Here is a 144,179-nt window from a genome sequence, read left to right on the forward strand (position 1 = left end):
CCATACCTCTAACATTGCAGGAAACAAATGTGATATCTGTCCCCCCAACAGAATTATATGCATCAACCATTGTCATTGAAACTGAATAACACTTGTAATGGATCAAAGGCAATACACACTGAAACACAAAGAGGCTGCGTTCCAAACCGCATACTCAATGAGTAGGTACTTAATTTCAATAAGTACTTACTTAATGAGCGCTAAAAGAGTAGGTACTTTATAGCCAGATCTCGTTGAGTATGAATGCGAACCGGACATCTGCCATGTTGACGTTATCATGTGACCTACGACGCGTTATCACACGCGCAACAACTTAAAAGATTCGAACGGACACGTTTAATTCATCTATCTGTAAATATCTTGATATTGATTAAACTTGCTCATTTTGTGGTCTTTTTGAAGAAACTGCTGCCCATTTATTTTGTGAATACATTTAGGGTTGATTTAAGTTCTTATATTTAACCCTACTAATGTGACCCAACGTTTTATCCTTAACGATGTTATTTATTTTTATTACGAAATCCCAAAATTGTCATCTCTTGAATATGTTGTTAATTATTTTATTTTTTATATCCAAACATTTTCATCCACAAGCAAAAGTGGCTAACTGCTTTATTTTTTCCTCTTTTTCTTGTTGAATTTCTCGTCGTTTCATCCCTCAGGCCTATAAATAACAAAAAATGCTTTTTTAAAATGTATTATAATGACTTATGTAAGAAAATATATATTAAGATATTCAACCTTGTAGGTTCTTTTTTCCTGTGTAAAAAATCTCATATTATGTATGCAAACCCATAATATATATATTATGGGTTTTCATACATAATGAGATTTTTTTACAGATCTCATAACATCAGTAACTCGACAGCCCTACCTAGAACGGGTTTCCTCAGCGTTTGTAATGTCTGCACAAAGGGCAGCTGTGCGAAGATTCGCCTTTGGAGGAAAACTGTTGATTTTATACTGGAAAAATTTAAGTATCATTAATATTAAAAATTAATGTTACCTCAGAATGAATTGCATTGCTATCCCACCCCAAAACATACAATAATAACGATAAATGCTGACCAATACTTAATTATATTACTTTTTACTGAAAATGATATAATTCAATAAAACAAACAAATTGTAATGTATGTCATATGACATAGCTATGCATGATTGAATACACTCTAGATGTGTATATAATTAACATATCTACATTTTCTTTCAAACAATTAAATAAAACATTAATTAAATAATTATATTTTATTTACTGACAACAATGAGAAATATTAATAAATTAGTAAAAGAATGAATGAAAGTCACCATCACACAATAAACAAATGCATAAGTCAACACATGAAACAAAGCTTTATTCAAACTACAATCATGTATGTAGGCTACAGGCGCTGAACCCCACATCCAGGGGCGGACTGGCCATCGGGAGCACCGGGACATTTCCCGGTGGCCTGACGGTCGTTCTGGCCTGCCGGCTGCCGCTGTGCAGACCATCAGCCTGGCATGTGATAGGCTGGTGTGCAACTACGAATGCAGACGCAGTGCAGTGCTTTAATGCCTTGTCGGTTAAACATTTAATTCGCGTGCTGATGCGCTGTTCTAACGTGTGCGTTTCTCAGCGCGTACATGTGAAGTTCACATGCACTAAAAGCCTGTCTACCAGCGCCTGGATACTGGACTAAGTTATCTTTTGAGTCTTATTGTGCTAATACTGTCAAATACACACAAGGTTTACATAAACAAAGTCGGTTATGTCTAAAGTGAACGCAAACTTGAGAAAATCTGCTTGTCAAATGCGTGTAAAATAGACGCGTCGTGCGCAACTCTTAAAGAGACAGTAGTAATAGTAGTAATAGTAAACACGCTGCCGCTTCTCCTTAAAGGGATAGTTCACCCCAAAATAAAAATTCTCTCATTATTTACGCACTCTAATGTTATTCCAAACCTGTATTAATTTCCTTTTAATATTTTCTAATATTTTTCTAATATTAATATTTTGAAGAATGTGGCTATCCAAACAGTAGCTGGTCCCCATTGACTTCCATAGGAGAAAAATATACTATGGAAGTCACTGGGGTACATCAACTGTTTGGTTACCCACATTCTTCCAAATAACTTTTATTTTCAACAGAAGAAAGAAACTTATTCGAGTTTAAAACAACTTGAGAGAGTAACTTATGACAAATAGCATTTTTAGGAGAACTATCCCTTTAATGTTAATAAAACAACAAAATGCAAAGAGAAAATCACTCACTGCTCCTGACTGATAACTTTTAATAGTAGTTTTAATAAGTATCAATGTATAATTTATACAGTAAAGTCTATGTTTTGTTTTATTTTCATATTTGTTATTTTTGTTATTTTAAGTACTTTCTTCAATGCTACTGTTAAATACACCTACTGCAGCTGAAAACATAAAGCACTGTTTATTTAATTTGTATATTAAGTTGTGTATGTGTAATGTGTATCTTTGATCTTAATATTTAATAACAAAGAAAATGACAAAAAAAAATATCTTCGCCCCTGTCTGCTATTCTTTTTTATTTTATATTTTGTTACCTAAGGCTTTGTTTTTAAAATATGGACATTAGTTTGGCTGTAATGCTCAGTCACAAAATAGTAAAACCAACATTAAAAAAAGAATCGTGATAAAATCGTGAATCGTGATATTATACTTTTGCCATATCGCCCACCCCTAGAGTTGAGCACTGAAAATACATAAAATGTAAATATTTCAACATGTGAATGTGTCTCTTATTATCTCTTTTAAAAAGCCAATTTTCTATTTGTCATTGGTTTGGTAGTATAAATGGTGTATTCCTAGTGATTTTTTAAGGGTTATTTTTTTATTCATTTATATTGCATCTGGTAGTCTACCTGGTACATTAATAGGGTTAGCCTACAAGTTTATCAGTCCAGTAGATTACATGAATAGGGTGGTGGTGACTGCAGCAGCAGAGGTGGCCTGGCAGTGGAGTCAAATTCCCGGCCTGAATTATTGTCCCAGTCCGCCACTGCCCACATCCTTCTGCCATCTCAACACAGTGGTTCCCATTCTGCGGATTTATTCTGATGACTCAGCTGACCGCCAGAGGTGAGCCGTTCCCTCGTGCCGGAGGTTGTTGCGTGATGTGTTGTGCTTCACAATCTGAGGCAATAAGAGCAGGTGGAGTGATGGAGGGTCTCATAAGGGCAGGTGGAGTGATGGAGGGTCTCATCCATGGCACCGTTTCCAGGATTCAGCTCTGGGATCCTCATCCTCAGTGCTCACACCAGCCTGCTGACATTTCAGATCCTACAAAATGCACAAACATAACACAAAAGCAGTAATTTTAACCGCACGTCATTTGATTTCAGTATTATTTAGAAGACAAAAACGCTTTTTTTCCACAAATGCCGCCATCATCTTTCCTTGCAGGTCCTGCTCCACCACAAAAGATCTGCAGCAAATGCACAAAAATCAAGAATCAGAAAGGTGCTGTAAGAGCTCTGTTTGAAATTACAATAATTAAAATAAACTACAACTTAAGATTTAAATAGTTGTTATTCATTTCTGTAGTATACTCACTCAAAGCCTTCATGAGCCACTCTCCACCAGATAAACACACATCTGTTCATCTGACCCTGTAACATCCAGACAAGATCCACGTTACCTCTGTGATTTATGAACTCAACACTACATTTACATGTTGAGGTTGTTTTAACTTTTTATCCAACATAAATGTTCCTCAATTTATCAACTACTAATGGACAAATAAAATAGATAACTTATGTTTAACGTTAGTTACTTTATAGATTTGTTCTACATAATAGCACACATTCATCACTCAGATGTCTATTTCATGTTGTGATATTTCAAGATTTTCCTGCCAGATGTAAATAGACATTTAAAATAAGCGTCTTTAAGATGTATATGGTTTATGTAAATCCACTTTAGAGACGTAACTTACGTGTCCTTACTGGAGCTCCCCTGTTAGCTAACGTTATACATAATAAAACGTGTTTTTACAGCAAAATCACAACTATACTATACTGTGTAACGTCTTTACACCTTCAACAATTCAACAGTTTACTCTACAGTAGTTCAACACATGCAATTTTAACAAAAGGAACTGTGTTTACTCACATTTGAAAGCACCCGCGTCGCCGATCTCTGCGATGTTTGATAATGACGTATCCTCTAGCGTGGCCTCCTGGGATAGAAGAGTATCCATCGGTTGAGCACTCGAAAATCTGGCCGGAAGCAGTAAGCCATCCGGGAACTTCTCGCCTACTCTTTTATGAATACTGATGTTTCGAACGTACTGCTTCCTTCACTTACTGTTTTCGCCTACTATATAGTAGGAAAGTAGGCATATTCGAACACACTTAAGTTCGAATCTCGCGATAATTAGTACGTCACCCAGGTAATTCTCGCCTACTCTTTTGGATTCGTACATACTTTTTCGCTCGCCTACTCTTTTTCCCATACTAAATAGTAGGGAAGTATGCGGTTTGGAAAGCAGCAACAGTCTGGCAAACCCCATCAAAACTTACCCCCCACCCATTATCGTTTCCCCAACTATCCCCAAGTATCTTAGCTGGAGCCCTTGCAGTCCGGCCTAATCAGACCAACGCAGCAGTCCAGATTCACTAAAGAAATAATTTGGAAGATAAAGAGTCCGCAAATTTTCGTGCTTTCTCTGGCGAGTCGAATATCGAGATTGAATCCTTGTGTTTAACTCACAATCTTGTGAGGATTAGGTCTTTGTCGCGGTCGTGATGTAGTTTCGCAATAATCGAATGCGGCCTCTCATCATCTGTAGGCTTCGGACACAGCAACCTGTGGGCCCAATCCACTTTGACAGGTTTAGGAAATTCGTCTTGGCTGAATAGCGTGGAGATCAGCTCAGTAACAAACGCAGTAGGATGACCCTGCTCCGCTCCTTTAATCCCCACAAATGACAGATTAAGCCTACGAGAACGGCCCTCGAGGTCATTCACCTTAGTGCGGAGAAATTTGTTGTCAGAACGTAATTCCTAACAGATTCTCTCCACTTCTTCCAAACGCGAATCACAGCCGGTCACGGCTAATTCCAACTCCTCAACCTTTTTCTTGACACCTGACTGTTCAGCCTGAACATTCGCCAGCACGGCATCCAACGCATCGAGGCGAGTGTTGTTGGATAACTTGGTGTCCTCAATTAGCCGCTTCAAATCGTTGCCTTGTGTCTCGATAGCATAGCACTGGCGGTAGCTGAGGGGAAGGAATCTCCCATTCCTTGACGTCACCATCTTTGCTCTGCTGCACAGCCTTCGAGTACTTCTTGGAAGTCATTATATTATATCATTCTTTAAATGTGTAAAAATGAGAGCTTTAATTAGGGTTAATTAGTTCAGTCATCCTCGTTTCTTACCTGTTTGCCTCCATAGCCACTGATTTGATTAGGTTTCTCAGTTCAGGTGTGACTTGTTAATAAGCTCCTTAGTTTGTGTATACTGTATAAGCCCTCAGTTTGAGTTAGTTCTTTGTAAGGTATTGTCTTTATGTAGTATAGTGTGTTCATGCTCATTTTGATTTTGATTCTCCTGTTATCTCCTGTGTTTTGATTAAATACTTTGTATCAGCACTTCCTTGTGTGACTAGAACACACAAGAATCCTGACAGAATACCAGACCCAACACCGTAAGTTGAATCCTGATGGACTCTGTGGGAGAGACTCTGTGTTCCATTTTTCAAAATGGCAGGGAAAATTGAAGCCTGCATGGAGGAATTCCTACAATATACTGATCTATCAACCTGGACTGATCACCAGCTAATGGACTTGTTTTGGAGAGGTTTGGATCCACACGTTGCCCCTTGGATACCAGTAGGTGATCTTAGTTATAATCTTGAACGCTAATAGTTAGTTTTAATCTTGAATCTTGTGGTGGTGCTTCAACGTTTGCCGTGACACTTTTGAAGTGTTTGGTTGTGATCTGAGTGCACGGTGGTGTGTTTGGAAGTGTGCTTTTGGATAACTATCTCTGGTGATCACTCCTGTGGGGAACCTCAGCCCTGTAGTTTGGTGTAGTTTGTTTTGATGTTTTTATTTTTGTCAGTGTGTGTGCATATTAGTCTCTATGTAAAGTGTATGTATTTGTTTCTTTATTATTTGATTATTTGAAATGGTTTCAGCCACGAACCTTTAACAGTGAGTGTATTTTGTTGATTTTCTGTCTTTGTTTCTGTGAACTGTACAGTTTAGTCTTTATGTTTCTGTGAACTGTACAGTTTAGTCTTTATGTAAAGTTATTTTTGTGTATTGCTTATTTCTTTTTGGTACTGTTGTTGGAGATAGTTGTGAGACTTTACAGTATCACTGAGGACACTTTAAAGTGATTTCTTCCTCCTTTTTAAATTAACTTTTGTACCATTAAAATCTTTGTATTTTTATACATTACCCACGTTTCCTGCCTACCATTCATAAAAGAGTTGAACCTGTGTAACCTATTAACACCTCTTTAGGTGTTATTAATATTTCCTTGGGTGAAATTCCCAAGGTGGAGTAGTCAAATTTTCTACAAGTAGAAGAACTTGGGCTTGTGTTTTAAACCTGTACTGCTGTCACATTCATAAGCCCTCAGTTTGAGTTAGTTCTTTGTCCTGTATTGTCTTTATGTGGTAGAGTGTGTTCATGCTCATTTTGATTCTCCTGTTATCTCTTGCATTTTGCTTCGTTTGTGTGTAGTGTGACTAGAATCATGACATACATGTTGCTCACATATTATTGTAATCCAGATTGTGCTCATTACAGTGTAATGAGACTTGAACCATTAATATGTTTTTAAGCAACTGAAAAATGCACAAATGTCAGGGCATGTCAAAACTTCTCCAGGGCCTCAAAACCCCCTCAGACAGGAGTTCTCAACTCTGTTACTCAAGGTCCACTTTCCTAGAAAGTTTAGCTCTTTAGCTCCACTAAATGGTTTAGCCCCCCAGTACTTGAGCGAGCTCTTAATGCATTATAGTCCTTCACGTCTACTGCGATCTCAAAATTCTGGCCAGTTGATAATACCTAGAATATCAAAATCGACTGCTGGTGGTAGATCCGTCTCCTATTTAGCACCTAAACTTTGGAACAGTCTTCCTAACATTGTCCGGGAAGTAGACACACTCTGTCAGTTTAAATCTAGACTAAAAACGCATCTCTTTTACCTGGCATTCATATAGAACATTACATTTCTATTATTCAAATCAGTTAATTGATTATTAGGCTGCATAGATTAGGTCAGCCGGAACCAGGGACACTTCCCATAACACCTGATGTACTTGTTACATCATAAGAAGAATGGCATCTACGCTAATGTTAGTCTTTCTGTTTATTCTACGATGCATCCCTGAAGTGCCAGCCTCATCAGCCCTGTGAAGGCCTCATCGACACGACAGCCATCTGCACTGATCCTCAACAAAGTCGTCTCCATACCGGCGTGATGACTCCGTCATCCAACCAGATGGAACTGGATAATATTCTGAATGTTCTGATCCAATCTGACTTCTGACCTGTAATGCTGCCTGAATCATAATCATACACTGTTCGCTCGTTGGCCAGAGGAGAACTGGCCCCTGACTGAGCATGGGTTCTCCCAAGGTTTTTTTTCTCCATTCTGTCACCTGATGGAGTTTTGGTTCCTTGCCACTGTTGCCTTGGTTTTTGGCTTGCTTAGTTGGGGACATTTAATATTCAACAATATTATTGATCTGCCTTACTTAAGGTGGACGATGACGCAATTTTCTTCTAGAAACAAACTTTGTTGTATTATTTTCATGTTATCCCTGTGAAGCTGTTTTGATACAATCTGTATTGTAAAAAGCGCTGACTTGACTTGAGGTTTCCTCAAGGGATTGCCATGACCTCCTTGCTGCCAGACATTGTGCTTTGGTCCACCCTTGCTATAAAACGGTCATCATGCAGGCTGTTTTTGAAAGAAAGAAAGAAAGAAAGAAAGAAAGAAAGAAAGAAAGTGTGACAGACAGACAGACAGACAGACACTGAGATATCATTGGTGTGTTCGCAAGAAGGGTGGAGGGCTTTCACCTATTCAGTGAAAGTCGATTGTAGAGGCTCACCTGTGCTTACAAATGACTAATCTCATATAGAATGAATTAGCTTGAGTTAATTAACCTGCTAGCAAAGTGCTTCAGTTTACCGTTGTTCATTCACTCTTAATCTTCAGCTCACACATCTCAAACGGCAATGCCCAACAATAATGACTATGAGAGAAGACATAAAATATGACTTCAGACTAACAAGGAAGTTTTGAGTTCTGAAACTTACAATATGTTTTTGAGTCGTGTTTGTTGTGTAAGAATGCTTATAGTGCAATTAACAAAGTTTTTTTTTTTTTTTTTTTTATGTGTCAATGATCATTTGTATATGAATAAGCTTCCATTAGTTCTATCAATTAAGCTTCTCTTTTTTTTTTTTTTTACTTTACACAGCACAGAATATCTGGTCTCAAATGACATCTTACTCATCATGACTGATACAGGGAAATCCATGGCTCTAGACCTTTTAGATTTAAGCACTGTGTTTGATTTGGTTGACCATGGCATACTCCTGTCCCGACTGGAGACTTGTGTGGGACTTCGTTGCACTGTATTACAGTGGTTTCGCTTTTATTTAGCAAATAGGTTGTTTACTTTTGGTCAGGGACATCACTCGTCTTCCAACATACCTTTTGGTTGTGGTATTCAACAGGGATCAATTCTTGGACCTGTGTTGTTTTCCCTGCATTGCTCCTCCTGGCCTCTATTTTTGATTAATATGGTATTTATATGCCGGCGACACCCACATCTATCTTCCCTTACAGCGTAACAATAAACACCTTACTCCAAAGAAAATGTGTCATGATCAGATCAAAAGACAAAATTATTTTTTTTCAATGCTTATGTAATATTCAAAGTCAAACAATATTGAATTATATATAATATTAGATCATATTTCCTGACATACAGGCTGATATTCAAATCCATATGAACTATTGAATTGTCATTTCTTGTTATTATCTTTGTTTTGTATGAATGGCAATGACATGTTACCATATTTTATTTATCATGTTGTCACGGTTTGGTTGAAACAGGATGAAAGTGCAATATTTAAACAGAATTCTTGTATTTACAAAATTAAAAACTTAAAAATACTCAGAATCTTAGGATCACAAAACAGCAAACAGAACAACCAAAGGATGAGAATGGACAAAGAACTGAACAAACAAAACACAGGGCTTAAATAACAGAATGAAATAATCAAAGAAACAAGACACAGCTGACATGACTAAAAAGAAAAAAAAGAAAACAGAAAACAGAGAAAAAAACAGTTCATAGTAAAAATCAAACACAGATATAAAATAACAGAACCCTGACACATGCATTGAATAATTTATTTTCCCTTTCTGTCAGTCACTTTCGACGTTTCGACACTAAGGGGTCGCACTTGGGAGCCCCAAACACTTCTGGTATGTCGAATGAGAATTGGAGAGTGGCATTTGCATCCACTAATTCAGATTTGTTCTGTGCTTCTCTCTCCACTCTCTCCATTCACCTCTGCCTAGAAGCTTCGTTGGATTTGTAATGATAATTTAATTGGCTCTATGCAATGGCCACTGGTTTTCCCTATCTCCTCACGTCTTCACGAAAGTCGCAGAGGCTGCCCATGTCTCTCTCAGGGAAGTGGGCATTCGCATACTCAACTACCTCGAAGACTGGCGAATTCTGGCTCACTCTCGAGAGTTGTTATGCGAACACAGGGATCTGGTCCTCAGAAACCTAGGCCAATTGGGACTTCGGGTCAACTGGGAGAAGAACAAGCTCTCTCCCGTGCTGAGCATCTCTTTTCTCTGTGTGAAGCTGGCTTCCACATGGCCATCACACTGATCTGTATTCACACTTTCAGCCTTCACTTTCACCGCACTTCCAATTTCTTGGTCAGACCTCGTGTTTCTATGGGCAGGTGTTCCCCTAGAACGAGTGTCCAGGCGTGTTGTTGTCACAACAGATGCCTCAAAGAATAACAAGTCCTAATGATCGTGCCCTACTGGCCCAACCAGACTTGGTTCTCAGAGTTCATCGGCCCCTTCCTGGCGAATCCCCCTGAGGAAGGAACCTCTTTAGAGCCTCTGGAAAGACCTCTGGAACCTCCATGTCTGGTCCCTGGATGGGATGAGGAGGAATTCAGAGGTCTATCACCAGCCGTGGTTGACACTATCACGCAGACTAGAGCCCCCTCTACAAGACGGCTATATGCCTTGAAGTGGCACCTTTTCGCGGTGTTCCTCTCAGGGTGAAAATCCATGAAGGTGCACAGTCAGGTCAGTGCTTTTCTTCATCCAAGAAGGCTTAGAGAAGCAGCTCTCTGCTTCTACTCTCAAGGTGTACATGACCTGATCGTCAGGTTCCTGAGAAGTGCGCGGAGGTTTAATCCTCCAAGACCATGCCTCTGCCTCTTGGGATCTCTCCTTGGTCATACAGGCCCTACAGAGAGTATTTGTATTTTCGTTATAGGAATACATTATACAGAAAGAGTCCCGTTTTGGGGCAGAATTGTGAGATAGCCCACTCAGTTGGATGAAAAGCAATCCCACACATGGATGGTCTCAGGATGCTTCACTGTTGACAGGACTTATGGTAGCGTTCACCTTTTCTTCTCCAGACAATCGATTTTCCAGATGTCCCAAAAAGTCAGAAGGGGGCTTCATCATGAAAATAACTCTTCAGCTGTCTAATCATTGTACTTCCTGCTGAATTTCAGTCTGTTCTTGATGTTTTTCTTGGAAAGAAGCTTTGCTGCCCTTCTTGTAGAGCTACACAATTAATCGTTAAAAGATTGCAATCTCGATTCAAACATCACTGCGATCTTATTCCTAAACAATTTGCCTTTGACAAAATCACAGCGGAACATTAAAATCTGTGTTGGTGCTGCCGCTGACCTAGAGAGAGCAGTTGTCACGCATATGAAACAGCTTCACAAACAGTCTTTTCAGCCTCACCTTATCATTATTTATCATTATCTGTGTTACAAATATTCAAATTATCAGAAGTACTGGGATAAAAGTTTATAGTTTGAATATAAACACTATTGTATACGGTAGTGATCAAAATAGAGCAAATCACCTTTTGAAATTAGCTTGAAGCTTCAAATAACAATTGCATTGATTAAAAGGGACTATTAAAAAATGCATTTGTCATCGAATTATTCATTCAAAAGATTTGTTCAAAACACGGATTCACCCAGTAATGAAACAAGTGAAGTATTGATGAGTGATTCACTGAATTAATCATTCAAACCTATTTAAAAAAAAAAATTTATTCAAATTAATTAAGCTTTTTTTTACAGATAACTAACATTTTGTCAGAACCTTACATGATATTTTATCATGTAAATGACATGATATTTTGTTTAGTTGTCTGTTCAGAACAGACCTCACTGCACTCACACCGACCTGCTGCCAGTATTAAGCAAGCTCTGCACAGGTGGTGACATGATTCTGTAACTAATTCCTCAGAAGGAGACAGTCCCGGTGCTTGTTGGACACTCTGGGACATCCTGCAATTTCCTTGCATATGAGGCCATTTTGATGCAAAGTGATGGCTGCATGTCTTTTTTTAGAGGTAACCATTGCTAACACAAGGACACAATGACCTTTTATAGCAATCGGTATGATAGAGTGATTTCACCTGACTAGTACTTTTTTACACTTCCCATGTGCTGATGATATGGTTAGTGAAATGATGTTAGAGCGGGTCATTTTGTGCCAGGGCCAAAAAAACAGTGGTGGCTGCTGGTCTTTCAAAGAGGGGAAGCTCATTTTCGGCCTACATCATAAAAATTGTCCATTTATTTATACGTAAATTCTGCCCTACGTTCCTTTTCAAGAAAATGCTCTGTGACCCTGTCGTACCAACTAGGCGTCTTTTCCAGTGACTTGACCAGTGTCCTCTCAATGGCCAGCAGAGTTAGGTATTTTTGGATAAATATAATAATATAATAACGGTATAAATAATAATATAATAAAGTATAATAATACTACTACTACTAATATATATATATTTTTTTTAATAATTATATTTTAATTATTACTACTAATAATATAAAAAATATAATAAGTAATAATATAATAAAGATATAAATGTATAATTGTGTGAAATGTATTATGAAAATTGGCAAGTAATTTCGACAAGCAAATAACAAGAAATAATTTTGCTGCAGATTGTCTTTCGACTACACTTGCAAAATCCACGATGGGACTGAGCTCGAATAGCTTCTGCATCAGCGACTTTTTATTGTATGAAATAGCTGTCAATCAAAAGGAGATGCAGCCTTTCAACAGACCCTCCAATCATCACGCAGAAGCCCGGAGTCCAGGCCAGCCCACTCCTCATTCACCCTCAGAGACGCTGAGCATCCGTGGGCGGGACATAATCGCAGCATTTATCCAATGACCATCTAGTTTCGTAGCACTGAAAAAAACTGTTCAAATAAGCCCCATTGAAGTCAATGGACGCTGGGCTTCAACAGGGAAATGCACTGTGACGCTACGGGAATGTATGAGAAGGAAATCGAGTCAGCCGACCCTATACTCGTCTTTGAGATGAACTTGTACACAATAGTACATATTTGACCATTAATTTGTTGACATTATAGGGGAAGCAGAGCTTCCCTTGCAGTCTTAAAGAAATCCCCACTGGATGACTAGTAATTTCCTACTACTAAATTCTGAAAAAACAGAGATTCTAATTCTTGGACAAAAAACTTCCTCACGTAATAACCTAGAATACTGTCAAACACTTGATGGCTGCTCTGTTAAGTCTTCAGTTAGGAACCTGGGTGTGGTCTTTGATACCAATCTTTCATTTGAAAGTCACGTTTCTAGTATCTGTAAAACCTAATTTTTCCATCTTAAAATATATATTAATTACGTCATATGCTCTCATTGACAAATGCGGAACAATTAGTTCATGCGTTCATGACATCAAGGCTAGATTATTGTAATGCTATTATGGGTAGTTGCCCTGCACGCTTAATAAACAAACTACAGCTGGTCCAAAACGCAGCAGCTCGAGTTCTTACCAGAACCAGGAAGTATGACCATATTAGCCCCGTTCTGTCAACACTGCATTGGCTCCCTATTAAACATCATATAAATGTTAAAATATTGCTGATTACTTACAAAGCACTAAATGGTTTAGCAACGCAGTACCTGAGCAATCTCTTAACGCATTATAGTCCTTCACGTCTACGGCGATCTCAAAATGCCGGCCAGTTGAAAATACCTAGAATATCAAAAAGGACTGCTGGCGGTAGATCCTTTTCCTATTTATCTTCATTTTTTTATATAGCGCTTTTAACAATGTAGATTTTTCCAAAGTGGCTTTAAATTGATAATCGGAACATTTAGCACCAAAACTTTGGAACAGTCTTCCTAACATTGTCCGGGAAGCAGACACACTCTGTCAGTTCAAAGCTAGACTAAAAACACATCTCTTTGACCTAGCATACACATAACACATTATAGACTTCTATAATTCAATGTTAGGCTGCATAGATTAGGTCAGCCGGAACCGGGAACACTTGCCATAAATCCTGATGTACTCATTCCATCATAAGAAGAATGGCGTCTCTGCTAATATTAGTCTCTCTGTTTATCCCAAGGTTTACCGCAGTCCGCCGGATCCAGGCCGTATCCAGATCTGATGAAGGACCTGCGCCTGGACACAACAACAACGCAGTACAAAGTGTCAACTAGTCTCTCCCCTGTGAAGGCCTCCTTCCCTTCCTTTAACCACTCTACAGATAAAGCGTTGTAGGGAAAATTCCGGTTCGCGTGGCTACGCGGAAACGGCGAAAATTCTGTTTTATAAATTTTAAGGCCAGACAAGTAGTTTGTTGAAGGTTGGTTTGTAGGGAAGGACTACACGCCTCCACACATATATTCAAACGCGCATACCTATAGACTGAACTCGTAATACGCATGTGCACGTCATCAGCGTTCTCACAGGTTCGCGTTTTTAAAGTTTGGGTAGAGAGAACTTAAGAGTTTTCTGTTAAAACGGTGTTGTGTTAGCGGCCCCTAAGTTAATAACTAATGATCGTTGCGACGGAAGTGAATCAATCAAAACTAACTTTAGCTGGACAATAACTTTATTTTAGAGCTGCTATAAAGCCAAAATCTCGGTTACTTTTAATTTCCTATTATCACTGTAAAGCTGCTTTGGAACAATCTACAGTGTTAAAAGCGTTATATAAATGAAGATGACTTGACTTGACTTGATCTGAGAGTGCCAGTCAGTTTTGATGACAGCATCACCTACAGGTCAAGAAATAAAATAAAAAATCTATTTTTGCTTATGTCTTGTGAAATATTTGTCATAATGTTTGTTCCTTTGGTCATGCTGAATCTGACAATAACAATTGTACCAGAATTGTACAAATCAGCCGTCTGCCTTTTTGAAATTTGTTGTAAATAAATTAAATAAAAGTTTTATTTTGCTTGCCCAACAATTTTTCAGTTTTTTTCCTGCTCCTACAAATCTTGTCCAATTTTGACAAAATCAAATAGCCATAGTTTTGTTCAGCACAAGTTCCTCTCATCAATATGAGAATCTCAATATGAGATTCATTAGATTAGATTGATTGATTTTCAGTTCAAAAATCAAAAATTGGATTTTTGGCTATAGATGTCAGGTTTGGCATAGACGAAGCAGACAGAATTGTAAGTTAAATGCTTTAATTTGCAGAATGGATCGGTACAGCGAAACAGGTGAGTAAACAGTAAGTTGAATGTCAGATGATAGCTTAACTGAAGTGTAACCAAGTCTCTCTCTCTCTTTCTCTTGCAGATGATGATGAAGGAGTTCCTTAGAAGACGGAATGGTGACTGGCTGAGAAGATCGGGATCGAAGGTAGGTATACAGGTAAGTATGGCAGAGAGTCTGTGTCATGTATAGACGAGATCAGACAATGACTGAATGTTTGTAGCAGGTATATATGGGTGAACTGATGATGAGGTCCAGGTGACGGTGATTAGTAATCAGGTGACAATGAGCGTGTGAATGACTGAGTGGGCGGAGTGAGGGAATGAGTGGAAGGAGATGGTGATGGAATCCTGACAGTATCCCCCCCCCCCCCCCGAGGCGGCTCTTGACGGCTGGGAAGAAGAGAGATGTTGCTGGCGGCGAGGTCGACCACGACCCCTGGGAGCTGGGTGGTCAGGATGGTCAGAATGGAACTGGGAGAGTAAGGCTGGATCTAGGATATCATCACGGAGCACCCAGGAACGCTCCTCTGGACCGTAGTCCTCCCAGTCCACCAGATACTCCAGACGGGGACCTCGCCGCCGGGAGTCCATGATGGATCGAACTCTGTAGATGGCCTCTTCTTCCACAGGAGGCACGTCATCCGAGGTGGAATCTGAGGGAACAGAAGAGACTGGGTCAGTGAAGGGTTTGAGGAGAGAGACATGGAAGGAAGGAGAGATCTTGTACTGAGGTTGAAGGTTGAGTCTGTGGGTTACTTCGTTCAACTGCCTCTGGATGGTGAAAGGTCCAATTAATCGAGGACTCAGCTTACGGCAAGGCAGGCGGAGGCGAATGTCCCTCGTCGATAACCACACCTTCTGACCAGGTTGGTATTGGGGTGTATCGGCTCGTAGACGATCCGCTTGATCCTTGTGCCTCCGCACTGCCTGTTGTAGATGCACATGAGCTGAGTCCCATACCCCCTCGCTCTGATGGAACCAAAAGTCGACAGCTGGAACCTCCGAGGGCTCACCCGACCAAGGGAAGAGAGGTGGCTGATATCCGAGGAAGCACTGAAAGGGGGTGAGCCCGGTGGTACGCTGAGTGAGGGAATTCTGAGCGTATTCCGCCCAGGGGAGGTATCGGTTCCAGCTGTCTTGGTACTGGTGGCAATAAGTTCGCAGATAACGTCCTATCTCCTGAATCTTCCACTCAGTCTGGCCGTTGGTCTGCGGATGATATCCTGAAGAGAGGCTGACAGTGACCCCGAGGAGCTTGAAGAAGGCATGCCACACCCGGGAGATGAATTGGGGTCCCCTGTCCGAAACGATGTCTTCTGGAATGCCGAAATTTCTGAATACATGATGAAACAATGCTTCAGCTGTTTCTAAAGCCGTGGGTAAACCAGGTAAAGGTATCAGCTTGCAGCCTTTGGAAAATCTATCCACAACGACGAGCACACAGGTAAATCCACCAAATCTAGGAAGGTCAGTCATGAAGTCCACTCCGATGTGTGACCAAGGGCGTCTGGGTATAGGTAGTGGCACAAGTTTACCCTCAGGTAGTTTCCTGGGAGTGTTGGTGATGGCGCAGACTGAGCAGCCACGGACGAACCTGGAGACATCTTCGGAGATGGACGGCCACCAGTACCGCTGACTGAGGAGCGAGAGGGTACGCTTGCTACCTGGATGTCCAGAGCCCGGAACTGTGTGAGCAGAGTCCAGAAGGGGAGTACGAAGATGTTGAGGTACGAAAGTACGCCCTTCTGGACCTCCCGGCGGAGCAGGATGGCGAGAATTTTCCTGAGAGATTTGCTGGTCGATGTCCCAGAGAATGGGACTGAGGATTAAGGCTGGAGGGAGGATGGTTTCAGTACTGAGGTCCTCTGAAGATGAATGATGGAGTCTGGAAAGAGCATCTGCCTTGCAATTCTTACTTCCTGGACGGTAAGTAACAACGAAGTTGAATCGAGTGAAGAAGAGTGCTCAGCGGGCTTGGCGAGGATTCAATCTTCTTGCCTCACGAAGATATTCCCAGTTGCGATGATCTGTAATTACTTCGAACTAGTGATTTGCTCCCTCCAGCCAATGTCTCCATTCTTCTAAAGCCAGTTTTATGGCTAGCAGTTCCCGGTTGCCGATGTCGTAGTTTTGCTCCGCCGGGGACAGCTTTTTGGAAAAGAAGGCACATGGATGGAGTCTGGGAGGCTCACCTTGCCGCTGTGATAGCACCGCTCCAACCCCAGTGGAAGATGCATCGACCTCAACGATGAAAGGAAGTTCTGGATTGGGATGGATGAGGATTGGTGCTGTCGTGAAGACTTCTTTGAGGCGATGGAAGGCTTGGATAGCTGTGGGATTCAAGGACAGAGACTTGGGTCGATTCTTTAATGAAGATGTGAGAGGAGCACTGATGAGACTGTCGTTCTTGATGAATCTTCTGTAGAAGTTTGCAAAACCGAGGAATCTTTGAAGTTCTTTGACAGATGTGGGTAATGGCCAGTCTTGGATTGTTTCCACCTTCCTCTGGTCTATCTGGATACCATGCTGATCTATGATGTAACCCAGGAACTGAACAGAGGTGATATGGAACTCACACTTCTCCAATTTCAGGTAAAGCTTGTGTTCTCTCAGTTTCTCTAGTACTTGAATGGCATGACGATGGTGTTCAGCAATTGAAGATGAATAGATGAGGATATCGTCAATGTAGACAATCACAAAGCGGTTGAGGTACTCACGGAACACTTCGTTCATGTACCCTTGGAAGACCGCAGGAGCGTTGGACAGCCCGAAGGGCATAACCTGATATTCATAATGGCCAGATGGGGTGACGAACGCTGTCTTCCACTCATCTCCATGCCGTATACGGATCAAGTTGTATGCACTCCGAAGGTCCAGTTTCGAAAATATGCGAGCCCCACGCACCTGCTCCAAGGCAGCTGGGACCAGAGGAAGGGGATAACTGTATTTGACGGTTTGAGAGTTGAGATGACGATAATCGATGCAGGGCTTCAAGCCTCCGTCCTGGACAAATGGCAGGACTCACCCCAACGTAATACTTCACCAGATTTCCAGTGGAGCGTCGGCTGATGTTGAACTAACCAGGGGCGTCCCAGGATGAGCTCAGCTGTGGACTCCTCCAGCACCATAAAATAAATCTCCTCTGAATGAAGACAACCAACACGCAGCGTCAGAGTAGGTGAACAGTGACGAATTTGACCTCGACCCAGCGGTTTTCCCTGGATGGTTTGTACATGGAGGTCTTGAGAATTGCGATGTTTGCGGATGTTCAATTTTTGGAGAAGCTGTGTGGAGATGAAATTCCTCGCCGAACCAATAAGTCAATAAGGGCTTGCGCTGAGACACAAATATGAGAAGTTAATACATGCACAGTGGTGCGATTTAAAGCTTCAATTTTAGGTGAGACTTGAATTGTGCTTACCACTGGGCATGGAGGTCGAACAGGGCAAGAGCTGAGAAGATGATTATCAGATGCACAATAGAGACAGAGTTTATGAAGAATTCGTTGTTGACGCTCTGAAGCTGGAAGATGGGCGGAGCCGAGATCCATAGGCTCTGGTGCTGGAGGAGTGACTGATGGATCCGTGGGCGGAGGACATACAGTGGGAGTCGGAGAATCACAGGCTGATAGTCTTTGCGAAACTCCAATGGATTTTTGAATTAATTTCTCAATTCCCAGACTGTCGTCGTAAACCACCATCAACTGACGAATGTTAGGGTTCAAACCATGACGAAAAGCTGTGATCAATGCTGCCTCATTCCAACCACTGGATGCCGCTAAAGTGCGGAATCGTAAAGAGAAAGTACTCACAGAAGATTGGCCTTGACGAAGATTGTAGAGTTGATCATGTACTGATAGATCGGCAGCTGTTTGACCGAAAACTTCTTTGAAGTGTTGTATGAAACCGGAGAGGGATTTGACGACTTCCGAATCCGAATTCCACAGAGACTGTGCCCACTGAAGTGCTTGCCCAGACAGAAGTGAAATGATGAAAGCAACACGAGCTGAATCGTTGATGAATTGATGTTCTTGCATGGAGAAATACAAAGATACCTGAAGTAGAAACCCACTGCAGTCCTCCGCCTCACCGGAGAATGTCGCTGGTCGGGCCATGGGACACGCTGAGGCAGTGAACGAAGCAACGGGCGCTTGAGGAAGTGAAGCTGAAGAGGTGTTGATGAATGGCGATCGGATTGACAGGTGAATTCGCTGTGGATTCCGAAGGATTCTGCATGGTGGTCTGATCTTCTGTCAGGTTTGGCATAGACGAAGCAGACAGAATGGTAAGTTAAATGCTTTAATTTGCAGAATGGATCGGTACAGCGAAACAGGTGAGTAAACAGTAAGTTGAATGTCAGATGATAGCTTAACTGAAGTGTAACCAAGTCTCTCTCTCTCTTTCTCTTGCAGATGATGATGAAGGAGTTCCTTAGAAGACGGAATGGTGACTGGCTGAGAAGATCGGGATCGAAGGTAGGTATACAGGTAAGTATGGCTGAGAGTCTGTGTCATGTGTAGACGAGATCAGACAATGACTGAATGTTTGTAGCAGGTATGGGTGAACTGATGATGAGGTCCAGGTGACGGTGATTAGTAATCAGGTGACAATGAGCGTGTGAATGACTGAGTGGGCGGAGTGAGGGAATGAGTGGAAGGAGATGGTGATGGAATCCTGACAATAGAGAGCAAAATTCGTGCTGAACTAAAAGTGTTTGATAGCTCCAGTGATTACAATGGGAGCATTCTTTGATTGCTTTCTGAACATAATAATAATAAGAGTTAATAATAAATAATAGTTATTTGTTTCAAGCTACTAAAAAAGACAATATGACTTTTCAGTCTGTCTTGATTTTGCGATGCTGTGTTTTGGCATTATGGTTTGCAGGCATCTATATCTATTTTTATTCAAATTGATCCTAATCTCTTCCTTCACCAACATGCACCAGAAACAGTTGGTGGATCAAAGGGATTGAGGCATTGATCTGGGTCTGTGCAGGCAATCTTGAACTGATGTACTTTATCTCTATTATGTAATAAAAACCCGGGGGTAGAACACAAGTCATTTTGACAGCTTGGTTTCAATAAAATATGACTTCAGACTAACAAGGAAGTTTTGAGTTCTGAAACTTACAATATGTTTTTGAGTTGTGGTTGTTGTGTAAGAATGCTTATAGTGCAATTAAAAAAGTTTAAAAAAAAATGTGTCAATGATCATTTGTAAATGAATAAGCTTCCATTAGTTCTATCAATGAAGCTTGATAGAATTTGATAGAAAAGCTTGATTTTTTTTTTTTTTTTTTTTTTTTTTTTTAGCTTTACACAGCACAGGATCTGGTCTTTTAAGAGTCTCAAATGACATCTTACTAATGACTGATACAGGGAAATCCATGGCTCTAGACCTTTTAGATCTAAGCACTGTGTTTGATTTGGTTGACTATGGCATACTCCTGTCCCGACTGGAGACTTGTGTGGGACTTCATTGCACTGTATTACAGTGGTTTCGATTTTATTTAGCAAATAGGTTGTTTACTTTTGGTCGGGGACATCACTCGTCTTCCAACATACCTTTTGGTTGTGGCATTCAACAGGGATCAATTCTTGGACCTGTGTTGTTTTCCCTGTATATGCTCCTCCTGGCCTCTATTTTTGATTAATATGGTATTTATATGCCGGCGACACCCACATCTATCTTCCCTTACAGCGTAACAATAAACACTCTCTTCACTTTTCTCCATTCTGTCACCTGATGGAGTTTGGGTTCCTTGCCAATGACACCTCTGGCTTACTTAGTTGGGGACACATAATTTTCAACAACATTATTGTTTTGACTGCAATAATGGATGAGAACTGAACTGAGCTGGATGACGACATCACTGTTTTCCTTCAGAACTGCTTTATAGATGAAATAAACTCATTTTAAAATTGATGATCTTTACAAAGGAACTGAATCACTGACTTCAGCTGATCAATGACACTATTTTCTATTAGAGCTGCTGTACAGCCGAAATGCTTTGCTTTACATGTCAGTCAGATGATTTGTTGAAATTCTCCAGAAATTCTCCAGTCTGCAGAGACCTGCAATACGTCAAAAGTCTGACTATATACAAGAATATTCCAAGACCAATAATGGATGTTAATTGAATGATACTTGAGTAAATCATATACATAATGAGAACTATGTACATTATGAACTATGTACTAAATCATGTACATAATGTGATCATTTTCCTCAAAGGTAGTAAAATATAGATCTTATATTTAGTGGTTGTAAGTGTATTAGCTTGAATGATCTGAGGGTCTCTCCACAAACCCTCTTAAGCCCTATTCGGACAGGATTAGTTTTACATTACATTAGAGGTGGGGTAAAGTAATTATTTATGTAAAAATTACATCAGGTAATACTAATCCTGTGCGAATAGACCTGTTGTAAATATGTATGTAAATATTCTGTCATTACCTGTTTAAAAGTTGTTTTCTGCAGTTTTGGGAGTATGGAGTATGGGGGCGCTTGAAAAAGCATTCAGGTGCAACAAGTCTGTCGCAAAACTCAAGTGTTTTCCACATACCATTAAGATAAAAAAGAAGGTCGAAAGCACTTGTCAGAGGCACAAAACTTCTTTTAGGTTTAAGTAAGTGCCTATTACCAATATAATCCAGTCAGAATGTAATTCATTTAATTAATAAATCAATCGACTGGACCTAACTGTTATAGGTGATATATATAGATTATAATGTGTTTGCACACGTGATATCAGGAAGCACTCCCACTCTGCTAGTTTTACTGAGATTTCTTATCCCATGCGAATTGGCCATTAATATTACAGATATCCTGTGGTAAAATTACATTACTCCATCTACCCTTGTAAAACTAATCCCGTCCGAATAGAGCTTTAGTTGCCTAGAAGCACTACCTGTGTAAACAATGTTAACTTGCAGTGCAAACTCTTCCATTTCTGTGGCTTCTTCACCTCATAGCCCTTGGTTTCACATCCAACCTCAGACAGAATGAAACATGTTTCAGCACAAAACCTCTATGGAATGGGCAGCTACACACTTCTGCTCAATGGGAGGCTAGTGAGAGGACTGCTGTGTACTTTTGTGCTGTTTTCACACAAGAGTTTAGACTGACAAATTACCTCACTTTCCCACCCTTCTTGACCACGTCAACCCTGTTGTGGGGCTTAGCAGACAAAATGGTGAGAACAGAGGAAACAGATTTCTTTTGTGTGTGTGTGTCTGCTTGGTATTTTTTACAGTCTTTGCTCTAGTTGCACCCACTTCCTCAATGGTAACAGCTGTCAAAACGTTGCAGGATTACAGTACACCGCACTGGCATTAGAGCCTGGCAGAGGACAGGAAGCTAGGAGGGGTGATGCATGCTAGGAATAAGGGCCATACGGTTCGTCAGAGTGAGGTGAGAGCAGCCCAAGGGAGGAAAAGCTAATGTAATGAGAGCAGCCATGCTAATGCTTGTAATTCTAAAACATATGTCAGATATATGACAGGGTTTCTACTGTGATGATCTAGCTACAAACGATTAACAATGTGGAAACTGAACATTCTCTGACATACAGTACACCGTTTAGATGTAAACCACCACAACAAGCTGTTATTGAAGGAATATAGTGAGGCTCAGTTTCTCTAATACTGCATCTGACAATAATATTCAGTCAGGACCACTTTTATCAAATAATAATGATACAGACTTCACTGACAATAGAAGAAAACTGTATGTGTTGGACTAAGCCCCGCAGTGGTAACAGAAAAGATCCAGCAGAATTACATTACTACATGGTGCAGACAGTTTCACTTGCATGTTACATTGAATGGACATGATATAACTTCAAAGTAATAAAGGTACAATAACACATCTAAGATAAATACACAACAGATTACTAACCTGAGATTCCTAACAGCTTAGATTAACAAGCCATATATAAAGAGTACTAGAGGCAACAGACTGTTACAGGACAGCTTGCATCCATGGAATTGAGAGACAGTCGAGAGAATAAGTGAATGGAGGAACTGCTCATGATCATCTGAATGTCAGCTGATTGCGAGCTTGATTAATATGATCAGCCTGAACTAACACTATGCATATTTCTGGATCGGGGTAAGGTATCCTGTAAGAACTTAAAGTGAAGTTCATAGTGAACATGCAGTCAAGCAAAGCCAAGGTCATAGGTTTCATGTTACTTCCGATCAATGAACCAATGGAATTCTGCATAATTAACATCAAACCATGATTGAGATTTGAGAGCTTTGGGATAGTGGATGATCAGTGAACAAAAGTGTCAATTTCAGTCTGTTCATCGCAAAGGTATCGAATGGCTTCAGAAGACTTGAAATATAGCACAGAAATTTCTATAACTTTTAAGGTGTTTATTATCTTTTCTGGAGCTTGACATTCAGTGGTCTATGCTTTCATTGTATGGAAAATAGCGTTTACATTTTGCTAAATACTTTTTTGTTTTGCAAAAAAAAAAAAAAGTTTTCCACTGAGTTCAGTATTCAGTAAAATTCAGTATGAGGGTGAGTAAATTATAGCAGAATGTTTCTTTATGGGTGAACTATTACTTTATAACTGAAGTAGATTTGTCAATACTAAATCACTTTTATGAGCAATTTTCTTATATTCTTAGCACATGAATATTGTTGGGAAAGTCAGAGCTCTCTCACTATAAGGCTTTACACAGCTGGTGAAGACATTGAGGCTGTTGACCGAACAAAAGATCCTCAGTGGGGAACTAGTATCATAATCTGGCAAAGTTGTTTCACTTCTGATTCAACATAATCAGAGGTTCTTAAATTATGTCAGCATGATGTTGAACAGGTTTGCAAAAACATGTCATCAGAGAGGTGCATATAAATGTTACTCTGTTGTTTATGTTTTACAAAACATTATAGGGTTTGGTACCAAGACGTCAAAATATGCTACAAAAGATGAAATTGTGTACTTTATTTTTTTCCCCTGTCCTGTCCATCTGCCCAGATGTGCATCGTCCTCTCAGCTCACCAATTCTCACTAATTACATCTCTGGTGGCAACAAATTCAATCCCATCCCCAATTAGAGCCGGACATTGGAAGATGCTATTCCAGAGAGAGTTTGAAATGGCTTCAACTGAACCAAGTTTGTGGACTTAAATATACAGATATGAAAGCCATCCAATATAAATTCCTTACAGAAATCTGTCATTGCAGAAAAGCACCTTGAGACAGCTGTTTCCTGTCTGTAATTAATCTCTGTGCTCCCAAAACAGGATAAAGGCAAGAACAGGAAACTGTGACACCATGTTGATCAGTTCAGTTCCTTGATGGCATGTCTTTGTTTGCACTTGATTGTATAGTGCATGAGTTGTGTTATATTAAATGTTAACCTGGCAGCATAGGTTGCTTTTTTCTAAATGAAAATAGAATTTAATTGAATGAAACCCAAAGATTTTTAACCCTTTAGACCACTTTTACAACTTTTAACAGTAGAGAGGATTACCTTTAGTAAAACTGGTCAAGTTGGATATGACGATATAAATTAAGATCTTTCTTTTTTCATTTTAGGGCCTGCACACCTATGATGCTTGGAACTGCTCCATTTATTAGGGTCCAAGCACTGAAATTGCACAGGGCCCTATTTTTTCCTACGGATTATTTATTTATTTAAATCGTTTGGATGTTTTTGAGGCCCTTAACATGCTCAAAAACTCTTTGTACACATGTCAGAATCGTCGGCCATTAGGGCACGGGCGTGGGGAGGGGGGTCTCTACAGTGCCCCCTTTGATCGACTCTTGCACATATATGTAAGCAACTTGGTATACATGTAGTTCTCATCGAACTGAACAACTTCTGCACTGCAAGACATGTGCTCCATTCAACAGGAAGTCAGCTACTTAGGGTTTTGTGAAAAACGCATACACTGAACTTTTTAATACTCCTCCTAGGGAATTCAAGTGATTTCCAAGACATGAAGACATTGAGGATGTTAAATTGCAAAGTTTTTTGATATCTCGAACGGTTTGGTCGTGACAAGGCTATAAATTAATGGCGAAAAAAGGGAAACAGAAAGTCTATGTTCATTGAAGGAGGCTGATGACATGGATGTGACTATTGTGAGTCCATGTCATAGCGCCACCAACTGGTAGCAGGAAGTGTGTCAATTTAAAAATGTTCTGTAGTGGCCCCTTTTTTTAAATCCTGGAGATTTAATCAGATCAACATCAGTTCTAGTCAGTCTAATCCAAAGACCTCTGCAATGCTAAATTGCGAAGCTTTTGAGTTTTTATTGAAATGAGTGTTTGTGGTGGCCTGACAAATTTTAATGTTTTGGTGTGAAACAGGAGATTTTTGTAACTCAAACAATGTCCACTCTGCCCCAAAATTCCAGTGTTTGTTCAGAGTTCTGGAACTGTAGACATCTACATGCCAATATTCAGTTATAATCATTGGCAACAGGAACTGACATGTTTTACACTGTGATACACTCCCCTAACATCAGAGGCGGACAGAGTACACAGCTACATTACTTGAGTAAAAGTACAGATACCCCTTGCTAAATTTTACTCAAGTACAAGTAAAAGTACTACAGTCAGATGTCTACTTAAGTAAAAGTACTAAAGTACTTGTTTTTAAAAGTACTTGAGTATCAAGAGTACAAGAGTACATTTTCTAAATATTGCATTACTACTGCCACAGTGCTTACATTGGTAAACACAGCAGACACTTGAAGCGAAAACTATCATTAACTTGTTCAGAAAATTGAAATAGTCTGGCGAGGTGGGGCCACGGGTTGGCACATTCCCGGGATGCGATATTTTTTTCCCCAGGATGGTAGGGGAAGACTCATGAATATTCATTAGGGAAGTCATCCCTGATTGGTCTGATGACCTACCCCTAACCCCACCCCTAAACCTCCCCGTCACTGGGGGTCTTATGACCTCCCTAAACCTACCCGTCACTGGGGTTAAGACCAATCAGGGATGACTTCCCTAATGAATATTCATGAGTCTTCCCCTACCATCCTGGGAAAAAAAATATTGCTCCCGGGATGGACCTGCTGCGTCTTCATCCATTGTTTCGTCCATGGTTTCGTCTCTTATCTAAATCTGACCATGGAGTTGACTTTGGCGGAAAGCTGAAGGTGATTGCTGATAGGCTGTCCCAATCGGTGGCGCTTGCACAATCCAATCACATTTGAGAGGGAAACAACAAATTGAGGGTGTCCGAGATGTTTCTTTTTTCCTTTTTTTTATTTTTTTTTTAGAAGAAGTAACGGGTACTCACAGTTATGGATAGAAATGTAGTGGAGTAAAGAGTACAATATTTGCCTCTCAGATGTACTTGAGTAAAGTCATGAGTACTCCCCAAAAATGATACTCGAGTAAAGTACAGATCCCTCAAAATTGTACTTAAGTACTGTACTCAAGTAAATGTACTCCGTTACTGTCCGGCTCTGCCTAACATGCACCAAGGTGTGATCAATGATGCGTGCAGCTTTAATTCTTTCTTTATTTTCTTTACATTTGGACTCATTTCTTTATTTTAAAGATGATTTCATTTTTCATTCATCAGATGAGCATTTCTGATCAACAATTTTCAGATAAATGAAATCCCCACATCTTAAGTCCTATAAAATCAGAAACACAGAATCTCAACATTCTTTAAAAAATCTTTTATTATTTTCAGATTTTCTTGCCTTTGTTATACAAAGATGTTAAATAACTTAAATACATTCTTACCAGTCATTCATGATCAGTTTATACCTACAAGCTATACACATGAGGTAGAGGAAAATAATTTAGAGGAAAATAGTTTCCCATAAGACAAGAAAAAGTGGACAAAGACAAACTACTGAAAAATCTCTGCCCTGAAAAGAAAAAGAATGCATTTTAACAGTTGCAGCATTGCACAAACCCTGACAAAAATCAGAATAGTGACCAGGCCATTAGAATTTAAGAGAGAGAAAAAAATAACATTGGTCAAATTCTAAGTGTCTGTGATCCACTTTTAATGAATGTAAGTCTAAACAGTGAACTCACTTGCTGGTTCTTAACGTTATGTTTATTTGATTCAATAATCAATATAGTACTATAAAATTGTTCAGTATTACCATTTTGCTACAAAGAAAGATTGCTACAGCTAACTGGGATATATGTATATATATATATATATATATATATATATATATATATATATATATATATATATATATATATATATATATATTATATTTATATTTATTCTTACTGTGGGTGTTGAAGTTTAGTATTGGTTACATGCTAATATTCTTACTCTTTGGTATGTATTCCTCATAATGAAATAAGGAAAAGTTGCATTTCAGACATAAGAGCAGAATTAAAATATAGAGTGTTGGCATTCTGTATCTTTGACCATCAGGAACAATTACACTGAGAGGGGAAAAAACATATACCTCAACCCCAAAAAGCAAATATCCAGTTATAGGCCAAATGCAAGAAAAAAATATATATAGAAAATCATCTTGAACTTTACAAAATGTACAAATAGCACATGCTCATAAAACATTTTAAAAATAAGTTATATATTGTCTCTGTGTCCTTTTCCCCCTACCAAATACATTTTATACAGGTTGTATTGGAAAGTAAGATTAAGGAACCAAGACAACAACAACAAAAACAGAAAGAAAATGAAAATCTAAAAAAAGCCTTCTGTCAATGAAAAAATATTACTGATTACTGAGAACATGCAGCATGCCAAAAATGCAACTATATATGATATCTACATTGTTTGTCAAAATACTTATTGAGCTGTGATGTGAACAGGCATCTGAGGAGAATTGCATCTCATATGTTTGTCATTGCTGTTTTCTGTTCACCTCTGCTGTGAGCAGACGCCATGACTGATGAAAGACTAGGTATAGCCAGTATGGTTGTAGTGTGCTAAGGTGTTTGTGTTTCCATACATAAAGGCTTTAAGCAAAGTGTTACCAAAAATGAATCCCTTCTCAGACAGAAATATTTCCTATGTACTCGTACACCCCTTGTTTTTCTATTTAAATTTTGCATCAAATTATTCTCTGAATTATTTTTATTACTTTATTACTATCAGTATATGGAATATCAGCATTTTTGGCAGGCATATATATACATTTTTTTACTTTAGATCGTATGCAAATTTGCACAAGTAAATGTATCTTGTTTAATGGATGTTTCGATATTTCTACTGGGATACAAGACAAAATAATAATACAACATTTTTTTTGTAGTGCTGTCATGTTTGACTTTTTCATATTTATGTGGATGTCATTTTTAGTTGAGCATTTGCTTATCTTTAATGTATCACCAAAACATTACTAGTTGAATCATCCACCATATGTTTTCGCAACATTTGTTCAAAAATTAACAAAAAGTATATTTGCTACTTTTAAAGATTTGACACAAATAAGATTTAAAATAAAATACAGTGCTTTCCAGATGACACATACTTTCACAGAGATCATAGCGACATAGGTGTGCTTTCTGAGGATAATTTCGTAACAGCATAACATTTATTTACAAAGCACTGAACTTGGCACTTCATACAAAGTTTTGGGGAAAAACAGTTTGAGTCTGAATTTAATTAAACTTAAAACATCAAGTTAGACGGATCTAAACATCAGTATTCTGGAAACTTTTGTCCAAATGCATGTAAGTGGTATGCATGTGCCTCACTTTTGTCTGTATGCCACAGGATCATAACCATAGTTATTTACAACTTTAAAAAAATAATAAATAAAAGATTTTCCAAGCTTCAGTGCGTGAATGGTGCCATTTTTTTTTTTTTTTTTTTTTTTTTTTTTTACTTTTTGTCAGTCTCTCACTCAGTAGTTCATTCACACTAAACTAAAAAAATAAAGAGCATATATAATTCATTTATATATTTTGTCATATCTTTGTTTCTATATAATTTATTTACACTAAGTGGATCTCAACAGAGTTTGGTGATCTGGATACAAAGTCATACATTGTCAAAATTCTGTGTTTTAAATTATTAAAAGTCTGATCAGAAACTTAGATCTTGTCATTTGGTCACACAGCGGTATTCTCCATGCCAGCTGTTATGTTAAATAATTTTCAAAAATATGAAATTTCAATGTTCTATTTTACAATATATGGACTTCTACATCCATATAAAAAAAATATAAAAAAATGTTGTGTTCAGCCTCTCAACAATTGTGAATAGATTCGATGAAACAGTAATTTTAGAAGGACCACTGATTGATTAACAAGCATGGGCATTTGAATCTAAAAACTGTCCACCATAATTTTCCAAAATCAATATCTGCTGGAAAATATATTAACTCTGAGGTTAATTATTTCCCCCTAGAAATACATTGCAGAAAAGGGGAAATTTCTTTCTTTCCAATGCAGATTAGTGGCCCATATTTGCTGTCATGTTTATTCTCAACTTTTATTTGCTCCCTCCAGTTGCCTGTGAAACTGACAGAGCATTAAGTGACCATGAACCATAGCATATTTCATATTTAACTAGCATTGTCCTGAAAAGCACTGCTGCAACGATTACAGCACTGAATCAGCAGCTTTAAATGAGGATGGACAGATCTGTCATCAAGCGGAAGCCTAAATCATGGAGACTAATGCTCATTGTGATGTCTCCAGGATTTCTTTACCATCGAATGGTGCATAGTGGTTTCACTTGTTCCCTGAACAGTCATTTGTAGAGTTCATTTAAGGCAGAGTTAAATCTTAAATAGACTGGCAAAGACTTCCACTGTCAAGCAAAAGAAAAGAAAAAGAAAAAAAAGTAAAAGCAAATCATTTTCATTCCTTGCAAGAACTATTCCTTGCGGTGTTCCACAAATTATATCCACAGAAAAACACAAATCAAAAGTATTGCTTTCCTAAGGGCCTTGTCAAAGAGAGAGATACAACACAAATGCAAGCACACAAACAATAAAACATTTGTGTGGTTAGTGGTTATTTAACATACTCAGATAAGTGGTGTATATAATAGAATTATAATGTAATTTTATCTATGTACATATGCATACACACTCTTGTGTGGGTGTAGAATACATGTGCATGTAGAATAAATCTGACACCATTTTGTCTCCAAATTAAATCATTTGGAATTAAGTCACATAGAAACACATACTCTTACACATACGGCTTGAGACATTTCAAGCTATTATTCAAATCATTGGATGAATAATTGTCTGTCCAAGACTGGACTTTACTGCTGATTGATATTTTGGCAGACAAATTACTCTGTGAAATGTTTAATATAGTTCCAAAGTGTCGCTTAAAACTGTAGACCATTCCCTTAGGCTTGGTATATTACACAGCTTTCACACTGCTCCACATGGAAAACAGAAAAAATATATAATAATAATAAAATAAAACGCCCTGCAAAACCTCTCAAAAAGTGCTTTCATCTTTTTTTAAACTAATTTGATGCCTTTGAGACCTTTCCCCAAACTAGGACAAGGGAATCCACCTAAACTTTTCACTTCTTCTTTCTTTTTGGCTTCCACTCATTCATTTCTCTCCACTGTTCCTAGACTGGTGAAAGATATTCTGCATGATTGTGATGGTTTTTACCCCTTACAGGTGTAAACCTCTTCTCTTTGTGTGCACTGTTTGCATTCAACATAGCAGCACCAGCGCACCTGGCACTGGCACGGTCTCGTCACCACTCGGCTCTGAGTGTTGTGCCCCCTGCCACAGCAGATGGCCTCGCAGTTCTTATCCTTGTAGCATTTGCGGGCCAAGGTGCCCGCTGAATATTTGCTAGGCCTGCAAAAATTCGGCGAGTCCTCAATGTGAAGAAGATCGGGGGTGCGGGGAATGAGGTCTGGTCGAGGGCCTGGAGGGGGCTGTTGCCCCTGGGTTCGGGTCTGGGAGATCTCCCCCTCCCCAGTTGCCTCATTGGTGGAGCTGGCCACTTTGACTGAAGTCTCGTAACGCTGTTTGAGCTGCTTACCAATTTCATGAAAGGGCGCCAGCTGCCTCCAGCATGTTTGCACGGTACACGAACCTGAAACTCCGTGACACTTACAGGTGGTCTCCACCCCAGCCTTGATGACCTGTGCGGGACAAATGTTAAAAGAAGTGAGACGACACACATCAAAGGAATTATAGTTTTACCAAACATCAACATTTATGTCTCCAGTTATCTCAGCAGACACAGCACAGAGCTCAGCTGCGATACATGAAAGACACAGTAAGTGCAGTGTTTACCAAACCCTTATGTTACCCCTTATATTGAAAAATCTTTAAAGGTCAGTTAAACTGATGGGCAATGTTATTTACAAAACAAGAATTTCAAAAACACATTGATGCAATAACTTTGATGTTCCCACATATAGTTTGATTGCTGTAACCCTTTCCAAGACTGAAAAACAATATAATACAGGGCACCGAGGAGTAGGTATTATCCTCATTCTTACTTAATTGCCATAATTATGGCTTTATCAAAAGCAGCATCAGCTGTCATGAAAAATCTGTGCTTTAAACAGTCAATTATACAAGGATACAATTTTTAAAAAGAAGTTTGACCAAATTAATTATTATTATGATAGCCGTGGACACTTTAAATTCAATCACAATATAATATGTGGAGTTTTTTTTTATATTTTTTTTTAAATGTTTTTAAGGAATTAAATCACCACTGACATGCAACAAAGTAGAGTTGTTGGGTTTTCATTAAGGAAATTCCATAGACATAATGATTTTTATAATGTATAAACTATATATTCTATCCCATAACACCATCACAGAAAGCTTTCTGCATTTTTAGATTTTCAAATAATAATCACTTAGTATGATTTATAAGCTGTTTTCCTCATGGGGAATAAAACATATCCCCACAAGGACAAGGATTTTGGATATTGCTAACATTTTGTGGGGATATTTTGTCCCCATAATGTAGGGTATACCTAAACCACCCCCACCACACACACACAAACTTGAAGAGTTGATTTAACCTAAAATCAAAATCAAGTCATTGTCTCACCATGGTGAGTAGCCACACAAGGAGAATAAAAAAAGCCCTGCTTGCAATCATCTATATAATAGCAGTGAATACCAACCAGCATCAAGGGGTCATTTGATGCTTTTTAATGTTTTCCTTTTCGTTTAGTGTGTAATGTATCTGTGTGTAAATATAAGATCTGCAAATTTACAAAGCTCATAGTCTCCCACAAAGAGATTTATGCTATCTAAAAGAGAACACTGCTCCAGACTGGCCCAAAACACCTTGATCAAAGTCTAGATAGTACTTCCGCAAATGTCTGTCACCATTATGTTTAGTTTAATTCAGTTCAAGGACTTTTAGTTTGTATTTCTTCAGTTCATACCTTCCTTTGTTTGATTTCCCGCCTCTCTTTAGTTACTATGGTCACGTCATTATTAGTTCCTTTGTTTCAGCTGTGTTCTAATTACCTTGTTTAGCTCGCTATATAGTTGTATCCCTATCTTCACTCGTTGTCTGGTCTTGGTCACATGTAGTCGTGTTTGCTAATGCCTGTTCGCCTGTTTTTGAGTACATAACTGAGAACTTTATTCATCTGTCTTCGTCTGTCTGTCTGTTTGCCTGCCTGCAAACACCTCGTGACAACGTCTATTTCACAATGTTAAATATTAGCATTATGCCCACCCAAAGGCATACGTAAAGAAAGAAGATGAGGCTTCAGTGAATTGTAGTGTTGCTACCATGTCGTGGAGACGTGTTTTGATGCAAAAGCTAACACCTTTGACTGGCCTTGCAAAAATGGATGGAACTTAAAAATCCATGGATTTGTTTAGGCTAGAACGCCTGTTCCTTGTGAAATGTTCTGCTCAAGTCATGCTTGCAAAGTTGGTTTTGATCAATCTGCTTCTATACTATTATTAACTGTGTTTACAGAGGCTTTAGAAGCCTTGGAAGCTGAAGTTCATGATTATGGTAAGGGGCGTTACATTTCCAACACACGCTTGAGGTTTTTAATCTTTAATCAGGATTTATTCAAACACGACATGAAATATAATCCATGTACTTTCTTCTCTTATGTGAATATATCTGTTCGCAATAAGAAGTTATCGTGTTCACATCTGTCAACTGTCATCTGACAACTAGAGTTCCACTCACGAGATGAACTTACAAAAAGAAGAAAGTACACAGATACTTTTTTAAATATTGATTTCTCACAACTTTTGTGCTTTTTCTGGGTGAATCGGAGTGAAATAGAATCTTGCGAACGAATTTCAGTTAGTTTTTTTACCAAACCCTGTCATATTCCCACAGAACACTTGTAATATCTGACTTGGTAGCAATTTATTCTGTGATACTTTTGCATTTAAAAAAAATATTTTGATGCTGATGAGCGCGAGCGGGACATTTCTTTTTTATTATTATTATTTCTCCCTTGGTGGTCCAAAAAAGAAAGAAAAGCATACTGCAGGGTGAGTAAATGAGGACCTATTTTTCATTTTAGAGTGAATTGTCCCTTAAATTTCATGTTTTGCAGAGAGCATTACCAACCACAATGTTTGATCCTTTCAACATTTCTGTAAGAAAGTGAACCTTATGATAAGCATAAAAAGGCGCTGTCTGGACAGTTTCTCTTGAACCAGTGGTAGACTTGTTCAACAAAAACTGCAAATCCACCACAAAGAAAGGAGAGGAAAATGTGTAACGTCAGCTTTAAAATGCAGGTGATGCCGAGGCTAGCACATTCCAAGTTTGTTCTCCATATGGGATTTGACCCCAAACCCCTTACACCTCCTTACATGTGCAGATGGACCAAAAATGCAGTGTTGTAAATCTCTTATCGCAGACAAAATGGCCCGAGGATGACTACTTCAGATGGACGAGCAAAGAGTCCTGAGCCTCTGCTGAGCGGTGCTGTAATTTATATTCATTCTAAAACTAAAACTAACAATATGAGACAATATGTTGGTGCCAGACCTGTAGTTTACTTTGGCTCTCTGTTATGGGTCTTTTTCTGTACCTTCTTTTTTTGTTTTTACTCTTACAATGTTACGTCGGCTCTTTCTCTTACCAAAAACAATGGAAGACTTGGACAGACTTAGTGCTCTTTAGACTGAAAGGGAAACCAAACCTTGATTAAAGGGCATTTATAATAAATTACTGAATTAAAAAGTCAATTTAAGTGATTTAAAATGGGTCTTTTACAGACTATTTAATTGACCTTAAAGAATGTGTGAAGCTTTTAATTTAACCACAACAAAGAAAGAACGCTAAGTGATACAATCAACTATTTTACAGTTTATTGTGTGCAGATAACTCCAAGTTTCTCATGCATGTTTCTTTCACACAACATTTCTCACATTATTTATGATTCCCATTTTAAAGACAGTTTTGCTTGTGACGTTCAGGATCAGTACACCTGATCCAAAAAAATAAAATAAAAAATCACCCCAATAAACATAAACATACAAACCAAATACGTTTTAATATCTTAGCAGCCTACCTTCATTCCTACATTGCTGTTGTGCATGTCTATCCGGGCGCGAAGGTCCTTGTTGGACCTCTTACCCAAGAAGTCTTTGACAAATTTGTTGCTGTACTTGAGGTTGTCTCCACAGCCACCCCACTGCCAAGCCTTGCGGTTCTCCAGGTCAGGAGCCTCATCACAGGTGCAGCGCTCCATGCGGCCAGCGCTGCAGGCTTTGGCCATGGCGTGGGTCAGGCCTGCTGAAGAGATGGCATAGAGGAATGCCGTCTCTTTGAAGCCTGTAAGGAACATGGGGATTATGAGGCAGCCAATAGTTCATTACTGACCTTCAAGCCTGTGATTTTTTTGTTCTGTGATTTTATGTTGAATTTCACCCACAGGGATGCTAGTAACAGCACCAACCTCACCTTGCTCTTACTTTTGTTCAGCAAGGATGCATTAAATTAATCTAAAATGACAGTAAAGGCAATTATGATGTTACAAATGATTTCTATTTCAAATAAATGTTTTTCTTTAAACTTTCTGTATTGTGGGTACCACACTTTTTGGTGTCTTGAGTACAGTGAATCAGCTTATTAGAACGATCTCTTAAGGATCGTGTAACACTGAAGTAATGGCTGCTGATGGAGCTTTGCCATCACAGTAAAACAAAAAAGGTAAATATATATTAAAATAACTGTACTGGGGGTGCCAAAATATATTTTGCTTCAGAAGGCCTTTATTAATGCCCCAGAGCCGTTTGGAGTTTGTTTATGTCGGATGGATGCACTATTTGAGATTCAATCTTTTGGTTGCAATCCACTGCCAATTCATCTCAGTAAAAATTCACAGTAAAAAATCTCAATATAAATTATATTGTTTCTTTTTTTGCATGGGCTTTTTTGAGTTTTAATCACTTGTCAAAAGTTGAGATAACTTTTTAAAATTTTGTCAATTTAAATACATTGGAAAAGTCAACTGGATAAACACAGTTAAATTAAAGTTTCCCATTATGTTTTTTTTGTGGATATTTCCTTTCATGTAAAAGATCTGCAAAGTTTCAAAGATCGAAATGCACAATAAATGGAGTTATTGTTTGTCAAAAGAAAGAACCGATTCTGAACTGCCCGAAACAAGTTGTCCGAAATTCCAGTTTTACTTCCTGCACAAACCTACGTAGGTTTGTAACAAATTGCATAATGCCAGCCTATGGTCTCCATTGGCTGCCCACAAACAGAATCTATTTTGACCCACTCTCAAACACTGCAGTTGTAGCTGAGGCCTGGAAGAGTTTGGTTTGTATTGTCGACATGAAGAGAAGATGATGTTTTCATGTGCTGCAAATGCAAATCCACTTTGCATGCATTTGTACTAAGGAAGCCTCCGGAGCTAAAATTCAGATATGGTTATGGATGTTTCATAGACCAATCACAACAGACTGGGCCATCAGAGCAGAGTAGGCTCTCGGAAAGGAGGGGTTTATTGAGCCCACCAAAAAAGTAATTGTTTAGATCGCATACTACTAACCTCTCTTTAAAATATGAGCCCTGTAACGGCCCTCCAAGGTGCAGTTCCATCTCTCAAAGCGGAACTGGTACTGGCACTCTAATGCACTCATGCTAATGGCCTCCATGAGAGTTTCAGCCACTCCAGGGTCCCGTCTGCACATTCTGCGCTGTTTTTTCTCCAGTTTGAGTCGATCACACAGCTTGTAGTGTGCCTTGCCCGCCCTTTCATCTGGCTGTGAGGTCAGTGGCAGAATGGACAGGGGTTCATTACCTGTCAGCCTATAAGAGAGATCAATGAGACAAATATCATCCATGTTACTGGGAATTGTTAAAAGGCAATAATTTGTTGGTATGATGACATATATATGAATGTCAGAAGGGATGTGTCAGCCAGTAGCATTTACCATTTAGAAAAGGTTGTGTCCCAAACAAAGACAAAGTTATTTAATATATAGACAGTTGTGAGATACAGTTTACAGTTACTGTGATATATGATACCGTTATTGTGATATAAATACACTCTACACATTGAGCCAAGCTGTTTGTCTGGCCAATGCAAGTTCAGATCTTATTCAGATTATTTCCTGATCCTATTCTGCTCTGTTTTATTAAATTTCCTTCTTTTTTTGTAATTTCTCTGAAATTACAGCTGTTCTTAGAGACCATATGTAGAATTCATGAACTATATTTATTAGCGACACCGGTGGCCGTTAAGTGAACTGCAGCCAGCAACTTATTGCTTGTGATCGCACTCATGCACACATTCCATAGTGATTCGAGCTAGCCTTGGATGACCAAATCAGTCACATAATGTACAAGACTGAATGTGATTCAAGGCCCCGATATACTCGCTGCTCAGTTCTTGTTCTTCGCTTAGAATTAAAAAGAAATTGGATATACCTTTGCAGCGATGTACTTTTAACGAACATCCTGACATCGTCTATGCTGCTGAGAGTGACGTTTAGATGAATACTGTATGTAAATATGTGCCACAAGCTTTCCTCACGGTAACAAATTAAAAGCAAAACAAAAATGACAGTGGTGAGAAAACAGCAGTTAAGAAAGCATATGATCATAGCGATTTACTTCCTGCACAAACCTACGTAGATCTGTAACAAATTTGCATAATGCCAGCCTATGGTCTACATTGGCTGCCAACAAACAGAATCTACTTTGACCCACTCTCAAACACTGTAGTTGTAGCTGAGGCCTGGAAGAGTTTGGTTTGTTGACATGACGAGAAGATTCTGTTTTCATGTGCTGCAAAAGCAAATCCATAGTGACTATATAAACAATATACATGCATATGTGTGTATTTATATATACAAAATAATTATACACAGTACACACACATATTGTCAGGTTTGGCATAGACGAAGCAGACAGAATGGTAAGTTAAATGCTTTAATTTGCAGAATGGATCGGTACAGCGAAACAGGTGAGTAAACAGTAAGTTGAATTTCAGATGATAGCTTAACTGAAGTGTAACCAAGTCTCTCTCTCTTTCTCTTGCAGATGATGATGAAGGAGTTCCTTAGAAGACGGAATGGTGACTGGCTGAGAAGATCGGGATCGAAGGTAGGTACACAGGTAAGTATGGCAGAGAGTCTGTGTCATGTGTAGACGAGATCAGACAATGACTGAATGTTTGTAGCAGGTATATATGGGTGAACTGATGATGACGTCCAGGTGACGGTGATTAGTGATTAGGTGACAAGGAGCGTGTGAATGACTGAGTGGGCGGAGTGAGGGAATGAGTGGAAGGAGATGGTGATGGAATCCTGACAGTACCCCCCCCTCCCGAGCGGCTCTTGACGGCTGGGAAGAAGAGAGATGTTGCCGGCGGCGAGGTCGACCACGACCCCTGGGAGCTGGGCGGTCAGGATGGTCAGAATGGAACTGGGAGAGTAAGGCTGGATCTAGGATATCATCACGGAGCACCCAGGAACGCTCCTCTGGACCGTAGTCCTCCCAGTCCACCAGATACTCCAGACGGGGACCTCGCCGCCGGGAGTCCATGATGGATCGAACTCTGTAGATGGCATCTTCTTCCACAGGAGGCACGTCATCCGAGGTGGAATCTGAGGGAACAGAAGAGACTGGGTCAGTGAAGGGTTTGAGGAGAGAGACATGGAAGGAAGGAGAGATCTTGTACTGAGGTGGAAGGTTGAGTCTGTAGGTTACTTCGTTCAACTGCCTCTGGATGGTGAAAGGTCCAATGAATCGAGGACTCAGCTTACGGCAAGGCAGGTGGAGGCGAATGTCCCTCGTCGATAACCACACCTTCTGACCAGGTTGGTATTGGGGTGTATCGGCTCGTAGACGATCCGCTTGATCCTTGTGCCTCCGCACTGCCTGTTGTAGATGCACATGAGCTGAGTCCCATACCCCCTCGCTCTGATGGAACCAAAAGTCGACAGCTGGAACCTCCGAGGGCTCACCCGACCAAGGGAAGAGAGGTGGCTGATATCCGAGGAAGCACTGAAAGGGGGTGAGACCGGTGGTACGCTGAGTGAGGGAATTCTGGGCGTATTCCGCCCAGGGGAGGTATCGGTTCCAGCTGTCTTGGTACTGGTGGCAATAAGTTCGCAGATAACGTCCTATCTCCTGAATCTTCCGCTCAGTCTGGCCGTTGGTCTGTGGATGATATCCTGAAGAGAGGCTGACAGTGACCCCGAGGAGCTTGAAGGCGGCGTGCCACACCCGGGAGATGAATTGGGGTCCCCTGTCCGAAACAATGTCTTCTGGAATGCCGAAATTTCTGAATACATGATGAAACAATGCTTCAGCTGTTTCTAAAGCCGTGGGTAAACCAGGTAAAGGTATCAGCTTGCAGCCTTTGGAAAATCTATCCACAACGACGAGCACACAGGTAAATCCACCGGATCTAGGAAGGTCAGTCATGAAGTCCACTCCGATGTGTGACCAAGGGCGTCTGGGTATAGGTAGTGGCACAAGTTTACCCTCAGGTAGTTTCCTGGGAGTGTTGGTGATGGCGCAGACTGAGCAGCCACGGACGAACCTGGAGACATCTTCGGAGATGGACGGCCACCAGTACCGCTGACTGAGGAGCGAGAGGGTACGCTTGCTACCTGGATGTCCAGAGCCCGGAACTGTGTGAGCAGAGTCCAGAAGGGGAGTACGAAGATGTTGAGGTACGAAAGTACGCCCTTCTGGACCTCCCGGCGGAGCAGGATGGCGAGAATTTTCCTGAGAGATTTGCTGGTCGATGTCCCAGAGAATGGGCCTGAGGATTAAGGCTGGAGGGAGGATGGTTTCAGTACTGAGGTCCTCTGAAGATGAATGATGGAGTCTGGAAAGAGCGTCTGCCTTGCAATTCTTACTTCCTGGACGGTAAGTAACAACGAAGTTGAATCGAGTGAAGAAGAGTGCCCAGCGGGCTTGGCGAGGATTCAATCTTCTTGCCTCACGAAGATATTCCAAGTTGCGATGATCTGTAATTACTTCGAACTGGTGATTTGCTCCCTCCAGCCAATGTCTCCATTCTTCTAAAGCCAGTTTTATGGCTAGCAGTTCCCGGTTGCCGATGTCGTAGTTTTGCTCCGCCGGGGACAGCTTTTTGGAAAAGGCACATGGATGGAGTCTGGGAGGCTCACCCTGCCGCTGTGACAGCACCGCTCCAACCCCAGTGGAAGATGCATCGACCTCAACGATGAAAGGAAGTTCAGGATTGGGATGGATGAGGATTGGTGCTGTCGTGAAGACTTCTTTGAGGCGATGGAAGGCTTGGATAGCTGTGGGATTCAAGGACAGAGACTTGGGTCGATTCTTTAATGAAGATGTGAGAGGAGCACTGATGAGACTGTAGTTCTTGATGAATCTTCTGTAGAAGTTTGCAAAACCGAGGAATCTTTGAAGTTCTTTGACAGATGTGGGTAATGGCCAGTCTTGGATTGTTTCCACCTTCGTCTGGTCCATCTGGATACCATGCTGATCTATGATGTAACCCAGGAACTGAACAGAGGTGATATGGAACTCACACTTCTCCAATTTCAGGTAAAGCTTGTGTTCTCTCAGTTTCTCTAGTACTTGAATGGCATGACGATGGTGTTCAGCAATTGAAGATGAATAGATGAGGATATCGTCAATGTAGACAATCACAAAGCGGTTGAGGTACTCACGGAACACTTTGTTCATGTACCCTTGGAAGACCGCTGGAGCATTGGACAGCCTGAAGGGCATAACCTGATATTCATAATGGCCAGATGGGGTGACGAACGCTGTCTTCCACTCATCTCCATGCCGTATACGGATCAAGTTGTATGCACTCCGAAGGTCCAGTTTCGAAAATATGCGAGCCCCACGCACCTGCTCCAAGGCAGCTGGGACCAGAGGAAGGGGATAACTGTATTTGACGGTTTGAGAGTTGAGATGACGATAATCGATGCAGGGCCTCAAGCCTCCGTCCTTCTTACCCACAAAGAAACTTGAAGCGGCAGGGGAGGTCGATGTGCGGATGAACTGTTGTTGTAAAGCCTCCTCCACATACTCCTCCATGGCCTTCTGCTTCTGGGATGGACAGTGGATAGATACGACCTTTAGGTAGAGTGGCTCCAGGTAGCAAGTCGATTGCGCAGTCCCATGGCCGATGAGGTGGTAGTTTAGTAGCCAGTTTCTTGCTGAACACATCCTGGTACGCCTGGTACTCCACTGGAATCTCTACTTGATCCTCTACTTCAGGGCTCTCAACCAAGGTGGAGCAAACAGGAACTTTGGACCTCTTCTGAGGCGTCGATGATGAAGAAGGGATTTTCTTGATGGATGATAGACAGGACAAATGGCAGGACTCACCCCAATGCAATACTTCACCAGATTTCCAGTGGAGCGTCGGCTGATGTTGAACTAACCAGGGGCGTCCCAGGATGAGCTCAGCGGTGGACTCCTCCAGCACCATAAAAGAAATCTCCTCTGAATGAAGACAACCAACGCACAGCGTCAGAGTAGGTGAACAGTGACGAATTCGACCTCGACCCAGCGGTTTTCCCTGGATGGTTTGTATATGGAGGTCTTGAGAATTGCGATGTTTGCGGATGTTCAATTTTTGGAGAAGCTGTGTGGAGATGAAATTCCCCGCCGAACCAGAGTCAATAAGGGCTTGCGCTGAGACACAAATACGAGAAGTTAATACATGCACTGTGGTGCGATTTAAAGCTTCAATTTTAGGTGAGACTTGAATTGTGCTTACCACTGGGCATGGAGGTCGAACAGGGCAAGAGCTGAGAAGATGATTATCAGATGCACAATAGAGACAGAGTTTATGAAGAATTCGTCGTTGACGCTCTGAAGCTGGAAGATGGGCGGAGCCGAGAACCATAGGCTCTGGTGCTGGAGGAGTGACTGATGGAACCGTGGGCGGAGGACATACAGTGGGAGTCGGAGAATCACAGGCTGATAGTCTTTGCAAAACTCGAATGGATTTTTGAATTAATTTCTCAATTCCCAGACTGTCGTTGTAAACCACCATCAACTGACGAATGTTAGGGTTCAAACCATGACGAAAAGCTGTGATCAATGCTGCCTCATTCCAACCACTGGATGCCGCTAAAGTGCGGAATCGTAAGGAGAAAGTACTCACGGAAGATTGGCCTTGACGAAGATTGTAGAGTTGATCATGTACTGATAGATCGGCAGCTGTTTGACCGAAAACTTCTTTGAAGTGTTGTATGAAACCGGAGAGGGATTTGACGACTTCCGAATCCGAATTCCACAGAGACTGTGCCCACTGAAGTGCTTGCCCAGACAGAAGTGAAATGATGAAAGCAACACGAGCTGAATCGTTAATGAATTGATGTTCTTGCATGGAGAAATACAAAGATACCTGAAGTAGAAACCCACTGCAGTCCTCCGCCTCACCGGAGAATGTCGCTGGTCGGGCCAAGGGACACGCTGAGGCAGTGAACGAAGCAACGGGCGCTTGAGGAAGTGAAGCTGAAGAGGTGTGTTGATGAATGGCGATCGGATTGACAGGTGAATTCGCTGTGGATTCCGAAGGATTCTGCATGGTGGTCTGATCTTCTGTCAGGTTTGGCATAGACGAAGCAGACAGAATGGTAAGTTAAATGCTTTAATTTGCAGAATGGATCGGTACAGCGAAACAGGTGAGTAAACAGTAAGTTGAATTTCAGATGATAGCTTAACTGAAGTGTAACCAAGTCTCTCTCTCTCTTTCTCTTGCAGATGATGATGAAGGAGTTCCTTAGAAGACGGAATGGTGACTGGCTGAGAAGATCGGGATCGAAGGTAGGTATACAGGTAAGTATGGCAGAGAGTCTGTGTCATGTGTAGACGAGATCAGACAATGACTGAATGTTTGTAGCAGGTATATATGGGTGAACTGATGATGAGGTCCAGGTGACGGTGATTAGTAATCAGGTGACAATGAGCGTGTGAATGACTGAGTGGGCGGAGTGAGGGAATGAGGGGAAGGAGATGGTGATGGAATCCTGACACATATATTATGTAAACACAAACTTTTATTTTTTAATGCGATTACATTACAGTGCAGCTCTTTCAGCATGATCCTGAACATTGTAAAAGCAATAAGCATTCATTTCATGTGTCACTGAACAGAAGAGCGAGCGTAAACATCACATTCTTTTCATTTTCCTGGCAAAAATATCCCGTGCCATCATAGGAATATTCTTACATATAGCCTCTCTAATAAAGTACTGGCAGTTCAAACTTTGATGAGCTGATAAAGCTGCACAGGTTGACCAATAGTTTATTAGTTTATAGTGGCCCCCTTTCGAGATAAAACTGATTTGAGTGTAATAACGTACAGTACTTGGGTCCAATACTGACAATAGTTGGACCCCTATGTTTGTATGTGTATGAATGGAAGTAAAAGGAGCTTAAATAGTGACTGTGGCTTAAATGTGATACTATCAGTCCAGATAAATAAGAACTACTTTAGAGTTCCTGCTACATAACTGAATGAATGAAAGGACAAGCCTGGCTTCACCTCCAGGAAGAAAAAATGAATGAGGGGTGCTTTGGGCACTTTTTTATGTGCGCCCTTGTCAGCTCAAAAGCATGAATGAATTCTGATGTGGTTAATGTTCTCAAATGTCTAATGCCCTATGGAAAACACAATTCTAGTTCAAAAGTTAATGTTTGTATGAACCTACACTGGGCTTCACTTTATCTACTGTCCAGCTCTGTGCATTTAGCAGCGGTTCTCAACTCTAGACGTGGGGGCCCACAGCACTACACATTTTCTATGTTTCCTTTGGGCCCTATCATACACCTGGTGCAATGCAGCGCCAGGCGCAAGTGTTTTTTGCTAGTATCAGCCCGACGCATTTATCATTTTCACGTCCTGCGCCATGTTGTTTAAATAGCAAATGCATTTGCGTCCATAGGCGTGCTGGTCTGAAAACCAGGTGTGTTCAGGCATATTGTTGGCGCTTTGCTATTTTGAGGCAACTGAAACCAATTGACCAACAAAAACCTGGTCTAAAGTCAATGGCGCAATATTTTTTTGTTATTTAAAGAGTGCGTTAGTAATGTGTGCCTATAGGCGGGTCCACAACCTGCGTACACTCTGCTTATCACACACACAGGGATGCGCAGCAGCACACAAATATGCCAAATATTGAAAATAAAAGGATTACAATTTAAAAGATTATTATTGTGTACATAAAGATATGGTGGAATCCGGCTTGTCCTGAGATGGTCTGCTTGCACGCTTTAACCTCGCGCACAAGCAGATCCGTTTGCTCTCTGGAGAAGTGTTCAGTCTCTCCGCTTGCAAATTCCGCCATGTAAATAGTGAATCCCTCATGGCGCGAGCGCATCTGGCTTTTAAAAGGAATGGGAAATTACACTCTGATTGGTCTTTTTGCACGTTACACCCAAAACACACCCATTACTCATTAAAAGAGTAGTTCACTTTAAAATAAGAATTAGCCCATGATTTATTCACCCTGAAGCCATCAAATACAATCAGAGTTGTATTAAAAAATGTCCTGGCTCCAGTGGATTGCAACCAACAGATTGAAGCTCAAAAAAGTGCATCCATCTATCATAAACGAACTCCAAACAGCTCCTGTGGGTTAATAAAGGCATTCTGAAGCAAAGCGATGAGTTTGTGTAAGAAAAATATTCATATTTAACACGTTACAAAGAAAAATTCTAGCTTCCGGCCAAACACAGTCTAGGTGTATATGACATTCTTTCAGATTAATAAAATCGGAATTATATTAAAAAATTCCTGGCTCTTCCAAGCTTTATAATGGGAGTCAATGGATGTATTTTATGTAAGTTCATCAAAGCGCATCCACCCCTGATAAAAGTGCTCGAAATGGCTCTGTCGGGTTAATAAAGGCCTTTTAAAGTCAAGCGATGCGTTCGTGTAAGAAAAATATCCATATTTAAAACTTTATTGACTAAAATAACTAGCTTCCGGCAGATGGCCGTACGCGAGTCGATTTACGCCAAAAGAGTAACCCTTGAACTTGACGCACAACGTAATGACGAACGCAGTTGCCCAGTCCTGTTTGTTTGAACTGCGAGAGGCGTCAAAGCTCACGCTACTCCTACATCCTACATCGTCAAGTGTTACTCTTTTGGCGTAAGTCGACTTGTGTGGCCGTCTGCTGGAAGCTAGTTATTTTAGTCGATAAAGTTTAAAAATGGATATTTTTCTAACGAACGCATCGCTTGACTTCAAAAGGCCTTTATTAACCCGCCAGAGCCATTTCAAGCACTTTTATGATGAAAAGAAGAATGTCATATACACCTTGGATGGCTTCAGGGTGAGTAAATCATGGGCTAATTTTCTTTTTTGGCTCAACTATCCCTTTAAGTCAGATTTGTACGTTCATTTGGCTGGAAGCTAGTTATTTTACTTTATAAAGTTGTAAATATGAATATTTTTCTTACACAAACTCATTGTTTTGCTTCAGAAGGCCTTTATTAACCCCCCGGAGCCGTTTGGAGTTTGTTTATGTCGGATGGATTAACTTTTTTGTGCTTCAATCTTTGGTTGCAATCCACTGCAAATTAATTCGTAGCAGGAACTCTAAAGTAGTTCTTATTTGTCTGGACTGATAGTATCACATTTAAGCCACAGTCTCACTTTAAGCTCCTTTTACTTCCATTCAAGCTTGGAAGAGTTAGGACATTTATTAATATAACTCCGACTGTATTCGTCTGAAAGAAGAAAGTCATATACACCTAGGATGGCTTGAGGGTGAGTAAATGATGGGGTAATTTTCATTTTAAAGTGAACTACTCCTATAAGAGAATAGGGACTGCTCTTTTAGACCATGCGCTAGGCGCACTGACCATTTTTCCCGTCGTTAAACTAGCAAAAGTAGATTTGGACACTCCCTAAGTGCACTTGCGCCGTGCACTTTAGACCATGCGCTTAGATCGTTAAAATAGGGCCCTAGATCTAGATTCATGCAGCTCTCTGCTAAGGAGTGGTCACCGTCCCGTATACGGGACGCCTAAGTTTACTTCACTATATTACAATTAAATCCTAATTTAATCATGACAAACTATATATGGTTGGAAAGGTCTAAGACTCCTTAATAGATATTTCAGCATTGTTTTTTGTTACAATTTATGCAGGAACAGTAATAGATGAATTTATGACAAGAGCGCACCTCAAAAAATCTACATAATAACAGGCATTTCTGGCGTTTGTCACAAAAAGTCGACGCACACACTTTTAATAATTGAAACTTTGGTTTTCATGCTGAAAGTTCATAATAAAACATTTAATCTAGTATTTGTCAATAAAAAAAAAAATTATAAAATAATATTATCCTCTAAAAAGTATGATATACATATTATCCTCTACAATGTAATATTATCTTTTTTATTGCCTTTTTTATTACATCACATATTTTAGTAGTTATCATAAATTAGGTATCATTTGAAAGCTTACGATCTCAGAATTCATCCTGTGAAAACTGTTTTGAAATTGGACATTGTGTTGCCATAGAAACGGTACTCTAAATTATTTTATCAGGCTCCTCCCCTTTTGGGCGTCGTCATGTTTCATAATTTATGATCAAAATATTTTCTAATCTTGACAAAACACATATTGTCAGAAAGGTCTGAGTCCATATTTTGTGACAGAAGTGATATTTGGACATAAATTTATTAATTTGTTATGGCAGAATGCATACAGTTAAATTCAATGGAATTCAATGACACCCGGTGGCTATTTTTGGTAATACGCCTAAACAAAATCTCATGGGAACTTAAATTTTTGTGATATCAACTTCAAATTTGGAACACAACTTGGTTAGATATATGGCTTTGATTTTATAGTAATTTTTTGTAAAACATATTTTGTAAAATATATATTTTATATAAAAGAAAAATATTAAATAAATTATATTTGATTTCATGTAATTTAAATTTGAAGTGCTTTCACCTCAGTAATAATCTGCAGTTTTTCCCCTTTAAAACAAGACCAAACTTGGGTCTATACTCCAAAGCATTCTTGAATTACAACCATTTAAGCTTGAATGGTGCATTTTAATGTCCATTCTCAAAAAGGGGGGTGACAGCTAAGGGGTTAAATCAGCTGTGTAACTAAGAGAGACAAAATGTGCATTACAGGACTGAGAGTTGAGAAACACTGGCATATAGTATGTACAAATGTACACATTTTGGATCTGGTCTCACTAATCAAACAGCTCATCAGATGTCTTAAGACAGAATTTGCATACTGTTGATGAGTTGCTAGTTGCTTGAGGGCCCAAGTGAAAATATGCAAATCTCTATGGTTTTGTTTAGATTTTTTTTTAATCATTCACCAAGATTCAGAGTTTGTGCAAATCCCTAACCCTATGAATGAACAATAATAATAATAAATATAGCTGCAAGCAGCAATACAGGGGCCAAGCCCTTAAACATACCACAAGCAGAACAAGTATGGCGCACAGCAAGCACAGCCAGCACATCATGTACATCAAGCACAGCAAGTACTGTAAGCACAGCAGCGCAGCGAGCATTTAAGCACCAACAGCAGTGCGGAGCCAGAAGAACAAAAAGAGCTGAAATTGAATATACATGTAAATGTACATCAAGCACAGCAGCACAGCGAGCATTTAAGCACCAAAAGCAGTGCAGAGCCGGAAGGAATTGAAATGACAACTTTATACAAAATTTTAAAGTTGTTCCACACAGGACTCGAAACCACGACCGGAATGATTCGAGATTCATGACATGTGGTTTAGCAACTTGCGCCACTCAGAGGACGTGAATTAGTTAGCAAGGCAACAAACACAGGCTAGGTCAACATTGCAGACGAATATCTCGGGAATGGTAGCGAATATCAAAAATCTGTTCAGTCATTTCTGTGCGGCTCGGTCTAAAGATCATCTGATAAAATTTCTGTTCAAACTGTTCAAAAGTTATTGGCCAAAATAGCCATTTTCCAGATCTCATGACCTGTAGGTGGCGCTGTTCCCAAATTTTGCATGGACCCTCAGGTCATGGCTCCGATGAAGCCTACCAATTTTCGTTTCGATTGATACATTTTTGGCCGAGATACAGCCTCTGAACCCATTTTGGGTCGACCTCGTTAAGTTTGCAACATCATAACTTTTTTTTCACCAGTATGTCATGAAAATCTGTTCAGTCATTTCTGTGCGGCTCGGTCCAAAGATCATCTGAGCAAACTTTGGGCAAAATTGAGCAAGATTTGAAGGAGGAGTAGCGAAAAAACTGTTTACCATTTGCTTCAATATGGCGGACAGTCACATTCTTGGAAAATGACAAATGAGATATTGTCGGAATCGGCATAATCCAAGGAACGTAATGACATAAAGAAATCAAATTTTGACCTATGTTTTCAGTTCTCAGGTACTTTCAGGCCATGCTAATGATGATCCTTACCAATTTTTGTGCCGATATGTCAAATATTTTATAAGATATTGCAATTTATGACAAAAATCTAAATGGCGGACAAGTGGTTCATCCAATCCTGGCAAAATCGATATCCACGGATTCGGCATGACCCAAGGAATCCATAGATACCACATTTATGACAAACTGTTCAAAAGTTATTGGCCAAAATAGCCATTTTCCATATCTCAGGACCCGTAGGTGGCGCTGTTTCCAACTTTGGCAGGGACCCTCTGATCATACTTCCGATGAAGCGTACCAATTTTCGTTTCGATTGATCAATTTTTGGCCGAGATACAGCCTCTGAACCAATTTTGGGTCGACCTCGTTAAGTTTGCGACACCATAACTTTTGAACAAAGTTGAATAAAAAAATCTGTTCAGTTATTTCTGTGCGTCTCAGTCCAAAGATCATTTGAGTAAATTTTTGTCAAAATTGGTTCAATTTTGAAGGAGGAGTAGCGAAAAAATTTAATACTGTACTTTTCAAAATGGCCACTACTGTAATGGGCAGAGTCTTAATGGACTATATTGGTCTTGATCACCATGATGAGAGGAATCAAGTGTACTAAGTTTCATTTTTCTAGATCAAAGGGTTCAAAAGTTATAACCATTTCAATGTTGAATTTTTGAACTGGTGGTGGCGCTATAGAGTGGCACCTAGAGACTCCAAAATTGGTCCAATTACTTTTCATGATCATCTGTACAAGTGTGCCAAATTTCATCATTTTCCTACTTACGGTTCATAGGGCTGCCATAGACTTCCATTGGCGGAAGAATAATAATAATAAGAAAACTAACAGATACAATAGGTGCCTCAAGCCCCTTCGGGGCTTGGCCCCTAATGATGCTAAGACCACTAATAATCACAGAAATATCAGCAACCAAATTACTAGCAATGAACCCCACATACAGTATACTTTTACAGTTATGGTTGCTCGGTACATTTCAGCAAATGTTGCATGTTTTAGACATGGTGTAGGCAGCATGTGATGGGGCAGTCCCTCTTTTGTCAGTTTATTTTAGAGCATGCAAGCATAAAACACACTTGCTGGGTCTGCCGCATAGCTGGCTTAAATCTAACCAGCATTCTGCGGTTTGTGACGAGGAGAGCTGAGAGTTACTTTCATAACACATTTAAGGGACAAGACTGTCAGCTAATGACCATATTGGTCACACCAATTGACAGCATTGGCAGAGCAGTAGCTCATTATGTGCAATTTCTGGGTTCCTTTTACACATTCAATGAGAGGCAAAGGAATAAATGGATTTACAAAACTCACGGACACAGGTTTTAAAACACATATGTTATTACAGTGAAGATTATAGCTTTAAATCTGCCACTTTTGTCTTCTAATATAGGTGCTGTCTATTATTAACTACAACCTAGGGGTTGACCAGAAAACATACATCAACAGAGCTTCAGATGTTGACATTAATGACAGCACTGGAGGTTTCTAGAAACATTCTGCTCTGATCATTTTGATACAATTTTGCTGAGGAAAGCCATGTCAAGACACCAAGTTTTTGGCACTAGATACTGACTCTTGTCATGCAGCTACATTTCCAAATGTTCATGCAATATATCCTGAGCTTGAAAAAGAGCTGCCTCATAAGGAAATCATGACACATAAAAACCCCCAGATGTTTATTCAGTTGCTCAAAGGTGACTTCATGCAAAAATATAAGGGGGTCCACTTGTGTTTTTATTCAGTTCAAACCTTCAGGCTTGTTGTGAGATCTGGTTGACAAAATGGGGGACTTCTGGGGGAAACAAAAAATTACTTCAGCTTCTTTTCCCATGAATTCTTTAAGCAAATGTGCTGGGTGCTCAGCAATGACCACAAAGTTCTTGATCGCTTCATGAATGAGCTTTAACACTATGTAGTCACATACCATCAGGCGATGTTACCTGAACATTTGAAGTCTTTATTTGTCATCTCTTGAAAAAAGCATAGGTTCGGGTTGTTTGAATAATTTGCTGTCAAGAAACCGAAACTGCATAATCCAATTAGGACATTAGACACACTTGTGGCTTGACTGTGATCCTGTAATATTCTGGCTCACTCCCTCAACATTCCAACATACTAAAGTTCTCTGGGAATGGCAAAAAGGAATGTTCAATTCCCAAGCAAAGTGTATATTTCCATTATACCTACATCCTGGTTCCGCTGCTGTAAAATACTTGAAATTTATTCAACAAGTTTTAGATACAACTCAGTAGTGACTGCAGACTGCAAGTTAATAAGCTAACAAGTGCAATGAAGCTTATGTAGAGAAGTTGACAAAAAAAAAAAGTATATATATATATATATATATATATATACATACATATGATGAAAATTGTTATGAGAGCCAAACATACATAGTCTGCAGGTTTCATTCCAAGTACTAAAGGGAAATTCTGAAGACATAACACAGATTTAAACAGGTGGCTGCAAATGTTTGTGAGACATTTCTCCCGGGAGCCCTGACAAGCCATGAGTTCAGCATGTTTAAATGAACACAAACACAATCTTTGTGAACTGAAGCTAAGTGTAACGAATCTGTTTACTGCAGCAATTTGACATCTATTGACAAGTTATGGAACAGAAACTAGGCAAGCAAAGACTTGCAAACGCATATTAACAACACCCACATCCATTGCTTATTTTATAATGATATGTTTATCCCTCTCCAACACAGCCAAATTTAACGATACAAGTAAACTTCGTTAATTAGTAGGCTAAATTTGACGACCTAAAAAATATCAAATGTATGCATTTGATATAAACTTCACACACTCACAAGTGACCATTGTTTTATTATTATCAAATATCAAAGACACAACAATTGGCTGTTTCTAAGGCAAGAACCAGAATTTATTTATTTATTAATTTATTTTTCAAAAATACAAAACCTTTAAAGTGTTATATTCTGGCCTAAAGCGATTTGAAATTACTTCTTTTTTTTTTTAAAGGTTCAATCATGTACTAAGGTTTTCAGAGTCCCAACTCAAAATTGACAATATACCCTTCAGTCGTTTAAAAAAGGATTACGAATTCATTATCAGCCAATAACATACAGACCAGAGACATGTTAGGCTATAAGATTCAACAGAGAACAAACCGACAGATCTCACAGAAACAAAACAGTAATTTCATGTTGGGCCTCTGAGAAGTCTTTGAGACAAGCCTCTATCTGAAACACAAAAGCTACTATGGAACTGGAGAGCTGCCAGAGACACTGAGCTCCTCTAATCCCTGGGCTACTGGTGATGGCTTACAGCCCAGTATTTTTAGCCTTTTACCCAGAATGCTGGAGGGCAAGCCTGGATGTGTGAGAATGGAGAGCAGTCAAGTATTCAGCTTTTGAAAGATGAAGTCACCTCAGCTATGTGTGAGCTTTTATTTGGGCTCTTTTTCCAAAACTGTATAGATTTGACAGACAGCCTTACTGCTCAGATTGTCTACAGTGTCAACAGAGACAAGCAATAAATCTTACATTGAAGTTTTATCCCTGGAAATACCTTATCATTTGACTTCTTCAAGGAATAGATCACCTAAAAATTAAACTTGTCATGTCATTATTAACCCAACCTCATGTAGTTCCAAAACCATGTCCTGTTGTTTCCACAGAACACAAAATATAGAATTTTTGAAGAATATTCTTACATCTTCTCACAGCTCTTTTCCATTCAGTTCATTGTCAGAATAAGATGTTATTCCTGGTCCCCTCTGCTCCAGCTCTGAAATCTATATAATATATATATATATATATTATATATTAATAATTATACATTATAATTATTGTTTCAATAACACATTTCAAATAAGGAATAAAATCTGACAAAAATGGTAATAAATAAAACAATAAATAATATTTGTACAGACTCTAATACAGCTTATCCGCATTAGGAAAAATGCGCTGTATAATTGAAGATGACATTAGACGTGCCGATATACTGTAATACGATATATCACGATAATGAACATGCTCGGTATTGTTATCAAGGGCACTTCAATATATTGTGATAATTATTGTATTACGAGCTATTTAGATTCATAGAATGCATTTTGAGAAAACTTTTCCATCAACTGGTTAAAATGCACAACACCGCTGTATGCAGCGTCAAAGAGTCATCCACACTCTGATGTAAACTACACCAACATGGATGAGAAGCATGGCGAAATGAGTGAAGGAGTCGCGCTGAACGAAAATGCACATTCACTCTCTGACAGCAGATGGCGCTACTGAATAGCAGAAATGCAGCTTTTACCTCGGTAATTCCCATAAACAAAGCAATGCTACTTTCTGTTTCTGAGCAGTATTAAATGTTTTAAACGGCCAAAGAGATTTTGTATTCAGTCGTGTTCATCACAGCACCAAATATTTGCATGCATGAATTGTAACAAACTCAGTCAGGTTTTTTTTTCTTATGAGATTTTCAGGAGTCCACTTGAGTAGACCGTATGAGTTTTTGGTTTTAACTGAAGAGATCACACTCCCTCCGGTCTACCCAGAGTACGTCAATTTACCCTCATTAGCTGATAATTATGATTATGTTCAAAATGGACACATTTCTACTGTAGCTCTCCTCTCTGAGAAAACCTCTGACTGAAATCTACATTGATCTATTGATGTTTTCAGACTGTGTAAAAAAACTAGTGATCCAGTGTTTTCAATCTCATCTGAAATGAGCAGTGTTGGGAGTAACGCATTACAAGTAACATGCACAAAGGTGGAAAGTAACTAATTACAAATACTTTCGTTACAGTACTTTTTTCTACTTTCTTGAGTATAATTAAATTGTGGTACTTTTACTTGAATTGAATAAAAAAAAAAGTATTTAACTTCGCTACAGTTATTTTTCACCAAAAGTACAAAGTACTTTGACAAAGGTGCAGACGGAACAACAGGGCGAGCTGACATTTGACGGGCACTTTTCAGACTACTGCGGTGGAGCCCTGCGCTTTAGCCAATAACAGACAGATCTGAAACACTTCAGCCAATAACAGACAGATCTGAAGCGCTTCAGCTAATAACAGACAGATCTAAAGCGCTTCAGCCAATTAGAGACAGGCTTGACTCGGGTGCAAAACCAATCAAAACTTCCAGTTCGGCTGGGGGGCGGGGCGTTCAATCCGCGCCGCGGTGACATTCAATCACTGGCGCTTGCGTTTTGAATCAGTATCGCTATTCGCAAACGTTTCAATATTTTAGTGAATGTAAGTGAGCTATGCTCATATTCTTATTTTAAATTTTAATTATGGCAACTCCTGAAATGGGTCATCCCATTGATAATACCAGAGCACTGAGCAGTTTAAATAAATAGAAAACTCGGCTCATAACAAGGACGCAGTTATTGCAAGGATAAAGCAGGAACAATGTAAGTGTCTAAAATTCATGCACACAGTTCAGTTGAATGGCAAAGCTTGCCCTCTTTAAAGCAACACTAGGGAACTTTTCCTCTTCGGTCACCCTACAGGTTGGAAGCGGAATTGTCCATTACCGCTGTCGTAAAAATAATTTAGCCTACTGTCGCACGCACGCTCGCTGTTTATCCAGCACCGGCTTTGGAATAAACAATGTCCACAGACAAGGTATGTTGTATGATTTCATGAAAGTATGATGTATTGCGACATCAGAAACGAAGAAAAACTAAATAATGACTATTGTAACGCTTGACGTAAAGCAAGTCAAATTTGTAGTTTTCTTATGTCTCATTCGAACTACAGAAACGCGACCCGGTTTGGCAAACTTGCATAGTGTGGTTATAGCAGATATAGGGCTGCTAAGCGAATCCTGAAGTGCCTTTCACCCTGTTACGACTTGATGAACCACTGATACGATTTTGGAAACATTATTTTAAGGTAAAAAATTCCTTAGTGTTGCTTTAACAATACTGTTAAACTATATGTACGAATTAAGCTAACCGTGTACGAAGCTGAAATAACCTCAACTTTAGCAGCCCTATATCTGCAGTGAAATAAGATGCATGATTTGTCTGTCAATCAGATGCACGTAAAAGTATAAGTTAGTTTGTTACTATAGCAACAAAAGGGCTCCCAGCACATTTTCGGTAGAACAAAAAAAAAAAAGAGCATTTAATTTAACGTCAACCCTTTCCAAACTTAATTTTTTTTACTGCCACTTTTTTATTCAAACTGTTTTAATTAAATCTCTCTTTTTTTTAAATTGGACCTCTCATTTACCCTTCTTTGCTTTCAATTGAAATTATTCAAATGAAAACATTCAAATGATCTTATCTGGACTTTTCAAAATTAGTAATAAAACAATCGCTCTTGACAACAGGGAAAGCTAATATGTTTGCTTAGCATACCATCAAACACGACAATTTATGATATTTTGCTCCAAAATCACAAAGCATATCAGTCGTGTTTGAAATAACTTCTGTGGTTCCATGTTGCGTAATTAACACAGAGTGAGAAAATATTATTTTTTTAAATTCTAATGGCTTGATGAACAGAGATATATTATCGCTATCATGTGTTTGTCTTTATGTTTCATCTGTCAAAACGTCTCTATTTGCATGTTATTATATCCATATAAGGGATTTTCTGAAAAGTCATAAGTTTAATACACATATGAATCTCACTAGTGGACTTTCTGCGCAAGGGATGAATTAGTATGTACTGGGCTGAGATGATATGACATGAGAGTGTTTAGTGCTCTCCATATCGCTATCATCGCCCCATTTTGGGTAAAAATAGAAAAATAATACTAAAGTACTTTGTAACGTAGTTACTTGAGTAGTTTTTAAGCAAACTACTTATTCAGTACTTCTACTTGTACTCAAATAAATTATTACTTAAGTAGCAATACTTTTACTTAAGTATAATTTATTAGTGCTTTTCCACCATAACGTAATCTGATTACTTTTTGATGTAACGAGTAAAGTAATGCATTAAAAGTAATGTACATTACGTAATCACACTGCTTATTTCAAGTCACCTTTATTTATACAACGCTTTTAACAATATAGATTGTTTCAAAGCAGCTTTAAAGTGATAATAGGAAATTACAGTAACAGAGATTGTTTTGGCTTTACAGCAGCTCTAGAATTAAGTTATTGTCCAGCTAAAGTTAGTTTTGATTGATTGATTCACTCTCATCGCAATGATCATTAGTTATTAACTTAGGGGCCGCTAACATGACACCGTTTTAACAGAAAACACTGAACTAGGTGCAAGCCTTGAAATGTTTTGAAAAAAAGGTTATCTCTGCACAAACCCCAAAAACGCAAACCTGCGAAAACACAGACGGTGTGCGCATGCGCATCACGTGTTCAGTCCACAGGTGTGTGCGTTTGAATATATATGTGCACAGGCGTGTAGTCCTATAAAAATGTATAATAAATAATTTTTTTGCGCTTCCGCATAGCCACGTGAACCGGAATTATACCGACAACGTTTTATCTGTACAGACGTAAAGGGAAGGGAAGGAGGCCTTCACAGGGAAGAGACTAGTTGACACTTCAGGACTGCGTTGTTGTCGTGTCCAGGCGCAGGTCCTTCATCAGATCTGGATATGGCCTAGATCCGGCGGACTGCGGTAAACCTCAGGATAAACAGAGAGACTAATATTAGCGTAGACGCCATTCTACTTATGATGTAACGAGTACATCAGGATTTATGGGAAGTGTTCCCGGTTCCGGCTGACCTAATCTATGCAGCCTAACATTGAATTATAAAAGTCTATAATGTGTTATGTGTATGCTAGGTCAAAGAGATGTGTTTTTAGTCTAGATTTGAACTGACAGAGTGTGTCTGCTTCCCGGACAATGTTAGGAAGACTGTTCCAAAGTTTTGGTGCTAAATAGGAAAAGTATCTACAGCCAGCAGTTGATTTTGATATTCTAGGTATTATTAACTGGCCGGAATTTTGAGATCGCAATAGACGTGAAGGACTATAATGCGTTAAGAGCTCGCTCAAGTACTGCGGAGCTAAACCATTTAGTGCTTTGTAAGTAATCAGCAATATTTTAAAATGTATACAATGTTTAACAGGGAGCCAGTGCAGTGTTGACAGAACCGGGCTGATATGGTCATACTTATCTGGTATGAACTCGAGCTGCTGCGTTTTGGACCAGCTGTAGTTTGTTTATTAAGCGTGCAGGGCAACCACCCATAATAGCATTACAATAATCTAGCCTTGATGTCATGAACGCATGGACTAATTGTTCCGCATTTGTCATTGAGAGGATATGAAGTAATTTAGATATATTTTTAAGATGGAAAAATGCGGTTTTACAGATACTAGACACGTGACTTTCAAATGAAAGATTGGTATCAACACATGTATTGCCATCATCACATGTATTGCCATCATCATATTGTTTTATTGCATCATTTAGCTTTTGAAATGTTATTTCACTATACAATCCTATATTTGGAGCATACACATTAACAAAAAGGAATTTAACACTTTTAATTTCTGCTACATCCAATAAAACTCAACCTTTTTCTATCTCTCTCGTTGTCACAATTTTTAAATCCAAAGATTTCGAGAAGAGAATTCCCATACTAAAATTTGTTCACTGACTTAATTTACTCTCCTTCTCACCATCTATACCACGCTCTTCAGTATTACAATCAGAATGTGTTTCTTGTATAAAAATAAAAAAAAGACTTTTAACAAATTCAGAAATCATTGCTCTTTTAAATATCTTCCCCCATTGATGTTTAAGTATCCTACTCTTACAACCTCCATAAAAAAAGTTCCAAAAGAGGGAAAAGAAAGCCAGACAGAAAAGAAGAAATAGAGACACCCTTAGTGAATTACACATTTCAATTTCCTTTTCTTTGGGGGTCAATGAAACTCAAACAAAATGTTGCTTCTAGATTTAATGTTAGATTTAGACATCAATTGTTCTCAAAAGAAGTAAGAAAGACAATAGAAAAGTCCATAAATATTCCCCCTCACCGTGACACCTCTCCCACTACAAACCGGAAGGAAGATAAGAGAGAGAGAGAGAGATTTGTAATTTGTGACAGATTTGAACACAGAGCAGGAAATATTTAGTCAAGTCAAGTTACCTTTATTTATATAGCGCTTGTCACAATACAAATAGTTTCAAATCAGCTTTACAGAGGATTTTCGCGGATCCGTGTGAATGGAATAATTTTTGATAACAATGTCATCTGTAAAGAGGGGGGAAAAAACATTTCCGTACCCTTAGTTAATTTATCGATACAGCAGCTCTGGGGAAAACAGTGATGCCATCGTCCAGCTCAGTTCAGTTCTCATACAATGTTGTCAAAGCAGGCAGATCAAAAATATTAAGAATAATAAGTTTCTCCAACTAAGCAAACCAGAGGAGATAGTGGCAAGGAACCCAGACTCCATCAGGTGACAGAATGGAGAAACAAAACCTTGGGAGAAACCAGGCTCATTCGGACAGCCAGTTCTCCTCTGGACAACGAATGAACAGTGTATGATCAGACAAGGAAGAGGAAACAAACAATGACTGTGTAGCTATCAGATTGATCAGAGATGCACCAGTAGGAGGAAGACAGATGCTTTTGTACTAGAACAGCCTAGTGCCAATATGGTAAATGTATGAGAACAAAAGGGAAGAGTAAATGATAAGGTCACTTGTTCTTCTAAACCGGAAATGCTCAGTACTTGTTCTGGAGATCCACATTTCCACAGAATTTTCAACCCGTCTATCATTTTCATGTGAACTCAAAGACCTTGACTAACTAATTAAAGTCTGATTGAAAGTTTAAGGTGCTAGGTCTCTCCAAATACACATGGTGTATGAATGTGAACTCTCATCTGCAATATAAGTTTAACTTCACTCACATCACATGTGAAACTCACATCAGACTTTGCGACAACCAGTTAAATTCACTTGGGACAACCAATCATATTTTCGTTAATACTTTTTGAGAACTGCTTACTCCAAGCAAAACCAAATATAATGTTTATATCTTAACAAGCTGGCATGAAATCCATTTTGTAAATGCTTGTTATAGATCTTATTGTAAACTATTCATCCATGTCTATGTTCTGTTTGGGGGGGGGGATCAAAACATCAAAACTTGATCTTCCATTGAAAAACTGAGGGTATATAAATCTTTAGATGCCTATATCTATTTTATGAATGGTTATGTACACAACTTGTGTGGTTCAATCCGAAGTTCTGCCTAGCCAGCGCCAAGGCCAGAAGACGACCATGTAAAGAGTGACATTATAGTGCAATTTTAAAGATGTGAATATTTTCTAGAAATAAAAATTCACAGATACAGCAAATTTATTTTTTAACTTTATGTATTTGATTATTCTTTCTTACCAGGTTCTTCAGAAAGTCTAGTCACAATCAATCACAACAATGTATACAATCATAGATGATTCACAAATAATCACAAAAGTTTAGAAATCATCATGCAATAAAATTGTCGTCGATTATTGCACCCAACAACACAACAAGATGACATTTTAAGCTCCTTATAGCCGAATCTGTGCTGGTTTGTATTGGCTGCCTCCAGTTTTCCCTTTGTTTTGCCTTCAGCTAACACCGTGACGTAACTGTGACGTCGGCGCAAAATGGGTCTATACTATCATATCGCCCAGTCCTAAAAACACGCTCTATATATTAAGACATTATAGACTTAACATTGTGACTTCTATGTTAATTGTGAAAAGCGCTATAAAAATAAATTTGAATTGACCTATACTATCAGTCCCAGACCATTTACTGTATAGTTTTTATTACAGGTGTTCATGTACAGATTCTATCTTTATGGTTGTATGATTTTTTCACCACTTGGCGTTTTCCATCATGCTTTCTCACAAGAGTCTTCACTTAAGTCCTGTCACTCAGCACTCTGGGGCTTGTTTGCCCCCTTTTTTATTACTGTCTGTTCAGCATTTTTGTGGAGCTTAGTTCTGACTTTGCGATGAAGTGATTATGAATGAAAAAATGTCAATAAGATGATTAATGGATGAGCTCAATAGATTTCAAAGATTAATGTGAGACACATTGGAAAGCAACAACAAATGTTCACATTTCATTTGATTATAATTAAAAAGCTAATTATGCCCTTGCCTGTGAATCTGAGGATTAACTCTGTCAAATACTAAAGCTACTGCACATAGACGGCTTATAACTGTAGTGGTTCTCACCTGTAGCACCAAATTCAGGAGTTTGCCTGCACATCCAGACTTAATAGTAAATGGAAAATTAACTGGGCATGCTGTCCTCGAAGGAGGCTCGAACCCAAGGCTCGGCTCAACCCCCCCAATAACTGTACTATGTAGAGGGTGAATGAGAGAAATAGAGGAGAAGATGGAGAGGTGGAAGGATGCTGGAAGATTTGTCACTGGGACGGTGTAATGACTGCTGCTTATATACACTCATAATGATGATTGACAGGACTGAATGATTAGACTCCTCCAAAACCTACTTTTGAAAAGTCATTTAGGCTGCATCCGAAATCGCATACTCTTGAGTAGGTACTTATTTTGAATGAGTAATTACTTTACAGCCGCTAAAAAAGTACATTCTACATAGAATGACTGTGTGTAGTATGAATGTAATCTGGATGTACTACATTCGCCATCTTGTCATTATCATGTGATCTGCCAGCATCAGTTACGTCGCTTCACTGCCATTCATAAATCCTTTCCTGTGGCCTCATGGGATAGTAAAATGTTCATTGTATGCACACTTCAGAATCTCGCCAGAAGAAGTAGGTCATCCAGGTATTTTATGCTTACTCTTTTATGAGTACTGTGAATTTGGACATACTTCTTTTGTCACATACTGTTTTTCGCCTACTATATAGTAGGGAAGTATGCGATTTCGGATGCAGCCCTAATGTTGTGGTCACACGTCACTTAAAAGGAGTGTGAGAGTGTCAGATTAACTTGTAGAGCCTCCTATTAGTTTATCATCAAGGAAGACACCAGTATAATAAAGGAATTTTATTAACAAAAAGATTGAAAAAAGTAACTAACACAGCTACTAAATGAATACCTATGGATAAAGAAATAAAGTGATTGGTGACTGAATTGGATGTTACTTTGGAAAAGTTACGTTATCTTAAGATAAAATGCTGTTTATCCAAGATTAACCAGGTAAACTGTATAAATTTAACAAATAAACTCAATGATTATTTGATATTAACAAACATCAGCTATACAACATCTTATGCAAATTAAAAAAGAATACACTAACAACACAAACTAATGCCAAGGTCTCAGGGAAGAGGTTTGGGAAAGTGATATTTACTTTCCACATGGTGATGAGTCTGATGCGGGCAATGTCTAGAGCCTTGAACACAAAGTACTGGGGAATGCTGAACTCCTGGAACACAGAGAAGGTCTGGAACACACAGATGAAGGTACCTTGGAAGTGAATGTTTTAAAGTTGGTGCAGAAGGTCCTGGCAATCTGGAATATGCAGATGGAGGAGCTTTGAAGAGAAAGTTTGCTTGTGGTTATTGCTGTTGTTGTTCTTCTAAAGCTCAGATCCTTTTAATCCTTCATGAGCAGGAGGTTTTTTCAAACTGGTGCCTTTCTGATCCAACAACGTGATTGGCTGGGGTCAGAGCTAAGTAAACACAGTATGGCCCCACTCTTAAAGTTCACAGTTTGAACAGTGTCTTTAAGATTTTACCAATTTTTATTTAATTTCAAAACCACATCCAGATTAATCTAGGCATTGTGCTAAACTCATATAGAGTCCAAATATGATTCTCAAATGTTGAAATTTCACTTATGTGTTTATGTATACCGTAATGAGTTATAAGTAATGAGTTTATATACACTGTTGTCACAAACAGCACTCATTAAGTGTATACAGTTCCATGAATGTATATAAAGAGGATGTGTTTCTTTTTTGTCCAGTTTGTGTAATGCAAGAATGTATATGAAAATTTATATTTTTTGTGGCTGTCCTGTATCTCAGCCACATGGCAAGGCAAGAGTTAAAACCTGATCACATTGAATTGAAACCTTTCCACATCATTGTGTGGAAATGGAGTTCAAACTTTGCCATCCTCTCTGCCTGCTGTCCACAACATGACAAATGAGTGACATTCCATTCACAAGATCAAGATCATGACCTTTCTGTTAAATTTGCATGCACCAGATAGCATTTAAACCTGATGTTGTCCGTAGTATGGAAGAGAGATTATAGAAAACCGATGTGAAGAAATACAGTATAACTAATCACACTCAAAATCTTGACACTTTTAAATATGTTGTTCTAAACAAAAGTTCGGGAGGAGCTTGTTTTTCGGCTGCTTACCTCACTCCCATGACCTTACGGCATCCCTTCAAATCTTAAAAGTGTGTATTTAAAAAATAAACTACTTGCTGATAATATAATAGTAATGAAATAAAAGACTACTTAAGAGAGTACACATTCATGACTGTGTTTCTTAATTTAAGTAAACTGTTAAAAAGTGTTCTTTATAATAGGGTAATTTACAAATAAAGCTTCTAAAAGGTGTTTTTTAAAAATCTTTTCAAAACTGATGTAATGCATATTTGTGAGACATAAACTATGTGTTTAAACTAGTTTCAGTTGGTAAATAAAATTTCAAAGTGTTTAAATTATTTTGTTGAATGTTTTTATGGCAGGTGGTACAACTAATAGTATGTAGTTGTACCACCTGACATGGAAAGTGTACCTGTCACCATGTTCAGTTAGTTTGCTTACATGGACTTCTAGTGTGTTTCATTCATGACATGTGTTTCTTTGTCTTTGTTTCCCGCCTCTCATTTGGTTCCCATGGTCACTGACCCAGAAAAACTATTTTTTTATTTTGTCTGTACTTTTATCTGCCTGTTTTATATGTAGCATAGGATTATAAAAATATAATTTCTGAATTTGTGAAGACTTAATGTGTATAATCATGAATATGCATTATTCTTTAAAAATAAACATAAACATGGACACATTATAGCTGGCAAAATTATAAAGATACTTTGAGAAAGTAACTTTTGATCATAAAAATAGACAACGTTTGTATAGCCACCAAAAGTTTATCATCGAAAGCAATGGGTTATTGGTCACATCAGTAAAAACGTTTACATGACAATGATATGCTTAAAACGGAGAAGTTCTTATTTTGAGTTTTCCGCGTACAGATGCCGCCATTGTCAAAACTATCCCCATTCACACAGATCCACGAAAACAGTAAAAAATGCTGTATTCTGCTGCCAGGCAATTAGATGGCAATGAAACACTATAGACTGAACACGTAATATGCATGTGCATTCGCGTTTTTGTTGTTTACACAGAGACTAGAACCTAGACTAAAGCTGCGGTCACACTAGACTTTGAGCAACCAAAATTTCTGCAATGGTAACAAAATGATATCACATTCTGCAGCGTCTTTTTAAAAAAACCTATTTCAGTATATATACAGTCTAGTCCACTCTACTGTAACTCTGCAATCCTGTAGATTTAAAGTTTGTATTATTTTATGTCAGCTAAATATTCACGGTGTGTTGTATCAATCTTCTATTGGTCACAAGGTTTCACATGATACGAATTCCCAGGTCAGAGTTCACCAAATTTGAACTTTGGAATGCAGCAAAATTCGAAACTTCTTCGCTTCAGCTTGCATTTTTTGTCTCCCACATTTGCACGTGTATGAATGGAAGTCAATGGAACGAAAACTGTAGTGTGACCACCCCTTAAACGAACTTGCTTTCAACACGTTTGGGCTTGCTGGTTGTGTGGTCTCCTGGCTGGCAAGTCAGGGTCCCCAATTACTTCAAATGCATGCCAATCATTCCCCCCAGCTGTTGACCCCAAACAAAGCCTTTTCTCAGACACCCCCCCCCCCCCAGCTGTCTACCACAGTAACCCAAAACAAAGACAGATGTGAGGAAAAGTATGAGTTACTCGCACAAGCCAAACAAAAACCTTCGAGGAGTCCATTCGTGTTTCTATCTTGGCTTGAAATGCACTTCTTCAATTCTCTGGACAAAAGCATGGCAATCTTAGCCAAATCTCAACAGATGGGTCTGCAAGATGGATTTAACATTAGTCCACAATGATTGTTCAGATTGTTCAGAGTGTTTCAAGATGCTTCAATGACATTTCACACATCACAGTCATTGTTACAAATATTGAAGAGATACCAAGCTAATTTTTCCATACTATAAAAATGCTCAATATCTGCTCAGTGTCAGCAAAATGAACCTGTGGCCTTCAACCCTGACCCTGTCTGATTGTATTTTGTTGTCAGAACACCTCCTCCAGGGGTAGAGGGGGCCCATGAAGCACTTCCTCCACTAGAGAAAGAACACCTCCTCATTCGGGGGCAGAAAAACACATCCTCCTATACTTCATGGGTAGAAGAATCCAGAGAGCTGGATGAATTTCAGGCTGCAGTGCTGGAGTCCCATCTAGAGTCTGGCTGGCCTGACCTAGCAGGAAAGCAATAGTGGTAGATCCAGCCAAGCAGCAGTGGCAGCCAGTTGTGCATTGTGTCGCCCCCACATGTGTGGCAGCCAAAAAATTCTAATGACTCCCTTCATAATGATCATGCTAAAGCTAATGTTTACCTGTGGGGTGCGGTTAGCGTGGCAGGTTACAGATTACTGCTGATTAGTGTTTGACAGGTGGATACATCGAAAAGACTTGCTGGATGTGTTTATTTGTTTATGAATTTTTAAATTGGTGACAGCTGTGAAGTAGTAGTATACAGGTGTTGTATACCATGTTAGGAGAACGGTAACTGATTAAACTTAAACAGAACTGTTTACTATATGACAACATTTACTTAATAGTAAATTGGTGTAATGGTAATAGTAAATTAGTGTACACATTAGTGTAATGGTTTAATCAATTACATGTCTGACAAAACACCTGACTGAGACCTGGTGCCAGATCACTCATAACTTCTCCATAATTTTTCTCTAAAATTATTAACACAAATTTGACAAAAAAGCATTGTAGACATTCCAAGTCCCAAGAATATCTTCTTTTTTTTTCTTGAAGCAATGCCAGTAAACATACAGCAGCTGTTCTATATGATGACACATCTTCATGACACAATTTTGCACCCCTAAATTTATCTAACCAATGTTAACCAAATAACATGAAGATGATGGGTCATGATGGGAACAGTTGAGTAACACACACAGAATGACCTTTAGAGTCACTGTGGGCTGTAGCTACCTAATGAGACTTGTTCTCTTGTTCCCAACACCAGTCAACTGGCAAAACGGCTGAGAGGTTGAGAAATATAAGGTTGTAAATTTGTCTGTTCTAGTCACTTAAGAACACACCAAAATCTACAGGGAAACTGCAGATAAGTACAAACACAGGATGGCTAAAAATCAATTGGACACGGATAGACATTCGAGATTGTTTGAACATTTTGCAAAGAAAAGCACATGTTTTCCATGTGCTAGTGGGGCCAGATGGATGAGGATGAGATGATTATTTACTCGGCACTAATATTTTGTTTGGCAAGGTCACATGAGAATGTACTTAAAATCATTAACAGAGTTGCCAGTCTACTACAGCTGTAACCAGGTGTAATATCCAAAGGAAAAGTTAATGGACAATACCAAGCACATACCAAAGGAAAATTATTTCTCAGAGGATTTTTCAGTTATGTTTTAATCAAGTATTAACTTTGTCATTGATGTTTCTCTAAAACTTTTGTTTGAAATACACAAATTAATTGAGGTGCACAAGAATAGCTGGATTTTTACATTTTCTGAAGAAAATGCACATGGTGTTTGTTTTAGTTCAAAGCTCAGTGGTTGCCAGGTGCTCTGGCTGGTTTCTGTCTGCAGTCAAAAGAGCCCACCCCCATGTTTCAATGAAATTCTAGTCTATTAGAAAGGTCCATCTGTGCCCTGAGACGTTGGGATAGGCTCCAGCATCCCCGCAACCAGGACAAAGTGGATTGGAGAATGGATGGACTCAAGTTTGAGGAAAATTAATAGTAATGCTTTCCTTTGGCAAGCACTAGTAATATAATTGTGGACAACATTGCTAAGATGATTTGGTCTTGGATGAATTTGATGAGAAATTACTTGACTCAAATTGAATTCACTGACGTTTATATACCGGAAAATACGATAACTACAAATTTAGGCATAGTCTTTCACATTGTTGTGAACTGCATTGTTTTATATGGAGACTAACTTGAGAAGCAGTTCAGACTCCACAAGTAATCTCACTGGTGTCTATGAGAAACAATATTTCCAAGCCACAATTTCTTAGAAAATAATTTTAACTATAAATGTAGGGGTGGTAGAGTAGGACACACACAGTAAGTTGGTGCATACAGTAGCGTGCGTGTGGTTAGCATTAGTAAGAGGTTTAATCGCGGGGCTCGACACAGGTCAGCTGCTCAGCGATGGTGACTGTGTGACTGGCACAGCATGGGTGCGCCACAGAGCTCCACATGACTACCTATCGACCTCACACCATGGCACTGAGAACACCAGCACCCAGTGACAGGTACGAGAGCTGCTCCACTCTCTCATTTGGGCTTCCACTAAAAGCCTTTTCTAAAAGCATGCAAACATAGACCTTAATGATGTGTTTGCCCTGACCATAAAGGCATAAAAATGGACTTGAGAAGATTGGAATCCTAACATGCTTTGACTGTGGGGGTCAGTAACATAGCATTTATGGTTTTATTGTAAGCTGCATGACAATATAATGACACAGCATCCATGACACTGATTCTATGGGTACACTGATACATTGATCATCTTCATTTCAAATAGAAGACCAAAATGCCTTTTACAAAACCAATTAATCTTAAAATACCACCTAAATTAGTTACAGTTATTTATATTTGCTGCTGACATAAATTATATAGCTTTTCCTACATATTAGAGACTCTTGTAAAGTATTACAAGTACTGCAGCTTGTTCCTAGAGGATCCAAAGACCAAAATGCATTTTACAGAACCAATTCATCTTAAAAATGCAAGCTATAAACCTTAAGCTTTATTAGTTAGTTATTTCTATATTTTTATTTATTTTTATTTATCTTTCCTTTTTCATAACTGATGCCTATAAAGGAACCAGTTGTATTGCTTAAATGTTTTGTTACCGAAACCTAACTAGCTTGTGTAGATGATACAGTTATACAATGTGCATGTCTCTTTTCAAATAAAATAAAGTCTATAAGTATCTCTTTATGGAAGCATTATGCTATGTACTATATTAAAATAGACAAATAATACTGAGCATGTTTACATGCACACCAGTACGCTGATAACTCACAAAAATCAGCTTATTGAAATAACCTGTTGTCTGGGTTTACATGAAAACCAATAAACCGACAATGCAAGTTAAGACTTTATTAATAAAGACAAGACTTTATTAATAAATCCTGCTGTTTCCCAGTAGGGATGTCAAAACTAAATAATTTGCGTATCTGACTACCGAGTATTTCATTGTGTCGGTTGTGATGGTAAATAAAGCATTTAAAAGCGAAGAAGACTGCAACATGTCAGCTGGAAATTTACGGCTAATTTATTATCCTCTCATGCAGTTACAGATGCAGCATTTTGACCGTACCACTTCTTCTGCTGCTGCAAGAGATGAGAACACTTATCATTTTTTGGATCAAGAAAGAGTCTGAGTTTGCGATATATTTCCTCCTTCCTTACTGAAAAACCCTCACTGTCTGGATGCGCTTAAATCCACACTAAGGATGCATTTTTGTCACATATCACACATATATATATAATCCAAATTATTACCCCCCTAGTATTGGTAGGTTTAGGATTATTTGTGGGGGAGGGGTTAGGATTAGGCAATCAAGTAGCGACTTCAACGAGGGAGGTAATAATTTGGCAGGCAGTCTAAATTCAGCACAAGACCAGGTTTTCCTATGGTGCGTCGTGTTCTTCGTGCCGTCTGGATGAAGACATGGAGCAGAGACTGCGCAGCAAGTTGTGTTGACAGAGTTAAGCGATTTGAAGAACAGAAGCTTCAGAATAATATCACTGAGTTCATTCATGAAGTTGTGTGAACAACACACAGCATCCGTGTAGAACGACGACAACGCAGTCTTGAAGTGTCAACTAGTCTCTCCTTGTGAAGACTTCCTTCCCTTCCCTTTACCTCTGTACAGATAAAACGTTGTCAAAATGATTCCGGTTCGCATGGATACGCGGAAGTGACAAATCTGTATTATGATTTTCTGTTAGAATGGTGTCGTGTAAGCGCCCCCTAAGTTAATAACTAATGATCTTTGCAACAGAAGTGAATCAATCAAAACTAACTTTAGCTGGACAATAACTTTATTCTAGAGCTGCTGTAAAGCCAAAACAATCTCTGTTACTTTAATTTCCTATTATCACATTCGGAATCGGTGCATCACTAGACTTGTAGTAAGTTAATGAAAACAATATTTCTGTCAGGACCACTACCATCAAATATGATTGACAATTAGCATACAGTTTGGATTGGCGGTATGGTTCCATTCTGGGCGAGAACTCCCTGCGCATCCATGCAGCCTAGCATGGATAAGAGCAGGGAGAGCAGCAATAATCCCCCTTGGGGTAAACAGAACAGAACCAACATGAAAATTTGCAAATATATTTAATTCAAGATTTTAAAGTACAACATTATTCGATAATTATTCTGATTCAAGGCGAATCAGAATGTCAAATCCTGACTGGGTGAGAGGAGGAGCTGGGGATGGAGGAGGTAATTAGCTCCTGAGAAATGCAATACTGAAGGAGCTTATATACGTATATGGTGATAGGCGTCGTATTCCTATAGGTAGATGTGGATCAGCTGAGGGTCAGCTGATGCGAGCTAGACTAACGTGACCTGCCAGAACTAACGCTACGCTTGATAATCAGTATACTGAAAATTGTATTTATAATAATTTTATCCATGGCAAAAAACAAAAACAAAAAAATAACAGAGATATACACATTTTGTTCAACTTGTTCAACCTTGTTCATCAGAGGAAAAAGAATTTTGATTCTAGCCAGTTATTACATATTTGCAGAGATACAAGCAGCAACGTAAAAGTACTTATTATAGCGCCATCTATGGTCAGATCGAGGTGTGTGTACACCTGAGAAGTGGGGTGCATCTGAGACCATCCTGCCAAATTAGGTGTTTCTCGGATGAATGGTTTTGGCTGGCCAGAGATTTATACAGCTGAAAAAGAATAAGTTTGGCACCTTTGCGTATATATAGCTGCAAGCAGCATGAGGCCGAAAGGCATGATGAGGATCATTCAAATCGGTATGCTGCACTGAATTGAAAGAGTTTAATTGAAACTCTGCAGGTAGCTACATCTCCAGGAACAGGATTTGGCACCTCTGCACTAAGGCTGGGCATACACTGTGCAATTTTCGTCTGATTTTGAGCCGAATTCTGACTCATGCGACTCTTTTTTTTAGTTTTGTTGTGCGTCATTTGCCGTGCAGTGTACAGGGGGAAACAAGAGGCAATAAACCTCTCCCACCCGGTAATCGGATGGTCGGATGAACAGTTGAAGCAGAGCTACAAACTGATTGACCTAAACTCAAGTGTTTTTTCCCTCACTGTGCCTGCACGAAAATAGAAGTTAAACCATTTCATCTTTAATGCAGCAATAAAGAAAACAAAAAGAGGGAGATCTTTAAGTTCTGAAGCACACATCGATGGATACTTTTCTATCCCAGCCTTCACACAAGGCCACGGGAGAGGATACGTCATTATCGAACATGGAGGAGAACAGCGATGCAGGGGTTTTCAAATGTGAGTATTAGAAACCAAAAACATGGTTCCTTGTATTACAATCGCATTTGTTGAACTACCATGGAGTAAACTGTTGAATTGTTGAAGGTGTTAAGACGCTAGACAGTATATTTGTGATTCTGCTGTTAAAACACTTTTATGATGTATAGCTAACAGCGGAGCTTCAGTAAGCACACGTACGTCACCAAAGTAGATTTACATAGACATTTAGTAAGTGTCTTTAAGATGTATGGTTTATTTAACATCTGACAGGAAAATCTTCGATAAGTATTGAAGATGAGCACATCACAACTTGAAATAGACATCTGAGTGATGTATGTTTTCAACACTGCTTACATTAGATGAATGTAAGTAATGTAAAAAAAAAAAAAATCTACATAAAGTAGCTAAACATAAGTTATCTATTTTATTTGTCCATTAGTACTGTTGATAAATTGAGAAACATTTATGTTGAATAAAAAGTGAGTTAACACATCAGCAACAACCTCAACGTATAAATGTAGTATTGAGCTCATAAATCACAAAGGTAAGGTGAATCTTGTTTGAATGAGTGAGTATACTACAGAAATTAATACAAATCTATTTAAATCTAAAGTTGTAGTTTATTTTAATTATTGTAATTTCAAACAGAGTTATTACAGCACTTTTCTGATTCTTGATTTCTGTGCATTTGCTGCAGAGCTTTTGTAGTGGAGCAGAAAAAAAAGAGAAAACCTGAAACAGTAAGATCATTTTGTTACTTCTAATACAGAAGTCAACTGATATTGTGCTATTAAAATGACTGCTTTTGTTTAATGTTTGTTTCGTAGGATCTGAAATGTCCACAGACTGATGTGAGCACTGAGGATGGGGAGCCCACAGCAGCATCCTCGAAATGGTATAGCGCCATGGACGAGACCCTCAATCACTCCACCTGTCCTTATTGCCTCATCTGGCCCGGATGTTGTGGTCTCTTCATCCTCAGTGAGCCCAGAGCTAGCGAGAGCTTCTAGAAAAAGACCAAAAGATTTTGGTCAAGTTCGTTCTGCTGGTTTCTGTTCATACAATGGAGCCTGACTTTCAGAAGCTTCAAAAGCATCATCAAAACTGTCATGAAGCTTCTGGAAGTCAGGATCCATTGACTAATATTGTATGAACAGAAACCAGCAGGACATACTTGACCAAAATCAACTTTTGTGTTCAGAAAAAGAAAAAAGATTGAACAACGCAACAAGGTGAGTAAATAATGACTAAATTTATATGTTTGGGTGAACTAAACCTTTAAGTCCCCCAAATAGAAATTGTATGAAATGTATGTATGCGTTTATATGATAGTAGTACCTTGAAGAAATAAACTTTAAGAAATAATCAGCTTTATTGAGCGTTTGTGTGAATTACAAAAATCACATTTACATTAATCCATTTGGCAGATGCTTTTATCCAAAGTGACTTACAGCGCACTTATTACAGGGAATATCCCACTGGAGCAACCAGGAGTAAAGTGCCTTGCTCAAGGACACACTGGTGGTGGCGGCTGTGGAGACCGAACCAGAAACCTTCTGCTAATCAGTTCAGTGGTTTAGCCCACTACACCACAAAAGTGATAAAGCTACAACAAAAAATAGCATGTAATTGTAAAAATATGAAATAAAATATGCAAGAAACAGAATGCGGACATTCATTTTAAAACGTTTAAATGTTTTACAGGTAGAGCAGGCACACAAATGTTGTGAGCAGACACAGCGGCAGCCAGATTGTCCCGCACATGTTCTTCCACTCTTGCTTCAAGGTTGTGGGGTTCAGGGGGGCCATCATCATGGTCTTCATCATCCTCTGGCTCAACGTTGTCCCCATTGAGAACAGTGGGATTGTGAAGCACAGAAACAACAACCACACAACAACCTCAGGCACAAAGGCATGGCTCACCAGTGGAGCACCAGTGTGTTTTCAGCATGCTCTACTAAGCTTCGTGCACAGGAGTGCTTGCTGTTGAAACAAGCCTGCACATGGTTCTATGGGCTGCCATAGACTCAAGTGCAATAATGAGTAAAGACATTTTTAGATTATATTAGGCAAAATGGCTGAACAAAAAAAAACCTCAAATACAATCACTATTTTGATACTAATTGCTTATCACTTTTGACCAATAGGTGGCGCTGTTTCCAAATTGATGTTGTGTGGTCAGTGTGAGGTGAGCATGTGAACGAACGGTCAAACCACATAAAATAGGCTGCGGTTGAAAATACCCGTGTTCGTGTGGACAGTGCCTCAGTTTGGCATCATGCCAAAAATTTGGTTGATGCATTATTCAAGAATGGTCCATCAAAAAGTTTCAAATAACTTGAATGGTCTGAAGATGATATGAGCCAATGTTGGTGAAAATCAGAACAACTGACTAGGAGGAGTTTGAAAAGTAGGTTTTCAAAGTAATTCAAAATGGCAGACAGCAATTTCAACCAAATGTGACGTAATTGGTATCATTGTTCTCAGTATGACTCAATGGATCAATCAACACTAGTTTCATTAAACTAGACCAAAGTAATTGAAAGCTATTAGCATTTTTGAAATTTCATTATAATTTGACCACAAAGTGGCGCTGTCCCAACTTTTTCACTACCTTCAAGGCGTGGTGCCAATGACACACACCAAGTTTTGTAATGATACACTAATGCTTTCATAAAATACAGCATTTTACGACAAAATAAAAAATGGCCGACACCCACAATTTGGTATCATTTGACTTGGCATGCTGTGCCAAATCTAAAGAGACCAATTTTGAAGTTGTGAAAAAAAACCAATTTTTCATATCTCCTGACCACTAGCAGGTATCCTTAGGTAATTCTCAGGTAACCTCATGTTCATTTTGGCATGCTCTTCATCAATTTTTTTCACGCGTTATTCAAGAATGGTTTGACTAATCAACTTGAATTCCATAACTTTTTGTTGGCATGTTCTAAAGATTATCTGGTTCAATTTTGTGAAAGTCAGAGCCACGGTCTAGGAGGAGTTTGAAAATTTAGGTTTTTCAGAAAATTCAAAATGGCGGAAAAAAAATCATAACGTCATCTTGATCCGAGGAATCAGCAAAAAAATATATAATTTTGTTTGAAGCCCTTACAGGTCATTATTAACCTAACATTAGGTTTTAACAAACATTAGTGCAAATTTGGACAGTTGGTGGTGCTTGAGGGATTAAGGTAGAGTCCAAATTTGCTGTGTTTATTGTTCAGACTCCACTATCTGTGTGCCAAATTTCACAACTTTTTACCATATGGTTCTATGGGCTGCCATATACGGTGGCCCAGTAGAGCACAACACAACAAAATTTTAAAAGCAAACATAAGTTCACAACATAACAGAATCAAGCCAAAACACAACGGAAATTCTCCAGACCACTGGAGGGCTCTCAGAGCGTGGTAAAGTTAGTTTTCCTTACCACTGTTCTATAGAGTCAGCAGTCTAACAAAGATATCAATACCACGCTTAGTTTAAACCGTATCCATTGTATATCGACATGAAATATTAATTCATGTTTGTTTTATTTATATAGCACATTTAAAAACAGCAAACACAGCTGACCAAAGAGCTGAACAAAACAAAAAACAAAGAAACACAGGGCAACCACACATTCTTGACAGAAGCTCACAGTTAACTGAAAGCCAACGGAAAAAATAGGTTTTAAGAGATGATTTAAAAACAGTTAAAGCCTGCGCCGATTGATAAACACCAGAAGGCTGTTCCACAGCCTAGGGCCGGCAATAGCAAAGGCTCTATCTCCTCTATGCTTTAATCGCGATCTGGGGACAGAGAGAAGTCTCTTATCACCGGACCTCAGATTTTGTGTGGGGATTGTATAGATAGAGTAGCTCAGACAAATAGCTTGGTGCGGGATTATTTAAAGATTTTAAAAACAAACTCAATTCTAAAATGCACATGTAACCAATGCAGCGATCTCAAAATTGGAGTAACTTCAAATTTACGCTGTCCTTTGAGGAATTTTGCAGCGGCATTTTAGGAGACGTTCCCTTAGGCATCATTCATCGTGGTAGCACATCAAAGCATTCTCGGGTATAAATAATCAGCTATAATGCACGCAAGTGATTTTTAATTATTATTTCATGGCGATATACAATGGTTACATACTGTTAAAACTAATCTTGATGTTGATATCTTTGTAAGACTGCCGACTCTATAGAACAGTGGCAAGGAAAACTAACTTTACCGTGCTCCAAGAACCCTCTAGTGGTCGGGAGCATTTCCGTTGTGTTGTGGATTGATTCCATTGTGTTGTGGCTTGTTTTCGTTGTGTTGTGAACTTATGTTTGCTTTTTATATTTCATTGTGTTGTGCACTACTGGGCCACCATAGCCATAGACTTCAAGAGTGGAATAATAATAATAAGAACACTAAAAGATTAAATAGGTGACTACGAACTTTCGGTGCTTGGCCCCTGATAAAATTAAGAAGAAAATCAGTATAAATACAATAGGGTTCCGGCACCTTTGGTGCTTGGACCCCTAATTAGCCAAAAACATTTTGTCAGGAATATACCAGACTTGGAGACAGAGACATTAGTGAACCCAACCGTGAACCCAGGTATTGACACAAATGGAGTAAGGATAAAGGTTAGTAAATGCAAGTCAGTTCAATGATGATATACTCAACCCGTTCTCATTAGATCTCATTAGCGTCTCTATAGCACGCATTGTGTTTATCGTGCAATTTATACACGAAAATGACTTTTTACGTTCATATGATATGCACTGTAAACCCCTTGGGTAGGATTAGGGTACGTTCATATAATACTTTTGGGTAGGATTAGTGGTGTGGGGTGCGTGGGTATTACACGCAATAAAGTGTGTATCATATGCACCAGAAAACTTTTTTTTACCAGGGTGACGCACACACACAGGGGAGCAGATAAAATGAAGGAACACAGCCAGTGTTGCCAATATAGCATCTTTGTCACTGGATTAGCAACTTTTCACACTGCTTTAGCAACTTTTTTTTTTTTTAAGCGACTAGCAAGAAATCTAGAAACTTTTTGGACTGCTAGCTAACATTTAGTCAGTCACTACATCATACTTGTACAAATCAAATATTTGTTTTCAAAACATATTGCAGTATATTATTCCCAAGTTCAGTCTTAAAGACTGAAGACTGAGTGTAGTCATGCGCTTAACCTATCCTTACCAAAACCAACTATTGAGACAATCAATTAATCTGCCATCAATAAAGCCATAATTTACAAAGACAAAAGATTTACAAAGTCTTTTTATAGAAATACATCCAACCTGACTTATTGCTGGTGCATGACTGATAATAGAAAGATAATAGATATTTAAAAAAAAAAAAAAAAAAAAAGTCTAGGATCTGTTGTTGTATCTGTTTGTTTTGTTTATTCATGTTATACATCAAGCAGTGCAGCTCTAATGGACTAAATGAAAAAGCAATGCAACTTAAATTAAAAAACTCCTAGTTTGATGCAAGCACAATGAAACAGCAAAAGCATGAACTCCATCAAGGTACATTCTGGGTTTGACTTGCCTACTGTTTTGAGAGCAACACCCAGTCCATGCAATAAATGTGCATGTATGGTTCATAGCTCAGGGTTTTTACAGTCATCTTATGGTTTTTTTAGTCATCTAATCTTGGCTGTAGTCACTGATCATTTTGGCCCACAGTCCACCCAAAGCCCTCTGTGGAGGAAAACAGTCTGTGGTTGGAGACGGAAAACCCATGACATGGTAGTGCCACTAATTAACGTCATTTCATCAATCCGTGACCACCAAAAGCTATTCAGATTCCATATTGGCTTTCCGGTTTTGCCTGTCTGTGCTGCTGTCTGCGATGCCCATCACAGCATTTCCAACAACAGCCTACATATCTACAAAGCACACAGCTGATGGTAGGAACGGACCCGCCCTCTCTTAAAAAATTGAGGCAGACCTCCAAGCTGTGGTTGGATCCATGCTACCAGAATATTGAGCCGTTTGGATGCAAGTGAGCCAAACACATTTAAAGACATTCCCCAGAGCAATAATACCATATAATCAAGGCAGGGTTGGGATGACTCCTGCGGGAGAAGCCATTCTCAAAGCTTGTCAAGAAAGCCATTGAGGAAAAACAAACCGGTAGAAATTTAGAGACACGGATTTTCTGTTTTTCAAGTGGTTACTTGAAATGTCATGAAAGCCAAAGAAATGTTGGTAATCTTAAGTGTGTTTATAGTACAAAAGTTACACTATGTTAAGCTGTCCAGCAATGATACACACTTTGGTGGGGTTGTGCCTTTACATTATGTGTCTGTTAAGTGAAATGTTAACAATGGCATTTTAATTTTGATTCAGTAAATTGTCTGTGCGTGTATACAGCCTCTGAAGGAAGTGGTCACGTGAAGATCTTCAGTTGCAGACACTGCTATTCTCTGGCACTGAAAGGCGATCCACCACAGCACAGGCAGCAGCTCTCATCAACATTCCCAAGCACAAGTCTAGTCAAGAGATTAAATCTGAAGCCTTATGCAGCAAACTGCTTCTGTATAGGGGCTTTCCTGTGAGCTGTGGCCAAAAAATGCCATTGCAAACAGATCAAACTGACCACAACTACCTTTGAATAAAACTGCTGCTCTGTTTACCTTCTCCCTGTATACTCGTCACACAGCTCTCGGTGCTCATATCTGTTTTACCACTCATTTCCCACTGTGCTAAGGTTTTATAAAGCAGCAGATGATGACTGAAGAGCCGAGCACTTTTACAGTAGTGACTGTACCCCCTGGTGGAAACATCAGGCACTGCAAGTACTGCTACACCTATTGATGGGCAGGTTCTGACAAATCATGACACATTAATTAGTTAAACCAAATCAGAATAAATAAATTACATGACGAGTGATGCATATCTAGAAATGTAAGAGGCCAGAGGCTGAGTGCTAGTAGCACAGTATTTCCTATAGAAAGACTGTAGAAGCCTTGGGCCTGTTCTGACCTTGTTCTGTCTGGGTTTTGGGGGACGGAATGACACCAAATTGTTGAGCCTTCATTACAGGGTTATAATGCACATACACATGCATGTTGTTGCAGCCAACATCTTTAACGCAGGGCTTTGGAACATGTACAGTAAGAAACAAAAGTGCAGCCACATTTAAAGCAAAAAAAAAACATCATCTACTAGAAAAGTGTCTGAAAATCTAACCTTATCAACTTATAAAGATATTCAATTGAATTGTTTCTTGCTAACAGGTCTAAGTAAATTTCACCAGTCTTTTTTTAGGGCTTGTTTACACCTGGTATTAAGATGCGTTTTGGTCAGTCGGATCACAAGTAGACGAGGCAGACATATGACCGTTTACACCTGGTGTTTTAATCCATCTCTTTTGTCCACTTTCAACCACTTTTGTCCTGATTTCTTCAAGGAGAGGGTCTATGGGCGAGTGAATGTATGTTTTTTTTTTTTCAGATCTTTTTCAATCTAACAGACAAAACAAGTGTTTTCGACTACCTCTGGAAGCTCAAAATGTTTTAGACCCTGTTAACACCTGTATTTAGTGTCGCCCACTTGTGATCCGATAGACCAACACGCATTAATACCAGGTGTAAACAGCACCTTAAATGACAAAAAAACAAACAAACACAGAAGACAATTAATTTGTCATAATAAATCCAATACAAATACAAATACAACCGTTTTTGGCTCTACATATTTAAAAATTGTAGACCCTTTGTACATCGTGATTACACCTCGGTTTATACTTGGAAGCAGAATTTAGGTGGGAATAACCAGCACCTCACACAAAAGTCGTAAATATCTTCCCTCAATTCGATTCGGGTTCACATTTGGGACAGCAGTTCCCCACATGTACCCCAGTCTGGCTTCCAGAGGAGATCTGCATAAACTTGTCAAAGCCAGGCACAAAAGAATCTCATTCCATGGATATTCAGGGCTTATTTTCCTTATGTTTTCCCAGCATGTAACCTCTTCCCCTTTCTTTCTTCAGGATGTTTGAGGTGAGCTCTAAACCGAGACAAAAAGTGTGCAGCCCTCGTATTGCCTTGTTTCTCAGGAACATTCAATGTTCTATCACTACTTTGTCCCCAACCATCCAAACCTGGTCTCCCTGGGATTTTTGTTAAACGAGATACAGCAGAAACAAACATTGGGCACCTGCCGCAACAGGCTAGATGGGACGGGTGGTAAAAAACTAAGTCTTTGCATTCTTGTGGCCAGGATGACAATTTCAGCAGCGGCTCAACTAGGCAATGAATCCCACCCAACCCTCAGAGACGCAGACCGAGGTCAAACAGAGACTGTGTTTAGATTTCACATATGCTCCACCGCACTGGGGAAATTGGGTATGCAACATTGACCCTCTACTTAAGTAAATCAGTGCCAAGAAGATGCGGCATGTGCTTCATGGAAGGTATTTATTTGCACTTTAGTAGAAGCAAGTGTGACAACATGTCAAAATATAATGATTTCATGCTGGCTCTGGCACGAATGGCAAGGTTGAAAAGACTTAAGTTTGTTTATTGACTGTATCTCACTGACTGTGGAGTTCTTAGCTATCTGGAAAATGACACCCATATCACCATTCAAAAATTAACACTCATTGTGTGAGAAAGAACACCCATAATGCCATAGCGAAATATATCACTAATGAGTTTCCTATAGTTTGTTTTCATGACCTGATAACATGGAAGTACAAGCAATTTCCGTCAAAGTAGACAAAGTGCTGAAACTGGCAAAGTGTGAAAACTTTTAAACAATGGCTATTTAGCCTCACATAAGCATGACAAATTGAATGCTAAAAATATCAAGGCATTTATTAGACGAAGCCTCTTGACACTGCATATCTGCTCATTATCAGACATTGTAGTTTATCTTTTTCCATTTAATGTGCCAAAAAAACAAGGGGAAATATTCTTAAGAGGCTAATTGCAATTGGTAACAATCTTTCAGATCAAATAATGGAGACTATAAATCTTTATATGAAGTACTATCCCACCCATGCTAACACAGGCCAGCATTTATTAAATTTATTGACTTCCTAAGAGGGGGTAGAATAGGCTTAGACCCAATCTACAACCACTGCAGCCCAACAAACCGGTTTACTGCTTCATAATGTTCAATGGGGCCTGAGGGAGCCACTCCCGCCCTGGCCCTTGATTTGCCCTAACAATATCCTCTCCTTAGCACACCTTTTTACATATAATCTTCCATCACTCTTCACCATGGAGCCAAGAGAAATAATGATACAATGTCTTGAACTGTTGAGAAGTTGTTGAATGTGAAAACCTAGTACATCACTACAGTTCCAGCCAGACTGGGTTAAAACACCAGGACAATATTAAACGCCCACCTGTCCTTGGAGTATGTCCATACATTTTGGATTATATTTACACCAGCATTATAATAGCCTACATTTTGTGTCCGTATAAGAGTTTAATAGCAGTCAACCTCGCTACTTTTACCCTACAAACCTGGTTTAAAACTTGTTGATGCAAGTGACAATGGCTCACAGACGATGATTAAAAGTTAAACACATGTTTCTCGAAACATGAAGTTCTGGTGTGACCGCTAAAGGCGCGTAATGGAAGAATATCAATAAGCAGAAATGAACGCGTCATTGAGGAATACATTCCAAAGGCGTTCCCACTGTATCACAATTACCTCAATTAAAATTATGCTAGGGGAATGTTTATAGGGGGAACTGGGGAAACTGTAAATTCAACACACATTCTTGAACTTGCGCTAATTAAACTTAGTGAGGGAGTAAAATGAGTGCCAAAACGAGTGTTTATGCTGGATGAAGAAATATTATCTGCGATCTTAACAGACGTTTTGGCCACCAGGTTAGAGATCTTCGTAGCTTTATTGTTAACAGCTGTGTAGAACTGCTCGTGTCTAGTTTCATTCCTCTACAAGCATCTATGAAAAAAAGACGAACCTGACCGGCTTGTACCTGCCCGTCACTGAATTAGCCTAAGAAATGTATAAAATGTCCTGATATGCAGTATTTAATACATTTGTAAATAGGGGCATCTTTAATGAATTTATAAATAAGTTATTAACTGGAGACTTCATGCAAACATTACGTTGTTATGAGAACAACACTCACACTAAATCGCAACTCCACAGGTTGTTACGGAGAGAAGTTTACATAACTTTTCCCCTAGATTGCGCTGTCTTTTTTGTTTATGATCTTTGGTTCATCATTTCACATCTATCTTTCGTCTATTCATTAAAAAAAACCTGAAGCTTGAAAAAACATTTAAAGCTTCTGCCTACCCGAAGTAAGCTGTGCTCGGTCCAGGCAAGCTGATCAGATGCACTATAATGGTAAATGATAACCATCCAAGGAGAAGGTGTCCATCCAGCATTTTGTAGCAGCTCTGGGGCAGCTCATTTCGTTCGTCCTAAGTTGCTGTGTAAAATCCTTTCTTGTGAGAACGGCACTTCTTATACACTCCGAGGATTTATGCGCCCCTCCCATTCACTTAGAACAGGAGAGAGAGAGAGAGAGAGAGAGAGAGAGAGAGAGAGAGAGAGAGAGAGAGAGAGAGATTTTGAAAGTAAGTCTGGCTTAATTATTTACGTTTTCTTTTTGTAAGCATGGACAGTAATAATCGTGATACTTCTAAAATGGAATAAATGTACCGGTTTTCTGATATAGACTATACATAATCTCTACTGGCTTTTTAATATCAGACAAAAGCTCTTGAGCTGATGAAAGATATTGAGCATACTCAACCAGCATATTAATATTTCCCCTATTATTCATGGTCATGCTTGCCCAGTAGAGTCAAAAATCTACTCATGTCCACAGAAACCGACATGACATTTATTTAATTAACTATTTATTTAATTCATTTCTGAGGGGACATACTGGCTGGCACAAGTTCAGTGGCAGTGAGCAATTACAGGTACATTCTTTTTCTATTAGATAGATTTTGCAATTACTAGATGAAACATTTAATAAGAAAGCAAAATCAGTCATTGGGAGTCATAAATCTTGATGAGAGATTTGGTTTGGCAAGAGCAGAGGAGAGAAGGTTCTTGTTTGAATGTTTTTAATGATGAGCAATGAAGGCAACATGCACCACACTCGTAAAAAGCTCAGATAATCTGTTCTGCATTGAAGTAGCTACCAACTGAAGACTTCAGATGTAAAAAAAAAAGTTTTTATTTTAAATGAGCATTTTATCAGGCTCTTTTGTTTAGATTCAATAAGTTTACTTTAATGGCAATGCAATGTTTATTGAAAATGTTATTGAAATGCCTTATTTTCAAAAATGTCACAGATAGGAGTAAAATAAAAAACATAAAAAACTGTTCATTTAAAATAAAAAACATGTCAGACGGTTTTTGCATCTGAAGTCTTCAATTATTGATACACAAAGAATGACGTGTCATTAAACATTAATAAAATCAGTTAGCATTGAAGTCAAAGATGAAACACAAATCTTGGCATCATAATCCACCACTTACACATCCTTTGTTTTGGCAGCGAAATGTTAGTAAGATAGGGATCTGTTGGGCTGGTTCCAGCTCACTCTTGGGTACACCTGGAAGGAGCTCTTGACATGCTTGACATGACAGCTCTTGAATGCTGCAACAAAATGGACCTTTTCAATCACAAGGATCACAGTAGCAACAACAGGTGGGCTATACTGGAACCTTTTGCCAAGTTTCTGTTTGCTAAACTGCCTGTTCTGCTGGATCATGACACCGGTAAAAAAAACAAAAAAAAACAAGGGTGAAATGGCATTATTGAGCATCTACCTAGCAACCACGAGGTAATGACATCTGCTTTATTGACACCAGATGATAGGGCATTCAACCTGGAATTAACTAATTGGCAAAGACAAGATTCCATAATTCCTTTAAGCATGGGTCCCTTAAAATCAATATTAATGCAGTTTTTTTTTTTTTACTTTCTTAGTATATTATTTGGTGTATGTTTTTTCTCTGCTACCATCATAAATCCCTCTTATTTATCAACCTCTTCCCTCCAACTACTTGTAATATTGGTTTTCCAAATCCCATCAATTCCACACAAAAGAGCCACCTACCCTTACCTACTGTATTAACACTTACCCTAATCTCAGCCGCAGGCCTGGACAGTGGACTGTGTTGTGCAACTTAAACAGACCACCATCATCTCCCACAATCTTCCAAATGAAAGCAATTTAAAGGGAAGGACTGAAAGAGATCCACGCCGAAAGCATCATCAAGCAAGTTTTAAACAAGTCTGTATCGTTAAATCATTTCAAGGAGTCCAAAGTTAATCATGGGTTTCTGAAACACAGATTAAGTACAGATTACTAACACCTGGATTATGAAATCCTGAACTAAAATAAACAAGATTAATTTAAAACCAACTGTGCTAATCTGAATTAGCACAACGAGGTTGCCTATAAAATGGAACGAACCAAGAAAAACTAAAAATTGTATGGAACTGAGAAGCAAATTCAAGGAAAACAATGACAGCAAGTTTTTTTTTTAATTACTGAGCAAGAGAAAACTCTTCAGCAAATAAAGCAAATAGCAAATAAAAACTGCATACACCACTTGTGGAATCTACATGGTGAAGAAAAAAAAAAATATGAGAGCATTCTCTCGCAAATGCTTTGCTTTCCCCCAAGCTTTGAAACTCTCAGAGTTGGATTCAAACCAGGGTCTCCAGCATGGAAGACAGGCACACTAAAGACGCTAGTCTCTAGCATCAGTCACTTCTGCAATTCTTGAGGCCAGGAAAGTGAAGTTTACAAACACAGCTCTTACTAGCTTGCCTCTGTTACATACATACATATATACATACATACAGCCTATACACACACACACACACACACGCACGTTCCTCCAGGAAATCAGTTTATTAAACTCTGGACTAGACCAATTCTAGGACTATTTAAAACCATGACAGAGAAAGCAGATTTCTGTTAATCTGGTTTAAAAGACTATTTAGTCCATGACTAGGCTTAATCTCTGTCTGAGAAACCACCCAAAGTGAAAGAAAACATCAGTACAAAAGGAGAGCAGAACAATATAATACAGAGCAATTTAAGTTTTACATAGCTCACTGGTATAAAATGAGAATTTAATAAAATGTTAGATTCTTAGCTAAGGGAATGCAGTAGAAAACTTCTTTTCACCCAGTTTGCAATATTGGACACACCACTTTCAATGAATAGGGTATGACTGGAATTCAATGAAAAGAATTAGCTCATAGAGACTTATGCATGAGTTAAAAAAAAAAAAAAAAAAAAAAAAGACAGCTGAAGAAGATGATTGACAGGCCATTTGCACTGATGTGCATGTTGCCTTCCAGGGTTTTATGGTTAGGTGTGTTGGACAAATCCACTCCTACAAACAGTGCATCCATGCATGTTCATTGATTTGTACTTGTGTTTTTATAGATCAGACATGCTCAAACAAGCATCTGTTAATGATCAGAATGGCAGTTTTGAGCATGTACACAGGAGTGATTAACCAGTCATTTTCATTTTGAGCCACCACTTAAAATTATTTATGTTTCTGTGCTTCCATGTGTCACATACAGGCAAACACAAGTAACATTTCTTATAGCAACCCTTTAATTAACTGTTTTGTGGTTTAAAAAATAATACTATTTTCATGTCCATTTAAAGCATGATGCTATATACGCTTACAGAGATGTTTTACATTTAATTCATTTGGCAGATGCTGATATCCAAAGTGACTTACATTGCTTACATTCAATGTATTTCACATTTTTAAGCTTTGATTGGTCACACTTTATATAAGGTGTCTATAACTACTGTGATAAGTACAATATACGTATGGTGTTCATATTATATTGCAAAACACTTTTGCTGCTAGTGCGGTAGGATAAGGGCACGGTTAGGCACAGGTTTGGTGGTCTGGTAAGGTTTAAGGTGTAAGGAAAGGGTCAATAGCGTAATTATAGATGTAACCACAGAAATGTATTACATCTGTAATTACATGCAGGCATTTTTTTTTAATAAATGTAAAAACATGTACTATGTACACAATACAGTAAGTACATTGTGTCAAATGATTCATTCAACTGTTAGTACATAGTTAAATACAATTAATATAAAGTGGGACCCTTTGATTTAACTGAATTTGTGAGGAAAAACACCAAATAACCCATGCGGTGTATTGCAAAGAAACCAACACCTCAGCATGACTAATCCTTCATTTTACAATGATGTAGTATAAGAATTTGTTTACTTACAACATATACACTCACTTAGTGTGAAGTTCAATCCAACGACCTCCCTCTCTCTGCATATACAGACCCTACAACAGAATGAATCAGCGCTATCTTCCTGCCATCTTATATCTTATATATCCAACCCTTGTGAATACCAGCAGTAAGTAAAGAAATGACAGTTAGTCTGGGAACTGGGTTGTGGGGTTCTTCTCATAAAATGTATTCCTTTACTCTCTGTGTGTATTTAAATTCCATCTATCACGTACTGCTCGAAGAAACGGGTGGGGATCCAAATGCATCTTCATTTGAGGGTAATCCAAAATACAGGTAAGGGTCAGAACCACGGGGCAAACAATCAGAGGGAAGAAAACACAGGTAAATGGTAAAATCCAAGAAACCAGGCACGGAATTCAAAACCATAAACACGGAAAACTAAAGACAGCATGCTCAGAATTGCAGTGTAGCACTAGGCAAGACTTTGCAATGAGAGACTGAACAAACCAGGCTTATACTGTATATGGTGAGTAAACAAGGTAATGAAAAGTACCTGAATGCAATCACACATGATGAATCCAGGCAAAGGATTATGGGAAATTCAGTTCTTGATAGAATGACAATGGTCCAGGGAGGAGTGCCCTCTAGTGGATATCAGTTGCTCTCCGGCTGGTGATCATGACACCATCCATTTAACATTAACGCATCAAGTCAGACTACCCCGCCAACCTTTTCGGGGCCCTGTGGTATTTTCTGGATTTTTTGGCATCATTAGTGGTTTGGGATGTGGAGGCTGACACTGCATCTGTGGAGCAGGGTTGTCTCAGATCTCGCACCTCAGACAACTACAGAGACACCCTCTAGTGTTTATTTTCTTTGAATCATCTGAGGGCACCATCACACCCTAACATAAACGAGAGGCTTTAAACCACACATTTAAAGTCAATGTGAAATCGAATCCTTATTTACTCTCTCATCTTCAGAAAGTGGGTCTTTTTGCTCTTATTGTGAGGGATTTATTGGTGCATGAGATTCCAAAGGAAAAAAGTTTGTCTCTGTAATCTTTAATCAAAATATAACAACTTGATCTGGCACTAAAATGACTTTCTTTTTTGGCTGATGTCACCAAGCTCTCTTGTTTTTCAACTCCTCCACCTCCAACCCCCTGTCACACAGAGACCACTTTTTATGATCAATTCCAGATGGATAAATTCAAGTTTCGCCCTACATGTTTTTTCCTTATTGAATATCCTGTTTCACTTTGAAACACGTCACATTACAGAAGTGAAATGGTTGGTTGTTTCAGTGGTCCAACATGTCAACTTCTGGTTGGTCAGGAAACAGCAATTCTGTTTGATGCCCCTAGTGGCTAAGAAATTTCACATTTAAAGTCATCAACAAAATTTTACTTTCATTTGTATGCATTTATTAGAAATACACACATGTACCACTGTGGTTATGGGTCAATATTACACTTTAATTAGTATATTTTTCATACTTTGCATTATAACAGTGATGCTTAAATCGACTTGTATTTAAAACAATAGATTTTAGTTTTTAGTGTTTTATTTAAAATAGTTTGAATTTTATCATTGTCTTATCTGTAATAGCCAGAATGTGTAAAATAAATAAATAAATAATGAAACTGATTGTATCATAGAAAGTGAGTGTAGCCTACCATAATAGAGCCAAGTGATTGGAGAGGAACATTTGAAAAATTAGAGACTGGTGACAAAAGCCAAAAGGAAAAGTCATTAGAGGTGGAGCAAATTATTACACTTTGCTCAAAGAGTATTGTCAGGAAATACCCACTATAGGCAGATGGCAGTAAATCCACACTGTAAAAAATTATTGTGACTTTAACGGTAAAAGACTGTACAAATTTTACGGTGAAAAACAGTTAATTGGTTAACAAAGTTTCCGTACTATATATGGTGATTAACTATAATAGATCTAACCTCACATTTAATGTAATTTTACAGTAAAATTTACAGTTTTTGGAAGTAAAAAAGATCAAGTCATTTATTAATGTTAATGTTTATTGTGTTTTTTTTATTTATTTCATGCATGTTACCATGATGGTGTTTAGTTTGTGGAAAAGCTGCCTGTGATGAGTTGATTACGGTGGCCCAGTAGTGCACAACACAACGAAATGTAAAAAGCAAACATAAGTTCACAACACAACGGAAACAAGCCACAACACAACGAAATAAAGCCACAACACAACGTAAAAAAATCTACAACACAACGGAAATAAGCCACAACACAACGGAAAATCTACAACACAACGAAATAAAGCCACAACACAATGGAAATGCTCCCGACCACTAGAGGGCTCTCGGAGCCCGGTAAAGTTAGTTTTCCTAGCCATTGTTCTATAGAGTCAGCAGTCTTAATATATCAATACCACGATTAGTTTTAACAGTGTATATCGACATAAAATATTACTTAAAAATAACATACATGAATTATAGCTGCGTATTTGATTTATACTCGAGAATGCTTGGACACGCTACCACAGCGCATGATCCATAAGGGAACGTCTGGCAAGTGGTCTGGTTTGATAAATAAAAATAAAAACCATTTGGTGAAATAGGAAGGAATTGGCACAATTCCACCTATAATAAGTCAGTCTGGTCACTAGGAACCACAAGCTTTGTGACATGAAAAAAAAAAACTTGATTTAGGCCTAATGTTTGCATAAAAAACAAATCTTGTACTGTGCATACAGGGAGCTATTGGCACAATTTCACCTGTTGTAAGTCAGTCTGGTTAATAGGAACTACAACCTTTGAAACATGATAAAAGAAAACTTTTACAGAAATTTCCAAAAAAAAAAAATTGTTTACTGTAAATACATGAAGGGTATTGGAAAAAAGTTATCTGTATTAAGTCAGTCTACTATCAAATACAATCAAGCTTTGGATTTTGAACATGTCTGTTTTTGAATGTTAAAAGTAATTTTAATTAATACAAATTATACGTTTTAACAACTTGGAGGAATTGGCAGACGTTCCCTCAGGGATCATGCGCTGTGGTAGCGCGTCAAAGCATTCTAGAGTATAAATATGCAGCTATAATGCACGTAGGTGATTTTGAATTAATAAGTGTCGATATACAATGGTTAGCTACATACTGTTAAAACTAATCGTGGTGTTAATATATTTTTATAGACTGCCGACTCTCTAATGAACAATGGCAAGGAAAACTAACTTTATCGCGCTCCGAGGGCCGTCTAACGTAGTGGTCGGGAGCATTTCCGTTGTGTTGTGGCTTTATTTCGTTGTGTTGTAGATTTTCCGTTGTGTTGTGGCTTGTTTCCGTTGTGTTGTGGCTTGTTTCCGTTGTGTTGTGGCTTAATTTCGTTATGTTGTGAACTTATGTTTGCTTTTTAAATGTCGTTGTGTTGTGCACTACTGGGCCACCGTAGTTGTTTCATCATGTGACTCTTCACGACTGCGTTTGGTGGTTGTCAGTGTATTACAAAGGTACAAAACATATATTAGTACTTCAGTAGGTTGATAAATTAACATTATATCAGTTAAGGAAGTAAGAAATTTACTGTAAATTTAAAGGTGCTGTAGAATTTTTTTTTTTTTTGTTATGCTGGTTGAAAGTCTCCTCATTTCCTGATAGCAATCACTCTAATAAGTAGTCTAAATGTATTTTTATAAATATATGAAGGTGTAGGACCATAAAATGTTCGTTCAATCGTTGCATTCAGTTCAAACGGTCCTATAGCATGTGTTCCCTGTCGGTCAATGTGTGTTTGCATACCACTGCACAGACTGTTCACGCAGACATAAGTCATCAGCGTGTTCACGTACGCTGTGCAGACAGAGCGACAATGGCAGGCAAGCAAGCAGCAACAACCTAACTTTCCTTCTGAACCGACAACAAGTGGCACTGCCAAAGGATCTACAACCTATATATCTTCATCGGAGCCAAGAAGACTCTCATCGTGGAAACCCTGTCATGCGAGAAATATTATTACACACGGACAGCTAGCTAAACAAACCGAAAACTTGCTGCATCTAATTCTGTTTTATTAAAGAATTTGTTTACGTTTGGTATTGTAGTGTTACTAACTGTAACATTGTAAAGTTTTCTCACCGGTGAATGACACGTGATATTGGTATTGCAGTAACGTTGTCTCCGGTCTTCTTGGCTGTGCGAGACCAAGGCCTCATGCTTTCAGGAGGAGTGGCTTTGGACGGTGATTTGCAGGGAGGGTGGGATGTACGCTTTTACTGCTATCAGGTTAAAGTTAACATTTTCCCAGATGTCCATACAGCACCTTTAAAGGGGTCATATAATGGTACATGCACTTTTACAAGTTGATTGTACTGAAATGTGTGTTGGCAGTGCCTGTACACAACCATCATAAAATGATAAAAATCCATCCATCTTCTTATATGTTTTCCCCCATCTCAAATCAAGCCATTCGATTTTGTTTTCCATAATAACGGAATGGATGAATTGCAAAGCAAGTCCATCTTTATTATCTGGAGGGCAGGCTACACGAATAAACAAGGTATGCAAAGTGGAGCAAAGGATCGCTGGGTCCTACCACCTTGGTGAAAACTTGCTGGGACCCGAGTGGAATATATGCCTCTTGCAAAGGCTTCAGCAGATACAATTGGGGAACAGGCTTTGACCCCATAGGTGATATATTTTGCCTTCAAGGTTTAGTCATAGAAAATCACTGGAACAGAACAATACATCCACACAGAGCAAACTTGAACTAATATAAACTTCTTATGATTAATTTTCACACTTTTATCATATAGTGACCAGTGGTGTTGTAAATACCTAAAGAGTTACATTTACCAAGTAAGCATACATGTAAGTGGCTACATGTGGTGTGATAGAACTTCAAGGCCCTAGGCATAGTTGTCTATATACAAATCTCATGCAGCAATCATGAGAAAAGCAACATAAAAGCAAATAAGAAGAACCCGTCAAAGTCTAGAACTCTTGATTAGTTTAATTCCATAATAACGGAATGGATGAATTGCAAAGCGATTGTTGATTGACAGCAGAGTTTCAACACAAACCCGCCCAATCATAGTCCGCGCGGACATTGTTGATACGCTGGAGCACTGTCTATGAGCAGAATGGCATCTAAGCGATTGTGGTGTTCTGTTTTTGGGTGTAATAAGGAACACAGCAGTCATTTTGATGTTCCTAAATCCGAACCGCTGAAGACGCAGTGGCTGAGTTTGTTTTCGAAGGGAATATTCCCCACGATCAACATCAATGCTTTTGTTTGCGCGAATCATTTCACACACCAGACTGCTTTACAAACGAGGTCAATATAAAGCTGGTTTTGCTAAGAAGCTGCTCCTGAAAAAAGGATCGGTACCAACTATTCGTGTTCCTGCTGCACCTCCAGAAGAAGAAGTGAGTGTAACGTTTTATTAACCTTTATATTAATATTTTTATTAATCTTTGCAAATCGCTTGCTGCACGCTTCACGATGAATGCGGCTGTTTACACTCAGGGTACATTATGGCATGTTTTCTATATACGACGTTCTCAATATAATTCATAATCCCACGTTTATAATGAACAGCGCATTATGGTTATTGTGTTATAAAGGGTGTACGCACAGAACAGAGGGGTGGGGTGAGCAAAGCTCATTATCATTTAAAGACACATGCACTTAAACGGCATGCTGAAAACAGAGCTGTTTTTGACCAGGTAAAATTAGTGTTTTCTTACAATACTAATGAGAATTTTTAATTAAAGTATATTACAAACTTTTAATTTAGACCCTAAAGAATCATATTAGCTTGTACAAAAATGGCATTATATGACCCCTTTAAGTTAAATCTGTAAAACATAAAATGTTGCTACCGTATTTTTTACAGTCAATTTCTAGCAACCACAGCTGCTGTTTTTTTTTTTACTGTAAAGTAAAAAAATATTTACAGTGCAGACAATACTTTATTGTAGGCAAACGCAAAACAGCAGACACAGGGTGAACAGGTGAGTAGTAATGCAATGTCTTGAATATGGAGAACGATGATATTAACAGTCTCTTTCCCTAACAGGTTAGATGGATGATGACGGGGAGATCAGAGAACACATCTCAGCGGATGGCTGGTGAAACAACTCAGTACTGAAGGTAGATATCCACAGAACAAACAGGGAGGGAGACACCAGGGGCTGGTTGCACCAGCTGTGCGCAAGTTATAACTAGTTTTGACATAAATGGACACCAAGTTACGACTTACGCACTTCTAAATATTTTTGCGTTGCACCATTAAACTTAGTTGAAGCGTAACTCTACGTATAAACTAAATATTTACGGCAGCCTCCGATCAGGAGTAACGGATGGAATAAAATATCAGACAGACTGAACTGCATCAATAAGCTCTTCTTTTACATGACAGACTTCAATTATTTAGACATGCATGATAATGCTGACATTTACACTCGCTTACATTTTAAGAGAGAACATTATGTGAAAAGATTACTTTGTTAGCGGCTAGCTTTATACGAACCCATCCTAAACTGCACACCTGTGTGCATCGGTCCATGTTGTGCATGTCAAATATCAGTCATAATCAGTAAACGTAATTTCTTATGTTTTTTGTATCAATATTTATTTATTGATCCTCATTTCAAATACAGTTTCTGAATGTTATTTACATATAAAAACACTTATGCTATTCATGATCAAGTATTGTATTTAATGGAAACTTATTTTTACCGTTAGTAACGTGAGGCAAAAGAATGAAGGATAAACTGAAATTCACAGCATTTCAACACAACATCTGCTCACGTATTTGAAGGCTGCTATTGGATCATCGAGGCTAAACGTCATATGCGACTACGCATTACTTTACGGAGAGCTTACGACCTACTAGCTACGTTCTGCCTTACGAACAAATGGTGCAATGGAATAAAGTTCAGAGTTAGTTACAAACTAGCTAGTAGTTACTAAGCCTCTAGTGTGGACTTTACGTTCCAATTTAAGAAAGAACTTACGAACGGCTGGTGCAACCCTACCCAGGAGAAGACACAAAGAATAATTTCAGAGAACCCATCACAGCAGTCGCTGGGGATCAGCAGAGCAAGTATGAGAGTCTTTCCTTGTTCAAGGCCAGACAAATGTTGAGGCTAAGGTGCTTTTATGAGGAGCTGATGAGGTGAGTAATTGGTGGCAGGTGCGGTTGATGGAGTGTGTGCAGGGGGGAGCCAAGAGGGATTCTGGGAAATGTAGTGCTGGAGACTGGGTTGGTCACTGGAGATTGTGAGATATATTGGTGTTTACACTTTATTTGAAGGTGTACTTCAATGTCATTGTACATCAGTACTGAGGAATATTAATAAAGTACATGTACCTACTATAGGATGAGGGCAGGATTTGGTTTTGGTTTAGGGATAGTTGCATGTAAATATGCATAATTTATTACTAGCAACTACATGTAACATGCAACAAGGACACTGTGAAATAAAGTGTTACCAATATTTTCTTTAGAATAATGTGAACCTATAACATATATTAGTAAAGCAAATGGGCTCGATATGATTTAATATAGACTTTAAGGGCTGTTTGTGAGAGAATTTGCCATGTTTCAAATACAAATCTGTCCTGTATAATTATTTGATGATTCCTACGACAATACCAATGCTACTCTCAAATATATTTTCCTATATGCTTTATACATCATAGCTAGCATAATGTATGTCCAGGGAAACGGTTGGTGAAAGACAACAGGCTTGTAAAGAGAATGTAAAGAATTTTTTAAGCATCATTTGCTCAACTGATAGAGCAGGTCCAGAGGAGCCCCCTTTCAAGGTGTCTGAGGAATGTGTAAGCAGAATAGGGCTTGCATAGAAACCGTACACTGTTTGTACAGTGTGTTTTAGTGGACTTTATTGGATAAAAGCATTAGTACATTACTGAGTTGATCTACTAAGTTTATCTATCATGATGGGAAGACCCAGTCTGTTAGTGTTCTAAATATTAGTTAGCTACTGTTAATTTGCATTTCTTCTCTACTTATTGTGAAATTCTTCTGATAATATGTAATGACATGTCAGAGCATGTCCATCTCCTTAAGGCTTTCTCTGTAGACTACATGTCCTCACAATACTCACCGTTTTTTTAAGTTAAACATCATAAAGGAAAAAGATTCCTGGGCCTGAGATTCAATTGCTGGTGACCCTGAAGGAAACACAATATCATAGCAATCAACCCCAAGATCACAAAAAATAAGCTTATTGCTTGTAGTGTAAAAGCGTTAAAAGCAACAAACTGAAGGAAAGTTTATTAGGTGTCAGTGTAAATCTATCTGAAAATATGTGCAATAGTGTGCAATGAGTGAAGAATTGAGCAGTTTTGAGTGAACATACTCAACCAAGGTTTTTTGGGTTTGCCTACTTTGTCCTGCAGTTAACCTTATAGAACATGAGTCATAGAGCTTTGTCTTGGTCTGTCAAGCCTGATAGCTGATGAAAGCTTTCTAAGGTCATCAAATAAGGCACTACCTTTAGCACAAAATCCCTTTCCTTCCCCTCACTGTCTCTTCAGACTCTGGGACTGACAAAGTGACAATAGTGGACAATCATTTCCAGGGAAGAGCCCAGTTTTCAAAGGCCGGGGTCAGATAAGTAGGTCAACAAAGGGAGGAATGAGGTGTCCACCCGACTGATTTCAGCTCTGTAAGGATTGGATGGAATATAGTTGACGCAGATGGACATGGCTGTAATGATGCTGATGTCAAGAGTAACTATTAAACATTCAGATGCCGTGTTTCATCTTCTGTTTCAAAATGTGGAGGCAATGAATAAACAACGATAAATATTTGCTGCAAGATTTAGACTTAAAAATGGAGCGAATCTTGTGGTAATGTACCCAAAGCCTTATTCGGAAAGTCACGGATAATGACTTTAAGATTTATAACAAATCCAAATGAATAATAGAAAAGGTGTTAGTTATGGTGCTAGCCATTTTGTCATTCTGACACATACAAACCTCCTTTTTGGCCAATTTAATTTAACTATGGTAAAATGTGTTGTTATGGCAATGGCACATGTAATTTGAATACTAGGTCAAGAGGCTATTTGACTCGTATACGCTATTCTGGGTCTTTTTGACCCCAAATGGAGTTAGCTGAAATTAATAAAAAAAGGTCCCTTCATATAAATGGCATGAGACTTGATGTTCTGGTTGACACTTGCTATCTCTACAAACAAAACAATTTATTGGAATGATATCTGGTTGTATGATAGCGTGAAAAAAAAGTCCCTCTCATGATGTTCGGGGTCTCTCGAGCCCCCACAATGAAATGAAATATGTGGAAATGAAAAAAAAAATCTATACTTTTTTTTAAATATTTGTCAAATAAAAAAACTAAAAAAAACTAAATGAGCCAACACACAAAAGACAAATACACAGAAGTGAAGTGACAACCCTATAGTTCAACATCCTGAGTGCATATTAAAACGAATAGCTGGATGGATGAATGTTATCTCAAAAATTATAAGCGTTGGATCACTTCCTTATGACATTGACCCTTGACAGTTTTGCACTGCCATGATTCTGTGATGTTTTCTCCAAAATAAAGACTGTACAAATAAAGCCAGTCTGTGTGGACAGTTTTCAGTTTGGGCGATTACATGGAGTTTTATAGTAGTATGCTCAATCTTCAGAAAAACATGGCTTTGCCTTTGTTAATGTTGGCCATGTGCTCCCCTTGTTCTGCCTCTATGTTTCCGTTTACCACACCCCCTTGTTTAGTCTTTCTCTCATACTCATTTTGCTAATTGTTCTCACCTGTTCATTGTGTGCTTCCCCCCTACTTATTGTGCTCTCTTACATCATGTCTTGGCCAGTTTGTTTTGTGGTACAGTATATGGAGAGAGTTTGCTACAGAACAGTATATGCCCTAGTCTTGCTTCTAGTGATGGGAAACTGAGGCTTCCTAAAGTGTTTGAGGCTTTCATCAAATTGTGCCGAAAAACGGTTCATTACTTGAAGCTTTTAACACAATGTACATCTGAAAAATCATCGCAGAGCAGAGGATATACGATTTTAAAAAGCATGTGACCAAACAAAGCTTCTGAAGTCTGTGACATACAAGAGTGCAATCAATCTGGGATCAATTCAGTTCTATCTAATCTGATCTAATCTCATCTAAATTCATTTGTGCCAAAGAGACCACAACTCGTGTCATGTGTAGCCTGGTCAACGGATTCACTATGGGCCTGTTTAGATAGCTATCTGATTTATCAAAACGATAACATGACTTAGAGTCTACGTATTTAATTTACATTTGTATGATTTTTTTTTTTTTTTCATTGCAAACAGCTGATACATTTTGCCAAAACCTGATTTGCAATGGGGGTTGAATAATTTTGATCACAAAAAAATATGGTAACAATATTACACATAATATTTTTGAGTAGTTGGAATCTACCTGAATAGATCATGTAAAATCTCCTAAATTACTGTTTTTTCGAAGTGGGGGCTGGCTTGACCTTAGTTTGTAACTTTACTATTTTCTCATCTTCTACTGTTTATTAGGTATTTCAGCATAACCAGCCTTGTACAAAATAAGCTTTTGCTTTCTGAATCTTGCGCAATGATTAAATATTTTAAAAAAATTACATTTTAGTCTATAACACAGTACACAATGGTAGATTGTTTTGTTTGATGAACATAGATCGAGTACCCGCCCTTGAAAAGTGGTGGGCGTGCTTAACCACTGTCGTAAGATAAAAGGTGTGTTCGACATCGGCTGTGGCTGGATGTAACTGATCAGCGAGAGTTGCCGCCTGCAGGCGGGGGGGAGCTGAGACCAGAGACGCGAATTTGAACACTTTCTGCTTCCCTTAGTGACGCTTGCGATGTGTTTGCATACTTTACCACAGATGAAGTGAAATAAATGCAATATTTGTCAAATACACAGATGTTTCAGATACGTTTCCATTTAATACCCATATAGTCTACTGCTTAATACAGCGCCTGTTTGTACAAGAATAAAGTTAAACATAACATAAGCCTACTATTTAAATACCAATGTAGTGGGGTCTACGTTTTTTAATCAGTTTTATTTTGATAAACATGAAACAATATAACATTGCGACTACATGAAAAGAGATTTTACTGTTATAAAAAATAGATTTGTGACCATAAGTGGAACTGAAGGTGTGGGAATAAACACAAAACACACGTGATTGTTGTCATGCGGTGAATTCGCCAATTGTGAAACAGCTGGCTGAGTCCTGCGGCTGCTCTCGAATCGCTCTCGCGGTAGCCTACTTTGATGCCATACTTCAGTCACATGGCATCGGCGCTGTCTTAAGTGGGACAAAATTTTCAACCGGCATGCACTGCTTCAAGTCGGCCTGCGCAGCGCTGCATGAAGTCGAACAAGCATAAATTGTTACGTCCCTTTTGATTGGTTTTTGTGTTCCCTTTTGTTGTGGGAGGTGTTTATGTCTATTCTGTCCAGGAAGAAGACCGGATTGGTTCCTGCAGTCTGATTGGTGCCACGCCCTGCTTGGTCAGCTGACTCCTGGACATTTATAAAAGCCTCTATCATCACTTCTCTAGCCTTGTGCTCACTCGCCTTGTCTGACTTTGCTAGTTAGTTCCAGAGTGCATTAGTAAGTCTGTTGCGAGTGTTTGTTTATTTTTGGTTTCCTGTGAACCGTCATATTTGTGATCTTGACTACCACATGTTTATCAACCTCGATTCCAGATTACCCCTGTACAGATTTATTAACTCTTATACTTGTATATAATTGTATATAGTAAGTTGGGAGGTAGGCAGACAGTTTTTGTTTTAACTTTATTGCCATGTTTTTGATATGGTTCTGTTCTGTCTCTGTCATGATTTGATCTGGTTTCCTAGGGTATGTTTACACAACATCATTTTCTACTGAAAATGGAAAACTTTTTATGCATTTTAGTAGTTATTTTCATCACAACGTTTTTGGGGCCTGAAAAAAGCAAGCTTTTTAAAACAGGTTTCAAAGTGCAAGGTTTTGAAAACGATGCCTTTACCATCTCCATGAATACAACAAAAACGTGAATTTGTGAAAACAGTGATGTCATGCATATGCGTATTATGTGTTTGCGGGGTGTTTCTTGACAAAATGACATCACCAACTACTGATCTGTCATGCATAATACAGCCTTTTTAGTCATTTTCACAGATCTGTGTTCCGTTTTGACTGCGTTGTCATCTGTTTTTAGTACATCGCTTGATTTACAATGACGTACTAAAAACAGAAAAGTTTTTTCTTTGTACAGATGACAATGTTATCAAGACGATTCCCATTCACACGGGTCTGCGAAAACGACTAATAACGCTGTATTGTACATGCTAGACAAGTAGTTGGCGATGTCACTTTGTAAAGAAAGACTGCACCTGCGCACACACACATTCTTTTACTACAGTGCACTCGATCCAAACTCACATGCCTATACACACAAATTAAACAATTTATCATTTTTTGGTCCGATTTTCATTCTAGGGATGTTAATCTTGATAGTGCTGTATTATTACTTTGTCTTCTGGGTAAATTTCATCTTCACAAAGCCAAAAATATTCACTGTAATCCCAATTTTAGAATGTTCTCCTATGATATAAAGTCATGTTTTACTTCCTTTAAGAAAATGTCAAAACCTTTAAACACAAAGGCTTTGAAAACATGCATCATCATCAAGTCTGTTGTAAGGAACCTTTCATGATGACAAAATGTTATATTGTGTTGATTTGTGTAATTTTTATAACCACTTGTCCGTATGCCCCCCTTATTTCTTACTGTTAATATCTGTATGCTTTCATTTGCAAAAAAAAGCCTATAGACTAAACACGTAATAGCCTACGCATGTGCATGACGTCACCGATTTCACAGATCCGTGTTTTTGTAGTTTACACGGAGATGATAAGGGTGTCGTTTTCAAAAGTTTGCGTTTTCAAGCCACCAAAACGCTGTTGTCGTGTAAATGAATGGCCAAAACTCTTAAAAAAACTCTAGTCTTACATTTTTAGTTGAGTTTCCTAAGATCATTGTTTGGTGTTGTCAGTGTTTAATGGTTGTAATATCTGTTTCCCTGAGCCTTCCCTTGGATTTTTGGATTAAAGATTAAAGACTAGTTGTATTTTGAAATAAAAAGGAATAGTTGTATAATTGCTATGTTACAGAAATTACAAAGGGAAGGGATGCTGACAATACATTATCACTTTTTAGTGATTAGGGACTGAATATTACCTTAATCTGTATTTGATTAATTGAATCTGGATCTAATTTAATCGAATCTGGATCTAATTTGATCAAACCTGTCAAAATGGTCAAACAACTGACTGACAAAAGAAAATACAAGGACAGAAAGATAATTTGGAGTTGCTCCATGTGGTTGGCTTATGCGCTTTTCAAGTTACAAGCAGAAACTGATCTAAGAAGTCCCAAATAATTTATTTCTGCATAATCGGCAGCACATGCATATCAGATTGTTATCTAACACAAACAATGAGACGGTTACTTGTATTCAACCTTAACCAAAAATAAGGTTGATGATGCTAATGATGCTAAACAGATAAACAGGACCTAATTTATTGTGAAGGGATTGGATAGAATTTTTGTCCTGGCAGAAAATTACCACATTTTCAGTTTTTCTACAGAGTTTATTTTTTTCTCTTGCAGTGCTGATATGGACATTAAATTGATAATGATTGGTGTGCCCAAATTGTTGATGACTTGAGCAAGTAACCAACCACCCATCCCACTCTAGCAACCATATAAGCAATGTGGTTTAAAACCACTCAGAACACCTTATCAACCACATACTAACCGCCCTATTGTGGCAGTGAGTTTTACAGGAGCAAGCACCTTACATAATTTCTTCATATAAAGTAAAAAAATAAAAAAAATCTAGTTTTGACCATTGACCTTATTTATCAGTTTAAAACACATGCTCGACCACAAACATCGTTCCAAATTCTTGGGTTCTCTGTGAAAACCTACAGAGCAAAGAATGTCTTATCTTCCTCATTTACTCCTCATTTTGCTCCTTAGTAACTTATACAGTGTTCTCATGCTGGCCTATGACCTTTGGTAGGGGTAGGAGTGAAAAGAGCAAGACCTAGATCAAACACCTGAGAGGGACTGCTACAGGTATTTCATTGTTTTCTGTCCTAACATTATCCTCAGGAATTCAGAAAGCTCTTATAGATTTAGTTCAACAACAAAAGGCTGTTGTCAGTGAGTCATGATAAATGGAGATTTGACAGGTTGATAGCAAAAGCTTGATGCATTTAACAATGCCTAGAAAAAAATGCACATTCCATAAACAGTGAGGTAACATTTGTTAGTAGAGTATTGTGTTTGATTTGCAAGCTTTTAAATGTCAGCCTGCATGAATGTTTCTGCTGCTGGTGCTCTGAAAATGGTTGCTTATTTTGTCTCTTCAATTGAACTAGACATTTAGAAGCTATAAAAGTGTTATGTGTGTAATTTCTATGCAACTAAAAAACAGAAATATAAAAATTGTAACTGTTGTAAAATAGGTTTCCTGAACACTACTTTTGTTTGGACAATCACACACTTGCATGCCAAACTACACCATTGGTTGTGTTCAAAATGATAACAGAGCAATGTTTTGGTAGTCACTGAGTGTTTACAAGGAAACAACAAACAGAAGATTTACTCGTAGTTGTCCATGCATATTAAACTCCGATTTTAAAATTACAAAGCTATGAATGAGCTGAAGTCATGCAAATTTTCAGACAATACTGACCTCTAGTGGTTTTAATTCACAATCAGATAATAGCAGAACAGGGCTCTTCAACTCTGGTCCTAATTAAACACATCTGAACAAGGTCTTCTGGATTACTAGAAAGTCACAGGTAAATGAGTTTGATTGGGATTGGCTTAGAATAGGCCCACTGCTTAAGTCACTTGCACGCACCTATAGTGACCTGATTTGTATAGCCAACCAGGAAAGTAAAAGTGAGTATTCATATAAACTGCTACTGTAAAACTGGCTCTTTCCATTGCTATAACCTTGAACAACTAAATCATTCTCTTAATGCTTTTGCCTGCTTGCAGCATTTCAATTCTTCACGTATCCTATGCCACAGACCTGGTCCCTTGTGATTGACCTAAACTGACATTTTTTTTCCTCTAAAGCCACACAGATGTTCCAGGCAGTGAGTCAGCACCTTACGAAACAGGAATATGAAATATACTGCACGGCCGTCCGCCTGCTGTGAAGGAAAGTGAGACAGAGTGGATTGATGGGACACTTGTCTCAGCAGTGGGTGATATAAGACAGGATGCGTAAGACTTTCTGTTTTTAAGTCAGCTCTTGCTCTCTGCTCATCTGCTCTTGGAAAAAAGTAGATTTTATTCCTGCTGTTTGTGAAGACTGGAAATGTATTCAAGTCAGGGAAATTATTAGTTCAACCTTATGAGTCACTAGAAAAAAAACAGGGTTGTAAAACATTTTAATGCAGCAAAGTACCGTTTTCCTTTTTTTCTAATCTTTTATATATATTTTTATTTATTTTTTCTTGGTGGATTTGTTTTTGACGAAGAGTTTGGCAAAACAAAAAGACTCTGAAAAATCTGAAACAATCTTCAGGATAGTCTTCTGAATCTTTCTACATTGTCTGCTTACAAATATGTAATATCAATAAATTATTTAGCAGACTTGAATGAAACTCTCCTTACTATGGAGCAACCTGTGTTAAAGTGGATTTAAAGGGATAGTTCACTTTGAAATTCAATTTTGGTATGTTTTAGCTTACCTCAAGGGCATCCAAGATGTAGGTGTCTTTGTTTCCGCAGTAGTTTCAATTTTGATATTTTTAGGTCAAACCGTTCTTGTCTGTCAGTCATATAATGCAGGTCTATGGTCACTATCTCAAAGAGCATGCACAGAGTCCAAATTAAACAATTCCCCATCGTAAGTACACAATGATGGCCTAAGACACGAAACGAGCAGTTTGTGTGAGAAAACGAACAGTATTTATATTATTTTTACCTCTACACAACCACGTCCAAGTGATCTGAGGGCGCGCACGCTTCCTGGTGTGTGACGTGTGCACGCGTTCTGGCTTAGTCTGCGCAAGCGCCGGAAAGCGCCGGACGTGATCTCGGATGTGTACAAGAGGTAAAAACGATATAAATACTGTTCGTTTTCTCACACAAACCGCTCGTTTCGTGTCTTAGGCCATCAATGTGTACTTACGATGGGGAATTGTTTAATTTGGACTTCTCTGTGCATGCTCTTTGAGGTGGTGACCATAGACCTACATTATATGACTGACAGACAAGAACGGTTTGACCTAAAAATATCAAAGTTGAAACTACTGCGGAAACAAAGACACCTACATCTTGGATGCCCTTGAGGTAAGCTAAAACATACCAAAATTTAATTTCAAAGTGAACTATCCCTTTAAGGGCAAAATGAATGGCGCTCTCCTTGCAGCGATTCATTTATCGACCTGTTGATTACCAGCCCATAGATTTACCCACTACCCCTTTTTTATCATAACATCTGTCAACAAAACATCAGATGATCTCTCCTTAAAGTAATATTTCACCCAATGAACATTCTACCATGATTTACATTACTCACTCTTATGTCGTTATAAATCAGCATACATTTTTTTCTCCGGTGAAACTGTCATACGGTAAACTCAGAGACAAGAGATGGTTGGACCCAAATGCAGAAGGTTTATCAAGGTAATACCAAAATTTACACACAAGGAGACTAATCTGAGAACACTAACATAACAGCCATAGAGGGACAAGACCCAACAATGAGCACTTATGTACACAAACAATCAAAGATTTATGAAGGGAACACAGGAAAAAGGAACCACACGCACTACAAACTAAGGAGCCATTTACACAACACTGTTTTCAGCTAAACACAGAAAACTCTGTATGTGTTCTGGCCATTTAAATACACGACAACGGTGTTTTGGAGGCCTAAAAAAATGCAAACATTTGAATACGGGTTTCAAAGTTCAAGTTGTGAACTGCAAAAACGTGAATTTGTAAAAAATGGTGACGTCATGCACATGTGTATTACATGTTCAGTCTATAGATAGGCGCATAGTGTTTCTCTACAAAGTGACATCGCCAACTACTGGCCTGGCATGAATAATGCAGTGTTTTAGTCGTTTTCGCGGATCCGTGTGAAAGGGGATCATTTTGACAACTGCGAAAACCGCAAAGGAAAAATGTTTCCATTTTTAGTAGATCGTTGTTGTGTAAACACCCTAAAAGTCAATGAAACAAAAGCACAGGGAACACCTATGTTACAGAAACACAAAAGGAGAGGTTATGCAGAATGTCCAAACTGCTTGTAGTTTTCATGTGACAAAACATCCTGATAGTAACGCCCACCTGGAGGGCAAAACAATGCTTTCCTCCATTGCCCACCAGTCATGTTTACCAGGTTTGTACAAATGTAGTCTGACAGTGATATTAAAAGACCAAATTCAATGTACAGCTTATTGATAATGCATAGAAAAACGCCTCGGTTACGACTGTAACCTCGGTTCCCTGAAGAGGGAACGAGCGTTGCGTCGAGAATGACGCTATGGGGAACGCTTTGCGTGATGACGTCTTGAAGCACATGTAAAATCAGTCCAATGGTGTGGCGGAACGTCAGAGGCGGGTGACGTCACGTACCAGGAAGCTATAAAAGCCGGCCCGAAACAGAAAACGAAAGCTTCGTAAAAGTCTGAAGTCGAGCTGACAGGCATGAAGGAGATATGGCAAGGCGACGCAACGCTCGTTCCCTCTTCAGGGAACCGAGGTTACAGTCGTAACCGAGGCGTTCCCTTTCAAGGGAACTCCCGTTGCGTCGAGAATGACGCTATGGGGAACGTCTATACCAACGCCTCCATAGCTACGAATGTCTGTCCTGTGTGTAATCTGGAGAGCAGCACTAGGAAGACAAAACATGAGACCCTGGAGCAGAGTCTAGATCCAGAGAGTAAAACCTGACGAAAGTGTGCGGTGAGGACCAGCCTGCCGCATCACAGACGTCCTGTAAAGAAACTCCTGAAATAAGGGCCTTAGAGGCCGCCATACTCCTCGTCGAGTGCGACCGGACAGCCAAAGGAGAAGGCTGCCCAGCCGCCTCATAAGCAAGTGAGATAGCCTCGACCACCCACTTACTCATCCTTTGCTTAGACACTGGACCTCCTCTGTTAGGGGACCCAAAGCACACAAATAATTGATCACTTTTTCGCCACAGGGCAGCTCTGTGGACATATGCGTCTAACGCCCGCACAGGGCAAAGCAAATTATTAGCCTCCTGGTCCGCATTTTGAAAGGGAGGAGGACAGAAGGCCTGCAGAACAATAGGTCTGACCACATTAGTGGGGACCTTGGGGATATAGCCCGGTCTCGGATGAAGAAATGCTTTGATCATACCCGGAGCAAACTCCAAGCATGACGGAGCAACCGACAACGCTTGGAGATCCCCTATTCTCTTGAGAGAGGAAATAGCAAGAAGGAAAAGAGCTTTCAGCGTTAAAAACTTCTCAGGAACCTCCTCAATAGGCTCAAAGGGGGCCAGGGACAAGCCTTGTAACGCAATGGACAAGTCCCAAGGTGGCACCCTAGAGCGAACTGCAGGCCTCAGCCTCCAAGTGCCACGAAGGAAACGAGATATCAAAGGGTCTTTCCCCACAGACATTCCACCCAAAGGAATGTGGTAAGCACCTATGGCCGCCACATAAACCTTTAAAGTGGACGGGGTTAGACCTGCTGTGAACCGGTCCTGCAGGAACTCCAGCACTGTACCAATTGGGCAGTTAACTGGGTCCAACCGACGGTCACTACACCAAGAAGTGAAGACTCTCCACTTCAGGGCATAAAGTTTCCTCGTGGAGGGAGCTCTGGACTGTAGAATGGTCTCAACAACCACAGTTGAGAGACCTGACTCTATGAGCTGGGCCCCCTCAGAGGCCAAGCCCACAGGTTCCACAGTTCTGGGCGGGGGTGAAATATTGAGCCCCCTGCCTGGGACAGAAGGTCTCTCCTGACGGGTAACTCCAGAGGATGCCCGTCGAGGAGGGAGACCAGATCGGGAAACCATACTCTGCCCGGCCAGCGCGGGGCTATAAGAAGCAGGCAAACCCGGTCCCTGCGAACTCTCTCCAGAACTCCCGGGAGCAGAGCAACTGGGGGAAAGGCGTACAGACGTAGCCTCGGCCACGTCTGAACCATAGCATCCAGTCCAAGAGGAGCTGGATGCGTGAGGGAGAACCAAAGTGGACAGTGAGACGTCTCTCGAGACGCAAACAGATCCACTTGTGCTTGGCCGAACTCCCTCCATATCAGCTCCACCACCTCGGGGTGGAGCCTCCATTCCCCGGGCCTCGGCCCCTGCCTCGACAGAGTGTCTGCTCCTATATTCTGGACCCCGGGGATGTAAGCTGCCCTGAGTGACAGTAACTTCCCCTGGGACCACAAGAGGATATGGCGTGCCAAGTTGGATAACGGGCGCGAGCGCAAACCCCCTTGGTGGTTGATATAGGCGACTACCGACGTGTTGTCCGTGTGTACTAACACATGGTGTCCCCTGAGATCTGTGATAAAGCTCCTCAGAGCCCGGAAGACAGCTAACATCTCTAGGCGATTGATATGCCAGGAACGATGATGGTCTTCCCACAGACCTTGAGATGAGCGACCCTCCAGGATCGCTCCCCAACCCGTGAGGGAAGCATCCGTCGTTAGCAGTTTGCGACGACAAGGAGCTCCCAACACTGGGCCCTGGGACAGGAACCAAGGTTTCTTCCACATAACCAGGGCACGTAAGCATCGCCGCGTGACCCTGATTGTGCGAAATGGGTTGCCCCTCGGGGAAAACCCCCTGGTCCTGAGCCACCACTGCAGGGGCCTCATGTGCAGCAGTCCAAAAGGTATCACGTTGGAAGCTGCTGCCATGAGACCCAACAGTCTCTGGAACTGTTTGACAGTGAGTAGCTGGCCTAGCTTTACACTTTTCACAGCTGCAAGGATGGACTCTATACGTGGCGGTGACAGGCGCGCCTGCATCGACACTGAGTCCCAAACCACGCCTAAAAAAGTGGTCCTCTGGAGTGGAGAAAGCACACTCTTCTTGGCGTTCAGCCGTAACCCCAGCTCTTTCATGTGGGCGAGAACAACATCTCGATGTTGAACCGCCAACTGATGCGACTGAGCTAAAATCAACCAATCGTCGATGTAGTTCATGATGCGAATACCCTGGAGGCGCAGCGGCGCCAGAGCTGCATCCATACATTTGGTGAAAGTGCGGGGTGATAAAGCTAGGCCGAATGGAAGAACACGATATTGGTATGCTTTGCCCCCGAAAGCAAACCTCAGGAACTTCCAATGACACGGACGGATGGAAATATGGAAATATGCGTCCTTGAGGTCTATCGTGACAAACCAGTCCTCGGACCTGATCTGTGGCACGATCTGTCTCAATGTTAACATTTTGAACTTGAGCTGCATGACTGACTCGTTCAGAACTCGAAGATCTAAAATGGGACGCAATCCCCCGTCCTTTTTCGGAACTATGAAATACCGGCTGTAAAACCCGGTTTCCCTGTTGGAGGGAGGTACATATTCTATGGCCCCTTTCTCTAACAGAGTGTTTACTTCCTGTTCCATAACCAGAACCTGCTCGGGGCCCACCACTGTGGGCAGGACCCCCATAAACCGAGGTGGGCGTTTTTTGAATTGTATCTGATACCCTTTTTCCATGGTCTGCAGGACCCAACGAGAAACATTCGACAGTAGCTTCCACGCTGTCAAAGATTCTACTAGAGGTACCAGCCTCTCGAGACTGGTTTCTGGATTTCGTTGTTGTTGAGTAGTCAATTCGTCGCCCTGTAACGGCGCACCGGCAGGGAACGACCGAACAGACTGCTCTAACACCCTCCTCGGAGGGGGCGGGCATCCCGAGGCCACTACGTTTCCGGGTGGTCCTTGAGATATGTGCTCGCCGGAGACCGCTGCGCCCTGTAACACCTGAGGCGGCAGGGTTGGCAGAACGGTCCCCTGAGGGTACCGAAGAGAGACGGGCACCGTAAAAAGAGGTGTTAACCGCTCTGCTTCGGGGGGGACTACCCTCATTTGTCCTGAGCCCTCGGACGTCAGGACTTTTTCCCAGCAGCCTTCTTGGCGGTAATAACGGTCCGCAGATCCGTTCTACCCCTCGAGGGCTGCTGGGTTTGAGAGCGCCCTCCGTGTCCCCGAGATTTTTGTGGGGGAGCACGAGAGGACACACTCTGTTTTTGAGTGGCACGATGGCTAGCGCTCTTTTTAGAGGAGTGAGGCTGCTCCCGCTCAGCAGCCTCATAGAATGAACGGCGGGGGAGAAGTCTTTGGAGTGCAACTGCCTGTTTAGAGGCCTCTTGTGATTTAGCTATCGCACTGTTCACAACATCACCAAATAGACCATCAGTGGAGACCGGAGCATCTAAGAGAACATGTTTTTCTTTTTCTTTTATATCGCTCAGATTGAGCCACAGATGCCTCTCAGTGGCCACCAGGGCTGCCATAGACCGCCCGATTGATTTAGCGGTCTCCTTGGTGGCCCTGAGAGACAGATCCGTGGCTCTGCGTAGTTCAGCCACTGTGTCTGGACCAATACCCCCGCCCTCCTCTAAATCCCCCAATAATTCAGCCTGATAGGCCTGCATAATAGACATCGTATGCAGACACGCTGCAGCTTGACCAGCGGCTGCATATGATTTATGAACCAGCGATGAAGTAAATTTTACTGGTTTAGAGGGAAGAGAGGGAGCCTTCAAGGAAGATGCCGTCGCTGGAGAGAGATAGCTCGCGAGCGTCTCTTCCACCTTCGGCATCTCCCCATAACCATACTCTTTATAATTGTGAATGGAAGAGTAGTGAGAAGTTTGTGTTGTGTAAACTCTGTAAGACATAGGTTTCCCCCACGATCTCGACACCTCGGTGTGGAGATCGGGGAAAAACGGAAGGCTTTTTCTCTGAGGCTGTGCACGAGATGGCAGGAAGCGTTCGTCGAGCTTACTTTTCGAGCGAACGTCCTGCCTATCCTCTGGCCACTCAATAGATAGTCTGTGAACTGCTCTCGTGACAACATCGAGCAATTCCTCAAAAGCGTGAGACTGAGGTGGCGAATCCTCAGACTCAGCTTCAACACTAACAACGTCCAACTCCTCAGAGCTGGACAATTGCAGTATTGGTGCCTCCATCGGGGGGGAAGAAACCGCAGCGCGTGCTTCCACACCCTGATGAGAGGCACTGGATCTATCAGAAGGTTGCTGAGATAAGGCAGAGCCCGTCTCAACATCCACTGATAGATCCATTTGCGAACCCCAGGTCTGAGATCGACGCTGTGCCTCGGCAGCAGCGGGACCAGAGCCCTGGGGAACGTGATCGGGACTGAACCGTGCCAACCGGGATCGGAGCGTACGCAATGGAAGCGCACAGCAATGCACACAGTCACCACCCTCGAGTGCTGACTGGGCATGCTCCTCTCCCAAACAAACAACACAAAGAGTGTGTGTGTCACCTCCCGTTAAATAACGCGGGCAGGTATGGACACACACTCTAAACTGCTGCTTGCTCGCCATACTGAATATATATATATATAGACAGACAACACCAAATAACAAGGACAGATTTCAACACAGAGCGCGACTGAAGACTCAGAAAGCTTTCGTTTTCTGTTTCGGGCCGGCTTTTATAGCTTCCTGGTACGTGACGTCACCCGCCTCTGACGTTCCGCCACACCATTGGACTGATTTTACATGTGCTTCAAGACGTCATCACGCAAAGCGTTCCCCATAGCGTCATTCTCGACGCAACGGGAGTTCCCTTGAAAGGGAACTGCAAATTTAAGGCACATTAAGTGTTTTAAAATGTCCCGCTGTTTTTAGTGATTGTATTACTGCAGCAGGTGCTGTGTATAGATCACAAGTGCCCAAATCTTTAATTTTGTACACATATTTGATTTTTCTTCTTTTGAGATGGAGGTCTCAGGTCTCCGTGCCAGTCATGTGATTGAAAAATACGATAGAACCATAAAAGTAGTCCATAAAACTTTTGCTAGCAATATGTGAACAACTGATCAAAATGTATATTATGTCACGCTGACAATTTTACCCTCTGTTGTATCTCACAAATCTGCTTTTATTGTAATGAAAAGAGCAATCTGAATATCCTTAAAATCTTTTCGTTTTGTGTTCCATGGAAGAAAGAAAGTCATAGGAATTTAAAACAACATAAATGTTGGTCAATACAGAAAGATTTTTAACATCCACATTAATTGTAACATATTTTCTGAACTGCAAATGAAGACCTTCTACCATATGAGTTAGATGAGACATTTTGAGAAGGTGGTAAAATAAAACTTGGAAAGAGGAAGGTTGAGTGACGTACAGCTGGTGTGGAGGTCTGGCCCACCCAGTACACTTACTTTTCTGGATACCACCTTGACTTTGCATTTCTCCACATGACATCATGGTCTCAGTGAGGTCAGAATAGGCTCATGACAGCACTATAATGTTGACACAAGGTCTCTCTGTAACCCACAGAAAAAGTGTAGGTTGGGAAAAACAGGATTGAGGGTGTGCATTTTAAAAGCTGTGAAACCAGGAAAAATGTGAAAAGATTCCTGATTTAGTGTTACCCACAGGTCTTTGTTTCTTTCTTCTTCATGTTTATTTATGTCATGACAACTCTCGGGAGATTGGTATGGTAATAGAGATTGTCATGGTAATGGAAATGGCAATGTTAATGTATTTGGTCTTGGCGACTTTTGGCGATGTATTTTTTATTTTTTTTATTTTTTTGCCACCTGATGGAGTTTTGGTTCCTTGCCACAGTCACCTTTTTCCACCTTTGTTGCCATTGGCTTGGCTTGCTTAGTTGGGGACATTCAATTTAACATTTAATTTAATATTCAACAATAATATTGATCTGCCTGCATTGACACCATTATATGAGAACTGAACTGAGCTGGACGATGACATCACGGTTTTCTCCAGAGCGGCTCTATATATAAATGAACTAAATTAATAACTTTTTTTACAAAAAAAATGAAACATCACTGAACTTACTTAAGCTGGACTGTGATGGTATTTTCTTCTGGAAACAAACTTTTTTGCATTATTTTCCTTTTATCTCTGTAAAGCTGCTTTGAAACAATATGTATTGTAAAAAGCGCTATAAGGGCCAACAAACGAACAGTGTATGATTATGATGTCATAATTGTATTTATTTTTTGCAGCTAAACATGTAACCCCATTGAATGTGAATGCTAATTTTACTTTAACCTCAATAGCTTAGACAGCATGCTCACAGAGATACAAACAATATACCATCTGCTGCATAGACACAACTGCATAACGCTCCAGGTTATGCTTAGTAAATACTCGCCAGACTATAAACATGACGCTAGTTTAACTGTATTGTTCTTTTCTTTACGTAACTCAAACACAACGAGCATCTGAATCAACCACACACATTTAGCATTGCTAATAAAAACATTGCTCTTGAAAATATATGAATTTTCATTGAAGTTATACTGCTAAATATGGTGAACTCCATTTAAAGCACAAATGCTTATATCACTTTAACTATTTTCAGTGTATAAAACAGCAATGACATACAACAGACGGCTGCTGCATAAACACGTGCAGTAAACACTGCTGTTATATATGCTTGATTGATTCACTCATGCACTGTTGACGCTAGTTTAAAACACTTCTAACATGAAGCTAGTTTATGGTAGACCGGGTACAGCTGGTAAACTTTTTGCTTTTTCCGTTACCACGCCAAAACTAGGGACTAAAAAGAAATGATTTTTTCATATGACATTTCCTTTACTTGTCTAATAAAATATTAATAATTATTAACATCCAAAAGTAGGTCATATTTGCCATAATTATAGCTCATAAACACAAGAAGCTTTTTTGGTCCAATTGTACCCACAGTTGGAACAGTACCCGAGTACAGTTGAGACACCCATCCGTAATGCTGTAAAGCTTGCCTAACCAATTGTAAAATACCTTTAAAAATGAGAATTCAACAGTTTTTATTTCCATTCAGTATTTTATTTGATTATTTGTTTAGTTAAAAGTAGTAAAAAACAGTAAAAAACATTGAACAATTGCAAACAGCAATAATAAAATAGATCAAATGCAAACAATAACCTAATAAACATAATAATCTACTTTTTTTTCTTTTCTTTTTTCTCTTCAAGGGCATTGTTTACAGGTGTGTCAGTGAGTATATCACTGGCCCTTGTCCTCCGCCGTTGGCTACTGGCCTTTCGGGGACCGGCTTTGGGGCTCCTGCTCCTGCTGAACATCAAAACAGACACACACATAAACACGTATGAATGAGAGATGGAGGTACAGCAGCGGATGGCCCGCAGAGAGAAGGAGCCGGAGGGGGTCTGTCAGTCACTGACGCTGGGAGAAAGTGGACTTCACTGAAGATGTCCTTGTTGTACGGCCAGATCCCAGAGCAGTGAAATCCCTTCTTGACATTCTGATGTGACATTGCCAGGAGCAAGATTTTGTTGACCATCTCTGGCAGGTCATAGATGGTGATTGTTGTTCCAGGATGCCTCTGGCCCGACAGAAGTTGACAGCTTCAATTGATAAATGAGAGGAGTGGTTGTCCAACAGGAGCAAGACTTTGTTGTCTTCTGTTGCCCTGGTATACTGAACAAAATGCTGGAGGAAGACAAAGTCCTGATCCTGCATCCAGCCACTACCATTGGCTGTGCCAATTGAGCCCTCTGGACCACATCTGATGAAATGAGGGAGATACTTTTTTCTGGGAAAGACAAAATGGGGGGTGGGGTAATGTTACCCAGGGCATTTCCTGCCAAGGCCATGGTAACAAGGACCCCCCCCTCTGCAAATGTTACACTCCCAACTCTTCTCTCTCCCTTAGTTGCAACAACGCATCCAGGATTCTGGACTGTTGTTAGGCCCGTTTCGTCCATGTTCCATATGTTCCATATCTTTTGCTGTGAAGCCGTGCCTCAAAAGGACTGTGGCCAGCTTATCAAAGAATGTTGCCACATTTGTGGGATTAAAACTGGTGGCCCTGCTTAAACTTGTGGTCAGAGGACTTCTCATGAAGTTTGAGAACCAGCTCTCATTCGCCGTGCCATTTGCAGCCCACTGTACTGGAAAAGACAATCCATAAAAACTGGATAATTCAAAGGCCAATTTGCATACCTGAAATAATAAAAAATAAGTTTATAATGCAGTTGCACTAGTATGATTGAAGTTGTTTCATTTTATGATTTAATAATTTCATATTTGACCTTGAAGTTTAAGGATATGCATTTAAAGAAGACATCATTTCTGTATGTGCCTTTGTGTGCGTATGTTCTACAGTATGTGTCTTTGCTGGCTTATTTGAGCATCAACATCGTGCTTAACCTGAACTTTTCCTATTGATGCTTTAACTTTTACTCTTCACTGTATCCCTACCTCTTTTGGGGGGAGCCCAAAGTATAAAGCTGCTGCTTTCCTATGAAACAAGCTTAATATCTTGTTCAGTAGTAAAAACTGCATTGCAGCCTTTAAAGCCTACTGAGGCATCAAATTTGAGCCCTGCTCAATGAGGTCTCTTCTCTTCTTCACATATCGGGCCAGGGAAGCAACAGGAATGTTTAACTTCTGTGCTGCACTCCTAATTGACCTCCCTTCCTCGACAATTTTTGAGGCCCTCTCTAAAAGATCTGCAGCAACTCCCCTATTCATCCTCCTAACTCTGAAGCGGGGCATCCTGAAACAGGCAAAGCACACACACAAACAAAAAAGTCTACAGGATATGCTACAGTTATATTTTCCTTGTATATTAACTCTGTAACTGCAGATCTAACCACCTAGAAAGTCAAGTCAAGTCATCCTAATTTATATAGCGCTTTTAACAATGTAGATTGTTTCAAAGCAGCTTTACAGAGATAAACGTATAATTTAAGGTAATAGAGATTGTTTTGGCTTTATAGTGGTTCTTTAATTAAGTTATTTTCCAGCTAAAGTTAGTTTTGATTGACTCGCTTCCGTCACAACGATCATTTGTTATTAAATTAGGGGCCGCTAAGACGACACCATTCTCTCTACACAGACTTTAAATGCGAACCTGTGAGAAACGCTGATGGCGTTCACATGCGCATTAAGAATTGGTTCTATAGTTATGTGCGTTTGAATATATGTGCGCATTCCCTACAGACCAAGCCTAAACAAAGTACTGGTCTTTCCTTATAAATTTTGATACAGAATTTTATTTTATTTTGTTACTTCGGGGTAGGTACGCGAAACGAATTTTCCCGACAACGCTTTATCTGTAGAGTGGTAAAGGGATCCTCCATAGGGAGAGACTAGTTGGCACTTCAGCACTGCGTTGTCATCGGGTCCAGGCGAAGGTCCTTCGTCAGATCTGGATACGGCCTGGATCCGGCAGGCTGCGGGAAAACCTCGGGATAAACAAAGACACTAAAATTAGCGTAGATGCCATTCTTCTTATGATGTAACGAGTACATCAGGATTTATGGAAAGTGTTCCCGGTTCCGGCTGACCTAATCTATGCAGCCTAATATGGAATTATAGAAGTCTATAATGTGTTATGTGTATGCTAGGTCAAAGAGATGTGTTTTTAGTCTAGCTTTGAACTTAGTCTAGCTTTGAGAAAGGGTGTATCAACTGTACCCATTTACCACCTTTCATATTTTACAACATGCCCTAATATCCTTATGTCCTTCATGTTAGAAAATATCAATTAGGACAGTAGACAATTCAAATATCACAAACCTCAAATGTTGTTTTAATTTGCTTTGTACATTGTCTGAATGTGACTATTAACTTGTGATCTTACATTGTGCAACTAAACCGCATGTGCCGCAATAGGATTCTAGTATTTGATATGTTGTGTCTCAACTGTACAACAATGTTGTGCTGACCACCTCAAACATTTCTCTAGATTTTACAATGACTTTGCATGACACAATGTCATGCAATATGTAAATTTTTAGAGCACAGATTAAGGTTTACGAAAATTTAAGTTAACTTTAACAGTCATTTAAGGATGAAAAGCAGTGTGGAAGGGACATGGTGAAGTTAAAAACTTACTTTAGAAAAAATACTTTCACCAATATCTTCGGACTGGAGAAGCGCATGTACTTCAAATTTTCCACGATCAAAGAGGGCGCTAATGCGCATGTATGAAGCAAATATCACAGATCAGACTTGTTGTGCATGCAAGTTATTTAAGGTGTTTCAAATGTACCCCTGTACCAACTGTACCCGGTCTACCCAACTTGTAAAGATTGCTCCACTTAGGAATTAATAACCGGACCACACGATATGCGCAGAGATGTGGAATAAAATATAATTTTTACTTATCTTATATGTTGATTCCAGATGCGTTCTGAAAGCACGCTGCAAACTGTTAACAGCAAACAATGCCAAGTATTTGAATGTTTGAGCAGCAAGCTCATTGGCCGCTGATGCAACAGCAACCAATCAGCTGTGCTAAGTAGATAACGACATGATTGCTACCAATAAGCTAAAGACCTATCAGCCAGCACCATTCAGAGTTTCATGTCAGAACTATGTAATTATTGAATTAATGTAAGAATTTGGCAAAAAAGATGATGCATACATTTAAGTTGGTTAGAAAAAGTCTTTATAAAGGTAAAAATCAATTTAAACTTATTGGAAAATATTATTTCTGTCACTGCAAAAAATATGAAGAATATCAAAAACTTTAGGAGTCAGCTGTCCACAGCAGCCCAAAACCTGCCAACCCAGACAGCAACATAGTGTCAGCCCAGATCCGGCCCACATCCGGCCCAAGTGGAATCCATGTGTAGCAGATGTGGGCCGGATCTGGGCCGACACTATGTTGCTGTCTGGGAATGTACCAACACAATAAACACACTCAGCAAAATTTTGTCTAATTATCGTTATCAAGAAAATCCCAGAAAATATAGAGATATAATTTTTTGTCAATATCGCATTCCAGATGCAGGTTTCTGAAAGTGCGCTGCAGACTGCTAACAGCAATGCTACCAGGGTTTTTTTATGTTGAGCCGCAGATCATTGGCAGCTGATGCAACAACAACTAATCAGCAGTGCTGTGTAAATAATGACGTGATCGCTACCAAATGAGTTCGATTTATCAGCCTGCGGTATCTAGAGTTCCATGCCAGAATTAGTTAATTGTTTGTTTGTTTTTGCTTCTTTCTAACAAATCTTAAATGATGTAGCCTATTATTTTCTGTGGTAGAAATTACTTTTTCAACATTTCTGAATAAATTTGCTGTCTCCTTTACCTTATTAAAGCTACTTAAATAGCTAGAGTATTTTATGTGTCTTAAATATAAAACATGATATTTTCACACTTTTTGTCTAATTTGACAAAATTATAGCTTGGAATAATTGGAAATAATGTACAATCACATTTTTTAGCTACAATGGCCCTCGTTTATCATTCTTGCGTAGAAACGGGCGTATACTGTATGTTGGCGTAAGATTATGCTTACACTTGTCTCACCGCCTGATTTATGAAGCTGTGCGTACTTTTGAAACGATCGTCATTAGAATAACACGCCCCTATATATTTAAGTCTCCTCTTCCCCCACGCCCTCATTTTACGCCATGGACACACGGAAGACGGCAAAGAGAAACTTCTCCGTCGTGGAAATCGAGACCATCACCAGGGAAGTGGAAAGAAACAAAATTGTTTTATTTGGGAGTTTAAAGAGTGGGATTAAAGGCGCCCACAAAAACAAAATATGAGAATTGGTGTACGGTGGAAATCCAGTTTAAATAGCTGTTTGGATGAGCAAATGACCTATCACAATGCATTATTTTACAGCACGTGTTTTGAAACAATTAGCATTTAATTTCGTATCACGTCACATGTATTGGGGTGTACAAAAGTGATGATGATGTGATGTGGAGTACCATTCATTCACATTAATAATTGCATGACAATTTGTAATATTCTTATTATTATTATTATGATTTTTATTATTAATGACGCTTATTGTTATTTAGAAGAAGAATGTCGTTATTATTATTATTTGTATTATTATTATTATTATTATTTAAAAGAAGAAGAATGTCATTTTTATTATTTTGTCAGTCTAATTATTTTTTGGTCATTGAAAGCCTTTCATTACTGAACCCAGTCCGTGCACACCTGCCGGGCCTAACCCTGAAACGTCAGGTAAAGCGCACAGGCTCGCAACTGAAGGAATATATATGCCTACAAATCAAATGCTTTGGTAAAGTCACACAAATTAACGTACGCCAAAGTCCATAGTGATAAATCTCAAAGTCACCGTGGTTTTGGGTGTACGCTGGAAATTTGGTGTACGCACTTTTGATAAATGAGGGCCATTGTCTCCATGGTAAGCAAAAACATCAACTTACTAAACTAAACTAAAATATACAAAAAATAAAACTGGCAAAATTGTTGGTTGTGGTTGAAATTACAGCTGAGGCATATTTGATATCATTTGATAATTGATTTGGTAACAGTTTATTTTACAGTGTCCTTGTGATATATGTAATTACCATAGTAATAACACAAATATATGCATAATTACATGCAACTAACCCTCAAACAAATCCTAATCCTACCCAAACCCTTTAGTAAGTACATGATGTTCATTGATATTACTCAGTACTTCAATATATAATTACACTGTAACAATGACACCTTAAAATAAAGTGTAACCATTGATTTTTACATTTTATGAAAGTCTGGGTATGGAAAACTTGTTGAAAGGTCATTTCACAACACAAAATTAAGACATTGTAAAAATAAATAAAAAAACATATAATAAAGAATAGAAAATAAGTTCTTGAACCTGAAAAAAAAAACATTGGACATTCCTGTAGTTGAAGACATAACCAGTTATGCCTTAATGTTTTATATTGACCTTTCACCATGTTACATTATGGTTTTACATTAACTAAGGTCATGTGCTCATCTATGTCTGCAGTTTAGAAGAAAGGTGTTTCTGTTTAAAGGGGTCATGAATTGAGAAATCAAATTTTCCTTGATCTTTTGACAAATAAGAGGTCATTGTGCCATAAAAAATATACTGTAAGTTTAAAAACTGCCAGCACAGACACAGATCAAGGCCTCTCTTACTCTTTGTTCTGCCCACTGGTGCATGTTGGTGAAGGGAGAGATTCTACAACAACTGTGGTGCCTTTATGCAGTTAATGGGGGGGGGGGTTGGAATGCAGACACCGTAACTCCAGTGGATCTTCAAACTGTCCGCAAAAACAGTAGCTGCACCCGCCTTGTCATCGTGATTGAAGTGCTGCACACATTTTGGAGACCGCCTCTGCTTGTTTGCAGTGCAAGGTAAATAAAGAACGTTTCGGTTATGTATGTAACCCTCGTTCCCTGAAGGACGGAACAGAGATGCCACGTCGGACTGACTGATGAGTCGGGAATCTTGCTAGTGAAACCAATCTAATTGATATGCTAGACACTCGTCTGTGTTGAGGGAGAATCGAGACATGAAAGTACTCGGCCTTCAGGTCGATTGTGCGAAAAACCAATCTTGGGGACGGATGCATTCGAAAATGCGTTTCTGCATAAACATTCGGAACGGTATCCTTTGAAGGGCCCGGTTCAGAACTCGCAGGTCCAAGATCGGCCGTAACCCACTGCTTTTCTTGGGTACAATCAAGAAGGGGCTGTAGAACCCCGCCTTCATATTGGCTGGAGGAACCAGCTCGATCGTGTCCCTCACTAGTAGGACTGCAATCTCTGCCCGTAAGACAGGAGCATCGGCTTTTCGCACAGAAGTGAACTGGATGCCCCTGAACTTGGGGGGATGCCGGTCAAACTGAATCACATGAGGCAGCAGCTGTCCGCCGGGGCAGGATATCTTTGATGGCCTCTGTCTGAAAATACAGTTTCATTTCCTGAATAGTAGAGATTCTACACTAACTTGCAGTTCCCTATCAGTCAGTCACGTGCTATGTTAAGTCGACAGACTGACGTTGTGGGAGCTCAGTTGGGAGCCCAATCACCTTCAAGTGGTAACAAAACAAGCCAATGGACATTTGGCGAGTGAGATTTTCATGACAAGCCACACCCCTGGACACACAAGTATATAAGCTCACCTGCAACTCACTCATACAGCTTTTTGCTTCGGAGCCGAGTGGCTGATCTTCAGCGCTCAGCCAATCTGCCTTCGAGCTGACAAAGAAAAGGAGGCATTCTGAGTTGGAGAGTTGTTTTCTGAGTATTTCGTAGTGTGTTTTCGCAGAAAGAGGAAACGTGCACAGAGAAGTGCAGCGATCACACCCCTGGACACTTCAACAAACAAAAGAGCAGTTCCCCGAAAAGAGCAAGCACTGGTGACGTTGCGTCTTTTTAAAGATGGTATTACACCTGTGTCTTTCTGGATGTGGTCGTTTCTTGGTTCCGTCTGACAGCCATGATCACTGCCTCACGTGTCTAGGCAAGTTTCCGGGGGTGGCTGCGGGTCCTTCTCATTGGGGACCCAGCATCTCATTTGGGGCTCCCGGGGGGACCAGATGTTGATAGCTGCATCGTAGGGCAGGCTTGAGTCCTCTGTGGATGAAGACCTGGCAGTGCTCCCCCTTTCGGGGACAGTGGTGCAGGTCTAGTCGGTGTCTGGAGGCCTGGCTTGCGCTTCCCAGCCCATCTCGTTGGCGCACTTGGACGATCAGACTCGGCTAAGCGATTCAATTTGCTCAGCGTCCTTCCAGGTTTAGCGGCATCCTGTTTACCTCAGTGGCAGACAAGGATGCTCCTGTCCTGCGTGCGGAGATTGTGGTCTTGCTAGCGAAGGACACAATAGAGCCGAACCCTCCAACCGAGAAGCCTGCTCACACAGACACTTTTAGTTAACCTTTATTTATTTAAAACTGTGCAAGATCAGAGAGGACAAGGAGCAGGTCTTGATGGATGCACCTTAATGGCCCAACTGGACATGGTTCTCGGACCTGATGGTCTTCACGACAGCCCCTCCCTTGCGGATTCCCCTGAGGAAGGACCTGCTTTATCGGGGACGGGGCACCCTGTGGCACCCGCATCCAGATCTCAGTGCCAGACTTAAGTGGCTTACCACCAGCAGTGAAAGACACTATCACTCAAGCCAGAGTTCCCTCTACTAGGCAAGCTTATGGGCGTTGGCGTGCGGCGCCTCTCTAGCATACATCTGCAGAGCTGCGGGCTGAGCGACACCTAACACCTTTGCGAGATTCAAAAATCTCTGGGTTTCTTCCTGCGTGTACTGTGCTAGATGCCCCATATGTTGTGATTCCCTCCTGGTAATCCCATTTGTGTATTTTTCCACAGTACGGTTTCCCTGTCGGTAAATCTTTGTCTTTCCCCGGGCAGATTCCACTCTGCCCTGTTGCTGCATTGGTAATGGTTCCATCCCTGTCTAGGCAGGAACTACCACATAGATCTTTCATATCTAGCACTGCCCCACAGGTCAATCCATCTGTGTATTTCCACGTTACCTCCCTATGGGCAGAATGTGGTCTCCGTAGTATCCCTTTCCATCTGGACTTGGCACGCTTCCCCAGTGTTATCCAACCAGTTGTGGCTGTATAGTGTAAAACTGAAAGGAACAGCAGCTATCGACCTTCCCCTTGGAAAGTTCTGTCCTTCCGTCTCACCAGGTACAGAGGTCTATTCGACATACTTGGAGACGGCTGGGTGAATGGCTGTGAATATCTCGGCTCCTCAAAAAAAAAAACCTGAATGAGTGAGTTGCAAGCGAGCTTATATATATCCATGGGTCGGAGGGAGTGGCTTGCCATGCAAATCTCACTCACCAATGTCCATTGGCTTATTTTGTTACCACTTGAAGGACATTGAGCTCCCAGGTGATATCCCAAAATGTCAGTCTGTCAATGTAACGTCTCTGTTCCCTCCTTCGGGGAACGAGGGTTACAAAAGTAACCAAGACGTTTTCGCTGTATTCCCTGGATAATACCTGCCATGCATTTTCTCTTAAATGTAATGCTTTAATGGTTGGTGACATATCCTCGGAAAAAGCAGTCCTATCTAGTTACTTATTAAAAATGTACATTATAAAAAATGAACATAACTGCTTCAAAATTCGCATTGTCACTATGGGTGTGTGTAATTTACGTTGCAGAACAAAATGTCAAAGTATTAGTCAAGTTGTGTTATAAAATTATAAAAGCCCATAGGAAAATCTCGAAGGAACCGTCCCATTTAACAATACTCGGTTCGACTTAACAGACTTCAAAGGATGCAGCCTCTGAATTGGGACACATATTGACTAGGGATGAAGCTAAACTCTGCATGACAGTGGCCCTCTAGGACCGGAGTTGCCTATCCTTGAACCAGAGGGTAAAAAACAGGGTAGAAAATGGCAATTTACTTCTAAATTATACCTGTTTTTGATGTAAAAACAACAACAACAACAAAATAACAACATTAAAAGTGATAAAAATAAATTAATGACCTTACAGTACCTTATGTAGCCTATATGTAAATGTCAGGAAAAGGGGTTAGACAAAAGTTTTAGAGAAACGTTGTCAACATGATCTGGTAGTCACGTTGAGTAAGGAGGAAAAAGTGTGAAGGTTCATTGAGTTCATAGTTACCTGGGGGCAATATTAATCATATTCCATTCTCATGGCTGGAACAATAGAGCTTGACACTCTGCTCGTATACTGTAACCCATGACTAAACAACACCTCACCCTCTTCAAGCTCTGTTAGCTGGACTCTGAAGCAGAACCTCAAACATTTGTGTCTGTTTCATATTTCTCCACCACTGATATTGTGGACAGGATTGCAGCTGACGTTGTTCATGTCATTTGAGTATGTTTTGAGTGTTGACTCTGCCTGTGAGGTCATGATTACAACGGGCGGAAAAAGTGCCTCGACTCACACCTCTGCTGTCTCTTCTCCAGAAAGAAAAAAAAAAAAGTAAAAACACACTGCACAGAACTTATTTTCACTCTACAAAACACCTCCCAACACCGCGTGAAAACGTGTTGGGATGTAAAAAGAGTATTTTATGACAAAAAAAGTGAACATGGATTAATAGATTGTTTAAATAAAGAAATGCAGTCTTTTGATAATGTTATGTTTTGCATCGAAACCTGTATCTCTTCAGAATCAATCATCAATATCTGCTAAACACGAATGTGTTTTCAGATCACCCAAAAAAAGCTCTTTTTGCATGCTTTTTTATTACCTTTTTATTTCTCATTTTTTTACTAAACAGAAAAAACAGAACAGAAGAAACAGAAAAGAAAGAAAGTCATATAGATGTTAATGGAACAACATGAATCAATACAGATTATGTTTGTGTGAGAGATTCCTTTAATGAATATCTAATCCAAAAGTTAATATTCTCATTCAACACAGGTGAGTCACATATTACAACACAGAAGCATTCAATAACTTCCAAAACACCCTAGTTTCTGACTTAACAGCAATAAATGTCTGTCATTCCAGGAAGCTGATTTGTAAAGAAGAGATCTTTCAAAATGCATTTAACAAGGCAACACAGATTTCTTCATTACAAACATGATTCTATTGTTTAATAATTCTAGTAATTCGCAAATCACAAAAAAGCAATCTTTGGGTAAGCATTATATGTAGATCTTGTTTGTCTGTTATAACATGGCTTTTCCACTATTCAAATCAGCGTTATATATATGGAGCTTTACACAATACAGGTTGATTCAAAGCAGCTTTACAGTGAGGACAATAGTTATCAATGATGCAATTAGCTATTGTCATTATTCAGCTGAAGTCACTTCAGAGTCTATGGCCACTAGAGGGCATAGGTTGGTCAGGTCAGATGTTCACAGAAACACAGAGGAGTGACAGATTTGACAGGACTGAAAGCTTAGACATAAATCCTCTAAATAGTCCCCTCATATGTATATATATATATAGTTTAGGTACTGAGACAAAACATTTGCTTCTCTTTAAATACTCTGCTGAGCAACATGAATGAAGTGAGATTGTGTTTGCCACCATCGAGTTTGCTGCAGCTCATTGCCACTAGATGGAGACATGTGAAACAGAAATGTCAATCCGGTTTCAGTCCTGTAGCCTACATACAAAGAGCGCATAAAAAAAATAAAAAAAAATGAATGAAGATAGCCTTTTATTCAAGTAAAAAACACAAGTAAATGTAATAAATGTTTGAACAGAATCGAATGTGAAGATGGTATAATTATAGTGTTTTTTAATCAATATATTGTGAACACGAAATAATGAATTAATTTGAAATGTAAAGTCTCGTGACTGTATAGATCAAAGGCAGGTCGATACAGCCATGCAATCACCTTTCATAACATGACAATGATATAAGTTTATACGACCTTTGAGGAAATTTGGGCCTATAAGGTCATTTGTTATTTCGTTATTGTAGTTTCCTATTATGTTACAAGAGAAATGTGCAGTTTTATGTAACAGTTGATCTATTGTTATTTAACAGTTAATAGTCGGAAAGAATTCTCTGATTAGATCTGCAAGTTAGTTATTATATTTTAAGACTTTATAATGAGGGAGAACGAAAGATTCATTAATTCATTCATCAACATTTCCTATATAGCCTACTCTACTTGATTTGAGCTTATCCTTTAGATCTATAGATAAATCTCTGTAAAGGACCTGTTCCACCACAAACCGCATTTGATCAGGTGTGTAGGATCAATGAATATGAATACACAGGATGAATACACTTCCAGTCGTAAAAACAACACGTGAAAGAAATACTGCAACCGCTTAAAAGAAAGTTTCCGATTTGGGAAATGCGACATTGAAAAAATGCCCTATATTAGGCTATAGCATAATATAGGCAGGCCTATATAAATTTTCCCCTTCATATTATCATCATTACGATTAACAATTGTTAAAAACTTTAATAATTCCATGATCTTAGTATAAGGAAAACGTACAGTTTTTAGTTTTAACCCGAGTATTATTTTCCATTTTTTTTAAATGTTTTAATTGGATTTGATATTCGAATTGGAAAGAAAACACCTGATATAGCCTATTTACGGCTTATCTTCAGCTGGGCATTTGATTTGTGTAGATGTAGCATTTATAGCCTACATTAAACATTTATAAAATAAAATAAAAATTAAATTAAAAGAAAATATATTAAATCGAATAATTTGAACAGAGCGAAAAAAAGCAATATGCTATAGGACAGCAAGAAAAACGAACACGAGGCAAGCGAGCAATTCACACGTTTTTCATTTTTGCATATGAGGGGCTTTAAATCGGGGGGTGAAATCCGGACAGGTTGTTATAGCTACCCAATCCACAGGGGTCCCCCCACCCACCCGTAGACAACCTTATATATATAACACAGAAAGCCTTGCATGTCCCAATAACTATTAAAACAGTGAGTGTCCTGAGCATTGCGGTTCAGGCTGACTGAGTGACTCTATCATCAGAATTTCGCCCGTGGCAAAAGCCTGTGATTGGGTCCGAATGAAAAGCCGCTCTCAACTTTAATATGTGCCTCATGAACGCGCACAGAAGAAGGCTGTAGGATTATCGGAGAGAAATATCGCTCATAATCATCTCGTGTTCTCTTATTGACACACGCGGGCGAGTGTGTATGCGTGTGTGTATGTGTGTGTGCGTGTGTGTGTGTGTGCGTGCGTGCGTGTGTGCGTGCGTGTCTGTTTAAGCCTAACTTTTTAAAGGATGATATATCTTGGATATTTCCTGTTTCTTTTTTGTGGGCTCACGCGTGTCATGGCAAGCTACCCGATATGGTGGTAAGTTTTATTACCTTTTTAACCTTTCTATGTGAAATACAATGAGTTTGCTAGTCTAGAAAGGGTAAATGACAAGCTTTCAACTTGACAATGATTTGGGGATTGAAAATGTCCGTGACGTCAGCTGAACTGGTGATGATATGATGATAGATTACGCGATGTCTATCTATCTATCTATCTATCTATCTATCTATCTATCTATCTATCTATCTATCTATCTATCTATCTATCTATCTATCTATGTCTGTCTGTCTGTCTGTCGTGCACCTGTTAATAGTTTGGAGTAAGCTACTGTAAGTAAATTGTTGGATCAACTTTTATCAACATTGACCTATGAGAAATGTGTAACAACTCATGTTTAATTTGTTTGTTAAAATGTGCAATTGATTTATTGAAAGAGTGAGTAGCCTATAGGCTAATTTGTTTTCAACTATTAAAAAGTTTAAAAAATGAAAATAAATTCTCAGTGATTCAGATGTCGTCTTTTTGCCACTAATAGCCTATCTTTTATGACAGGCTGGAACTTCTCCAATAGAGGACTTAAAAGTGCGTTGTCTTTAAATAAATAAAACCTAAGCATGGAACTCATTGTAGCCTACTAGTGTAGTTGTAAAAGATCAATGCTGTTAGTGTAGCTGTTCAGTTTGTTTCGCAGAGATACACTTAATCTGAATTTAAATTAGGCCTATAACATTTTCAACATTGGATTTTAGTTGTTGTATTTTTATTAACATTATTTCATTGGCAATTGAACGCTTAGTTGTTGTAATTTAAATAAAACACCTGTAGTAATAATAAAATAAATAGGCAATTGTAACTGAGAAGGTTGGAAAATTATTTATTGTTAAGAATATGCAGAATTGCGTAATCATTTGAGACTATATTTAAAAGAATTTAACAGAAGGTATTTCCCATGAAATATAACTAAATGTATGTACAAAAAATTCACACATAAGTCATAACTTCATACCTGACAGAAACATTCAAGGTGTTTTCTTGAACAGATTTCACTCGTAGGCCTAAAAGATCATTGTTTCAGGGAGGCAAGACAATAAAGCAGAGTTTTCTCAGTGGTTGTAAAAGCTGTAATTGAGTAGGTCATTAGTCACAGTCCAGACCACTCTTTTTGTTAATTGTTGTCTGTCTGACCCTCTTGAGATTTTAAAAGCCGTGCTTTCCTTCTCATTCACAATGCCAATTCAGAGAACAGCATCCAGCAACTTCTGTTGCTTATAATGAGTAGCCAACCCTTGTGAAAAAGAAGTACACTTCATTGTATTGAAAGTGCACTTGTCTTGTACTTCAAAACTTGACAGTATATAGCCTATTTTTTTTAAAACTGCACTTGCACATAATATATTTTTAATGAAATAAGGTCTCTTAGGTGGACTTAAAGAGAGTTTCTTAACACAATTCCCTTTTAAAAAGTGCACTTTGTATTAAAGTCAAATGAAAACTTTTAATTTAAAGAACTCGTTATGTTTAGAGAAGTACACTTATTTCATTGTGTTTACTAACATGCTAAAGCACATGTAAAGCACTTTCTTATAATGTTAATTGTTGTGTAGTTATCAAATAACTTTAGTTATTGGAGATTACATTTCAAGTTATTCATGTTTTAACAGAAATTACATTAAAGCATAAATGCTTGTCCATTCAACTCTTTTACACTTTAACCAAATTTCAAAGACAATAGAAGTAATTATGGAATTACATATAAAGGTGTAATAATAATAATAATTATATTGAACTTTATTTTATAAAGCGCCTTTAAAAGCAGCTTCTCAAAGCGCTGTACACAATATGAGCAATACAATTGTGTGTACTTAACTCCCGTACTCAAGTGGGTCAAAACACTCTTTTTATAGTTTTATAGTTTTATAGTTATAGGGTAAGTTTTGCTGCCTCATTTTATTTCAAATTTGCTTTTGGCTGAATGTGAACCCATTTCTCTTGGTTAAAACAATCAGCTTCGGACATAAATAAGGTATGAATAAAGTCATTGAAGTTTGTTGGATTTTATGTAGACAGATTGTTCTTTTAAGAATCAAGTGCAATAAGTCACAGAGTTTCGGTTTCCCGTAACAGAAGGGACATGCGTGAAAACGTACTGAAATCATTGGGCAATTTACCTCAGCAGGGTGGCCTGCGGTTCTCCAGCTGAGAGAGTTATGTATATGTGATATCAACCTGCCGCAGGACTGCTCATGTCCATGCAGGGGAGACCTTAAAAGTATTGGTATACAAAAGCATATCTATACTAATAACCAGCTAATACTTATATATATATATATATATATATATATATATATATATACTGTATATATATATATAATCTATACTTATACCAGCTAATAACATCTAACCCATAACCTAATGTTACATCGGCCGCTATGAAGGAGGTTTTTGACGTGGATCAGGTATAGAGACCAGGTTCATGGCTTCCTTCTTCTCCTTATGAGATGGTGTTGCCTGACTGCACCCTAAACACCACCCCCCGCACTCCACCTTAAAAGATAAATACCTGGAGGTGAAAGCTTGCCGCACATTCCTTCTCCCAAACACTTCTCTCTTGATGTCAAAGTCGGCTCTGTGGCCCCGGGGCCTACAAGTAAAGTGGTAATTCAGAGGTGCACTTGCTTGGGCTTGCTGAAATATGCATTAAAACCTAGACTGGATACACTTCAGATGAAAAGTGAGCAAATATATCTAAGACTCCAGAGCAAATGGATATGTTCATTTCTGTCCTTTTGTCTTTTAATTACCTGGCTTTAAGAGATTTGGGGGATGTAAAGACAATACTGTTCTTCCGGGGTGGAGGCAGGATGTCAGTTTGGTCATACTTTCATTTGGTATATCACAAAAAAATATGACAACTTTACACAAGCACATAGTTCAAAGAATGCTATGAGTTCCACAGACCTGATGCAAATTAGGACAACCCTATAGATGCTTGTGTTGCATTTGATTGATAATATCTACAGATCATTGTTTAAGAAATACCAGCAATCCAATCTCAGTGCAGCGATACATTAACAATGAATCCGGTTTGCCCAGTGAGCTAAGACACTCCGATCTCTTTTGTGTTGGTTTGAGTTCTTCGTTCTTACTAAATGATGATCTCAATATCATGAGCTACAACACATGACCGAGGCAGACACACGCCCAAGACAGCTGAGCATGAGGACATGTCATTGAAACACCTGTTCACCTCACTCAGCGTTGGTGACGTCTCAAATTTATCAGCTTCTGGCAAAGTACAATAACAAAGTACGAGGTGGTGATTCTAGCCGTCAACAGAGCCTATTAATTATCACTTTAGTCTTGACTGCAGTATACCTGAGGGCTGTCCACGCATGATGGAGCCCACAAACAGTTTGCCAGCTTTAAAAAAAAAAAAGAGAAGAAGATAGTTCTAGCTGTAAAAATGATTGGATGATCCATAATTGAAACTGTCAGTGCATGCACACCTGTGGCATCATATTGAATTCTATAAGTTGCTTGGCAACAGTTAGCCTAATGAGCTAATATTACTCACTTTTCGTCACTTTAAGTCACTTTTCATTGGTTAAGGAAAACACTTAATCAAGACTTACCGCTGGTGAAATGATTGTAACAGCCTCTTTTTGCCTTTGTAATGAAACCTCTCAAGAATATGTCCAGTTCAAAATAAAGAAATAAGAAATAATGAATCTCATTTAAAGCTCATTTGAAACTGTGAATCTCTTTCTGATTACAGTGAAAAAACAATGATTTGTTGTAATGATTTGTTGTACTACATTACAACATCATCATGATTTGTTGTATACATAATTTATGCTGATTTAAATGAAACATTGTGGATTACAGTGTAGTTTTTTTTTTTTTTTTTCATGTACAATACAGTACAAAAAAAGTACAGAAAAACCCTCAAAAGTAGAATGCATTTATAATAAGACAGATTAGGGGAAGGGGTGTGAAATGTGCTTAATTGCCACAAAAATAATGTCACATTTGCATTGTAAAACAATGCAAAAAAAAAAGAAAAAAAAGTAACATGCCTGAAATAGGCTTAAATGAGGGAATTTATTATTATCATTTTATTTTGGGGTTAAATGCAACCAGTGGATATTTTTGTGCAATTTATCTTATTGTTCTAGTGATTTGCAGTCATTTGGCAGAGCCAGGATATTTTCATAGGGGTGGCACAGAAATGTCAACATCAATTCAACATTAAAATAAATTTAACTACAAAGCACTTGTCTGTTTTAGTGCCTACAACTCAACTGAACACAATTAATTGTACTTGATTGCAACTGAGAGAGATGGAATATATTAAATAGTACTGTGTGAATTTGACCATTTTTGTTTTATTCAAAAATGACATCTTTTTTTGCAGAACTGCTTTATAGATGAAATTAACTAATTTAATAATTGATTTTCTTTACTGACTTTACCTGAACAACAGCCGAAAATGCATAATTTTCCTGTTATCACTGTAAAGCTGCTTTGAAACAATTGTATAAATAAAGGTGACTTGACTTCACCTCCAGGCATATTAATAGAAAAGAAGCTCATACTACAGTTAAAGCTCAACTTGCTCAGTCAGCTTGGTTCTGGTTCTCAACACCCCCATGAGCTTGTTTTCTATCATTGCATCCTCATGGATGAGATGCAGATAGCTACATCGTTCAAAGATTAGTCAGCCTTTATTAGTCAGCATATATTGAAGAATATATAGCAAATGAACTCTTCAATAACTCTGGGTTAGGGTTTCAAAAACATGAAACTGAAAAATAAAACATTCTCAGTGCAAGAAAAGGAAAAAATATGGATCACACTTTATATTAGGTGTCTTTACTATGTACTTGTACAAAAAAAAAAAAAAATGTTTGGTACAATGTACTTATTTGTGTTCATATTGTATTGCAAAACACTTTTGCTGCTATTGCGGTGAGATACGGGTACGGCTAGAAACAGGTTTGGTGGTATGGGTAGGTTTAAGGGTGGGTTAAGGTGTAAGGGAAGGGTCAATAGTGTAATCACAAAAATGAATTACAGATGTAATTACATTCATGTATGTTGATATCAAATGATTAATCTACATGATCATTAGTCATTAGTACATAGTAGCTAAAGACACTTAATATAAAGTGGGATAAAATACCCATGTGCAAGAAAGAGAATATGACAGCAGCCGACAGGACATAAATGCCAGAATGTAAATTTAGTAATTTTATGCACACTCAAATGTATTCCATTTTTGTACCAACTGTACCAACTAACGCAAAATCGGCACCTATTTTTGAGTATAAATGCACAGTGCTCGCATTTATTTGTGCATTAAATTACAGTTAAAATGTACATATAAATGTGTACCTTTATACTTATCATAAATTGACTTTAATAAACTTTAATAAATGATTTAGTCATTATATTCACCTGTTGTACATCAATTAGCTCAACCAATGTGACACAATAGTGTGTCTGACCAGTTGTGTGAGCCCGCAACATCGTGTTAAGTGGAGTTCAAGGGCTCGTGGTGGATGTGTTCGCTATGGTTGCTGGAACATTTTTCAGACTGTTGGAGGCGTTTGTGGATATTACTCCCCTGTTTCTCCATTTTCATGTAAAAAATACAGTAGAAAAAAAAAGTAATATGCATTCATAATAAGAAGAAGTAGGGGAGGGGGTGTGGAATGTGCTTACTTTTTACAAAAATAATGTTCCACCAACATGGCTGGTGTCTGGTTCCACCAAGCCCTGAACTTTCCCCGCTATTTCCGTCCAGTCCTGTATCTCCTGTGATCCCTCCCAGCCTCCCTCTCCCTCTTCCTTTAACTGTCGTTTCCTCAGCCCCACCTCCTCTGTATTCTGTAATACTCTGCACAGTATTGTGTGGATCTGCCACAGGACTTCAGGCCACCAGCTCCGCCTAGTCCAGAAGATTCCCTAGCTCTGCCTCCAGCATCAGTACCTATCACTCCACCGTGGCCTGTCAACCTGTCGGCTCCACCTTGGCTCCTCCCTCCCTCGGCTCCATCGGAAACCATCATCCGTTCGACTCCACCGGGCTCCCTCGTCCCACAGGCTTGGTCAGATGTCATCTTCGGTTCAGTCTGGCTCCGTCTTCTTCCTCAGTCCCACTGGTTCCACCTCAGTCTTCAGGTTCCCATGTTCCACCTCGGAAGCTCGTCGCTGCGGTCTCCAGTGCCAGCAGTCTCGCGTGGACGTGTGTCAGCTCCTCCTGGGTCTCCATCTCTAGTGGCCGTCCCCAGGGTGGTCCCCAGAACCTTCGACTCTACCCTGGGGCCTCCGACATTCCTTGTCCGTTCTCGTTTATGTTACGTTGTGTGTAGTTTGGATATCTCCCTATTCTCCTGAATGTTGTCATTAAAAGAGAGTATTTTGAATCTCTTTCGTCTTCGTTTACACACCTGCACAGCCTTTTTACACACGCTACCCATGACAATATTGTGATCTCACATAGCCTTTTATTTTATTATAGAGACATGTTCTTAAATATTTACATTTATGCATTTAGCAGCACTTTAATCCAAACCATCTTACATTGCATTCAAGGTGTACATTAGATCAGTTCATGCATTCCCTGGGAGTCGAACCAATCTCAGCGACGCTCTACTGTTTGAGCTACAGGAATACGATACATATATAACAATTACATACATGCATGCAAAGTTTTGACACTGCTTTAATCATTTCCACCTTTTAATCGTGTTGTATTAACCCAACTTCTCCTTCCTCTTGTACAACTACTGTTCGCTGTTCACCGTTCATCTTCTGAAGCTCCTTTGGCACCTGTGCTTATTTCCGTGTTCGCTTGACTTGCTCCTGGCACTGTGAAGTTGGTGCACGTGTCTGAAAGGTCTCTCATGTTTTATGGTTAAAAAAGGATAGTTCTAGATCTAAATAAACTCAATTCTTGCCAAGAAAAAGAAACAGAAATGCCAGATGTGTTGGTGTGGCCAAGCTTTGTTCAATGGTGGCCCCCTAGTTCCACCCTTGGGTAGCTCTGAAGTTGGTTGTGTATTTGTATGCTTGTAAAAGAAATGCATGTAAGAGTGTGAGACAGACAGGGTGGGCGGGGGGGACGTAAACGTCCCATGCCATTGGTTTGAGAGGCTACTTGGCCCCTGAGGCGAAGGACTGACAAAGGCTAAAAAAAGGTCAAATTGTAATAGGAGTTACTTAGTGAACAAATCCTCATAGTTTCGCTACACCCTGCTAGATGAGGTTAGGATCTTCTCTCGAGACAGTTTCTCTCAAGTTCCCTCTTGTTTTGTGCTCTCTTAGTCTTTAAAGTAAAATTCAGATTAAGCTCCTCTCTAAGAAAGATGTAAAAACGCCTGACTCATAGCAAAATAATGCTAGGGATCAACTTATACAAAGCATAGCCTATTGAAGTCAGTTTGGACTAGAGCGGTAATAGAAATGACATCAAAGAGTACACCATGCCGCAGAATAACAAGGAAGTTGTTAGCTGCCTAGCAATGACTAGTATGTGTACTTCTTTAGTTCACATTTCTCGAGCATGATTGCACAAGTACTTTTTGTACTCTTTTACAAAGTTCCAATTAATGAACTACAGTGACATACAATGAAATTAGTGATTTGCTTTAGGCCAACATGGTTGATCAAAGTCACCATTCATTTCCTTTACAGCCAGAGATCCATAACTTCCCCCCAGAACAATGGAAGAGAGGAAGTGATGTGGAATGCAGCAGGTATAGGAACTGGTTGGTGGCACATCAGCTGATGAGGGAGTGGCGTAGTCTTTGTCATTGAGAGAGCCCTTCAGGTCTAATCACTACAGGTCAGGGGTCACTGAGGGGACCACTTGTTGTGATTAGTAATCAGCTCATAACACAGGTCAACACACACAGCTAATTGAGACTGCTCACACCTTTACAGACAGGTCCCTTTCATTAGTCAAGCATTTGTCAAATTTCAAGCAAATAAATATGTTAATATTTAATATCCAAAATGTTTAAACATAAATGTTTTGCATACTTTTTTGTCATTTGTCATTTTTGTAGAGGTGTTCAGCGAAGTCAACTTTTGTTTCTGTTTCAAAGATGAAATTGTTTTTATCTGTTTCTGTATGCGGATAAAAACGGGTGGGTGGTGCTTTAACCGGATGTGTGTCCAAACTACATTGCCCGACAAAAAAAAACAAGTCGCGGTTTGGATTTAAATAAACAAATGCTTAAGAGTTGTAAAAATTGATGTACATCATATTAATTTCGATCAAGAGGTGTATCAATATTTTGTCAATATCTTGTAAATACACTCTGTAAAGTAACATCCCAAAGACTTTCAATGAATTTAAGATCTGGACTCAGAGGAGCAGATTCATGTGTGAAAATTATTCTTCATGCTCCTCACAGCCATTCTTGCACAGTTTGAGCCTGACGAATCTTGACATTGTCATTCTGGAATATGGCCATGATGTGTCTTCATACATAGTTGTTTAAAAAATGAAAAGCTACACACTCCATCAATTAGGGTTAGAAGAACTGTTGCCAAACATATAACATGCTATAAACAGAATAATCAATGCAATAATGATCCAATCAATCCAATCAAATTTAAATCCATACAGCACCTTTTTTTTGTCCGCTGTCCCACCAGCGGACAGGCGGGACATGCTCCCAACACTTTTTGCCACTTTGCAATTTTGTCTCCACCACTTTTTGCAATCCATCGAAAAATATCTTGTAGAATCCATCTACAACACACTTGCGTGAAGGTGTGAAAACTGACACTGAGGATGTCTGAATACGTACACCTTAATGAATGAGGCTTCTGCTTATGTATTTCTGTGCATCTAACGTTTTTAGCGCTGCCTTTACAGGAAATCAGCATGCAATGTGTCTGTTTGCAGCGACAACTTCAAATGCTCGGTGCTGCACATCAGAAACTGCTGCGCTCATTTTCATTCATAGAGGTTGCACTCATTTACTATCCACACTCACTATTGCATTGTAATTTTTAGTTGTTTATCTAAAATACCATGCTGCCATCTGGTTCACCTGTTCTCCAGAAAGAACAACACTGAAGAAAAAAAAAAAAAACAATAAGTGAAATTTACTTAATTTTTCTTTTGCAAGTCAAATCTACTTAACTAAGTTAAGTAAAATTAACAAATAAAATAAGTACTTAGCTTGGCAGTTAAAGTTTGCTTACTTTGCAATACTCTGTTTCAAGTACATTTTACTCAAACAATATAACACTGAATGAAGCCATGAGTGTGTATGCTTTACTTGGAACATCTAAGTAAATAATACAGTAGATATTCTGTAGACAGTATATCTACATAATGATTTGTTGAATTTAATCAATTTTTTTTATCGTAAGTGGTTGCACACAATTGATTTTAGCTACATTTAAACAAATGCATTAAGTTGAACTCAAATTGATTAAGTTCAACTTAATGCATTTGTTTAAATGTAGCTAAAATCAATTGTGTGCAACCACTTACGATAATTTTTTTTTTATTAAATTCAACGAATAATTTTTTTCAGTGCACCTGAACACAGAGATATCAATACTTGGTACACAATACACAATAACGGTGACATTCGTCTGAACATTTTTGATTATGAATGTGTCATTTTTAGTACTAGAAAATGAACTCCAGATGTCATAAAACAGCAAGTAACTAAACTTAACAACTAAAGCAATAAAACTGTGTAATTTCAGATGAAAAACAGTGAAAAATGCAACTTTATTAAAGGCATAGTTCACCCAGAAATAAAAATTATCTCATTAATTACTCACCCTTATGTCATTCCAAACCCGTAAGACTTTTGTTCATCGTCTGAACATAAATGAACATCTTTTTTATGAAATCTGAGAACTTTCTGGACACTCTATAGACATCTCCACTTTGACGCTTCAAAAAACCACATGAATTGATCAGTTTAAGTCCAAATTTTCTGAAGAGACTCGATTGCCTTATATGATGAACAGATTTAATTTAGGCTTTTATTCACATTTAAACAATGATCAGCGAACATAAATGGAAGATAATAATTACTGCCTTAATTATTAATTCCCCAGTGCATGATGGGAACACTGGTATCAAAAAGTTGGGTATGTTTTACTTAATTTTACAACATTGATATTTACACTTTAATTAAGTACTAATATAGAATTTACTTTTTAATTTTTTTATTCTTGCCTGAACTAAATTATTCAGGTAGAAATTAAATTTGTTTATTCTATAGTTAGAGACAACTGTTGGATACGGCTTGTTTTAAAGGGATTTTCTGATTTCTGAAATCTTCAAAAGTGTTGTAATAAGTCTTTTTCTTAACATGAGTTGTTAGCACATCGAATGCAGTAATTCAAGTAAAATCGTGTATTTTTTAATTATTTTTTTCATAATTAGGGTAGAGTTAGGATACATTGTTATATTTGAAATTGATGACATAACCTGGAAACATAACCCTGAAAGTCACCTTTATTTACATAACACTTTTTACAATACAGATTGTTTCAAAGCAGCTTCACAGTGATAACAGGAAAATAATGCAACAAAGTTTGTTTCTAGAAGAAAATAGTGTCATAGTCCAGCTTAAGTAAGTTCAGTGATGGTTCATTTTTGTTGTAAAATAGTTATTAATTTAGTTAATTTATATATATAGCCCCTATGGAGAAAACCGTGATGTCATCGTCCAGATCAGTTCAGTTCTCAGATAATGTTGGAAACAGTAGCAATGCACCAATAGTACTGACAGCTGACAAACTTTCCACAACATTGCAATGGAAACTCTGAATTGTAAGTGAAAAACATGTCAGCACATGTCACATCTGAGCCGTGTGTCATCAAAGAATGGTCGAGTTCAAACTATCCTCTGATGCTCAGCCAGACCAGTGCACACTGTGTCATTACAGGAAGCCACAGACCTATTTCACTTTTGGACAGTTTAAGGATGTCGGTGGCCCTTAATGACAAGGTGCCTGTCGCGCACTGTGAATCCTTAATCAGTATACTACTCCTGTCTCAGCTGGCTCTTTTATGTTTGTTTACCACTTAGCAATGTGTTATGGCTTTATCTGAACCCCTCCCACAAAGCAAAAGATCTTCAATGCCTTTGACAGGTTCAAACAATACAAGCCACAGTAGTTCTTACTGCGAAATGTTTTGAACTGCTGTGGTACATATACAACGCAAAGTGTCAATGCCAATTGATCTCCTCCTTTTGGGTCCTTGAGTCCACACACGTTACACTTTGATCTTATAATTGTTCTAATTACACTGTTTTTGGCTATTTCAGCCAACCTTGTAGATGATACACCCGTTATAATGCTGTAAGCATGTGTAGTTAGTAAAGAAGGGTCTGTGTTTTAAGCTAATTTTAAATTAAATTCCATCTGGAATATGAGCATCAAATGTTCCGGTTTGGATGTAGGACCGCAGCATTGAATGCTTGTGTACTGACAGGCTACTTAACTAGCCAAACCAGAGAGAATACCTGGGTAAACCATCTCAACCAGACACATTCGTGCTAAACAGGTCAATCCATCAGCAAACCACCATGAAGAGGCTGACTAGCCTTTCTGTTCTAATTTGGTCTTTTCAGTAGGGATATTCATTCATTCTGCACTTTATCTCTAGCCTGACTACGTCAGACTTCGTACTTCCGCTCAATTTCATTTCGCTTCTGTACTCAGTCTGAGACAGCGTCAGAGCTTTCCGTTTTTCTCCGGCCTGAAAACAGCCGGCCAATCAACGAACAGAGGGCGGGCTGAGAGCCGTGACGTAGACGCTGATTGTACCGTGGATGCGTAGATTTACTTCACATAATCTGCAAAAGTCGTTCACAGCCATGACTCCGGTATTTCGCTCGATGGTTTTGTTTTCGCATCATACATGTGTTTACAGTGGAAGTTCGATGCGGCTGAGCCGGCGCATAACACACGCCATAACCAAACGTTATGTGATTGGCTTACGGGTAACCAATGATTTTAAGCTTGAGACTAGCGCCCCCCGCGAGAAAGAAAACGCTTTTCTATTACGGAACTCCAGACTCTCTCTACGAAGCAAAGCGAAGTAGCAGAGTCTGGTATTACCAGGCTACTTTATCTCTAGATAAAGAGATAAAGTATAGAAGCATAGAAGCTACTAGATTTGTTTCAAATCTGCGCATTTTGTCGGTAATCAAGACAACATTCATAAATTAGATAGCAATGAAGTTTAGCAAAGAAAAAAGCAAGAGAAAGCAAGAAAAAAGACAGTTGCACTCAATTTTCCAAGGAGGTTTGCGGTTGGAGTCATGGTTAGTACAAAGTTATTAGTAAGTTAGTAAGTACATAGTATGCACATAACAGGACTGTAAAAATTAAGTTCTAACCAAAATCTGGTTTGTACTAGTCAGTTGCTCACCTCCATGTTTTCCTCGGCAGGTCTTTGGCGGTGGGACACCAGTACACTTCTTTGGGTACCCAGCCCATCATGTGCAGCTCAATTCCTGGTCTGGTGCCCAAACAGCTCCGCTTCTGCCGCAACTATGTGGAAATCATGCCTAGTGTGGCAGAGGGGGTGAAAATCGGCATCCAAGAGTGTCAGCATCAGTTCCGTGGCCGCAGATGGAATTGCACTACTATCAATGATAACCTGGCCATCTTCGGACCAGTGCTGGATAAAGGTAGGAAAACGAGAAGAGAATCCATGGGAATGAATGGGAATTAGAGATAGTTGAAGAAGATCAGGAATTGCCACTGGTAACAACCATACCCAAATATATACAGGACGTTTTCACTGTTTTGCAATGGTAGTCAACCGATATGGGTTTATTAATCAGTCTATACTATGCAATATTAATTATAAAACAGATTGTTCCAAATATACATATGCTGCTTTTAAATGTTTTGGCTGATTCTTATAGATGTAAAAAAAAAAAAATCGCTAATGAATTTCAAAAAGCCACAGTTTCTACATTTTTAGAGCAGGAATGTGATCAGCCTTTATCCATCCCATAATGAAAATCATATTTCACTCTGTGTTTCTTTGTATTCAGTGGCTATGTAACATTATGGCTTCTCAATTACAACAAAACTCCCTGTTTGCACACAGCTCTGATTGCTGAGATTACTCTGTTGTTCTGTGCACATTATTTATTTGCTGCTCTCTAATCCCACTCTCAATGGGCATTAGTCAGGTGCACTGGACTATGACCGTTTGTACAGATGTAGTGATGCACGCGTGTAAAGTGGGTGGGACATGTTTTGTTTGTTTCTGTCGAAGGGAATCCCCACATTTCTCATTGCGTTTGTCCCGGCACAGTAAAAGTAATGCATCTCCCAGCAGCAACACACTGACGCTCCTTAAAGGCACTTCAGAAGTCTCTCACTGTGTGTGTAACACGCACACATTAACAGACATACTTCACCGCTCAAATGGATTACATTGCCAGCTTGTGTGTTTGTCTAAGGTGAAGTTATGAATGTGTTGTTTTGGTCTTTAATCAGTTGGGATTCTTGTCTGAGGCACAAGTCTGTGCATAACACATAGTTTAGGGTTATGTAGATTTGAGGTGGCATTTTCAGCAAAAATCCCAAATCAACTATTTTGCTAAGGTAAGCATTATTGCTATGCTATTGATCACAGATTATACAACTGTAACTTGACAAGGTACTCATAAATATTGAAGTAAACTACAGTTCAAACTATTTGGTGAGTTTGAGGTTAATAAAACTATTAAGTGATTTATTTATTCTTTTTTTATATATAACTTCAGTGAAATCAGTGATAAATAGCCACATTTAAGTAAATATAACATTGCTATTAAAATGATTGTACAATAGGAATATTTTGATTTTACCACTATAAAAAAACAGACACAAAATATTTCAGTAAAATGGATTGAACCTTTTTTTTAAAAAAACTGGTTTAAAAACAAACTGCTTCACTTAAGCAAATCAGACTTCCCAGTGAGAAAAGGGGTATTTTAGGCCAGTTTTGGGGTTTTATTGTTATAACCGCTTCACTTGTCTTAAAGCTGTGTGTGAAATACCATATAACAAAATAGCAATGTAATATTATGTCACATAACACCATCACACTTTGTAGAAGTAGCTTGTGGAGTAGCTACAGGAAAATTTACTCTGTTTTTAAAACAGCTGAGCTACTGTAAGAATATAGTTAGGTTTTCAATTCGTAATTTCAATTCAATTGCTCTGGAATATCTAGATTTTGAAAAAAGTAGAGATGTGTTTAATAGGCTTTTGGCTACCTGTTGCTGCTTTTATTCCCAACTGTTATATCAGTTCCCCTCTCATTGTCCTAGAGAAACGAGGGGTCAGGGTACAAGGGGCCAAAGCCCATCGAGGAGCCGCAGTTGGGATGAACCGGCTACGGTGGAAGGCGGTGTCAGCTGAGCCAATTGCTTTTAATAAACTCTCAAGCAATTGTTACATTGATGGAGAGGGCTTGAGCCCAAGCGGGTCACTGATGATGGGAGGACTGCTCAGGTCTTCTCCATTGTAGTGTTAATAGCCACTCTATATCCCCTGCAGTTCCCCCTCCTCCGGTCTAAATTGAAGGGGAGATTGGTCTGGGACAGGGGTGATGGAGGTTTAAACCAGGTCAGTCATCGGGGTCCAGGGGTGGCTTTAGTAAATCATTTTGATTGGATTAAAGCTTCTGAAGCTCTTAATAATGTGAGAGGTCAAAGCGGGCAGATTAAGTGCTTTGTTGGGGGCGGTTTAAGGACCGCGTCGAAGCTCAGAAGCTTTTCATAGAGCTTAAAGAAGAGCACCTCTCACTTTCGCTCCTTTGTGACTAACACTGTCACTTTTGCAGAGCTAGTGCTATTGTGTGGTGGTGTTAATGTCTGCGGTGCAGACGGATATGTGCCGGTTTCCTCCTCTGTTTTGTGCTGGGCTGAATGGAGTGCTGATCTTTAATAGGTCTTCAGTGGCTTGTTACTGACAATCACACAACTGTCTGAGATCTGCTCTGGTACTTTCAGCAGACATGTTTTTTCAGCATTTGAGGTGATAGCAGAGAAATGTACTTTCTCCAATGAAATAACAGTCTGGCCCTGTATGGCTATCAGAAAATGTTTAAGCATCCCGATCACTGGCTCAACTTATGACATGATTTAGGGCGGGATCTGTTTGCTTGTTGTTTGGCAGATGAGGGGAGTTTTCTGGAAACCTGTCTGAAATGTTTTTTTTTTTTTGCCCAATTTCAGTGGGGACACAGGAGCAGAAAGTGCACACTTCTCATTTAAAGGCCTTTATTTTTGAAAAATCGGTCTGTTTTGCCACCAAGCTTTGCTTGTTTTTGTATGCCTACTGTATTGCATTGTTCTGCAAAGGTAAACTGCCTCTCCAATCTCAGCCTCATCTCTCTATTTTACAGTGTTGCCCCGGGCTACGTCTGCATCAGCGCTCATTAATTTACATTAACCAAAGTGTCAAAACATGGTCCACTGGAATCCGCTCGCGATGAAAGGAGAGTCAGCGCAGGTGTTCTAGAAGAGTGTGATGAACACACCTTTAGCAGATAACGTTGCCAGTCGCATGCGAGCTGTAACTGGACACCAGAATTAACGTGTTCTTACTGTCACTTGAGATTTCTGTTGTTACTGAAATCAGACAGTTAAACTGAAAAGTGGTTATTTACACACAAATAACTTTGTGGCCTAGTGGCATTTTACGTACATGTACCTCTATATTGTCTTTGTGATATTTGTTCAAAATAGCTTTTCTTAGCAATTTCCTCAGACATTTAACAAGCAATAAAATTGCATCTGGGTGTCAATGAAACCCCTTTTCATTGGAATTCCTTAAGGGCCATCACCACATTGGCCACCACCACAAAGTCAAGTAAAGGAATCCCATGACTTTTAATGCTAACACCCTCATCTAAACCAACTTTGCATGAGGTCAGGCTACCCGGGTTATGACCTCTGCCCTCAGGAGGAGAAACTGTTACAATTTAGGATGTACTGAGAGCACCATGCCTTTCATCAAATGCATGTTTAACTTGTGCATGGGGGAGGTCTGCTCACTGGCATATCATTAACTCTGCCCAAGAAAGAAAGAATGGGGTGTGGCAAACTGAGTTGATGGTGGGACCTTAGCCCCGCCTCCTGCTGGGCCCAACTCACCACACAATATCTAGGCGACCATAAGATTAAGCCAGAGAGAAAGCTCCTTTCACAATTCACACGCCCTTTAGATTGTTTTATTAAACCATTTCAATGGGGATTTCCCCGTCTGCCGACAAGTGGGGTCCAGCCAATGCATAGTTCTCTGTTGCTATGACTTAACTTGGTCCCCACTAATCACTGGCAAGGGCAAATTTCATATAAAATATCGGGGGGCTTTTGTGTGTGTAATTCACCATGACAGTGGCAGCACAATGGGGGATTCAGGATCCCAGCAGGTAACAGGGACCACTTGCCATGTGAGCGTCCAGCAAAGTTAGCCAGAAGGTGGGCAGCAGGGGCCAACTGTTGTCACAAATAATCAGTCTAATCGGGCTTCACCTGCATTCTTTTCTCAGGTAAAGACTCCCTACCTCTCTAAAGTATCTTTATGTCTCCTATTTATCCATTTTTGATCCATTGTTACTCTGGATATTAATCTGCCCCCTCTTTCCCCCAATGCTGTCTCTCCTTTATTCCCCAGATCAGTCTGCCATTTTATTGTCAGACAACCATATTTGACCCACATTTTATTGGCTTCCTGATCATAAAACATAGGCCACTCAGTTAGTTTTAAATTGTAATTTAATGGCCCTTTCAGACCTGGCTATTGGCCCCCAGTCACTGTATGATTTAGTTGATGGATATGGAAGCAGAAGTTGCTAGTTTGAGCAAGAGAAATCAAAGGCATCTGTACTACAGATAAAAACAGCAACTGATATTGATATTTTGTAGTTAAGAACAAAGAAACATTGTTTTGGGTGGTAATTTCAATCGAAACATTCAAAGGCACCAAATCTCTTTGTCATTATAATTAGCATTAAGGAATAAGAAAGACTTGTGGCCAGTTTTGCAACATCATTATCTCTAGCCTTGATTTCTCCAACCAGTTGAAACCTGCAACAAAGGAAGACTTGATTCACATCTCCATAGCCGTTTCCTCTCTCCAGCAAGTGCAAGACTGCACAAGACCACAGAGTATTTATCAAAATTACCAACCTCATTAGCTGTCTCTTGGAAAATGCTTTTAAGTTTGTATGGGGCCCTCGTCAGCAAGAATTGTCATAAAATCCCCTGTTAGACAGAATGTTGGATCATCTTTGAGATTATAATCAACCAAAAACTTGCATTGTTCATTCTTCACATTAATTCTGAAAGTAACGCGCTGGGTCTTGTTACCACAATTCGACAGTGAGTCTTAGCTATGAGTAATACGGGTCTATTTCTCCACCTCAGAGTTGCTTAATTGAGTCTTTCTAATTATAGACTTGTCAGCCTTGTATTTACCTTATCTGAAAGGATATGCTTGGTCTTCCCTGACTCATGCCTCAGTAATGCCTCACCTTGTACACAAAGAGACCTGAGTGAACTGCTTTTACCTACAAATTTAACCACATGCTCATAAGATGTTTCATTGAATTGAGTATTTTTATGGGAACAATAATGTCTTGACTAAGAATTTAATCTCCCAATTAACCATAACTTCTCTATAACGTCCTGAGGTGTAACTCATGTAACATTGATTGTTTTCTCTGTACATTTCCATAGCCACCAGAGAATCAGCATTTGTCCATGCAATTGCCTCAGCGGGGGTAGCATTCGCTGTGACGCGGGCTTGCTCCGAGGGCTCTGCCACCATCTGCGGCTGTGACACGCGGAGGAAAGGACCACCAGGCGAGGGCTGGAAGTGGGGTGGCTGCAGTGAGGATGTGGATTTTGGCAGCATGGTATCCCGAGAGTTTGCCGATGCTCGTGAGAATCGGCCAGACGCTCGATCTGCTATGAATCGTCACAACAACGAAGCTGGACGTGTGGTGAGCACTTTTTTCCTGGTTATATTGGCCTGGTCCTAGCAAAACCCTGCTGAAAAGACCAAAATGCTTTTCCTCTCTGTATCAGATTAGTTTATTCAGTTTTCTGGTGGGTTAGTTTATGCTCAGGTTTATATGCTTAGGTTAGTTTATGCTGCTTGCTGGTGAATAAGCATATCCTTTCTGAAAACAAGTCAATTTGAATAATTTACAAATGCCTGGTCATGAAACCAAGGGACTAGCATACAAAACGCCGTTTTTTTTCCCCAGTAGTGTAAAATTGCTAATTGAATTGCTTCTATGGTAAACATATAGCATGCAATACAGTGCTAAGATCTATATTCTGTTTTCCTATTTTTCCCTAGTCAATCACTGACCACATGTACCTGAAATGCAAGTGTCACGGACTTTCGGGCAGCTGTGAGGTGAAAACTTGCTGGTGGTCGCAGCCTGACTTTCGGGTGATAGGCGACTACATGAAGGATAAGTATGACAGCGCTTCAGAAATGGTGGTGGAGAAACATCGGGAATCACGAGGCTGGGTCGAGACCTTACGGCCAAAGTACACCTTCTTCAAGCCCCCTGTTGAAACTGACCTTGTCTACTATGAAAGCTCCCCTAACTTCTGTGAACCCAACCCAGAAACCGGCTCCTTTGGCACCCGTGACCGTATGTGTAACCTGACATCACACGGCATTGATGGCTGCGACTTGCTCTGTTGCGGTCGAGGCCACAACACTCGAACTGAGAAACGCAAGGAGAAATGCCACTGCATCTTCCACTGGTGCTGCTACGTGAGCTGCCAGGAGTGTACGCGAGTTTATGATGTCCACACCTGCAAGTAAGCACCAAACAAAACCAAAACCAGATTGGACCAGATTAGACATTTGGGGTTGTAAACATTCGAGGGCCTTTCGCCGAAACTTGTGGGCTGAGTTGAATTGAGTTTGTGGTTTCACTAATAAGACAATCACAAAAAAGGTACAATGGACAGTAAAGTCATTCTAAAAGACATTTGATAAGAATGCTGTTTAAACAGACAAAAAGATAAAACCATTAATCCTTTATTCTCCACCTGGACCATTGTTGAGGACAAACACGGGCATGTGGCTCAGCTTTGGAAGGGACTAATCGTTTCCAGTCTGATATGGGAGGGGATAAGTGATGGATCAGATTACTAGAGACTCAGGCCTTTGGGACCTTGACCAATTGTGTCTCTTTAAAAAGGGAGAGTTTTTGTCGGCACGTGGCAGCAAACTCAGATGGGAGAACTCTGAAAAACAAATGCAGCATAAACCGAATACCAGGGTTTGCCCATAAGCGCCTCTGAAATATGTTTATAGTTGCATTTTTAACAATAGCCTTACTACTAACACCATTAAAGAAGCTATTTGTGTCTTACTTTAATACATATTTTAAAGTGCATTCCAACATACCTGAATACCAGCAAACAACCAATTAACAAATTCCTTTACAACATGTAATTCACTTTATGTTGTTTCTGTGTGTAAGACCAAACATTGAAATTATTAGGTTGAGTTTATAGTAAGTTACTAACATTAGGTTATGAATGCACCATAGTGAATGTCCATACATTGTATGTCATTGTTTTCTTGATATGATTTTAGAACTCATTGCACATATCAAGTCCTCTTCTAACTAATGTTGTTTAGGCTGCTTTCACACTTGTTTTGATTGCTTGGTCCAAACCAGAGCTTACTTGCTCCCCCTTTTTCCCTGACCTTGCTGGATTGTGTTCACACTGTATTTTTGAATCTGAACCATGGCATGTTTGCGTCATTAATGCAGCAGCTGTTTACCCCTGTTGCTAGTTAACAACTACACGGGAGAAGGCTGCAAAATAGACAGCCAGGCTCAGTTTTGTACTTTGTTTTTTGAATCTTTAACCATCAACACAGAACGACACACCATCAATAGTAGTTCACTTCAATGATTTTGGACAATTGTGTTCATATCACACCACAGACTATAAAGAGTTCGGAAATCAGCGTTCTCGTTGTCCAACTCGTCCAACCAAACCGAACTCTGACGTCAAACTAATCCGGGTGTGCTCCAAACGTACTAGTGTGAAAACACTCAGTTTTCCTCAAAGATCAATACTCTATTAAAGCGAAAACAAAAAGATGTCAGCACTTCTATCTTGAAATGGAGCATGATATTCATTTGCCCTATTTGTATGTGACAGTATTATTAATATTTCACAGACAGAGAGGTTTATGACATTTCAGAATGAATATACAAGGTAATTGTGCCTTTATTCACTAGCTGAAACATTACATGCAGGGTCCAAAATTAACAATCAAATGTGCCATGTGTCAAATGCGGGTAAATAATAATAATTATTTTTATTATTTTCAAAAGAAACTAATGCTAAACAGATATTTTTGTTAATCCACCCACCTTTGACAGGTGGTGAAAAGGTTTCATTATTATTATAATTTTTGTTTGGTAAAAGGTTAATTTTGGACCTTGATTATAGGTTTTGTTTCTGCTATGACAAAATTAATTATTTAGTTTTTATTGACAATTGTAATACTCAAGTATTTTTCACATCTGTCTTTAATAGATATTATATGTGAATCCATGACCAAAATTAATGTTTTTATTATTGTGACTTTACCTACCCAGTTTGAATGTTAGCAGCAGTGCAGAAACTAAATGAACTACTTTCATTTATAATGCTGCTAACTATTTACAGGTTTGTTGTTATATTTATGTGTGATTATGTGCTTGTGGATTTGTTTTTCTCTGTGTAAATCTGCTGTAAGTGTCTTGATGTGTGTATGTAAATGTGTCTGTATATGTGCATGACTCTTTGTTTTCTTCTTTCTGTGAAAGACACTGTGTAAGCATAGTTAACAACTAAAATGTGAAGTTTTCTACTAATGGAATCTTGATAGAGTTTGTATTCGTTAACCAAATAGAGATATTCTAACACTTTTGCGTTTCCTTTTGAACAATAGCTTGTAAAATGTATGTACTGTATGAAAACTGAGATGCATTGAATATTGTGTTATTAAAAGCCACGGTATATTTTGACAAAGTAGCAATCAAAAATGATATACAGCCAACTTTCTGAAGAATATTTTGTGATCATACCTATGGTCTTGTGTGTAAGTATCTGTATCTAATTGTATCTAGTAACCATACCCTGCAATATATTAACTATAAGTCAGTCTAATATCGCAGGGAAATGTGAGAAGGCAGAGATAAAACCCCGGCTTGTAAAATTCTTTTGCAGAAGTTCTTTTCACAGATCTTTCCTCAAAGATGAATGAACTCAAGTTTTCTCTTGCCCATCTCACACTGATTTAATCTCTCATCAATCAGGGATAATTTCAAAGCACATGCCCTATTCAGCACAAAGCTTTATTTAACATTATGATCCGCCCCTAACTACAAAATCAATACTTCTTGTTTTTATGTGTACATCACTGCATCTAAATTTCGATTGTTTGCTTCCACACAGTTCAATTTGTATTCTAAACACGGTCTTAAATTCCAAAGTTTTGTACAGACTAGTTCTGTGTTTATGGATTTCTAAAGTCTGAGGATTTTTTATGATTATTTATTTTACTGTAATGTATATATTAGTAAGAGTATATATTTGCTGACAAAAGATTATTACTTGTGTGGAAAAAATGTTGTTTTGTGTAACAGTTTTACCAGCAACCAGAAACTGTTGTTGCTGCTTTTTTTCACTGACCACATAGGATGCACTGTATGTCCTGCTCTCTGTTATTAGAATTCTAGCTGTTAATGTTATAACCAAATTAAATAAAAATTACAAGCAAATTCTCATTTTTCGTCATTGATTTTTTTATTCAAATTTGTTTTTGCTTCATGGACCCAGATTTGACATTAGACATCAAGTTACATGTCATTGTCAAAGTTTAATATTTCGATTAAGAACAAAGAAACATTGTTTGAAATTGTTTGCAAGAGCAAAAATTATTTAAAATATGCAACTATGACTATAACTATAGCTTTCAACTCATGTCATGATCAAGCTCTGTATTAACATGAGGATAACAGGAAGGGACAATGAGTAGACACAGAATGCTTCTCATTTCTTATGTGCATCCTCGCTTCCTTTCCTTGCATCTTAGCTGCACCCCGTTAGGATGCAAGGGAAGGATACATCTCTGTATCCTCGCTCATGACTCCTCAGGAAGCTTCCTCGCTCCTTGTGGTACAATTAGAGAATTGAAATGTCCTTCAAGATGGCTGAGTCCGATCGGTTTCCAGGTCACAGGCTGGTGGACGGAGGAGCGAGGAAACGAGGAAGCATCAATTTGAGTATTAAGAAGCACCCACAGTGTAACTACGTTTTTCTTGATGTTCTGTATAGTCACTACCAGGGGCGTCGCTATTGGGGGGGAAATTAAAGATGAAGAAAGGAATTTCTAGCTGTTGAAAGTGGATCGAGCATTGTGCTGGATCAAGCACTTGTGGCCAATCAGCAGTGGGAGTCATGTCCACTCATGATGGGAGGAGAGAGAGTGAGCAAGAGGGAGAAAAACTGTAGAAAGAGAGATGGCTGAGAGACATTACAAAAGAGAAAAGGTCAGAGGAATATCACTGGGAAAAGAAGGGTTATGATCAGGCAAGAGCTTTAGGACCTGCGTTAATATTAGAAAAGCTTTCCAGCGCCCGAGAGACCTAAGCGGGAAGACCTGAAAACGGATGCGTTGCACAACGAGGTTGTGTTGTTTCTGCTCCATACGAGTAGCATTGGTTTTGAGTGTGTGCTGCTGGCGACTAACAAACAAACTCTTGCTTGTATAAATTTGTGTACTGTATGTTCATTTAAAGTATTTCATTCAAGTACAATTTTAAGTTTAACAGTAATTACTTTTGTGTTGAAATTTGTCTATAACTACTTTAAGGCTATAGTTAAAGTAGTTATTGTCAAATTGCAACACAAAAGTACTTCAAATCATTTTATATGTATTCACTGTTGGTTTATTAGCTATATACTTCTGGCCTACATTTTAGTTTATGAAAGCATAAATTAAAAGAATTTGATACTCTTAGAAAACTACTAGTTTAATAGTTCAAGTTTTCTCATCATATGATTTATTCTGGTAACAGCTTAAAATAGAGGCCACTGTGAATCAAGCCGGTTATAATAATCTCTCCTTGGAACAATTGTCAATAAATTCATCCAAATGTTTATCTGTTTATGTGTGTGTTTAATAGCCCTGTGTACAAAAAAATCAGGTTTGGTTTCACTCTAAGCTACCCCTCCCCAAGGCTGACTTACTATAAATGTGAGCATTTATACACTGTTAAAAAAAATCTGTAGAAATTACAGTATTATTGGCAGCTGCTTGCCAGTAACTTACTGTAGATTTAAATTGATGTTATTTACTGGCAACAGTTTGTTCAAAGTTAAATGAACATTAAACATTAACAAGTCTTTGTCTTTACAGAATAAAACTAAAATAACAGCCTCATGCAAAGCATTCTGGGAACCAAAATCTGAAGGAAAAAAACAGAAAAAGGTTGATGAAGATTTCTGGTTCCCAGAATGCTTTGCATTAGGTTGTTATTTTATAGTTTTATTCTGTAAAGACAAAGACTTGTTAATGTTTAATGTTCATTTAACTTTGAGCAAACTGTTGCCAGTAAATAACATCAATTTAAATCTACAGTAAGTTACTGGCAAACAGCTGCAAAACTACAGCAAATTTTTTACAGTGTATGTAAAACATATACAGGAGTATTACCACAAAGAAGCAATTATGTGTAGCAAATATATAGATTACCACAAAGAAGCAAATATATATATATATTTATTTAACAAGTTTATCTATTAAAAGAATAAACACAATTACAAGGCAAGTATACTTACAATACTTAATTATACTTTTCTTTAGTGTATCTCAATAAAAAGGCCAAATATACTTTT

At 39.1% G+C, this 144,179-nt stretch overlaps 2 protein-coding genes and 1 long non-coding RNA gene across 4 annotated transcripts; 1 reads left to right on the forward strand and 2 right to left on the reverse strand.

Annotated features, from left to right (window-relative positions):
• Positions 1 to 3,233: 3,233 nt before the first annotated feature.
• Positions 3,234 to 4,299, reverse strand: LOC311087714. Of its 2 annotated transcripts, none has more exons than XR_014607353.1 (3): positions 4,127 to 4,299; positions 3,569 to 3,624; positions 3,234 to 3,295 (listed from the first exon to the last, which is right to left on the reverse strand). It is a non-coding gene; the product is annotated as an uncharacterized lncRNA (long non-coding RNA). The 2 variants fall into 2 exon arrangements; XR_014607354.1 differs by lacking the exon at positions 4,127 to 4,299 and adding an exon at positions 3,951 to 4,119.
• A 24,257-nt stretch (positions 4,300 to 28,556) lies between these two features.
• wnt9a (wingless-type MMTV integration site family, member 9A) lies at positions 28,557 to 78,713 on the reverse strand. Its single transcript, XM_084119853.1, has 4 exons — positions 78,551 to 78,713; positions 35,711 to 35,970; positions 34,220 to 34,482; positions 28,557 to 30,832 (listed from the first exon to the last, which is right to left on the reverse strand). Exons 1-4 carry the CDS (start codon positions 78,640 to 78,642, stop codon positions 30,344 to 30,346), a joined length of 1,104 nt encoding a protein of 367 aa, XP_083975979.1. The 5' UTR covers positions 78,643 to 78,713; the 3' UTR covers positions 28,557 to 30,343.
• A 41,177-nt stretch (positions 78,714 to 119,890) lies between these two features.
• Positions 119,891 to 142,065, forward strand: wnt3a (wingless-type MMTV integration site family, member 3A). The gene is made up of 4 exons (XM_084121128.1): positions 119,891 to 120,270; positions 132,682 to 132,923; positions 137,982 to 138,247; positions 138,610 to 142,065. The coding sequence occupies exons 1-4, from the start codon at positions 120,197 to 120,199 to the stop codon at positions 139,087 to 139,089; spliced, it is 1,062 nt and encodes a 353-aa protein (XP_083977254.1). The 5' UTR covers positions 119,891 to 120,196; the 3' UTR covers positions 139,090 to 142,065.
• Positions 142,066 to 144,179: the final 2,114 nt, after the last annotated feature.

This window comes from Abramis brama (genome assembly GCF_963993115.1).
Source record: "Abramis brama genome assembly, chromosome: 7".
Classification (NCBI taxonomy): Eukaryota; Metazoa; Chordata; class Actinopteri; order Cypriniformes; family Leuciscidae; genus Abramis; species Abramis brama.

Coding starts and splice junctions, on each gene's coding strand:
- wnt9a (XM_084119853.1), bottom strand. CDS start 78,642: ATGCTGGATGGACACCTTCTCCTTGGATGGTTATCATTTACCATTATA. Junction 35,971..78,550: donor CCGAGCACAGCTTACTTCGG/GTAGGCAGAAGC, acceptor TCTCTCTTATAG/GCTGACAGGTAATGAACCCC. Junction 30,833..34,219: donor ACAGCAATGTAGGAATGAAG/GTAGGCTGCTAA, acceptor TGTCCCGCACAG/GTCATCAAGGCTGGGGTGGA.
- wnt3a (XM_084121128.1), top strand. CDS start 120,197: ATGATATATCTTGGATATTTCCTGTTTCTTTTTTGTGGGCTCACGCGT. Junction 120,271..132,681: donor GCAAGCTACCCGATATGGTG/GTAAGTTTTATT, acceptor TTTCCTCGGCAG/GTCTTTGGCGGTGGGACACC. Junction 132,924..137,981: donor CGGACCAGTGCTGGATAAAG/GTAGGAAAACGA, acceptor ACATTTCCATAG/CCACCAGAGAATCAGCATTT.